Source organism: Corticium candelabrum, chromosome 22 (assembly GCF_963422355.1).
Source record: "Corticium candelabrum chromosome 22, ooCorCand1.1, whole genome shotgun sequence".
Taxonomy (NCBI): domain Eukaryota; kingdom Metazoa; phylum Porifera; class Homoscleromorpha; order Homosclerophorida; family Plakinidae; genus Corticium; species Corticium candelabrum.
Window position 1 is genome coordinate 2,583,391 of NC_085106.1, and position 113,859 is coordinate 2,697,249.

The 113,859-nt window shown below is 42.8% G+C and overlaps 16 protein-coding genes and 1 long non-coding RNA gene across 18 annotated transcripts in view; 10 read left to right on the top strand and 7 right to left on the bottom strand.

Moving 5' to 3' along the window:
- Window positions 1-3,840, top strand: part of LOC134197694 (uncharacterized protein K02A2.6-like) — a 6,092-nt gene extending 2,252 nt beyond the window's left edge. The window contains exons 4-8 of the mRNA XM_062667040.1: window positions 732-1,756; window positions 1,834-2,631; window positions 2,676-3,107; window positions 3,174-3,251; window positions 3,302-3,840. Of these exons, the coding sequence (XP_062523024.1) occupies window positions 732-1,756; window positions 1,834-2,631; window positions 2,676-3,107; window positions 3,174-3,251; window positions 3,302-3,840 (2,872 nt within the window). The remainder of the gene's footprint in view (window positions 1-731; window positions 1,757-1,833; window positions 2,632-2,675; window positions 3,108-3,173; window positions 3,252-3,301) is intronic.
- A 3,950-nt stretch (window positions 3,841-7,790) lies between these two features.
- LOC134197695 (uncharacterized) lies at window positions 7,791-12,082 on the bottom strand. Its single transcript, XM_062667041.1, is given in 9 exon segments — window positions 7,791-8,615; window positions 8,617-8,684; window positions 8,756-8,987; window positions 9,097-9,146; window positions 9,149-9,204; window positions 9,273-10,588; window positions 10,631-10,687; window positions 11,686-11,974; window positions 12,045-12,082. Coding segments are annotated over 9 exon segments (2,877 nt in total). The 3' UTR covers window positions 7,791-7,844.
- Window positions 12,083-12,831: 749 nt separating this feature from the next.
- LOC134197410 (uncharacterized) lies at window positions 12,832-14,151 on the top strand. Its single transcript, XM_062666730.1, has 3 exons — window positions 12,832-12,847; window positions 12,925-13,270; window positions 13,338-14,151. The coding sequence occupies exons 2-3, from the start codon at window positions 12,959-12,961 to the stop codon at window positions 13,890-13,892; spliced, it is 867 nt and encodes a 288-aa protein (XP_062522714.1). The 5' UTR covers window positions 12,832-12,847; window positions 12,925-12,958; the 3' UTR covers window positions 13,893-14,151.
- Window positions 14,152-17,141: 2,990 nt separating this feature from the next.
- LOC134197564 (pulmonary surfactant-associated protein A1-like) lies at window positions 17,142-17,834 on the top strand. Its single transcript, XM_062666912.1, has 2 exons — window positions 17,142-17,424; window positions 17,488-17,834. Exons 1-2 carry the CDS (start codon window positions 17,182-17,184, stop codon window positions 17,596-17,598), a joined length of 354 nt encoding a protein of 117 aa, XP_062522896.1. The 5' UTR covers window positions 17,142-17,181; the 3' UTR covers window positions 17,599-17,834.
- Window positions 17,835-18,427: 593 nt separating this feature from the next.
- LOC134197486 (uncharacterized) lies at window positions 18,428-19,503 on the top strand. The gene is made up of 2 exons (XM_062666815.1): window positions 18,428-18,798; window positions 18,862-19,503. The coding sequence occupies exons 1-2, from the start codon at window positions 18,517-18,519 to the stop codon at window positions 19,399-19,401; spliced, it is 822 nt and encodes a 273-aa protein (XP_062522799.1). The 5' UTR covers window positions 18,428-18,516; the 3' UTR covers window positions 19,402-19,503.
- Window positions 19,504-32,057: 12,554 nt separating this feature from the next.
- Window positions 32,058-33,473, top strand: LOC134197696 (uncharacterized protein K02A2.6-like). The gene is made up of 3 exons (XM_062667043.1): window positions 32,058-32,346; window positions 32,457-33,202; window positions 33,252-33,473. Exons 1-3 carry the CDS (start codon window positions 32,058-32,060, stop codon window positions 33,471-33,473), a joined length of 1,257 nt encoding a protein of 418 aa, XP_062523027.1.
- Window positions 33,474-36,437: 2,964 nt separating this feature from the next.
- LOC134197266 (cytosolic 10-formyltetrahydrofolate dehydrogenase-like) lies at window positions 36,438-44,100 on the bottom strand. The gene is made up of 26 exons (XM_062666552.1): window positions 43,627-44,100; window positions 43,408-43,573; window positions 43,245-43,349; window positions 43,126-43,182; window positions 43,030-43,062; window positions 42,670-42,807; window positions 42,414-42,539; window positions 42,268-42,356; window positions 41,317-41,385; window positions 41,180-41,252; window positions 40,992-41,111; window positions 40,876-40,938; window positions 40,593-40,808; window positions 40,466-40,536; window positions 40,300-40,405; window positions 39,496-39,677; window positions 38,885-38,984; window positions 38,770-38,818; window positions 38,655-38,704; window positions 38,457-38,530; window positions 38,309-38,400; window positions 38,126-38,231; window positions 37,984-38,065; window positions 36,882-36,999; window positions 36,759-36,824; window positions 36,438-36,692 (listed from the first exon to the last, which is right to left on the bottom strand). Exons 1-25 carry the CDS (start codon window positions 44,058-44,060, stop codon window positions 36,769-36,771), a joined length of 2,775 nt encoding a protein of 924 aa, XP_062522536.1. The 5' UTR covers window positions 44,061-44,100; the 3' UTR covers window positions 36,438-36,692; window positions 36,759-36,768.
- Window positions 44,101-46,062: 1,962 nt separating this feature from the next.
- On the top strand, window positions 46,063-47,556 carry LOC134197381 (DNA-binding protein Ets97D-like). Its single transcript, XM_062666696.1, has 3 exons — window positions 46,063-46,192; window positions 46,251-46,553; window positions 46,616-47,556. The coding sequence occupies exons 1-3, from the start codon at window positions 46,117-46,119 to the stop codon at window positions 47,179-47,181; spliced, it is 945 nt and encodes a 314-aa protein (XP_062522680.1). The 5' UTR covers window positions 46,063-46,116; the 3' UTR covers window positions 47,182-47,556.
- A 1,576-nt stretch (window positions 47,557-49,132) lies between these two features.
- LOC134197473 (ETS domain-containing transcription factor ets-5-like) lies at window positions 49,133-51,512 on the top strand. Its single transcript, XM_062666804.1, has 3 exons — window positions 49,133-49,255; window positions 49,398-49,472; window positions 50,600-51,512. The coding sequence occupies exons 1-3, from the start codon at window positions 49,180-49,182 to the stop codon at window positions 51,232-51,234; spliced, it is 786 nt and encodes a 261-aa protein (XP_062522788.1). The 5' UTR covers window positions 49,133-49,179; the 3' UTR covers window positions 51,235-51,512.
- A 440-nt stretch (window positions 51,513-51,952) lies between these two features.
- LOC134197269 (ETS translocation variant 1-like) lies at window positions 51,953-53,360 on the top strand. Its single transcript, XM_062666555.1, has 3 exons — window positions 51,953-52,040; window positions 52,343-52,441; window positions 52,519-53,360. The coding sequence occupies exons 2-3, from the start codon at window positions 52,378-52,380 to the stop codon at window positions 53,031-53,033; spliced, it is 579 nt and encodes a 192-aa protein (XP_062522539.1). The 5' UTR covers window positions 51,953-52,040; window positions 52,343-52,377; the 3' UTR covers window positions 53,034-53,360.
- A 1,035-nt stretch (window positions 53,361-54,395) lies between these two features.
- On the bottom strand, window positions 54,396-72,077 carry LOC134197264 (lysine-specific demethylase 5A-like). The gene is made up of 26 exons (XM_062666550.1): window positions 70,814-72,077; window positions 70,678-70,755; window positions 70,401-70,460; window positions 70,235-70,297; window positions 70,106-70,174; window positions 69,601-69,711; window positions 69,454-69,549; window positions 68,769-68,872; window positions 68,413-68,608; window positions 68,225-68,347; window positions 67,943-68,095; window positions 67,694-67,875; window positions 62,137-62,299; window positions 59,087-59,206; window positions 58,811-59,005; window positions 57,972-58,086; window positions 57,845-57,911; window positions 57,532-57,656; window positions 57,327-57,474; window positions 57,166-57,265; window positions 56,581-56,848; window positions 56,441-56,528; window positions 56,148-56,286; window positions 55,906-56,088; window positions 54,946-55,854; window positions 54,396-54,887 (listed from the first exon to the last, which is right to left on the bottom strand). Exons 1-26 carry the CDS (start codon window positions 70,949-70,951, stop codon window positions 54,582-54,584), a joined length of 4,299 nt encoding a protein of 1,432 aa, XP_062522534.1. The 5' UTR covers window positions 70,952-72,077; the 3' UTR covers window positions 54,396-54,581.
- Window positions 72,078-72,361: 284 nt separating this feature from the next.
- Window positions 72,362-78,944, bottom strand: LOC134197268 (IQ motif and SEC7 domain-containing protein 3-like). The gene is made up of 14 exons (XM_062666554.1): window positions 78,686-78,944; window positions 77,464-78,585; window positions 75,285-75,443; window positions 75,133-75,214; window positions 75,033-75,065; window positions 74,807-74,969; window positions 74,487-74,626; window positions 74,303-74,428; window positions 73,606-73,702; window positions 73,515-73,552; window positions 73,350-73,452; window positions 72,856-73,035; window positions 72,737-72,789; window positions 72,362-72,680 (listed from the first exon to the last, which is right to left on the bottom strand). Exons 1-14 carry the CDS (start codon window positions 78,907-78,909, stop codon window positions 72,540-72,542), a joined length of 2,661 nt encoding a protein of 886 aa, XP_062522538.1. The 5' UTR covers window positions 78,910-78,944; the 3' UTR covers window positions 72,362-72,539.
- A 353-nt stretch (window positions 78,945-79,297) lies between these two features.
- On the bottom strand, window positions 79,298-87,233 carry LOC134197265 (tubulin monoglycylase TTLL3-like). Its single transcript, XM_062666551.1, has 17 exons — window positions 86,738-87,233; window positions 85,761-86,681; window positions 85,578-85,706; window positions 85,345-85,459; window positions 85,035-85,279; window positions 84,552-84,616; window positions 84,419-84,485; window positions 84,192-84,276; window positions 84,031-84,126; window positions 81,691-81,782; window positions 81,577-81,629; window positions 81,209-81,322; window positions 81,046-81,151; window positions 80,924-80,983; window positions 80,422-80,509; window positions 80,087-80,151; window positions 79,298-79,894 (listed from the first exon to the last, which is right to left on the bottom strand). Exons 1-17 carry the CDS (start codon window positions 87,128-87,130, stop codon window positions 79,451-79,453), a joined length of 3,138 nt encoding a protein of 1,045 aa, XP_062522535.1. The 5' UTR covers window positions 87,131-87,233; the 3' UTR covers window positions 79,298-79,450.
- A 40-nt stretch (window positions 87,234-87,273) lies between these two features.
- Window positions 87,274-88,787, top strand: LOC134197761 (histone deacetylase 11-like). The gene is made up of 2 exons (XM_062667113.1): window positions 87,274-87,366; window positions 87,477-88,787. Exons 1-2 carry the CDS (start codon window positions 87,289-87,291, stop codon window positions 88,557-88,559), a joined length of 1,161 nt encoding a protein of 386 aa, XP_062523097.1. The 5' UTR covers window positions 87,274-87,288; the 3' UTR covers window positions 88,560-88,787.
- Window positions 88,788-89,673: 886 nt separating this feature from the next.
- LOC134197760 (TBC1 domain family member 22A-like) lies at window positions 89,674-95,229 on the bottom strand. Its single transcript, XM_062667112.1, has 10 exons — window positions 95,071-95,229; window positions 93,928-94,385; window positions 92,721-92,791; window positions 92,531-92,659; window positions 92,416-92,478; window positions 91,317-91,431; window positions 91,149-91,261; window positions 90,654-90,729; window positions 90,369-90,592; window positions 89,674-90,103 (listed from the first exon to the last, which is right to left on the bottom strand). Exons 1-10 carry the CDS (start codon window positions 95,172-95,174, stop codon window positions 89,966-89,968), a joined length of 1,491 nt encoding a protein of 496 aa, XP_062523096.1. The 5' UTR covers window positions 95,175-95,229; the 3' UTR covers window positions 89,674-89,965.
- A 573-nt stretch (window positions 95,230-95,802) lies between these two features.
- Window positions 95,803-99,495, bottom strand: LOC134197762 (succinate--CoA ligase [GDP-forming] subunit beta, mitochondrial-like). Its single transcript, XM_062667114.1, has 11 exons — window positions 99,442-99,495; window positions 99,228-99,375; window positions 98,909-99,014; window positions 98,756-98,846; window positions 98,236-98,388; window positions 98,078-98,161; window positions 97,041-97,137; window positions 96,541-96,702; window positions 96,337-96,479; window positions 96,091-96,211; window positions 95,803-96,016 (listed from the first exon to the last, which is right to left on the bottom strand). Exons 2-11 carry the CDS (start codon window positions 99,307-99,309, stop codon window positions 95,904-95,906), a joined length of 1,152 nt encoding a protein of 383 aa, XP_062523098.1. The 5' UTR covers window positions 99,310-99,375; window positions 99,442-99,495; the 3' UTR covers window positions 95,803-95,903.
- A 2,150-nt stretch (window positions 99,496-101,645) lies between these two features.
- Window positions 101,646-103,396, top strand: LOC134197764 (uncharacterized). Of its 2 annotated transcripts, none has more exons than XR_009972690.1 (3): window positions 101,646-101,841; window positions 101,910-103,069; window positions 103,143-103,396. It is a non-coding gene; the product is annotated as an uncharacterized LOC134197764 (long non-coding RNA). The 2 variants fall into 2 exon arrangements; XR_009972691.1 differs by having other exon boundaries at window positions 101,824-101,841; window positions 101,898-103,069.
- The last annotated feature ends 10,463 nt before the right edge of the window (window positions 103,397-113,859 follow it).

The following is a 113,859-nucleotide window of genomic DNA, read 5'->3' on the forward strand; positions in this document are numbered from 1 at the left end:
TGTTTGAATGGAGGTAGGAAATGACGACTCCGAGGATTTGGGTCACGCACTAGTTGGATAAATTAGATACCGTGGAGACCGGTAGTGACACTCTAGCAGCAGCAACAAAAACAATAAACAAAGAATAATCACGTGATGTGTTAGTCAACAAACAATATTGTGACTATCTGTGATACCACACATTCTGAGTGCTACACGATCCTATTTTTTAGTAGAGTGAGCTTGTGCAGCTTGTCTGCTTTATACATTTGCTATCTCTTCAACAACAGCTTCCTCACTTGCCACTCCTATAAGACGTAGGTACCACAGTGTCTAATTAAAATGAACAGCACGGAGAATTGTGTGTGATTCGTGGGTGAGACAGCTGATTGCCACTTGGTAAAAAGCGCTGCTACTTAGAGGGAACCTCTCTGGCGCATTTCAGTTGTTCAACAATCGACGTACATCATGAACATTGTCCTCGTTGTCGTGTCTTTGGCTTGCTCAATTCTCCCTCTTTGTTCTGCCTCCTCTCAACCAGAGAGCGAAAACTATTGTGGTGCGTGTCCTCCTGGCCGAGATGGCGTGCAAGGTTACGATGGCAGAGACGGCAGTCCCGGTAGGAATGGAAGGCCGGTCAGAGACGGAGTGCCTGGTGTAGTGTAGTGACATCTGACACTAACTATATACACATAGAGTAGTACGTAGTACGCGTGCGTAGCTTGTTATTGACTTACTTGAGTGTTGGCTAGTTTAGACTGCAATTATAACACTGTGTCGAGTACTGAGCCTACTGTGTCGAACCCCGAACTTACAAGATATAACATTGGCGACGAGGATATGGCGCAGTCAAGAGTCCTAGGAAAACTGGCTGAGTTTCAAGCTGGAACAGACAGCGTAGACAAATATTTCGACCGATTTAAGTTGTATTGCACCGCAAACGACGTAGCTGACAACGACAAGCAGCGGGCAATATTCTTAACTACGGTTGGTGCAACGACATACAGGCTGTTATGCAACCTAACGAGACCGGAGAAGCCGCAGGACAAGACGCTTGATGAACTAACTGAACTCATGAAGAACCACTGCGAACCCAAGACCATCGTCATCGCAGAAAGATACCGATTTTATAAGCGAGTCCAGAAGGAAGGCGAAAACGTTGCCTCCTATCTTGCGGAACTACGACGATTGTCAAAGAAATGCGACTTCCGGTACTATCTCGATACAGCGCTGAGAGGTCAGTTTGTCTGCGGGCTTTACTTCGAAGCGGCGCAACAGAAAATGTTGGCCGAGTCCGAGCTGGGACTCGATAAAGCAATTTCGATGGCTCAGGCGTACGAATCTGCAAGACGTGAGACGCAGTCATTACGTGGTGAGACACCACGGGGTCAAAAGGAGACGATGTTTAGTCTCAAAAGCAGCAGTAGCCAATCACAACGAACGACCGCAACAGAGAAGGAATGTCAGCGATGCGATGGGCGAGGACACACTTCTGACAAGTGCAGATTCCGAACGTATACGTGCAGGTTTTGCAACGTAAAAGGCCACATCGCAAAGGCATGTCGCAAGGAAAAGCAAAACGAAAAGGAAACGCTCCCAAGGCATGCGAAAGGCGGACAACGAACGCACCACATCGAGGAAGCGGAGGTGAGTACTATTCACACGTTGTCGGATACTAAGGGCGGTCCTAAAGTAACATTAGAAGTGGCGGGGAGTGACCTAGAGTTAGATGTGGATACTGGAGCATCTGTGACCGTGCTACCGCACCATGTTTACAGTCAGTATTTGAAGCATGTACAGTTACAGAAAGTAAGATTGCACTGCGATCATACAGTGGTCAACTGTTACGCGTAGTGGGCGAGGCAACCGTGCCAGTTCGATACGGTGATCAACACACAATGGGACGAATGTTGCTCGTTCATGCACCTTCAAAGCCCCCTGTATTGGGAAGGAATTGGCTCCAGTCGATAAAATTAGACTGGCAGTCTCTGTTTATGGTGCAAGACAACCCACCTGACGTGATTTCTGAATTTGGTGAGTTATTCCAATCAGACATGGGAACATTACGCGGATACCAAGCGAATATCACGCTACAGAAGGGTGCAATTCCTCGATTTCACATACCAAGACCCGTGCCATACGCTTTACAGAAGAAGGTCGAGGAGGAATTGAGCAGACTTCAGAATGAAGGAATATTAACACCGGTAGATCATAGTGATTGGGCAGCACTCATAGCCGCTGTAAGACGGGGAGAGGGATCTCTAAGGATCTGCGGTGACTACAAAGTGACAGTCAACCCGTATTTGGAGATGAGTACATACCCGTTACCAAATCCACAGGACCTATTTGGCACGTTAGCTGGGGGTAGATACTTCTCAAAGCTAGACATGAAACAGGCTTACTTACAAATGAAAGTATCACCTCAGAGCCAAAAGTATTTGACTATCAATACGTCAAAAGGCCTCTTTGCATATACTCGTATGCCATTCGGAATCAGTTCCGCGCCAGCTATACGACAACGTGCAATGGACGGAATCTTAGCCGGAATTTCCGGAGTAGGCTGTTTTTTAGACGACATTTTGATCGTGGGGAAAACAGCAGCAGAGCACGATGACCGTCTACGTATGATTCTGGGAAGATTGAGAGACCTCGGTCTGCGACTCGCAAATTTGGCCAGACGCGAGTAGAGTACTTAGGGCACGTCATTGACAGCCAAGGACTGAGACCGTCCGAAAGCAAACTGACAGCAATATGCGAAGCACCGGAACCGTCGAATGTGACCCAGCTGAAGGCCTACCTTGGTCTTCTCAACTATTATAACAGATTCTTGCCCAATCTCTCCACGATTTTACAGCCACTGCATGACTTACTGAAGAAGAATCGGCAGTGGACTTGGCAAGTGGAACAACGAAGGGCTTTCAAAGCATCAAAGAAGAAACTGTTGTATTCAGGTTTTCTTACTCACTATGACCTAGAGAAACGTGTAAAAGTGAAGTGTGACGCATCACCTTACGGTATCGAAGCTTGTCTCTCACACGTAATGGACGACGAAAGCGTGCAACCTGTCGCTTTCGCCTCTCGAACACTGTCACCAACTGAGCAGAATTATGCCCAGATTGATCGTGAAGGTTTAGCCCTCATATTTGGCGTCCGCTACTTTCACAAGTACTTAGTTGGTAAATAATTTACGTTAGTAACTGATCACCGCTCGTTGGTCAAGATATTTGAACCCAAGGAAGGAGTACCATCGCTTGCTGCCGCCCGACTCCAGCGTTGGGCGTTGATATTAAGTTCGTACAACTATCAGCTCGAATACGTGCAGGAGTTACAAATGCAGAAGCGGACATGTTGTCCCGCTTGCTGATAGCTGTAAATGTGATTGACCACGATGAACAGTTGTACCGAATTGATTATTGTGAGATGTTACCCGTAACAGCGGAAGACGTGGCCAGGGAGACCAAGAAGGACCCTGTACTGAAACGAGTGTATGAACATGCACTTAGGGGATGGCCGAAACACGGTGAGACCGAATTACAGCCGTATCAACGAAGAGCCGACCAGTTCACTATCGTTGAAGACTGTTTATTGTGGGGTAGTCGAGTTATTATTCCACACACATTACGCACTATGGTACTGAACGAGCTCCATGAAGACCACGTTGGAGCTAGCCGCATGAAGGCTATAGCAAGAGGGTTTGTCTGGTGGCCTTGTCTTGACAAGGATATCGAAGATACCGTTAGGGCGTGTCAAGACACCAGACATAGACCAGTGCAAACTCATTCCCACCCGTGGATTTACCCCGATGCACCATGGAGACGGCTACACGCGGACTTTGCGAAGTCAGTGGAAAACAATATTTAGTGATCGTTGACGCGTTCTCAAAGTGGGCAGAAGTGCACGAGTTGGGGACTCATGGGACCTCAACACAAACCATCGAAGCATTCCGGAGAACATTTGCCGGCCATGGGTTACCCGAGAGGTTAGTAACCGACAACGGCCCACAATTTACGTCACAGCAGTTTCAAGAATTTATGAAGGCGAACAGAATTAAGCACCAGCTTACACCTATTACCCTTCTTCAAACAGACAGCCGAAACGCCTAGTGCTGGAAGTTAAGAAAAGCTTGAAGACCAAGCCGTCAAGCCGCACAGTTAGTCACCAACTATCAATTTTTCTCTTGTGGTATCGAACTACGCCAAACTGCACTACGGGCAAAACACCCGCTGAGTTACTAATGAAGAAGGAGCTCAGGACGAGACTTTCGTTTCTGAGGCCAGAGTCAGGGAAGACTCTTCGAGAGGAACATCGAGACCATTACGATCTAGCGACAGAGCAAGTTCGTAATATGAGCCCGGGAGACACCGTCAGTGTCTTAAACCCTAGACGTGACGGACGTGGGAAGTGGTTATGTGGGACGATCCTACAAAGGCTAGGGCCAGTCAACTATCTGGTTGATGTCTACAGACAGCCGCGATATGTTCATGTAGAACATTTACTAACCCGAGATCCTCGGAGCATACCCGACGAGTTCATCGAGAGTGGTCCAGAACACGACGTGATAGTACCAACGCTGACACCGTCGGATGCCACAACGCGGGACCAATCAGTACCCGTAAGACCTACGGATGCGAGAACACCTGTTGTAGTTGATAGTCAGAGAGCACACACTCCAGTGACAACCACCCGTCCAACCGCTGTGGTACCAGTACCAGTGGAAGAGGAAACCATGACAACATCACCAGAGACACCGGGATCCCAAGAGCGAAGATTCCCACAACGTCAAAATCGACAGAAACCTGCGCGATACAGGTAGATTTAGCTAAGGTGGAAGGAGTGTAGCGTAGTGACAGCTGACACTAACTATATGCACATAGAGTAGTACGTAGTACGCGTGCGTAGCTTGTTATTGACTTACTTGAGTGTTGGCTAGTTTAGGCTGCAAATATAACACTGTGTCGAGTACTGAGCCTACTGTGTCGAACCCCAAACTTACAAGATATAACACCTGGGATCTGCGCCGGACAAGCAGAACAAGACAAGAAGATTGCACAACTGAGAAAGGAGGTGAGTAAAAATGTTAGCATAATTTCTTGGTCATAAAATCAACAATGTTGTCTTTTTGATCAGCTTGACAATCTCACCAATGTAGTCAAGGGGTCTACCTTTCCATCTGGTGCTCGCATCTGCGCTCCAGGTAGCTATATGGCATTGGGTTTCTGTTTACCTAAATCACCATCACCCTACATTAATCACAAATCTTGTCCGTCTGGCTTCACGCTGTCCAGAGGTGTCTGCTACCGTTGGCCTTCACCTCAATGTCAAACTCAAGACCTCGTTACAGCTGACAGTACGTGCACAAAGCTTCAAGGACGGTTGTGCACTGTTCCTGAGTTGGACCGTTTGGCAGGCACAGGATGCAGTTTCGACCATACAGGCAGCTGGGCTTTATTGGGTCTTCAGTACAGTAACAGCCAAGCCTATGGTTACTGTTTCAGAGATGACTACAGCTACACCACCGCACAATCAGTGACTCGCCTGTCCACAAACGACGTGATAACTATTGCCTGGTGTAATACAGTGACGTCACTTGGAGCGGATGCTCAAAGTAACATCAAAGCAGGAGTGATATGCTGTAAGACGTGATTGTTCTTGTCAAATACAGGCTGTCTACATGCATACATAGTACAAGTATAGCCAAGTTGACAAGTCATTGAATTGTTACAAACTCTATTAATAATAAATTGTAAACAAAGTGTTGTCAACGAACAACAATGACGTCATCAAATTGTTAAGTAAAGTGTTGCTAAAGCCAACTAGCATCAGCTAATCCAGGCCCGGATTCAGATGGAGGTTCAGGGGTTGCAACCCCTTTTTTCCAATAGGCGTAATTCAATAATTTCATATAATTTCATTAGAAAAAGAGAAAATTAGTAATGCTATAAATAGCTGCTACAAGGTCAACTCCTCTTTCAAAAATTCCTGGATCCGGGCCTGTAATCAGTTTAAATGTATATTAATGCTTGCCTTAGACTTGTTCAACAGGCCCTCTTAACGCGAGCAGAGTGGCTATGTAGAGTGAGCCACGCTGGCTCCGCCCCATTCTAGGCATGGAGGCTCCGCTTCATTCGACCCCCACCACTCCCATGACAGAGTCGCGCCGCGAATTCACAGCGAGTAGCAGCAAATCGCCTCGAAATTCCCTTCGACATTCGCGTATTCAGATCGAATTCGAAGCAATGCCAATCCGAAGCGATTGCAATATCGACGTGGCAGATCAGAAATGGAACTTGCAGTGCATCATACGCCTTTGAACGCATACACAGGTTCTCAGTTGAAGCTGCATGCGTCATATGCCTCTGCTGCAGTGCATTGGACTGCTGCCTACATACTGCACGCTAATTAGCGAAGATCCCACGCTACAGTCGTTTCCTGTAATCTACTACGCCCACAAAGTACAGTACACTTGTAACTGACACTAATCATGTCCCTAGAAACATGATTAACGCTGACCGCAAGGGGCGGTACCATACCAGTGGTGATGGAAGCGCATCCGGGCTGCAATCCACACAGCGTCTGAGACGAGGCTAGGGAACGGATGGTCTTTACAGAAGACGGAGAAGTTTTGCCACGCTAGGACTGCTGCATCAACATCAACACCAAGGTCGTCATCGTCTGCCTCTTTGCCTGCATCTTCTTTCTTATATCTCACATAAAAGCGTTTTGCTTTCTGAAGTATATTGTCTATTTTATTGTGTACCTCATCTCTTGTGTATGGACGAAGACAAAGGTCTTTCTCAACGTACACGTTCAATTCATCGGTTGCTTTAGTTTCTTTGGCCTTTTTTGAAACGAAGTGGCTACGGGTACGGGCCCGTACCCGCAACTTGCTCCGGCTACGGGTACGGCACACTGGTCACATGACGTTTCACGCTGGTCACATGACACTCACAACTCGCGATTTGTCGACACTGTACGTATACGCATAGCGTTGGGTCGGTAAGTCAACGAAGTTGTCACAGCTAAGCAAGCTATAATCTTAGTCGGCAATAGGTATGTCTAGATAATTATCTATACGTAAATATGGCTATATATAGCTAGCGTGGTAGAGCACTAGCTACATTGGGCATGCATGGTGGCAATGTCTGCAAAACCAGTACTTTTTCTTTGGCTTCTGTTTCAACCCCACGCACTTCATGTGAAACCACTGAAGGCAGTGGTTACACAAAATTGCTTGTGACTCATCATCTAGATCATGTGAACAGTACATGTACTTGCAAATGTATCCTTGAGTTTCCTGCTTCTGCCGTACAACTTGGGTCACAAGCCGCCAAGCATCGTGTTGAAAGTACTTCCTGATTAAATGAATGTCTACATTCTCATCCAGAGCAGCATCAGTTACCATCTCTGGCCTAGCCTCGACATCTCTTTCACTAAGCAGTTGTTGTGAATTTTTCAGCACATCTGCTGCCAAATCTGCGTCCACGAACCATTCTAGCATTACTGCACAATGTACAGAGTAACTAGCTGGATGTGCTTGTTAGTCCAGATAAATACCTACCCTTCTCCTTTACTGATGTGTGCAACTTAGTAAATGGCTGGAGAGTTTTCAGCGACTTCTTCTTTTTTGATGGCAGGCGTATCACTGTTAGTTCGTGTCCTTTTGGTCTTCCTCTCTTTCGATATGTAGACGGCATCTTGATACCTGACATGAACAAATGTAATTGTCAATGCACCAAATACTGAGTACACTCTGATTTCATTTTATAAACTCACTCTGGAGATCTTGTTTGATCTTTGATTTCTCAAAGTCATTATCCTGTGATTTAACAAGAAGAGATAATGTGATACAAGCAGTCAGAGACAATTCATTTAGTTAATCCATCTTTCTCCAGTGCTACTTTAGTGGTTGAATGAAATGCAGTGGGTACTTTCAAAACTGAAAGACTTGCATTATGATCTCGTTCTGACCGTAGTACTCTCAGAATAACAAAGAACTTCTCGGTGAATGTTTCCATGGAGGAAAAGCGGGGAATGACAGATTTTAATTTGGCATTTAGTGATTCAAGTCTATTGTTGGTCGCGTTCAAGAAGTTGCCTGTGCTGTATTTCATACCCATTGTCCATTGCTTACGAATGGGATGCCACTGCTTGTTGAAGTAGTCGATTACAGCTGCAGGAGCGTTGGTTTTGAAACGAGAATACAATTCTGCATATTTTACTTCATTTGTGGCATATGCCATTTGCTGGAGAAGTTCCAAATACAAGGTTCTCTGACCTGATGTGATGCCCATTTTTTCACAAGAAATCTCTCGTCGAAATGACCTGAGAGTGTGGTAGAGGCAAATCAAAAGATCAGCATTTGGAAAATTTGATGCTAGTACGTCACGTTCAGTCATGTCCTTGTCTGCCATCAAAACTCTGGTAGCTGTCCAGGACGGATTATTTTCTTTAAAAATAGACATGATTTTTGATAGTGATCTTTCGGTCTCTTCAAGTAACAAAAATGCTGATGCAATTTCACTTTGCCCATTGCCATCTTCTATGAGGATAATGTATAATGGGAACCGCAGCTCAAGAAGCTTGTAGGTGGCATCAATAAATAATATCTCAGGGTAAGCATCAAATGCCCTTTTCATTTTGGTCATCTTGAAAATGGACTCCCAATAGTTCTTTTTGGTCATTTGTCATTACATGCACACTTGAACCTACACGTGACCACCCCAAATGCACATTAACAACACATTCTACAGCATTTAAAACCTACATAATAACCTACCATATTGCTCTGTCAGTTCCTTGACAGTAACTTCTAAGTTGTTACGGGTACTGCCACTTTTCATTAGCGTAGATAGATTGCTCAGGTCCTTTAAAAGAACCACTTGGCCTGTTTCGTTTGACAGTTTATCTTGAACCATCTTCTTGTTTGCTTGTAATGACAGCAACTTTTGCGCTTCTTGCTTGGCATCATTGGAAAGCTTTCTCTGTCGTGGTAGTTGCTTGAAGAGTTCCTATGAAAACAAGAAGGTGCTGTTATTGTCTCTAAAGTACTATAGCCAAGTGCAATGCAATATGCCATGCCTTTTAATTATTGAATGCAAGGATGACAATAATTCTTACCTTGCTAATGTCATGATTATGCTGAAGGTTTATACTTTTGATGGTCAATTTTGTCCATCCGTTGATGCTACAATTCTCACAAAACATGGGCATTCCATTTGAAAGGTTCTGCAATGTAGTGAAGTTGTACATATGAAGGTGTTGAATAGCTATTACGACAAACAAATGAGACTTACGAGTGAATAGGGCGTTTTCCTGTACCCCGTGACTGGAAGTGCTTTCCACCATGAATACAGTTATACTGTAATTCTGAAAACCATAAGTCAGAATTGAAGTTCTTTTTAGTTGCTCGCTTCTTGGCGGATTCTAGTGACCTGGATCTCCTAATGTAGAGTTGTACAAATGTTGCTCTTTCGTAACTAGAAATGCAGTGCTTTAGCTCTTCAAAGGAGGAAAATTCTTGTCCAGTTGTGAGCTGTGGAGCTGTTACAGAAGAGATGTCCAAGTGAGTAGTAGACGGACTCCTTTCATTGCTATTCTCTGTACCTTCGTCACATGGTGCATTTTTGTGACAAAAACTGTCTTCTTCAGTTTTGCAGTCTTTCTGCTTCAGGCTAAGTCTAAGTCTAAGTCTGCTTGCTTGAAAAGACGATGCCGTGGGTACAAGTGCAGACTTATCAATGACGTTTGTCACGTCAATAGTCTGAGTGGATATCCAACACGCTAGCACCTTGCGTAGGTAAGGTGAATATTTACTTGCTTGCCAAAATAGAGTCAATTTTGACTTTACATCATTCAGAGCCATGTGGGGTGAGCATATACATTCCCAGACATTTGTTGGGGTAAATGCAGAAATTGCAACAAATGTAAATGCTATTATTCCACATGCCGATGAACACTTTTGAACAGGAAAGTTCAAACAATTTCGAGAACAGATGTGTTCACCATTGGGGCCAAACATCGGCTTATGCATTGCAATCGTGTGATAGAACATTTTCCTTTGCTTGCTAAGAACCCGTTTCAGTTCTAAAGAATCCGGCTGTGTTTCAACTGACAGATTGATGGGAATAGGAAAACCTAAGGGATCACAGTAGTAGGTAGTTTCAGTACAGACATCTATTACAGCTACCACCCAGTGATTTCCTGTTAGCAACTTGTTGGAAGCCATGGTGGTCTGAAGTAATTGATTTGCTGAAACGTTTAAGATCAAGAATGCAAGACGTACGTTTTCCTTGCCTTCTGCAGCTGCTAAAACAGCTTCATGCAATCGTGTTTTGTTATATTCAGAGAGAACTATGCACAGACAGTCTCTTGAACGTTGATTTAAGACATCAGACAAGCTTTGCAGAATGTCCTCTGTTAGCCAACGATTGCAAGTCAACATGGAAATTTGATGACTGCTTAAGTTACCACATGTCGTTGTTATGGCAGATGCTGGTTGGTTCCATAACATGTTTTTGAATAGCTGGAAACTTTGGTTGTCGAGTGGTGTCACATCCAAGAAGTCAGGAATGGTTAAATTTGTAGAAAACCAGTTTTTCTCAAGAGTGACCTAACAAAAAATTAAATGGAGAAACATTAAAGAACATGTTACCCCTAGTGCAGAATTAGGTAGACATCTTCGCAATGGAATTATGTTGCTAACAGGCTCCTGTTCGCATGGTAATGTTGACAGTTGTGGCACAGTGATGTTCTATTAATGTCAGTTGTTGGTACATCCAAGGATAAGAATAATTAATTGAAAACTTTACTGCAGTTTGGAGCAGTACCGATTGCGTTAGAATTAGCACCATATAGTTGCCTAATGAACTGTTTAGATGGTCATGTGTGGCTTGCTCAGCTGACAGCTTATGAAGTGTTGGCATGCAACCCTAGTCCTGAAGTAATATCAATTATGAAAAGTTTTCTATTGCGCTATTTCTGAATTGCATAATAGTATGGTAGAGAAGCAAAACTGATAAAACTAGTTTCGGAATCTAGAAAGCTGTGACATGATTTTAATATTGATTGATTTAATTGAAAGATTTGAATGCGTGTGATTGCATATGATCTGTCTGATAGTAGTTTGCTTCATTTATATGACTCCTCAACTTTCCTCCTAGGACCATACTTTACTCATGCTGAAAAGAATTTTTTTGTGGTAAGCTGATTATTCTGTTCAAAGAGGGAATTGAGTCGCAAAGTATGAGGAACTAATTCACAGTTCGGAAATCAATCATCAATGAGTGCTTCTTTAGAGGATTTCCTTAGAAGCAGTTGAATTAGGACAAGAGGAATGATATATTTATTGTCGATTCTATATCTTCGTTAGGCGAGAAAGAGGTGACTACTTTATATTTGAAGATTAGAGGTTGCTTATATAGTGTCTGTATAGCATATGGTATTTTGCTTTGAGACCTGTTGCTGGTTTTTAAAGTATGTTCTGTATCTATGTTGAAGATGTATTACAATAAATGACAGAGGGTACAAAGTGGTGTGAATTACCGTATTTATTCCAAGTCAGCAGTATTGTTGGCACCAACTGAATGTAAACCCTTACATTTACCAGATACATGTGCGTGCATGCTCCTGTGAAGTTCATGTCAATTGTACGTATGCAAGGGTCAGTACGACAAACAATGTGTTCTTTCTTGCATCAATCATATTTACCTGTGAGGCGATGGATTTGGCTTCGTGTATTGCTAGGAACTCTCTAATTCCATCAAGATCAAATACACCAAACAAGAATCCAGCAGCCTGCATTTCATCTTTACAGTCACAGTCTTGATTGATCTTTCCGGCTAGTCTTCTGCACACAGACTCACTGGGCATCACAGTACTGGTGTGGGGGTTGCTGAAAAGACTGCTTCTGGGGACAGTGATGACCTGACCCTGCTCTGGACTCACACTAGGAAACTTCAGTCTACCGCATTCCTGCCTGGTCAGCTCTCTGATAGACCTACGAGTGTGAATTGTTATCGGAACCGCCCACCATGTATATGTACGGCTTCAGTCAATGATCGTCTAACCTGCCTTTGATTGTCGAGCTTGAGAAATTCGCAAACATTTGGGCGCGAAAGAAACTGGCGGTGGTCAGAACACACGTGCGCGGGGGAGATTTACGCAGGTAACTTTGAAGTCTGCACGTGCAGACAGTCACCGGCACGTGCAAACAATACGCAAGCGTCAGAAAAGCAAAGCTGTCATGTGACCAGCGTGCCGCCTCATGTGACCAGTGTGCCGTGTACCCGTAGCCGAAGCAAGTTGGGGTACGGGCCCGTACTCGTAGCCACTTCGTTTTTGAAACCATCTTGCCACTGTATTGACTGAGTATCTCAGCCCAAACTTCAGTGAGACGACATTCCGCTTCAAGAGTCCAACTGACCTTCGATTTTCTAGATTTATCACTTTGCCTGTCTGCCATCGAAAAGAGAACAGAGTGAGAGCCAGAGGAACAATGAATAGCCGGAGAACAACGGAAATGCAAATACAAATACGCGCAAACGCGAAGGTCTGGTACGTATTCGCATTTACGGAGTCGTTTGTGTTATCTTACGTAAATGTGCAAAATGATATGGTGTGACCGCACCAAACGTAAATGCAGACGCAAACGCCAGCGTTGTGTGACCGCGGCCTAAAAAAAACAAGAAAGGCTTAGTTAATTAAACAATGACGCACTACCGCTATTTACAAAGAAACGGAAAGTCAAGTCAACAAACCAACTGGTCTGTCAGTAACATGTCATATGGACTTGTATAGGCAAAGATGCAGATTAGCTTGAGACTTCCGTACACACTTGCAGTCTCTTGGTAGGATACGGTGCGCTGATACGGTGATACATAAAGCTGCGTTTTCTCCAGTAAAGACAGATGACCTAGACATCGAACGCTTGTTTGCTGCTTTTTGTAGAGAGAGCCTCTCGTTTGTTCAACGGTCGATCGAGATGATGACTATTGTTCCTATCGTTGTGTGTTTAGTTTGCTCATTTCTTCCTCTTCGTTCTGCCATGCTTCAGTCGTCGGGAGGAACATACTGTAGTGTGTGTCCTCCTGGACGAGATGGAGTAAACGGTAGAGACGGCAGTCCGGGTAGAGATGGAACGCCGGGCAGAGACGGAGTGCATGGGATTTGCCTTGGACAAAGAGAACAAGACGAGAAGAAACAAGACGAGAAGAAACAAGACGAGAAGAAACAAGACGAGAAGAAACAAGACGAGAAGAAACAAGACGAGAAGATCGCACAACTGAGAAAAGAAGTGAGTGTATAAAACGTAAGCCTATTTTCTGATCACGTAATTGCAAGGCACGTTTTCTTTCGATAAGGTTGACCAGCTCAAAAACAGTCTAACGAGATCTTCCGTTCCATCTAGACCTTCCGTTCCATCTAGATCTTTCTTTCCATCTGGTGCTCGCATCTGTGCTCCAGGTAGCTACATGGCTTTGGGTTTCTGTCTACCTAAATCACCATCACCCTACGTTAATCACAAATCTTGTCCGTCTGGCTTCACGCTGTACAGAGGTGTCTGCTACCGTTGGCCTTCACCTCAATGTCAAACTCAAGACCTTGTTACAGCTGACAGTACATGCAAAAAGCTTCAAGGACGGTTGTGCACTGTTCCTGAGTTGGACCGTTTGGCGGGCACAGGATGTCTCTTCGACCACGCAGGCAGCTGGGCTGTACTGAGTCTTCAATACGGTAAATCTTACCAAGTCTACGGCTACTGTTTCAGAGATGACTACAGCTACACCACCGCACATTCAGTCACTCGCCTGTCCACAAACGACGTGGTAACTATTGCCTGGTGTAATGCAGTGACGTCACTTGGAGCATATGCTCCGAGTAACATCAAAGCAGCAGTGATTTGCTGTAAGACGTGATCGTCTTCGCTAACTGTAGACACATCATGTAGCTACATGAACTGTGACATTTACTTGCATGACAAAAGTGCTAGTTAACAATAGAAAAACTCTCTGCGTCAACAATTGTTAGGTGTAGCTTGTTTTCACTGTGTATGTTTAGTTAGCGCTATACAAGAGTAGACAACAAGTGCAAAAATGTTGAGCGACACATTGAAATCTAGTGGAAAGGATTATTGCACGTTCTAGATAGGATAAAAATTATACATCCAAAACCAAAGTCTTGATGTAACTTTTCTCATTAATTAAAGTACTTCACACGTTGGGCTATGACCGAGCTAGACTCGTCGGTCACGTGCGTACCCAATGACGTCAAGTTCTGTTCGAGGCCCCGGATTGGTGTTCTAGGTTGAACACACGCAAACGGTGCAATCGCTTTTTGCCGTTTTTCGATACTCCTGTCCTGCCTATACTGTACACCATGTAAGACGTCACGTCACAACTAGCGACAAAGTTCCAAGGTAACAGTGGCGGATTCAGAGTTTGGCTGAAGGGAGGCACAAGCGACTAAAAGTCAGTACGACGTCATCAACTTTATGACGTCACACAATCACCGCGTGGCTAGGTATAATTATGAACCAGTTTAGAAGACATGTACGTATGTTACTGGTTTATTGCAAGTTAATTAAATAACACAAACTGTGTTTGGGCATAGCAACGACATGACTTTATGTTTCAGTCACTAGAGTACTGTCATGCTTTCTCTTGAACGTTAATTTGATTATATATATATATATATATATAATCAAGAGTGAAAATTGCAGACGTGATGTGATGCTCATTCGCTGTTTCTCCACAAGCTGCCATCCAATAGATTACAGACTATCTAATATATAAAGCTCAAACTGTGTGTGTGTGTGTGTGTGTGTGTGTGTGTGTGTGTGTGTGTGTGTGTGCGTGTGTTCGCGTTTGGCGGCCACGTCTTTTGTCCGTTAGCAACCGAAATCGGCACGCACACTCGGCACTCACAGGGGAAGGTTTGCATAAAAAAATTAAAAACATGATGCACCGGGTCCCCTCTCGAGGGGTCGACCCCCGCGTGAAATTTCTCGATGACGCAAACGCTGCACATTCCAGTTCATTCGAACACACGCCCACACCAGTCCTGTGTAGATTGGATGCATCGTCGTCCTTCGCAAAGCTTCGAACGATCGAATATCTCTTACCAACGAAACTTACTCTTCTAGCGCTTTCGTTTCTTTCCAAATTCCGATTGCATTTGCACCAAATCCAACCTACACGTTTTCTGCAGCAAGCGCTACACGGGGAGTGTGTCGATTTCTATCGAAACAAGCGCGAAGAGCAAGATTCGAATTCATTCAGCACATCCGGGACCTCGCAACAAAAATTGCACGTGACGTGTCCACAGACCTATCTTTACACTACAGTATCTTGCCCGTACGAAGGACGGGCCATGGATTCTAGTATACTACATACACGAAAACATGCACCGCACTACATACGAAGCAGTCAGCAGAAGGACATTACTGCTTACTCGCTACTATGTCCTAGGCTAGCTATAACTACATATACTATATAAGCTAGCTACATTTATCCCGAATGTGGTCATTCCTAAACTTATACCAAAGCTACCTACGACGTGACGCTTTGCTTTTTTACTATTTTAGTAAGAAATATTATACTAGCTAGAGCAATTGAGGGTGCTTAAGGGGGCACGTGCCCTCAATGCCGCCATCTAAATTCGCTACTGCAGTAGAATGAAATCACGTGGATCTAGCTCTCTTTCGATTTGCTGCAAACTATTGACTTACTGCATCTGTTAGTTGTGCAACCGATGCATCATGCTAAGCAGCTCACAATACCAAAGAGCAATGTTTCTTAGCTGTTGTGTGTGTGCGGGCGCACGTGCACAGACTAGCTGTCTACAGCACCGCAGGAAATTGAATCAAGTTCATGATGATAATCAGAGTCAGAGATGAGACACAAGGTCCATAAATAGATCAAGCAAACAGGCCTTCCAACTGCCAACAGCTAGAGCACCCTAGCAATTAATCAATTAACACAAAGGATGTCGAGCAATGATTGAAAATGATGAGTTAGTGGTAATTGCAAGATACCAGTAACGTGGCCAATATCTGTTTGACAAGATAGAAACATCCGCGTAAAACATATTGTGAGCGATGCTTGCTCACAAGCTGATACTCCGCCCCACTCTAACCACCATGCGCGCGTTAACCTAGAATTATGCGTCTAGTGTAGTAAATCTGTCCACCCTATACCCAACCCAATTACTTTGCAGAATCAGATCCTCGGACTTGTGGTGGGTCTATGCCCATTTTGATCATTCCAATTTTTGCATTTCAATGCTGCTAAAAATTGCAAATGTATCAAATGTTCTAATGTACATTTGATTTTTACAAACCATAAAGCAAAAATTTGCAATATTGGTTGAGCAGTGACTCTATTGTTTGCTATGGACGTTGTTCAACTGTTGAAAATGTATCTTATTGTCAATTGTTAGATTTTAATGTTTACATAAATTGAAAATTGCAACAGTGGCAGTGGTACCGTATGATCATTCTAATTTTGTAACCTAATATCTTGCTCATCATCGCGGCCAACATAAAAAGTGAGAAAATTTGCCGTCGCCATTTTTAATTTGTGTAAACATTAAAATCTAACAATCGACAATAAGATACATTTCCAACAGTTGAACAACGTCCTTAGCAAACAATAGAATCACTGCTCAACCAAATTTGCAAATTCTTGCTTTATGGTTTGTAAACAATCAAATGTACATTAGAACAATTGATACATTTGCAATTTTTAACAGCATTGAAATGCAAAAATTGGAATGATCAAAAGGAGCACTACTCAAAAGGGGCATTCTCGTGTTAGTTGGTTGTAGACTGGATACAGTGCAGGGTCGGGTAGCAACAACAAGAATAATGTATAAAGAATAATCACGTGGTGTGTTAGTCAACAGACAATTGTGACCAACTGTGATACCACACATTCTCGAGTGCTACACCATCTTTCGTGTTAGATGCAATTTAGTGAAGTGAGCTTGCGAAGATTGTCTGCTGTTAGCATCTTTGCTATCTCATCACAACAGTTCCCTCACTTCTCTTGACCACTCCTTTATGCTGTAGGTACCACATTGTTTGATGAGGAGTACGGAGAATTGTGAGGGATCCGTGGGTGAGACAGCTGATCGACACTTGGTAGGAAGCGCTGCTACAGGCAACCTTTCTGGCGCATTTCAGTTGTTCAATAATCGACGTACGGCATGAACATTGTCCTCGTTGTTGTGTCTTTGGCTTGCTCGATTCTCCCTCTTTGTTCTGCCTCCTCTCAACCAGAGAGCGAAAACTATTGTGGTGCGTGTCCTCCTGGCCGAGATGGCGTGCAAGGTTACGATGGCAGAGACGGCAGTCCCGGTAGAGATGGAAAGCCGGGTAGAGACGGAGTGCCTGGGATCTGCGCCGGACAAGCAGAACAAGACAAGAAGATTGCACAACTGAGAAAGGACGTGAGTAGAAATGTTAGCATAATTTCTTGGTCATAAAATCAACAATGTTCTCTATTTGATCAGCTTGACAATCTCACCGATGTAGTCAAGGGGTCTACCCTTCCATCTGGTGCTCGCATCTGCGCTCCAGGTAGCTATATGGCATTGGGTTTCTGTCTATCTAAATCACCATAACCCTACATTAATCACAAATCTTGTCCGTCTGGATTCACGCTGTCCAGAGGTGTCTGCTACCGTTGGCCTTCACCTCAATGTCAAACTCAAGACCTCGTTACAGCTGACAGTACATGCAAAAAGCTTCAAGGACGGCTGTGCACTGTTCCTGAGTTGGACCGTTTGGCGGGCACAGGATGTCACTTCGACTATACAGGCAGTTGGGCTTTACTAGGTCTTCAGTACAGTAACAACCAAGCCTATGGTTACTGTTTCAGAGGTGACTACAGCTACACCAGGGCACAATCAGTGACTCGACTGTCCAAGAACAACGTGGTAACTATCGCCTGGTGTAATGCAGTGACGTCTCTCGTAGCTTATGCTCAGAGTAACATCAAAGCAGGAGTGATGTGCTGTAAGACATGATCTACAGGCACAGTACCACTAGCTGCGTTGACAACTGTTACGCGTAGACAAACTTTATTTTGGAAGTGTTCTCACTATGTACTGAGACTACATGAGTAGACAACAAAGTGCAGCAAAAGTGTTTAGCACATCACATTTAGTGGAAAGCAACAGCACATACGACGGTGCAAACCTACAAACCCAAAGTTTTGGTGTTAATTAATCTTACTAGAGTACTTCACAAGATTGGTAATAAATATAGTCAGAGATGAGACACAATATCCACGAACCAAGCAAACAGTCCATTCAACTGTCAAGTAAACTGTCTGGCAATACTGCATGTGCATGGATGTCGATAAAAAGTGATGAGTTAGTGGCAAGATAATGTAAGTTGGCCAATCTGTGTATGTTAAGAACATCTGCGTAGAACATTGTGGGCGACAACTGCATGCATGCTCACAAGCTGGTACATAGCTTACAAAGACGACCTCGTCGTCTCTTGTCATTTGTTCAACTAACCTTCGACATTTGAACATGAATATCGTTATCATTGTTATGCTTTTGACTTGCTTCTTTCTGTCTATTCATTCTTCAATCGTCCATTCGTCGAGCGAAACTTGCTGTGCTGCGTGTCCTCCCGGGAAAGACGGTGTCAACGGTAGGGACGGAACGCCGGGTAGGGATGGAAGACCGGGAAGAGACGGAACGCCTGGTGTCGGGATTTGTCTTGGTCGAGCAGAACAAGACGAGAAAATGAAAAAACAGGATAAGATAATTGCAGAACAGAGCGAGCAAATTGCACAACTGAGAAAGGCGGTATGTACAGTAGCGATATCCTAGAAGGTTGTCGATCTATGCATCTAAGTCATTTTCACTCAGATTGACCGACTTACAAACTTTGTCAATCAGACAGTCACCGTCAATCAGAGAACTTCCTTTCCATCTGGTGCTCGCATCTGCTCACCAGGCAGTTATCTAGCATTCGGCTTCTGTCTACCCAAATCACCATCACCCTACATCAATCACACTTCTTGTTCATCTGGCTTCAAGCTGTACAGAGGTGTCTGCTACCGTTGGCCTTCTCCTCGATGTCAAACTCAAGACCTCGTTACAGCTGATAGTACGTGTAAAACGCTCGAAGGACGGTTGTGTACTGTTACTGAGCTGGACCATCTAAGCGGCAGCGGATGTCACTTTGACTATGCCGGCAGCTGGGCTCTACTGGCACTTCAGTACAGTGAAAATTGGTTAGCTCATGGAATTTGTTTCAGACATGACAGCAGCTATGCACACTCAAATTCCTTGACTCGACCGGCCGCAGGTGACGTCATGACTATTGCCTGGTGTACCGCCGTGACGTCACTTGGAGCGGATGCTCGGAGTAACATCAAAGCAGGAGTAATGTGCTGTAAGACATGATATGCATGCAGTGTAACCTTTGGCAAGATTCATTTCAAGCCGTCTCGGTACCGGTAAAAACTACTTTGCATGCACCTGCAATAAAAACTACGTGTAGAAGATCAATGCTGTTCCGGAAGTTTCCAGAACACCTCCCCCTTTAGTCTTGAACTCGATCTTATGAAGGTGGACAAGACGTCAGCAATTCCAAACCTTCTTTGGTTTACGAATCCTTGTAGATCGTCGAGGGTTGCCCGGTCCATATTGAGGTGCGCTTGGTTGACATTCCTGGCTGTTGGTTTCAACATCTGGTTGAAGGGTTGGTGAAGGCACGTGTATAAGATCCCCTGGGTCTGTACCTGGATCTGTGTCTAATGCCTTAGTTAGTATTCATGTATCGGTATCTAGTACTCGTGTTCAACTTTGCTATGCTTACCCGAGGCGTGAAATGCTAGGGTACTGTACAGTAACGCCGGCCGGTCACGTGACGTACGACCGACTCGACGCGATTCGCTCCTTCTCCGCCTGTGCGTTCGTTGTCACAAGAGCGGATGCCGCCAATTTACGGTATCTCAGTGAAGCACAAATTATTAGTGTCGCTACGTCCACAACACAACACAAGCTGAATTTGTGTCAAACTAACTTCTGTACAAGTAACGACCGTCATTGCGGCATGTCACCATGCAACTAGTAACTGATACTAATTAATTTGTGACTTGCTTTGGAGTCGTTGGTGGACGTGGCACCGTTCCAGTCTGCGCTGCAAGACATATTTATCTATACCTCTGCTCACCTATAGTTTCATCTCATCTCATTGACTGCTAGGTGTTGCTCAACACTCTTTAGCCCAATGATGACGACACTCAGACGTGTAGCGGTGAGATAACTCAAAAGCACCAGTAACATGCTAATCTGTGTTTGACAAGATAGGAACATCTGCGCAGAACCCGTGATCGACCCTCGCTCATTCAAGCCGATACTAATATACAGAGAACCTCATCGTCTCTTGTACGACCAACCATTGATATCATAAACATCGCTGTGTCTTTGACTTGTTTGCTTCTCTCTGTTAATTCTTCAAACGTTCAGTCATCGGGGAAGACCGACATCGCTGCGTGTCCTCCCGGAAGAGACGGTGTCGACGGTAGCGCCTGGTATCGGGATTCGTCTTGATCGAGCAGACCGAGACGAGATAATCTCAAAACTGGACAGGATAATTGCAGAACAGAGCGAGCAAATTGCACAACGGAGAAAGGCGGTATGTAACGATATCCTAAAAGGTTGTCGATCTATGCAATCTAAGTCATTTTTCACTCAGATTGACCGACTTACGGACTTTGTCAATCAGACGGTCATCGTCAATCTGAGAACTTCCTTCCATCTGGTGCTCGCGTCTGCACACCAGGCAGTTATCTAGCATTTGGCTTCTGTCTATCTAAATCACCATCACCCTATGTCAATCATACTTCTTGTCCGTCTGACTTCACGCTGTACAGAGGTGTCTGCTACCGTTGGCCTTCACCTCAATGTTAATTAAACTCAAGACCTCGTGACAGCTAACAGTACATGCAAGGCGCTTCAAGGACGGTTGTGTACCGTTCCAGAGTTAGACCATCTCAGCGGTACCGGATGTCTGTTCGATCGCGTTGGCAGTTGGGCTATGCTGGGTCTTCTGTACAATAACTACCAAGCCCACGGAATTTGTTTCAGACATGGCTCTGTTTACACCACCGCACAATCAGTGACAAGACCGGCTACAAGTGAGGTGGTGACCAATGCCTGGTGTAAATTTGATTGATTTAATGTAGCCTACAATAATTCATTCTAAATCTAAAACGTAAGTGTTCCCACTCTATAGTACAGATTAGATACAGTTAATATAACGACCCTCATCGCTGCACGTGACCAAACACAAATTGAAAATAAGAAATAAATAATTAATTACAAAACTAAAGGTGACTGAAAGTAGTTTAGATGTATAACTAAGCAAAATTTTACTAAAAACAATAATTTACTTCTGTTTACCTTATTTCATCTCTTCAATTGCGATTCAACACTTCAACACTCTCTAGTAAAGGTAAGAACAGATAAAACCAATTCGTAACGCGTGAAATAAACGTCGCTAGCCTCGTACACACTCTCTGCGAAAGAAGTACGCCCCGCGTACGCGTAATTGCGAAAGGTCTGGCGCATACCAAAAGTCTGGCCACGCGAGACTACCTACTGTACACTAGAAATTACGGTAGAACTTCAACCAATTGAAATGCATAACGTGGTGATAACTTCAGTGTAGTAAAGCTGCAGCCGGACTGACCTGAACGTTCACCACTAGCACGCACGGCAGAGTCACTTTTTATATTGTGTAGTGTATTGATACTTTGTATTGCGCAGTGCACGTTACTTAGATATAAAGCACGCTATTCATTGGGTTCTATAAAAGGACACACACACAATAAATTAGACAGTGGTGTTACACTCACTCGGCTGTCGTGTTGCTACCCGCGCCACCTTACATTTTGGTGACAGGAGTAAAAGTTGTGTTATGTCTAAAGACTCTCCGCAAGCGTTTGATGGTTCGGGTAACTTGCTCTCATTTCTTGACCGTGTTTCCGTGTGGACATCTTTGAAAGAATATGATGGAAAGAAAAAAGCGTTGGCTCTTGCCTCGAGACTTGAAGGACCAGCGTTTGAAAACTATCGACGACTGACAGACGAAGAGAGGACAGACTACACAACAATTGAAGCTTCGCTAAAACGAGAGTTCATGTCCGAAGGAGCCGACCGAATGAAAGCGGTGAGAGAATTAAGACAGCGTAAATGGATGGAAGGTGAGGAACCGATTGAAGCGTTTGCTCATGAGATAGCTAGATTGGTTGACTTGGCTTATCCCGAGTCTAATGATGTGAAGACACTTGCACGAGACGCATTTCTAGAGAGTTTGCCACCTAACTTTCAACTGTACGTAAAACTAGATGCGTCTAGTACGACAAAATCGCTACGTGACCTTACAGATGTGGTCCACCACTTACAGTTGGTGGGAATCGGGAAACAATCGCGGAGCTATCCATCACATCTACCGGTAAGTCATGTTTCAGAACCGGAAACGCAGTCATTTATGGAAGTCGGCAACATTCAGTCATTTCACGAGCCTAAAAATATCGCCCAATCAGTGAACAGCCGTCAACAACAGCCTTGGCAACCAGAAAGATATAACGTAGGTCGCGATCGTAGACGTAACTCCAGAAGACGTTTCTGTTATATTTGTGGAAGTCCTGAACACATTCGACCGAATTGTCCGCATATTCGAGATTGCCACCGTTGTCTAAAGCCAGGAAACCTCGCCAGAAATTGTACAGCTCCCTGCCCAGCAACAAATCGTGTAGACCAGGCAAAGGAAGGGCGTGTTTCAAATCTTACAACCGCTAGACACGGACTCATTTTGGTAAGGGCTACAATTTACGATCGAAACTACGCGTTCTTAGTCGATACAGGAGCGGATATTAGCCTGCTACCGTACAGCGTCGTGGAGACCAATAATTTACCGTTACGACGTCGTATGGTCCGGCAACCAATAATGGTGGATGGATCCGCTCTTCGGTGTGAGGGCATGACGGATACGTTGACACTAACGATTGGTCCTAGTAAGATTTCACAATCATTCTACGTAGTCAGAGGACTTGAATATGGTATCTTGGGGACGGACATACTGGCACATCTCAACGTGCAAATTGACGTTGCTACGAAAAGTCTGTATCTCCGTGGTCAAAAGGTCTCCACATTCGAAACTGTCACGGCGGCTACTAGTTCGGTTTGTCTGATAAAATTCGGTCAAGTCTACTCACCAGACAGAGTGGTAATTTCACCAGGAGAAGAACGGACAATATGGGGAAGAATTCATTCAAACACTCCAACCACGTGGACGGGTGTAGTAGAGGTACTGCATGAATTAACTGAACGATCGGGTCTACTGGGATGTGCAACTGTAGCGGAAGGAGGTAAAGAGAAGAATGTTCCTGTTCGCGTCTTGAATGTCACGGAAGACCCAGTGACCGTTTATAAAGGCCAATCGTTAGCCGAGTTTACTGAAGCTATGATGAATGAAGGCAGAACACGTGACGATGCAACAAAAACCGGTAAGATAACGTACGACCCTATCGCAGAAACGACCCTTGGAGAGTCCATTTCCACGGAACAGAAAAATCGCCTTGAGAGGTTACTGCGAAGGTATAACAAAGTGTTCGCTTACCCAGGCAACGAGGGACAGGTAACTCACATTGAGCACACCATTCCTCTAACAACGGACAATCCGATTGCATGTAGACCTCGTCGCCTGCCAACGCAATGGAGACCCGGAGTTGAAGAAGAAGTACAGGAACTGCAAAGACGAAGCGTGATACGACCATCCGAATCGGACTACGCAGCACCGGTGTGCCCAATAAAAAAGACGGTTCAATACGTCTCTGTGTAGATTATCGCGCCCTCAACTCCAAGACAAAGGATACGGCGATTCCAACTGGAAATTTAATAGAAGTTGTGGAATCGATGGCAGGAGCCCAATTTTTCAGTCACATTGATCTAGCGCACGGATACTACCAAGTGCCGATTGCTGAGAACGACAAAGAGAAGACGGCCTTTCGAGCCCCGTCGGGCCTTTACGAGTTCAATCGAATGCCATTCGGATTGAAAGGCGCTCCAGCGACGTTCTGTAGGATGATGGCTTCCGTGTTTGGGCACATGACCCCCCTACAACTCGTACTGTATATGGACGACCTTTGTGTTTTGTCGGTTTCGTTCGATGATCATCTTAAACGGTTAGAAGACACTTTTAAGACGCTGTTAAATTACGGCCTCAGAATTAATGCTAACAAGTGTCAATTTGCAATGACTGAAATTATCTTCTGTGGTCTACGGGTGAGCAAAGATGGACTGGGCCCAGATGCAGAAAAACAGCCGCGATTGCGAAGATTCCCAAACCGGCAAACGTCAAAGAGGTTAGAATGTTTTTGGGTATGGTGGGCTGGTATCGAAGGTTTATTCCGCGGTTTGCAGCTATCGCTAAACCAATGTATAACCTCTTGGAGGGTGACAAGGCTTTTCGATGGTCACACGAATGTGAAATCGCTTTCAGGACTTTGAAAGAGATGCTGATTTCTAATACAGTTCTGAGTCATCCACATCCAGATAGAACGTATGTTCTTACAACAGATGCTTCCATGGTCGGGATAGGAGCAGAATTAGCTCAGCAGACGCCAGAAGGAATAAGACCAGTTGCCTATTTCAGCAAGATACTTTCCAAATCAGAAAGGAAGTATTCCGTATATGACAAAGAATTTCTCGCCATCGTGATGGCTGTCCGTCATTTTCGCCATCATCTCATAGGAACTAAGTTTTGTTTGAGAACTGACCATCGTCCACTGCAGTTTTTGGCCAATACCAAAGACCTCTGGTGTAAACGTGCTAGATGGATTATGGAATTGGAAGAATATTCATTTACTGTAGAATATATAACTAGTCGAGAAAATGTTGTGGCTGATGCTCTAAGTCGACTTGAACACGAGAAAACCCTGAACTTCGACGAATCCGAGAAAATAGGTCAGAACAATAACTCTCCCAACCCGATCGCCGCATTTCGACTTCCGAAAGCTGCAACGTTAGTAGCCAGTATAAGAGACGACTGGTCTATGGAAGAATTTATGAAGGCACAACAGAGAGACCCACTGTTAACGGAAATCAGCGATATTGTGGGTAGGGACCAAGTTGGCCCACGTGTTGATATGAAAAATCAATCAAAGGTGGTAAAGGTAACACTGAAGGAAAATTTGACTTGGTCCCCTGAAGGTGTGCTTCAGAGGATCGCTCCGTCTGGACTGTTGCAAAATGTTGTACCGTCGACGTTAGTTGCAGAAATATTACGTCTTGCCCACGATGAACCCTTTTCAGGACACCAGGGAGTGAAGAAAACGCTTCAAAGAATCTTACAGCGGTTCTGGTGGCCTACAATCAGCGATGATGTTACACAATACACACAATCATGCGACGTTTGCGCTAGAAGAATGTCGGCATGTCCAAGGTCACGAGCACCCTTTAAAAGAGCGACAGCAGGCTACACAACCATTGCAGAATATTGAAATAGACATCAAGGGTCAATTGCCGAAAACTGATAACGGCGCTCAATATATATTCGTCATCCAAGATGCGTTCTCCCGATTTGCAGAGATGCATGCGATCTCAAGACAAACGACGGAAGAGGTATGTGAGAAATTGCTTGAATGGATATGTAGATACGGGATCCCCACATGTATACATTCGGACCACGGCACCTGTTTTACGAGTCGAGCATTTGAAGAATTTTGTTCACGGTATGCCGTAAAACATACAATGTCGACTCCATACCACCCACAAGGAAATGGCTCGGTTGAACGCTTAAATCGCTCCTTGGGTGAAACGTTGTCTAAATTGGTCGCCTCGAATCAATTAGATTGGCAGAAACACCTTCCAGAAATACAGTTTGCCCACAATACCACATTTCATGAATCTATCGCCACCACACCTTACAAGGTCGTGTTCAAGGAAGATCCTAGAACAATAATTCATGCGGCCGCAGGCGTGATTCATAGGCCACAATCTGCCGGAATCAACGAAGCCCCATTAGAAGTTGCGACGGATAGAGATTCTGGAATATCTAGGCTCTATAGCAGAGTCAAGACAAACTCGGAACGAATGGCAGTAAAGAGAAGAAAAACTTACAACAAGTCGAAGCTCGTATTCCATCAGTATCAACGTGGTGAGTTAGTGTGGGTTAGGAATAAAGCGGGAAGACGGAAAGTATCAAGATCTCTTTCACCGCGTTGGATAGGACCGTATGTTGTTGTTAGACCAATATCCGATGTTGTCTACGTCTTAAAATTGCCTCATGGCAGTAAAGAGATAACACTACACCATGATGCTCTGAAGCCATACGTACAACGTGAAGGACGATTTATGCCCGAAAATACATCGAGGAGTCCACGTTCCAGGAGCAGCCGACCGGTAAAGCGCCCCACTTCGACAGAAAATCATGACAATACGGTCGGTTGCGAGAGCACTGACTCGGGAGAAGAGTCACCATCCGAAGCGAAGGGAGGTGCGGAAGACCAGCCTGGAATGCAACCAGAACAAGAGAGCCAACGCGCTTCACCTGAACCACCAGTTGCTCTAAGAAGATCTAAACGGATTCGCAAACCACCCAGACGATTGGATGATTACTTTTTAGAACCAAACGATGGGGAGGATAGTGATGTAGTGTATTGATACTTTGTATTGCGCAGTGCACGTTACTTAGATAAAGCACGCTATTCATTGGGTTCTATAAAAGGACACACACACAATAAATTAGACAGTGGTGTTACACTCACTCGGCTGTCGTGTTACTACCCGCGCCACCTTACAATTGCTGCTACAAAACCAGAGTCGATACTCTAGCTATAATAAGTTAATTGGATTCTTGTACCTTGGATCTGTACGTGCAATGGCTTCATCAAGTACACCGAACACGGAAACTATTGCGCTATCATTTTACTCGTTCTCGCGCGCGCGTTATCATCGGCTCGGAGTTCCAGACAACATCAGTTTCGGTGTAACTGTATATACTAGCAGGGTATGTGTTTTCCTGGGTTACCTGTTTCAATTGAGACTAATAAAGCTATTACAAGAAAACAAGAAAATAAATAAGCGGTTAGAGCATGCGCTCTTGAGGTCGTCTGTCCAATGATATGAGTGTGCAAGGGGCACATATCGCAAGGGAGGAAACTGGTGACCTTGGGGAAACACATACCACTGTGACACGCAGGGGTGCATTTCTCTATTCTCCACCTAATCCGGTTGAGCTCACCCAAACTCCACAAACTAATCCAGTGGGACGGTGGATTAAAACTCAACCGGATTAAAGTTGTGGAGAACAAAGAAATGTGCCCTAGATGTATCCAACACTTGTCCTTGGCATGTAGCAGGCCCTTTCTTCCCTTTTCAAGCACAAACCTGGGTATGAAGTTAATTATTATTAATATTTATTATTTATTATTATTTATTGCTTTGTTTTTATATGCAGCCCATGTACTATTCAGATTCAGGTTAACGCTGACCACTATATATATATAGAGCAGGGGCAGGAGGGGGAAGCTGCCCCTCCACTATCGGGATTGGGGTCGTCGCCCATCCAATACTGGACACTATGTAATGAGACTTCGTTTCAGCGAACGATGATCGAAGAAAATACTTTGAAAGTTCTGTTGCTTGCAAGTAGAAATAATATTGGGTAGTGTTGCAGTTGACTCGCTTGATACACATTGTCATGATCATTTGTGTGATTGTTGCTCTGGCTACTTCTGTCACAAACTAATCAATGACAAACCAACCATATTCAGTTAAATTGGCGGCAGTCTGTTACAAAATTTTCACCCTTCCAATCCAAAAAGAGCTTCCACCGTCCGTAAGCTCACTGTCAAGACTTTAAAACTTCTTTTCCGCTCGTTTCATTTGTACATCAACAGTTGACATGATGATCGACCTATGCTACCAATGTTGTTTAATTGCATTGTGAATGGGACTTTAGCAAGGACAGAAGTCTATATATCCTTGGCAATTGAGGTAGTAAAATGGTAACAACAAGCGGTATTGTTTTAAAATTCTGCGGGCTGTTCTCCACGTCATTCTGTCTAAATAGAGAAGAATAAACAGTGTAATCTGTCGATGAAACGACTTTGTGAAAAATCTGACTGAGATAAAAAAATCACCACTTCCACTAGATTAGTCAACCATGACGTTCTTCAAACAAAATTTTAGAGCAAAGATAAAGCAAAGTACGTTTGCAAAATATGGAACACTGTGTGTCAACCTGTAGGCTAGTGACAGGAGTGATTGGTTGCACAACTAGTTGACTGGTAGATTGAGGACACAGACAGACAGACAGACAGACGTCGTATGTTGTTTCCGTGGCTTATGTTTCTTTGTTGTGATCGAGTTTGCGTTCTGTCTTTACTCTTGTGGCTTCAGTATCTGGGATCATCGCAGCCTTACCTTGCCTTCGTGGTCTAGTGCATTTTCTCCGGATTCTGTCGTCGTCATCTCATCTTCGTCTCATCGTCCATCTTGTGGCTTCAGCGTGTGGGATTATCGCAGCCTTACCTTGCCCTCGTGGCCTAGTGCGTCTTCTCGGATTCTGTCGTCACCATCTCCTGGTCTTCTTTGGATTCATTTCTTCTGACTTGCGTATCTTGTACCTAGCTCTAGCGTCTAGCCTCTCGTATGTAGTTTACAAGTTTTATGTTGTTACTAGTGTTGGACTTTTATAGTTATGTACTTTGCAGTGATGTATAATAGTTCCATGTTTGAAAATATATGTAATGACAGACAGACAGACAGACAGACAGACAGACAGACAGACAGACAGACAGTAAGACTGATTTTTAGCATAGACTGTAATAATGTCTTGTATAAGAGATATATGTATTGACAGACAGACAGACAGACAGACAGTGTCATGAGTAGTGTTATGCATGCGCGTAGGATGTATATATATAAGTTGGGTTTCCTATATACAGATTCAGTCTTGTGTTGTGTTACCAAAGCCTACGCTTAGTCATCACAGTGGTGACAGGAGTTAGTTTCGTTTCTGTTGTGTGGATATGGCTGAAAGGACTGACGCAGTGAGAAGTCGAGACACACAAGCCTGTCTCCGTCACATTGGTTGGCATCCAAGAGTCACTACTTGATGGTTCAGTGAATCAATCAAACAAATAACATCCAACAATGGAAAGATGCATAGTACTGCGCCATGTCGGGAGAGATTGAAATGTGGTTAAACCAAGCAGAAGCGGCCAGAGAAGCCTAGGTAAGAGATATTAAGGAAATAATTGTACGATTGCAAAGAAGGTTTGAGACCGCAGATGGGAAAGAACAGGCTATCCGGAGGTTTGAAGAAGCCCAGCAACAACCAGATGAAGCCCTCTCCGGTTATTTATTTCGGTTGCGACAGATGGCAGACTATGCTTTTGCAAAGGAAGTGCCAGAAACGAAGCGGTCTCAGTGTTGTATCGCTTCATTGCGAGAATGAATAATGACTTTATCCGACAGGAGGTTTTGTGGCATAAATGGTTGACAGCCGAAGGGAAGCCGAAAGAATATGATGAAATCCTCAATGTGGCAGAAGAAGCCAGATCAATTCAAATGGGAATGAGAGCAGCCGTACCAATGACAGTAACAGGTGGAAATGACTGTTTGGATCTTGCCTCTCAAGGGATGGAACAATCCTGTGCATGTTAAAGGATTCCGAAACGCCATCAAGTGGTCTCTAGGGGGCAGCGAGCACAAAGGAGAACTACGACAAGAAAAAGAGGAATAGAATGCGGGTATTGCCACAAAATACACTGGGGCAGGTATAGAAATTGTTGGCAGAGAGCTAGAGAGAATCTTCAATGGGAACTCCAGCAACGTCAAACAAGGCATAACGTTGGGCCAACAACGACGACAGCGGTATTACAAGTTTCTGGCTATACCTCGAATAGACATAGACAGTTTGGTATAACAAGGAAGAGACTACCTCAGAGCCCATTTGTTTCTGTCACGGGAGTGCTGGATCATCAGGACATAGCTGCAATGCTAGACACGGGAGCAGAATTCAGCCTTATATCTGCAAATCGGTTATCAAAAGACAGTTTGAGCTGCCTGAAAGGGTCACCCGTTGTGACGTGCAAGGGTGTTGGAGGTGAGTTGATTCAGGTAAAAGGACAAATATGCAGAGATGTGCAGTTGACTGGAACGCATTTGGAAGTTTTCCATGGTACCAGTTACTCTGGGCGTTGACTTCCTGTCTAGGCTTGGCAAGGTGACCTTTGATTTTCAGGAGATGAAGTTGTTGGTTTCTGGGAGTGGAGAAACAGTAAAGTTGTTAGAGGACTACAGTGATGTTAGACACAAGTTGGAAACTATACACGCACAAGTACAGGAATTCGTGTCAATTCCAGCTGGAAGTGAGATGTTTATCTCGTGTACAGCGTGAGGCATGAGGCAAGGACATGAATATTTAGTAGAACCGTTGAGAAACCACGAGTCAATGGTCAAACCAGCGCATTCAATCGTAATTCCTCAGTCGGACAAAACGCTGTGGATTCGAGTAGCAAATGCTAATAGCCAGTCGGAGGTCCTTCGAAAGGGAGAATTTGTTGCTACTCTATATACTGATGTGTGTGTCGCGTATCGAGGAGAGAAGGAAGGGGCAAGCCAGAAAGTAATGAGGTATAAGATCGGAGAAGACCTAACAGGAGACTAGCGCAAGGAATTAGAAGCAGTGATACAGAAATACGAAACTGTCATGTGGAGACCAGGACAGCCATTGCCTGTGGTAGAGGTAGGGATCGAACACAAGCTGGAGTTGAAGCAGGGGGCAAAGGCTAAGATGAGTAAGCCACGTCGATTATCACAGGCAGAAATGGTAGAGGTTCGGAAGGAGATAGAAGATCTACTTCAGCAAGGTCTTATAAAGACTTCTAGTAGCCCCTGGTCAGCCCCAATTGTGTGTGCTTAGGAGGAAGAATGGTCAGTTGCGACTAGCGATGGATTATAGAGCTCTGAATGCGCAGACAATTTCGAATTCAGCTCATCCAATACCATTGATAGAAGATTTGTTGGATAGATTGGGCAATGCACGTTTCTTCTCTACCCTAGATTTGAAATCGGGATATCATCAGATGCCTATTAGAGATAAAGATAAAGAACTGACAGCATTTGTGGTTCCGTGGGGACAATATCAATGGAAAAGGGGTTGCCCATTTGGCCTGTCGGGAGCCCCATCAACATTACAGCGGATGATGACAGTAATTTTGGGTGATAGTCAGTACAAGGAAGCTTTATGCTATCTAGATGATATTTTAATATGGGGTCGGAATTGGGAGGAACACAAGAGTCGTCTGCGAGTTGCTCTAGAGAAGATTAAGATAGCAGGAGTGGTACTGTCTCCAAGCAAGTGTATTTTTGGAGCTAGACGAGTTGAATACTTGGGATATATTATAGAAGCAGGACAGATAAAAATTAAGGAAGAACAGGTAGAACAAATTCAGAAGCTGAAACGACCAACAACGGTAATGGAGTTGAGAAAAGCTCTTGGAGCATTTGCATATGTGCAGAGATGGATTCCGGGGATGGCAGAAATAGCGAAACCCTTGTATGGAGCTTTAGAGAAGAATGGAAGACACAAGTTGATTTGGACAGAAGAAATGGATGAAGCATTCACGATATTGCAAGATAGAGCAGCAAACGCAATAGCTTTGAATATTCCAGACTTTTCAAAGAAGTTTGTTTTAGTCACAGATGCTAGTAATGAAGCGAGTGGAGCAATGTTGGCAAACAGAGAAGGTGATCAAATGATCGATCAACTGAAACCAATAGCTTTCTTTCATCATACACTTACTTCCGCAGAGAGACGGTATAGCACAACAGATAAAGAACTCTTGGCGGTGGTCTTGGCAATTAAGAAGTTTAGAGTATATCTGGGTAAGCCATTTGATTTGATTACAGATCATAAGGCATTACTGTGGTTACAAACATTGGACATGGCAGATGAACGAGGATGACGCGGACGATGATTGGAATTATTACAGCAATATGATTTCAAGATCATACACAAGGCAGGTCGAAGCCAGGAAATGACTATGGCAGATTATTTATCTCGAGTGGGAGTTGATGGTCGTTTAGTTGCAGTTGTACAACAAGGGTCTGATGTGGGTGTGAAAGAGGAGATGGCAGAGTTGTTTGAGTTGGACACTATCCGACAACAGCAGTCTAAGGAGTCTGAAATAGATCAAGTTATCAAAGCAATCCAGCAGAATAGCACAATGGATAAGGCAGGGCACAATAATGATCTGGAGAGCGCTTATTCCAAGGGACGATTACAGTTGAGTGCCGATGGGATATTGAGATTTGTGAACTTCCGTGGTAGAGCAACACAAAATCACCCCTTGGGTGTTAAACAGGAGTTGTTGGTGGTACTTCCAAAATCTTTGAGAAACGCTTATTGTTTCTAGTACACGATTCGCCCTTGTCAGGTCATATGGGACAAGCGACAACATGGGAGAGAGCTCGTAGAGCAGCTTGGTGGCCTGGTATGAAGACGGATGTGATGAAATATGTTCAAGGATGTGATAAGTGTCAGTTGCATAAGCAAAAGAAATTCCCTGGCAGAGCTCCATTACGGAATACCGATATTCCAGGACGTCCTTTGGACAAGGTTCAAATAGACTTCTGCAGCCCTTTTCACAAGTCAATTCCAGATGAAATGGAGTACATATTGGCTATCCAAGACGTATTCAGCAGATATTGTATTTTGATACCAACAAGAGATTGTAAAGCGGAGACTGCAGCACAAGTATTTCGAGAGAGGTGGGTGTGCCAGTTTGGAATTCCTCTCATGGTACAATCAGATAGAGGTACACATTTCACGGCATTGGTTTTCCAAGAGACTTGTAAAGCTTTAGGGATTAAACACATATCGAGTTCAGCAAATCACCCACAATCTCAGGGCCAGGTTGAGCATCAGAATCATTTGGTGGATAATATTCGTTGTGTAATAGAAGAGGAGCCATATGCTTGGCCTAGAGCAGTCGAGGTAGTACAGTTTGCACATAATACCGCAGTGAATGCTACCACTGGATATACTCCTCATGACTTATTGTTTGGTCAGGCATCACGACGTCCAGAGACACTGTTAGCTAGACAGCTATCACTATCAGGAAGATTGTCAGACGAGGATTGGGAAAATGACGAGACACACAAAGAAATGGCTAGGAGGCAAGTGGAAAATGGACAAAATATTTAGAAGTGTAAGAAGGCGGATTGCACAGTGTCAAGAAAAACGGAAGGTACGAGCTATACAACGAGGTGTTCCATATGAAGTGGGACAAGTGGTACGAAGAAAGTTGTCACCAGCTGAAAGGAGATTAGGGAAACTTTCACCATACAAGAGTTCTAGATATGTGATAATCGAAAAACAAGGAGACACATATTGGTGTCGTGAAATTGAAGGGACAACCCACAAACCATTCAAAGGCATTACAACGACTTAGAACCAGCTCAGGAAGGAACATCATTGTGAGAGAAAAACATCATGGATCAAAGGAGGACGGACAGTGAATTGGATACAGAAGATGACTTTTGTGGACCGGTATCACAAGACCAGAGGGAGCAGCCTGAAGAATATAGTAGACGGTATCCAATGAGACAAAGACGTTATGTGAGACATCTCACACCAGACCCATACGCTAACAGATATGAAGAGGTCGAATATCGGTACACGGATGAGGATGACAAAGATTTTTAATGGGACGGTGAACCTAATTTTGTAGGGGGATGAGTGTCATGAGTAGTGTTACGCATGCGTGTAGGATGTATATAAGTTGGGTTTCCTAAATACAGATTCAGTCTTGTGCTGTGTTACCGAAGCCTACTCCTAGTCATCACAGACAGGTTACCAAAACGGTTCCCTGAAACTAATAGTCTAATAGATATACTGACTACATCAGCGTCAGATATGGGCACTGTTGGCTACTCTTTACAGCAGGCATTGCCATCACAAATCACTCTGTCAAGCCTTCTGTCTACCAATAAAGTACAGCAGAAGTTAACAAGTCAGTCAGTCAAGTCAGAAATTCAATCAAGAATAGACACTACTGCTAGTGTCAGCTAGAGAAGCAGCTCGTCTCAGATTCCTCCAAGGGAAAAGTTCAGGAGCTTGGCTACAGGCCACACTTAGTTCATGTAAGTTCGCACTAGAACCAAAACAATTTCAGTTGGCGGCTTACATGAGGCTGGGTATCCACATGTCAATTGCCAAATAGATGGTCAAATGTGACTGCGGGAAGTCACTTGATGGGGATGGGTACCACCTCATCACATGTATGTATGGCAGACGGACTGTCTGGACTCGCAACACAATAGTTTGAACATGGTCTGAGTGCCTCAGCCAGCTGCACGTTGTTCACAAGATTGAACCAAAACACCGTTATCTGGATTGTAACAGCAAAACTGACATATATGTAGTGGATCCTGACTCCGGTAAAGAAGTGGAGGTAGACATCCCTTTGGCACATCCATGGGCACTTGACGCTCTTCCAAAGGCAGCCCTAGAAAATGGGACAGCAGCAACTGGAAGATAAATGCTGAAAAATGACAAATACAGCAAAAAGGCACGTCCTTGTGGAACTACACTGAATTTTTCATTCCTCTGGTGATGGAGCACTTTAGTTGGTGAGGGCAAGAGGCCCAAAAATATCTCAACCAACTCTCATCAACAGCAACATGGACAACTGAGTGCAGACAAGACAAGTTGAAGAACTACTGGAAGACGCGATTCTCAATTGCGATGCAGCAGTGCAAAGCAAGAGTGTTACTCCAGAAGATGAGCAGAGTCCAGTATAGTGTGACTCAGTTGGTGCCATTAGTAACTCTGTTAGCTTATTGTCAACTGTTTGACTCTTAGTCGTATTTAGGAACCTTTTGGGTCCTAGTTCTCTTAGAACTTGCTGATTTTTAACGTAGACTGTAATAATGTCTTGTATAAGAAATATATGTATTGACAGACAGACAGAGCAATGGCTTCAAGCTACTTTGCCCATTAGGCATGGTGGATTTGGATTGACCAACATTGAGTTGTTGTCTGCTGATGCTTTCGTAGCAGGTTGGGCACAATCTATTCAAGCACTTCCTGCTCGGTTCCCTTCTATTGCTAATGTCATATCTTTGGTCTGCTAATTTGAAGGAAGAATGGGCATAGCGTTAAAAAAATCTTCTCTTCCTGACAACCATTCTTTAGCAGATATCCTTAGTGACACCAAAAGTCTCCAACGCAACCTAAGCTTGGAGCGTACCAAGCACACACTCTCAACATTTATACAAGGATTGGAGTCTATGAGAGATAAGGCTCGTCTGAGATCTCTGCAAGGGAGGGGTGCAGGGGCATGGTTGGATGCTATTCCCTCTTCCACAAAGTTTGCGCTTAGTTCTGGTGATTACCGTTTTTGGCAACACGTGTGAGGTCGGGTTGTAGTATGCCACTGTCGTCCCATTTAAAGCAGAGTGAATGTAGTCGAAGGCTTCATGAACACGGTTTTCACCTCCTTACTTGCAAAAAGGGGGTGGTCCTGTTCGGTCACACAACAGCATCACTGGTGTCTGGGCTGATTGTTTAAGAACTCTTTCAATCCCTCATCATGTCGAGTTAAGAGATCGTTATGCTAACAGCAACGACCGACCAGACATTTCAGTTTTTATGCTTGCATTGGAACATCCTATGATCTTGATATTTCACTGGCTCACCCTTGGAATCAAGACATAATTGAAAGAGCAGCAGAGCAAGATGGGTTTGCAGCACAAGCCAGAGAAGAACTGAAAGAGAAAAGTATAAGGACAAGATACTAGTAGCAGGAGGACACGCAAAAGTGATTCCTTTAGTACTGGAACACTTTGGGTGTTGGGGCTGGGAGGCTCACAAGTACCTCCATCAACTGTCTGAGAAATCAGTTGACGAATTTGGCAAGAAAAACGGAGGCCAGTTCAAGAATTATTGGAGGCGATGATTATCAGTTGCTCTACAATCGTGTAATGCTAAAGTTTTATCAAAGAAGATCAGCCGTCAAGTGAAGAACGTTGACAGACAGTCAGACACAAGTTGCTCTCTAATTATTTAGACAGGGACATCTATGTCCCTTTATGTAGTTACTAGTATGCAGTTGCTTTAGGAACATTTTATTGACACAAGTAATTAGCAGTTATTGCTATTGTATCTTAGTTCATGTTTGAAAATATATGTATAGACAGACAGACAGACAGACAGACAGACAAATTGATAGACTAACTGACAGACAGACTGACACACACTCAGAGACAGATTGACAGACAGACAGACAGACAGACAGACAGACAGACAGACAGACTGACTGACAGACTGCCAACAAATGGACAGACAACAAACAGACAAATATAAATGCATGCATGCATGCATACACTGTACATGTACACGTACAAGCAGACAGGTTGAAGATCTGTTTGGACCTGAATAGTATTGCTAGACAAAATTCATCGTTTCTTGACCAAACTTAACGCCTTCTTAGACAATAGAGTACAAAAATGAATTCACATACTGAATATGTCTGCCAGCAATACAGGCAAAAGATATCATTGCAAAACAGTTCAACAACACATTTAGTGCCACTTCAACCCATTCAATAGTCACCACACATACAGTCACTGACCCTGCTGCTTCAGCTGCTCAAATAATGAAACTATACCTAGCACGAAACACACGAGGTTGACAAAAAAGCAAAACAATACCTAATATATAAAGCAATAAATACCATTCAATAGTTAATATTCAACAGTAATAGTCTTAGTTTTCAGATACTCGTTCAATGACTCTTCACCTAGAGTGAGAACTTGGGTAACGACTACCAACACATTCTGCCGTTCACATAACTCACCAAGATCTTTACCAAAACCAGAGTGCTTGAACCCACCAAACGGTGCTGCCACATCAGTCTTGTTGTAAGTGTTGATGAAACATGTGCCAGCATCGAGACCGTCGGCCACACGAAGAGCCTAGTAAGCAAACTGTTGACTATGGTGACCAAACCATTATAAACACCAAACTAAGAACCCGTATCGCAACAAACTCCTAATAGAAATGCTCAAAACCTTGCAAGTCAACACAGTAAACACAAGGCAACAAGTCATCAAATATGGTTTATATCTATTGAGGACAACTATTAGCATCTTAAAATCAATCAAGTCCAAGCAACCGGACACCCATCACTCACCACTCTCATGCATCAGCCTACCAAACAGTTTGACCTATACAACATGTGATACAAATATTGAATGTCAACACTAAACATGCATTTGTTTGGTCTCAACAAGCTAATCCAATAAAACTGGTAGAAGTCATGTCGCACCTATTGACTATACACTGACCCTGCTATCAGGCCAGACCAATTAAATTTCTTGATGAATGGATTCACTGGTCCAGTTTTGAACTTGACAATGACCAAATTAGAAATATATTTTATGTGTGCATATGGGCTAGCAGTGAACAAAGAGTCAGAATTTTGCATTGACAAAAGAGCTGAACAGTGCATGCCTCAGCGGCAACACGAGGTTGGCCGTTTCTGCTAGTACCCGGACGCAGTCTGGATGCTCTAATAATTTATGTTGATAAACACGTGTCCGAGACATTTTTCTAGTTCCGAGAGACCTATTAGAACAATCATGATTTGCTAATCCTTTTCACTGCTTTACATACGTAGATTTGGCAGAAATAATGCGTCCTTTCACACCATAGTTACTACAGGCACATGCGCAGTCAAAATAAAAATAAAAAAGAAATCGGTGTGCGGCTACAAATTGGTGCACGCATGTACTCCTGTCAAACAACTAATTTTCTTCTTGTGGCCTTACTTTTATATTTCGATAGGTCGGTCCAGGTTTCATGTCCAAATGTCTGAGCCTCAAAAAATTTAGTTGGTCTGGTCTTAGCTACCTTTAAACTACTCCCACCAAAAATCTTTGTCAATAGTTTTTACTCACCTTACTGATGTCGTTGGTAAACACGCCAGATGCCAGACCATACTCGGTAGCATTCGCTTGTTTCAGTACACCCTCGATATCGCTGAAAGAGAAACATTAATCCGTAACACCCTCCACGATTTTAGTGACCGAATCATGTCACCCGTCGTCAAAAACAGAAATGATCATGACGGGTCCAAACGACTCTTCCTTCGCAATCATCATCTCATCAGTAACTTCAGTAAAGACAGCAGGTTCCAGAAAAAAACCTACAAGAACACACAGTATTTAATTAAACATTTAGTATATACATGTCAATCATGAATTTCTCAGCACATACTAGTACCTTTTCTGGCCACCCGTTTTCCTCCATACATTAATTTTGCTCCGTCCTTAACGCCAGTATCAATGTATTGAAGTAGTTTATCAAGATGAGCCCTATCACAATAACCTTATTCCGTACTAATAAGGAATACATGTTAGCAACACCTTACTTGTGATTTTGTGGTCCATGTGCAGTAGATCTATCCAGAGGATCACCAATCTTCAATTTCTTAATCTCCTCAACCTATGTAAACAAAAGGTACCAACACGTGTGTGTGTGTGTGTGTGTGTGTGTGTGTGTGTGTGTGTGTGTGTGTGTGTGTGTGTGTGAGTGAGTGTGTGTGTGTGTACATGTCTGTGTGTGATACCGATCTTGCAACAAATTCGTCATGAATTGATCTTTCCACAAACAGTCGACCTAAGTGTGCAGGTTGACCTTTAAAGTCATTTCACACTAAACAAACTTCAAGACAGAACACTTACCAGCTGCAATACAATTTTCTCCCTTATTGAACAGACAAGCCAGTACTCCCTACATCACGACAGCTACTGTACTCCAATATCCACAAAATAGCAAAAGTAAAAGCATATTCCCCACCTGTCTCACAGCTTTGTCTAGATCACAGTCACTAAAAATAATGAGTGGCGACTTGCCTCCTAATTCCAAAGACACCTTCTTCACATTACTAAGAGCAGCACTGAACAGAACAACAAAGTTAGGTCTCTATATCAACAGTCTAAATCAACAAACATTCATCCATCGCCAATAGACAACTAATCAGAGTAATACTATGTAATGCAGGTCAGTGCCTACAGTTGACTTGATACCACAGATAAGAATAGACCAGTAATGCTACTACTTTAGACATTTTGTTTCAACTTTCCAGCCAACTTAGCACATTCACAGTCTCCTTTAACTTTAGCCTTGCCTCAATGAGGTAAGCTACGTTGAAACAGTTGCTGCCAAATTTAGCATCCTTTGTGCTAAATAAGGCAAACAACAGACAAATATAGACAAACACCCATTGAAAGTCCAATGCCTTCTCCAACATTCACGCAATTGCACTTTCACTGTATTTGTCAAGTTTCAAAGATCAAGGTAGAAAGCTATTTGCCCATAATAATCACATTCACTCACTTCTCAACATCTAAAATCCTTAGCACTTTTCGACAAGCAGCAAATTAACTAGCTGATGAGATTAGACTTACCTTTTCATGATTGTCTTTCCAACTGGTGTTGATCCAGTGAAGCCAAGTTTACGAATGTCAGGATGGTCTGACAGTGCCTGGCCAACTTCAGCACCAGCACCCGGAATGATGTTAATGACACCCTTTGGGAAACCAGCACGAACTGCCAACTCCGCAAACTTGAGAGCTGTCATAGGAGTTACCTGCAGCATAAGTTAAAATGAAACGATACACAATGCACAACGCAAGGGTTGACTGCGTGTAGTGTGTCTTGTCAGTGCCTCAGTTGTTAAAACACCATGCCATGAACAGCAGACAGCTACAATGTATTATCATACAATACATGTACTATAGTGAACTTGTTAGAGCATAGCAGACCTCACAATTACTTTGTGTGTAAAATGTCCGGTTCTATTTTCATTATTTTAGTTTATCCGTACACACACACACACATACACACACACACACACACACACACACACACTCACTCACACACACACACACACACGTACACACACACACACACACACACACACACACACACACGTACACACACATGTACACACACACACACACACGCACACACACACACTCACTCACACACATACACACACACACACATACACACACAGACATACACACACACACACACACACACACACACACACACACACACACACACACACACACACACACACACACACATCTGAACTTGAAAGTATTTACATTATTTCTTCACTATATGTAATCCCAGCAATGCATGCAAGTCCATTCTGCATTCATCAACAAGGTCATTAAGCCACATTCGTACAATGAAATACTAACCTTAGCTGGTTTGAGAACAAGAGTATTGCCTGCAGCTAGACAAGCAGCCATTTTCCACGCCAACATCATGAGAGGATAATTCCAAGGAACAACTAAACCACACACTCTAAATACACACAACAAACAATCCAATGACTCAACCGCCACCCATATAAGTATGTCATACCCTAAAGGCTCTCGTTTCGTAAAACACAGATTTCTATTCGGTCTTGCATGATTGATGGGTATAGTACTCCCCTAGAAACACACTTAACTTTTCTATTCCCTATACTAATTGATGTCAAAACTCCAACCTGGATTTTGTCACACCAACCAGCAAAGTAACGGAATGTCTCAATTGAGAATCCAACGTGAGTCTTCAAGGCTAACGTATAGACAGCCCCCGAGTCAAGAGACTCAATAGTTGCCAATTCTTCTGTGTGTTCTTCCATCAAATCAGCCAGTTTGAACATAAGACGACCACGATCACGCGCATTCATTCTACTCCAGTTTCCCGACTCGAAAGCCCCCTAAAAATTCATGCAAACAAAACAACAATGAATACACTGAATAAGCAAGAAACCCATTTTTTCTTACTTTTGCTGCCATTACAGCCCGATTCACGTCTTTTTCTCCACCACAAGAGACTTCGGCTAGAACCTAGAGTCTGTATTATAATAACAACCTGAGTAACATGTATGAGTCATCGTTACCTCTTCTGTCGTTGGATTGATGGTCTCAAATGTCTTGCTGTCAAGAGAATCAACAAATTCACCATTGATAAAGAGCTGGTGTGGCATTGTAATGTCAAGCCCATTCACATGCATCTTTATCTATAGAAACAACAGACCAAAAATGTCATTAATTAAAGTTGATGTGATATGATCAATTAGAAACGAACCGTGGAGCATTCATATGCAACATCGTCACCTCCTCGTGCAGCTAACACAGTCGACTTCACAAAATCTTCTAATCTGTACAATAAATAATTTTTGTTGCACATAAATAATAATAATAAAACCATAACTAATATGCCACCTTGAAGCCATGCGAACCGCTTCAGGGTCTAAACGTATGTGACATTTGTCTTTCAGCTCCTCCACCAATCTATCAATTCAAAATTGGAAATCAGCAAATACTTCAACTAACTACAGTTGCTAAATGCAGTGCCAATAACACAAAAACAGCATAACATTCATAATCAAGCTAGTGTCTTGCCACAGTTCGTCCAATCGATTACTATAACATTTCTCCACATTTGTATGTCCTGACAGTTGTTTGTGATTTGGCTTGTTTCATCCATAAGATGCGATCCTCAGTAATAATCCACAATTTCTAATGTCCATTTTCATTTCCTTGCAGTTAAAATCATGAGAACTATCAGCACAAACCAAAGAAATGACATCAGTAATGATTGTGATTGAACTTTTTCCGATACAGGCACAAAGATAGATGTTATTCAAGTCATTGTCGAATCTAACATGGTGTTATACAATCAAGTAAATTGCCTCTAGACCAAAGATCAACATTATTTTTATTGTAAAATGTAAGCGCACAAAAACCATCGATGAAAATACCTACACACATGCATACACATACTGCGTTCAGAGTGAGGTTGTATGTAACCACCTTCTTTCTTACCGATACCTCAATTTCAGCACCAATAGAAGACATTCGGCTGCCTTCGTGTTTACTGCTGACATCATTCAGTTACACACAAAGCATAAGCAAACTAAATTACACTACATAATAAGAGCAAAAATATACATACATATAAACAATTAGCTCATCAAAGTTAAAGCAGCTCAGCATCATCAAGTAACCACTGAGACTCCATTAGTCTTGTCAGTCATTCAAACAACTCTGGTACAGTGTCCAAAACTTTCGTTGTCAGTGTTAATTAAATTAACACTGTTTCTATTACTGTTTTAGTTCTCAAAAATCACGACACGAAAAACTATTTTTACCTCTATAATATAAGTCTGTTACCTGACAACGTCCATAGATTGACCACCCGACTTGAAGAAGTCTGTGTCATCGTCCACACTGTCCGTGTTGAGAATACTGCACCAAATAGCCTAAAATAATTATATATATATCAATCACTGAAGAAGCTAACTTTATGACTATCTGACTTTGATCGTAGCTTCTATGGCTTTTTCCTCTTGTGTCAATATAACGTCAATCTTTTCTTCTGACTGACCATATTTAGATGCATGGATCATTCGACCATCTTCAAACTGAAGAGTCTTTACTGTCACCTGTCAGTGAGGCAATCAACATAGAAAATTGTTAGTATATGTTGCAGGACAGACGAGTAACCATTGCAAACAACCAAACAAGCAACCACACAAGCAGACAAGACAAGACGAGATAGAAACAACTCGTTACTTTCATTCCATCATTTCCAAAAAACGTCATTCCATCAGAATGAACCACAGCGGGTCTGGAGAGGCCATCTGCAGACACCTTCATACCAGGAACGTCAGCATGGTCCTCTTGAAAAGTTGATCCATACAAAGTCACTTGCTAAAATACCAAACAAACAACATTCTGATAAAGAAACAGGCAATAGACTGACAAAACTACTAAACAAACAGACCAAACAAACAAATAACAAACAACAAACAAACAGACAGACAATCAAACAAACAAATAAACAGACAAATGGATGACACACAAACACATAAACAAACAGACACCAACAACCAAACAGCAAACTAGTAAGTAACGCGTTATGTACACACATACCTCTCCTTCAATCAGGGTCCAAGCACCCGGCAGCTACATATCACAACACAAAAACACAAATTACTAAATATAATAAAACAACAGAAATCGCACTACCTTATCATTTCCTCTAATAAAATTATGAATCTGTAATGCTGACCGATTCCAGTCAATCTATTCATTAAAAACAAATTTCCACAAAAAACCATTCCAACCACTTCATCCCTTGCATCTACCTTTGTCAATTTTTTGTCTCTCCACAATTTGTCGTACGTTGCACCGACAGTCGACTGATCGACCCTGTGTGCTTCTCCTCGAGCAATCAAATCAACAGCCTCGCCCTGTCCAACAACACCTCCCGCGCAATACAAATCGAAACAATGCCATCTATTGTCTCACCATCGCTTCGATTCCATGCGGAAACAAAAACCTAGTATACAAGCTGTCAACGGTATCATTAATTTCCACATCGCATTCTCTCTGCAGTAGGATAGGCCCTGTGTCCAGACCATCATCTGCCCAGAAGATAGTGAAGCCCGCCTTTACATCACCCTCCATTAGCGTCCTGACGCAACAACAGTCTTGGATAGGCATCACACATGCAAGAATGAAACCTACCAGTTAATAGCCGATGCGCCTCGGTGTCTTGGCAACAGAGAGGGATGGTAGATGATCGAGCCGTGACGAGGACTGTCGATGATGTCCATTGGAATAAACTGACTGCAAAACGGTAAGACGTTGAGCTCTGCTCCGACCTCCTTGTACTTGCTGAAAACGGTGTCGATCGTTTCTCCGCTCTTACGACGCCAGAACTTGAACTTGAAGAGTGGTACACCGTCTCGCTCTGCCTCGACAGCCAGTGGATCGGGTTTTCCATTGATGTCTGGCACAGTGAACACTCCTACGACGTTGTGTCCGTTTTTTCGAAGTAAACGATAGACTTCGGATCCGAAGTTCGATTGCCCGATGATAGCGACTCTTAGAGAAGCCATAAACGACGTCGTCGTGAATCGACGAGAAGAAGGAAAGAGAGGAGCTGGGAACAATCGCATCGGGAAGTGACGATGATGGGTGGGCAGAGCGAAGGTGTGTCACGTAACGCGCGCTAACAACATTGCTTATAACGAACCCACGTCGGCTAGAGGCGTTTCACACACAGTAGAACATGTTTAAAACTTCTGACATTTGTCTAAATACAATTTTTAAACACTTGTAAAAAGTCCGGCAACCGTCTCTCTCCAACCACACTAGACTACTAAAGTAGGGCGTAGCCAGCAGGCGTAAGCAACATAGTAGGGGAAGTCCCAAATGTTAATTTCGAATGGGTATTGTCCACAACATCCGAGGCACCATACTACATATTGTCCAGAAAACCACAATTGGTTAGAAGACCGCCAACATTGAAGTTATCAAGGTCATCAGTGTAACGAGTAGAAACAAGTTAAACTGTGGTGAGTCTAACCATCTAGACAATAGCATACCAAACCATGACAAGAAAACTTGACTACAGATAAATAACTCCGTAAACAAATTAATTAACTAATCGACTTTGACATTAAATTACCGTCAATCAGTGTGAAACCCTATCTAGATATACATAGCAACGTACCGTTCCTGTGACTCGCGGTGTCGTGTGTCTAATGTCAAATCACGTGTGCGTGCTCATCCAATCGTTGCTCTCGTTCACGCGAGTTTCAAAATCCGACCAGGAAACGGTAAAATTCGAGCTTCTATCATATCAGAACTGTGCGACGTGCTCGCACGTGCCGACAACACAAACTAATTAGAAACGAAACCGTCCAACGACTTCAGCTTGTCCCATCCCACGCAACATTTCATTAAAATGCCCTAGATACTTGCACGTACACTCACACACTGCAATGACGGGGCCTGTCATAGTTGTCAATACACCGGTACCGTGTGCCCCCTCACATACGGGTATACACCCACGGTATCAACTCGTTGTGAATCAACTGAGACTCAGATTGACTATACTGTCGAGCATGTCACATCAAGACTACTATTGTTAGATAACGAAGTAAAAGATGCCGGAAATTACGTCCTATTTACGCCACGGGGAGCAACCGCAAGTCGTGAAGCCCCGCGGTCTCCTAATTCGTGGTTGTCCGCGATAGTGGCATGAAGTTTTGCGGTCAAATTAGACATCCTAACAATGTAAGGAAGAGGAAGACTCGACCACCTCATTACCAGATTAACGTTATCGTTCACACTGATGTGTCCATTCAAGATCTTCACCAGAACTCTAGATGTCTGTATATATAGAAGAAACTAGCTGCCTCAGTGACCGACCAGTGTTCACTAGCGTGAAGCACTGATTTACACAAATAAACATACGTTGATTGCGGTTAGGCCAAGATGGATGGGCAGGTTTAGGTGCTAATCGAAGATGCAATAGTAAACAACTCGAGTATGTCCCAAACGGAGGGTTTCTATGTCTATCGCTATCTCATTTAAATACGACAGACGACCTTGTCTCGTCAGCAGCGCTCAAGTATGTCTCTAGTCAGCATTTTTCTGATCGCTGGGTGCATCAGTCAGAGGGCCTAGGGGCATTGGTCAACAGGTCAACAGGCGTCGCATGACGTTAGGACTCATGTGACTTGAGCGAAACGCGAGGCCTCACGCCTACAACTGACGTCATTTGCCTCGTGTTTCAGTCCTCGGGGCGCAGGAGATGGTCACGAGATGGCAAAGAAAGAAACCAAAATACGACGATGCGACCGCGTAAAAAGCGTATCACATAAACACAAACCGATTAGAATACTTTCGCATTGCTCAAACGCAATGTTACATCTCAAACAGCAAAATCCGAGTTTTTTTACCAACCGCGACATTTCAATACATTCGTGTAATAGTAAAACGACAATTCCAGCTACTTCGAGCACGCTAGAGCAAGCAAAAAGGCCCCAAACCAGCTGCCACGCCCATTCTATCGATGCGTGGGTGCAGCATTCCCTACCCCGAAATAGGACAGACGACGTACAAAAATACATTCGATACCGTCGGTTTGATACAACTCCCCATACGACCCCTAGACTCTCTTGATGTAAAACCTTGGTGAAATTGCAAAACAAGTCAGTCTAAGCGATGACCGACAGTCTGCCAGACATCCTGAGAGCGTTGCCGGATCCCGCGAGTGTCTTCTGCAGCCTTCAATTGCAAGGTAGAGACACGAGTGTGACCTTATAAGATACTGGCGAATAAATCATAAATATTTGCAGAAGTGTGCGACGGTATGTCTCACATACCACAAGCAAGCAGTGAGAGCGCGATGCCGGCATTCTCTTCCTTTCTACCCGCCCCCATTTCAAAGTTCAACTCTAAAGCGCCACTATCACTCAGTCTCGACCAATCAGCGGTGGCTTGTCATAGCCAATCGATACCATCATCGTCAGAGACATCTGCTGCCTCTTCTCCTCTAACTCCAAAACTATTCGACATATTCGACCTTCCTGGATCGAGTCGGGTCGCAGCAGCTCAGACTCCAAGAGCTAGTCTTTTCAGAAATCTAACTACAGAACCGGGTACATGTTTTGCTCTGCCTGTACTCCAATATCATATTGAATATTTTTGATTGGATTTGTAGGCTTGAGTGGTCAATCGCTGTGGGAGTTCTTGCTTGAAGTCCTAAATGACGAAAGACACCGATCCATTATATGCTGGACGGGTAATGAGGCTGAGTTCAAGCTTGTTGATCACCAAGCTGTTGCTCGAGAGTGGGGACGACGCAAAAACAAGCCAAATATGACATATGAGAGAATGTCGAGAGCACTACGATATTACTACACGAAAAAGATTCTGGAGAAAGTACCAGGACAACGATATGTCTATCGGTTCATCGTACCAGCCAGTAGCAAAGAAGCTGCCAGTATTACAACTAAAGGAATGTACGGTAGCCCTCCACCACAGAACGACATCAAAACATCGACATGCAAACACATTCCAAGCAATGAAGCTCGTTTGGTTGCAACAGCAAGTCAACAAGATGATCTTAGCTGTTCCAAATCCAGCAGTAGAGATCCGAGCTCTCTTGATTTTGGGCCTAGACTAAACAGCATCGATAACCTACTTGCTCTTCCAACCGATGGCAGCGACATAGACCAAACCATCTCAAACGATCTCGATTTTCTAAAACTTTTGGAAGACATCTGACCAGACGACATCAATAAAAGGTTCAACTCAGACAATTAGTCCTCTAGTTTACATAAGTCCTGCTTTATTAGCTTTTGTATGGCAAAAACTTGCAATTGTTGCTATTTTGTGCGGCAGCTTTTTGGATGAGCAAGCAGCTACAAAACCTGTCTACATCAACAGTCTTTTCCCACATCATTCACAATACAGTTGATGTCTTGAGACATCTGTATCTACCAATTTGCAGACTATTTTCATATTGGCACCTGACAAGTCTAGTCTAGCAGGCACGGACTCTTACTCCACAAAGGAAGAGTTTTGTTTATCGTCAAGCTACAAGCTTGGACTTACCATACACAAATGTGTTACATGCGTAATGCCCGATATCAAGTGCTTTACAGATACCAAGTGTCAACATGTATAAATATCAAATTCATTACCTCTACTGACCACTGTTAAAACTTTAACTGATACCACACATGCATGGAATGGACAGATCATATGCATGCAAATTAATGCAGGTACATATGAGGGTCATAACGAAAACAACAGAGCCCAAGGCATCGTTCATTGGTAAACATAACTGAACCCAAACAAATCAAGCCTCTCTACATCTTCAAGCTCTGTTGCTATAACCTCATCTATCACTAAACCACACGCTTGCCCTGTTATGTAGCTCAAGTATGTCAACTGACGTGTGCATGCCTGCTGAGAAGGCCCAAAAATATACTTAGAATAAATCTGTGCTGCAATATAAACAACTAGTTGCATTACATCCTATGAAACTCTTCATGGAATCATGCAATCACCCAGACCGTTTTCTATATACAAGATTCAAATATACTTACTAGAGCAGTGACTTCGTTTTCAGTGATGACCCACTCTCTCTCTCTCTCTCTCTCACACACACACACACACACACACACACACACACACACACACACACACACACAGAGAGAGAGAGAGAGAGAGAGAGAGACAGAGACAGAGACAGAGAGACAGAGAGACAGACAGACAGACAGACAGATGGTTACATCTTGCATGGTAGGGTTAAATGTTAATCGCATGATTTTAGATGTAAATTGTCGAGCACCAGTGATGCAGACCTAAACGACAACTAGGAAACAGAGCCACCATTGTCGAATCATCCTGAATTTGTATGGGTGTACACTAGCTGTACCGCCTGGCACTGTCATAATGGTCTAGCTAGCCCTACCACAATTATAGTGACACATCACAAAGTTCAAGTTTACATTAAATACAATAATAAATTAAACTCCTACGTGGAAGGGACCATAGATGAAGGGACGCGAATCCGTGCCTGTTCGTACAGGCTGTCCTGGCGCTTACATTTTCATGACATCACCGCCTAGCACTACAAGACCAACTAACTAAATTACTTCCGGTCGAATACCCACTAGAAAGTCTTCAGGGTCGGGATAGGCATGGCATCAGACAAACACTAGTGAAGTAACTGAGTGTGCAGCACCAGCTTGAGTGTTCTACAATTACTTTTATTCAAAGCGCGTCACACGCATCCCAGTTTGTACAGTACATCTAGCATATGAAAGCCTACAACCGCAAGGTCACTAAACACTCGCCCCTAACCAAAAAACGGATTTATGCATTTCCGTACGGGTGGTTAGCTCGCTCGCTCCCGGGCGGTCGTTCAACAGACTTTGAAACCACAGCTAGAAGTCAAATAGGAAGCCCGCACCTTGTATCGTATCGCCGAGCAGGACGTCAACGGCATGCACCGTATGTGCAAAGCCTATTGGGGTTGACGTACTTCCTCTGCCGGAAATCATAGCACGTCTAATGAATGTTAGTTAGAGGAGGGGCTTAAAAACCGCAGGGCGTAACCAAGCACATGTAATACATCTCATGACGCTGTTGATACACAAGAGCTGCGAGCTGTAGAGAGACAGCAGTCTTGGACTGAGCTGGATGGATCACAGTGGTGGTTCTAGAGGACACGTGTATCTCCCGCAGACGACTAACAGCCGAGTACCAGACGTTATGTATGCAGCTCCATCGAGCTTCATCAGTCAAGCAGGCATGTGCACGCCCGCCACTTCAACATTTGAAGCACAAAGTAAGAGCAGTCTGTATCAAATCTCTCTAGATAAATAGCGTTCTATCTAAAACTCCGTTTCATCGCAAACGACTCGCTAAACTACAACTAGAACGATAGAATGTCTCTTTATCTCTCTAATTCTTCTGTCTGCTCTCTGTAGCTGCTCCGGAACCGTGCCATACAGCAACGCGACAAGTACTACCGAAGCTCTCATTGCAAGGTCAACGTCTACCAAGTAAGTCTATTCATCCTCATTAGATCAAAACGCCGGTCGCATGTCATCCGGTACACTAGACATTTGCCGGACCACGTGGTGTCACATTTCACTGAGCCGTCAGAAGCAGCCGGCTCTGCTACAGCAGTCCTCTAAACCTAGTAGCTTATGTTGAACTACGATTTCAAGCAAAAACAGATGAATCCCATAAAATGGACGAAAAACAAGGTTACCATCTCTAGCCAGAAACCTGACAGTCCGTGTAGCTTCCGCTGGCCGTCATCTCGTGAACTCTTCGACACGATGCAGGCTAGACATGGACGTTCGAATGCGTACAACCAGCACGTGCTAAATCATTTGCCCACGCGAAAATCGTATGACAGCGTCCGGCGCCCTCAGAAACAAAGAGATAGGTTGTATACGAGATAGTCCAATGTGTCTAGAAGTGTTACTTAAAAGAATGCTGCAAGCATATCGACTTCAAGTCAGGCAATAGTCACCCCAACGTCTAATACGAAGAACAAACAGCTGTAGCAACATACGCCCTCCCTCGTTTATTCTCAGCTGTTCTATCATCATTTGTGGTGCCGTAATCTTCTCGTTAAACCTAAATTTGCCTCTTCGTTTCGACAGCGTCACAATTGTGCAACACTTCGATATCCATTCGCAGCGGAACCGAATTGTTCCACTCAAAAATCAGCGTCTAGCCGTCCAACATGCGTCTCTACAACTACGGTCTCTCTCTTTCATAGTCGTTAAGCGACGTGCGAATGCGTGCAGCTAGGCTCGAGAAGAAATAAAACCGGCCGCAAGAACAACTAAAGAGGAAGACGACTGTCTATTGCATCAACTGTATGCATGCATGCTGGGTGTGCTCGCTAGCCCCTCGGTAGGATTGGCAATTCAGACAAACTTCAAACTGTACAAGCGCACGACGATACTACCATGTACATACCGTCCAGCTGACCGACCGACTCAAACCGAAAATTATAGCCTCCAAGCAAAACAGCATTCCTTTGACTGGGCCGCGTCTCTAAAATAGCGCTGACGTCACTTACTTACTCTAAACTAAACTAAACTAATCAGTCATAGTTTCATTGACTGTCTAGCTATAACTTTCTATGTTCTAACAGTTGCTTTTCTTCTAGACAGCACCGGTCAACCGCTGTGGCAGTTCTTGTTAGAGCTCTTGAACAATGAGCGATGCAGGTCGATTATCAGCTGGACTGGTAGTGGAACGGAGTTCGAGTTGAAGGACCACGATGCTCTAGCCAGAGAATGGGGAATCAGAAAGAGAAAGCCCAACATGACTTATGACAAACTAAGCCGTGCGCTTCGATATTATTACACCAAGAATATAATTGAGAAAGTGCCAGGCAAGAGACACGTCTACAAGTTCATAATGCCTCCAGAAACGACACACACGCTGCACTATAACTGTGAGAGTCCTATCAGCAGTCATGGTAGTAACAGCAGTGCTACACCGAGTCCAACCGTGACGAGCACTATTCAAGCCCCACAGTTCTTCACCCACCAAACGACCGTTGCCACTCTTTCTGATACACAAACAGAGACGATACTGGCAGAACTAGAGCAAACACTTCTTGAGGGGACGATGCCGGTGACCGCACCAGTGACGATGACAGTGACTGTACCGACTCACAACTACCAGCAACCGAGGCCGGCACCGCCTACGCTCCAAGCCCTCGGATACCCACCCACACAACATGCCGAGCATGCGTACCCGGGAACGATCGATTATTGCCCCTATAGGACACACTGACTCCGGATTGTATCTCAACAGATCTGTAGAGCAGCATCTAACTTTTACACTACGTAACTGCTAACTTATTGACACGTTGCTACAGGTAGCAATATTGTCGGTTTTTTGATAGTACAGTAGCCTAGCAACCGACTAACTATAGTGTAGTTCTGTGCTATGACGTCACATTCCTTCTTCCTTCCGCTCTAATAGCTATCACTACCTATTTGAGACGCGTTGATCACATAATTTTTACGTGAACAACATGAACTTCGGTATCAAAAACCAATATAAATAAAGAAAACACCAACGATCACTTGCTAGACGCGCTCGCGCTCACACCGGAAGTAACAGGGGAAGTCCCTATCAGCACCGCCTCCTCCGTGATGTACAATGTGCTAATGACACAACGGCCGAGAGAAATAGACGGAGCGCTAATTCCGGAGTAAACTCGATATTCCTCAAGGAGACTTGTTAGATACGATACTACAGCCCGACAAGAGTCTCCTTCAAGCAAACAGCCAGACTTCCGCAATGGCGTATGCAAATGTGATGGTGATCGAACAACAGTGCAGCCGTAGCAATGCAAACAGACAATATCCTGGCCACAAAGCAGCGATTGGATGCCATTTGTACTATTATAGACGGGGGATTTCTATGACACACCTTTCCGTTTTCCTGATCGTGGGTAGAAACACCCGTGAGTGCGTGTCCGTACTTCATTCAATTTACACCTCCCACTGCAGCAGTCAAGAGCAACGTCTCGCTGTCTGACCGAGCCAGTCGCATAGCACAAGACCAAAGAGTAACAACCAATTGAGCAACCGGTGAGTATAAAGCCTAGCAATCGAGCATGCATGCACCCTTTTGCTCGACATTCTGGACAAACGTAGACAGACTGGTTGACACACAGCTTGACCACTTCATCCCATCAGGGTGACTGTATAAATGCGATGTGCATGTATGTAGAGCTCGCGGAAACAAAACGTCCGTTTTTGACCTTGCAATGCACGTGGTTCTGTGTATGCACTTTGTTTGTGGCACAACAGTTAGCCTTACCTAACAACATACCACAACCCAGGGAGACTGGTCACCAGATCCAGTCTCACACCTTATTTCCGTGTTCCAGGGAGACGTCAGTTAACAAGTCCCAAGAAACGAGACATGGAAGCCTCTTTGAACACGCAAAAAATGGCAGCAGAAGTCAAGCAGGAAGGACAATACCCGGGTACTTACTAACTAACCCACTTTCAGATGAATTTTCAAAATCCAGTGCTCATCACAGTTTTTCGTTTTTCATTTCAGTACCACCATGCAATCAGCAACTATGGCAATTCCTTTTGGAGCTACTCAACAATCAGTCCAAATTTGGCCATATCATTGCCTGGACAGGTAAGGGCACCGAGTTCAAACTCAAAGATCATGAAGGAGTCGCTCGAGAATGGGGCAGCAGACGAAACAGGCCACAGATGAATTATGAGAAACTGAGCCGCGCGATGCGCTACTACTACAGCAAGAATATCATTAAGAAAGTTCCAGGAAAACGTTTTGTGTACAAATTTGTCGAACCCCAGGAAAAGGAAATGCAAGAAGAAAAACTGGCAATACGACAAGATGCCAAGCGAATCACAGTGATACCCCAGATGCGACACACTGTACCGAGTCTCGAGACATCGCCAGCCTCATCAGCAAGAGCAACACCCAGTCCACCCAACCAACTCTTCACATTTCCACCAGCAATGGCACTGCAAGCTGCTCTCGCCAATCAAGGCTACATGTACAGCTTCCCACTACAAGCTGCCTTCCTACAGCACTACTAATACCATAGACAGCTACAATGCAGCAAATAGAAAAAGTACCTAGACTTTAGTCATAATATGTGGAAGGTACCTCGATCCTGAAATAGTCTTCCCCTGAAGCTATTCGATAGGCTCGTGGTGTAAGAATTTCCGTCTAAGCACATAGTATAAGTATAGTTAGAGTATCTGATGACGTACACGGATAATTAGCTAGTATCCGTAGTTTACTGATTAAGTTAATTAATTAATTGACTGTTTTCGTTGCATTTTCTGTATGGCGGATGTACAAACACTGATAATTATAACAAATGGAGTAACTATACATTTGATTCAATAAATATTGGTTGATTGCTGTATAAATGTGCGGCATCGTGTGTAATTAGCGCTCATGCGCATGCACAGAGTTGAAACTCTAGCTTACCTCGTCATGTTGCATCGGTAGGAAGTGAATTCGAAACTCTCCGTCTCTAGTGAGAGTGAGAGTAGATACAGTAAATGAAACCGCATGGATCGACTTTTTTGGGCACAACTTAATAACGGTGTAAAAGCGCAAACTGAAACTCAACTGTCAGCTTGAGAGTTTGTTGAATTCGTTGTGTCTATTGGTCTCGCGGTGCCAGACCATAAAGCGCGTTTTCCCGCGGTTGCTGTACCCTCACACCCCGGTATCCGCGGGTGCCACGGTACCGTACACACACACACACACACACACACACACACACACACACACACACACACACACACACACACACCACAATATAGAAGCCGAGTAACCAGTGCATGAATGTCTTGCCCGGGGCAACATGATGCTAACAACATTCTAGATTGTCTACTTTCAAGAGGTCTCAGGATTCGAGTTAGACTGGCCACAGTCTATAAAATCGTGAATGCCTCATGTACGCATGCTGCGTACATTCAACGAGCTAAGGTACCGGTGCTTACCGGTGCCGCAAAGCAAGAAATTTTAATTGTTGTAGGCGCAATGTTATTGATCCTGTCCTTGCTATGCTTACTAACGCGCGTTAGGCCAAAGTAGTTTATCCTGGCGATGACTATACTGCTCTGTAGCTGTTTTTTTTTAACACAAGAAAATACCAGCGCTGAGTGTCAGTATCTACAAACACGAAATTCACCCCTAAACAAACAAACGGCCAGAAAGAAACAACACAGCGAAAGCACGCATGCGCACTGAAAGAAATCCGCTCAGATTCAATTTTGACCCTAAACTTGCCGTTTCTCAACGTCACACTCTATTCGCCAACTCAGCTTACAATCAGTTTACCCTCTCAGCTCTGAATCAAAATGAATTTAATCAGCAAGCAGACAAGGTAATCTGCCCGCCCCTTGTGGTGTCCCCAGTGAGAAGAATTCTGGACTCAGAAGCCTGGTGTACAATTAGTTATATATATCTATATATACACACACCACAATTTCTCTCCAACTCAAATCATAAATTAAGTGTCGCTGTCACTATCCACATAGTTGTGATGAGCGTCAGTATACAACATAGACCAGGCATGCGCAGTAGGCAGCCAATAGCCACACAGCGTGTGCAAACAATCAGAGAGGTCACATGAGAGAGCAACTACTGCAGATATACTTGTCAAGCGCCCGGGCAGCCTCCTTGGTCAGTTCGACACACGCAAAGTGATACCACCGGTAACACTGATCACACTGCACCCATTGCACCTCTTCCGAAGCCGGCATCAGACACTCCGACGCAGCACACTGCTCCTCCTCGTCTTCGTCCTCCTCCTCGTTGTCTAAATCGGGCGAGGGATCCTTCTTCACCCTTCGCCTCCTTCGCCTCTTGGTATCAAAGTCCAACCGCCGTCTCTTCCGACTGTAATCTGCAGTCATTGAGAGATCGGGCCGCTACAAGTAAGCCACTCACCGGTCAAACAAGCTTAACACAATCTGCAACACAACTCACCTCTTCTCCGACTAGCAATGATCGAATGGTTTTCTCTCTCGTACAGCCCGTCTGCAGCAATTGCCATATTTGTTGGGTCTCGTTTACTGTCAATTCTAGGAGATCACCCTCGAACATTAGCTCTTCCAACTCGACCCGTAAGTCATCACGAAGAGACATGTGCTCTCCTCGATCCTCTTCAGACAGAGGACTTATCGCTTCCACGTCCACTTCGAGTTCACCGCCCTGTCCACTGTTTGTCTCACTTTCAACAATATCCGGTTTATCACCAGACCCATGCATCCCAGTCTGTTTATCACAACTACTTTTCTGATTCTTTGCCACAGGCAGCTTAGTCTCTATAGCCAACTGGGCAACCGAGTCCTTCGCTAGTAAAAGCGCTTGTCTTGCTCTGAGCTGCCATTCTGTTGCACGATGAGCCAGCCTCTCTAATGCCACGGCTTCCGGCAGCAACACGGGAACTTTCTTCATATTCTGAACTAACAAGTTAGCCATATCCAGTGCTGGACGCTTCGACCGTACACAGCAACCACACAAAAATTTAGACTTATCGAACGCTTTTCTTTGTCCTGCTTGACTGCAAGTCGGTAATACACAATTGGTATGAAACCAATCTTTACACAGTTGACATTCAATCATGTTAGGACTTGCACTCCGTTTACAGACACAGAACGGCTGTCGTAGATCATTAAAATGACTGGCTTTCGTCAAGCTCAGTTCGTAGCAATGATGTCGATCCCTATTTCTCTCTTGCAACTTTCTCATCTCTTCCCACTCGGTCATTTCGGCGTCGACCACTCGGGCTATCTCTTCGTCCATATGACGACTGCCGTCACCCACAACCCTTTCCCACTGCACTTCTCTATGCTTCTCAGACTTCATTTCGACACTTAGCCTCGGTAGCAATACCTTCACAGTCACGTGATCAATGATTGCAATTACTCTGGCACATTCACGTACCTCCAGCAAACTGTTCCATACACTGTTTTTCTTTAGGAAAAGCTTAGACACACGATCCCTCCACGCCTTTCCGGCAGTCAGCAGTGACTCGATGTGAACTATCTCTGGGAGATAAACCGGAATGGAACGTCCTCTTGTCAACAAGCCTTCCAGCTCCAACAGCCAAGGATCCCTACCCAACTTCTACAACAACCAATTCACTGCCAAATATCACTTTGGTCAAACGCGCGATTTCGGTTCACCTGAAGTCGATCGGCCTCTTGACGCCATCCGTTAGCTTTAGCCAAAGCTGCCTTCAAATGACCAACTGTTGGCAATTGTGTCCGCAACTCGGTAGCCTCTTTAAGTAAAGCCTTGATATAGCTTTCCTTAGCACACGGCCTAAACAAGACACTTCAATAAAACAAATGTGGACAACTTATGCACTACAACAAACGAGCAGGCAGTAAACAGATGAATACAAGAACGTGTCCACTGTATACTTTACCGTCCCATCTCTGTCACCTATTCTTCAAACTCAAAAGTTCAAACTCACTTCATTGCGAGTGCTGCATGTGCCTTGCTTTCCCAGTTTCTACTCAGCTCAAGAATATCACGAAGCTTGATAACTGCTTTGTTCACTCCTACATACAGCCACATAACCAGAATGACCAATCAACAAACGAAGTCAATTACCAGGGTGAGACGAAATTGATGACGCCTCTCGCAGCAATTCTTTCACTGTGTCGACTGCAACAGGCTCTCCACAGTCGAATATCTTGTTGATATCGTTCAGCCAATACCCCAGTTTTATTTCTGTCTCCAGCTGTTCGAGCTCCGGAAGAGGAATGTTCAATGCCTCGCCGTCTGCCAGAAGCCTCCGAAGTAGCTCGACATTGGGTGACTCTTGTGACATAGCCTTGCCGACTCGATTCAAAAAATCAGCAACACGACTAATCAACACCTGACAGGAAACATACTTAGAGTGGTGTGTGTGTGTATGTGTGTGTGTGTGTGTGTGTGTGTGTGTGTGTGTGTGTGTGTGTGTGTGCGTGTGTGTGCGCATGCGTGCATGTGTGTGTGCGTGTGTGTGTGTGTGTGTGTGTGTGTGTGTGTGTGTGCGTGCGCGCACACGCGTGCATATGTAACAACATGAAAGTGCCAGATTCGCACTCTACATACATATATACAACTTTCATTGAATCAATTGGAAATACATAGTGTATCAGAGTGATGCATCGATGGGCTACTTCAGACTGTCCCTATCCTTACTTCACTCACCTTGACAATTTGAGCTTCAGGAATCTCACAAGCAAGATTATCCAGCTGCACAACAAACTCTTTCAAATCGTCCAATGTCACAACTTGTTCCTTGTGTTTTCTACACAACACTAACTCTAAACGAGAAACCAACTACCACAACACATCAGTCCCAAACTCACTTTCTCTGCTTCTTTCCCACAAGTTGGCGTACAGCAAGAGCACAACGTTCTGCTTCAACAACTGCTTCCTGCATTTCTATGATTAGATCTGGACATTGGAAGTGACTATCCGAGGCCTGGGAAATAAATCCACGCAGATCGGCAATTTCTGAAGCAACAAGAACAAATCAAATTTGGTGCCGTCGTGAACACTAAAATAACTAACTCGGTCGACTAGCGAAGGGAGCGTCTAGAGCCACCTCCACGGCATTTTTCCATTCGAGATACTTTCTAGAGCGTTTGTCTGCAAGAAGCTTCAGTGACTTCATTTCATCCAACGTGTAGCGATACCTGAAAAAATGCCTGTTAACTATTCACAACAAACAGAGAGAAACTATATCCAATCAACAGAAGTACAAATGTGCAACAAGTGCACAACTAAACAACAAACACTAAACAAAGCATTCAATAAACATAAACAAGACAAACAAATAAACAGCCAAGACAAACAGCAGCAAGCAAACCAAACCAAATCTGACCTCAAACAGCAGTCCCTCCAATGGCCCCTGCACAGCTCTTCGGCATGATCCAAACACACAAACTTACCTGCACAACAGACACTTAAATCACGATGTCAACCAATACGATACAAGATAACCGCGCAACCTGGCTTAGCAGGAGAAGTGACTGCCGAGAGAAAACAAGTTGAATTACAAATGCAACAGATGCGACCGTCGTCAGGAAGAAGCTCGAATGGCTCATGTTCACAGTACACAACACCCTACACAACACATAACTCCCATTAAAAGATTACGAGTACATGTTGTTGTGCAACTACATAAAAAGATGTGAGCAACCATGCATGTCAATCACATCCTGATCGTTAATTAATTAAAATCAAAACCGAACACACGAAATGTGCACAGTTTTGTTGAGAGACAACAAAGTATACAAATGACCAAGTACAAGCATTAAAGTGCCTAACCTCAGTGCTGATTTTGCTCACACAATGTTACTCATACATGTTAAATGTGTCATGTGACAGTGTTATTTAAGATGGCAAGATGATGTAGCAATGCACTTCAACTCACTTCTTTGTCGTTATTAAGAGATTTAGTGGACACACAAGTCAAACAGAATGGTGGGACAGAATGACACACACATTTTCACAGCTCTGAGGGTTAATAAACAAAAACAAGCAGCTGGACTCACAAACAGATGAACAAACAAGCACACACACACACACTTGTATGCACACAAGCCAAACGAGCCCATAAACAACAATGTTCTTGTCAATCAGTTATGTCTAAACTCTGACAAGTTAGCGAGTTTACTAATATGACACCCAACCAACACAAAGACAGACAAAAACATAGACACATATACAAATACAAACAGACAACATCAACAACCAGCCAACCATGCAAGTCTAATACTAACCAAAACAACAAACAAAATGACGTGAATAAACCAAAACAGGAATAATTCTCAGACAATATGACCACCTTCTGCTTCACCAGCTCCCGTCTTGACTTCTCCAGCTCAAGAACAGCACCTAGTTCTTCTGCCGTCTTGACAGCAATTTCAGGATCAATATCTTCAGCACTACTTGCCATTCTGCAGAGCAGCTCTTCGTGTGAAAAGACAGAATGCCTCTTCAAGTGCTTATAGTTTTCCACACAATGTCTCCCAAATGAGAGCTAATACAAGCAAAAACACCAGGAACAAATTTATTATGTTAAGTTTATTAATTACTTTGTCAAAAATTCAAGATGCGTTACCCAGTCTGCTGGTGCAAAATTCACTGCCTCTGCAAGGTTAAATCCTTGGTTGAATCCAGCGTGATACGCTCGAGGAAACGTCACCATAAATTCGCCGGCATGTTGGTCCATACGATACACCTGTATACAATGCAATTGTCGTATATTGCAAGATCGTGTAAGACGTAAGTCACTGTAGTCGTCTAGTATCATGCCATTCCAGTTCTACAACTACTGGTGTCAGCCAAAAAATTGACGACAACACCATACCTGCTCAATCAAGAAAGAGTTTACTTTAGACAAAATTCAGGGGTGCCCATCTGGTGTTATGCATGTAGTAGTCCGTGGGCCAATTGCAAAAAAGGCTTCAAAAAATGTCGTCCATGCACCCTTTGGCAAACCAATTCTTGGCACTTGGAGCTTGTCGTATGACACTAGATGTTTGAAAATACCTATGTTTGGCAAGACAGATCGTGTCTGATCACCTAGAACAAGACCATTTTGCAAATTAGCCACGCAGCAATGAACTGGAACCGCGAGGCCTAACACATGTTATACAACTTGAGACAAAAATCCTGATCTTGTGATGGTTTCTGCTAACTGTACGTTACTGTGAAGCTTCCAACACATCAGCTCTTGCATAATATACCGCTGTAGAAAGTCTAATTTAAACTCTATAGTTCCAAGTTGTGACGTCAACATGTACAGGATGTGAGAAATTGTGCTTTGACCGTTTTACCTGAAATGTTGTACAGTACTGTAGTACGCTACACTGCACTGATGTGCTGAGTAGTTTGCGTAGTATTAGTCAACTCTATAGGTATGTATACGTCTACACACAGCTTGTATATACGTTTAAAAAGACACTCGAATGCGATTCTTGCATTGATCATGACTGCAGTGCCTATCTACGAGCTAGTCTTTCGACCGATAACTTTGATGATCTCGTCAATCCTTGCTCTGAACTAGCTGCTCCCTGTGAGGTAAAATACGACCTTAGGTCCTAGCTCTTACCGGCTTGCAGCAAGGCCAACTAAGGTGAGGCATACATGGCAGTTCTTTCAACAACGGTTGCCTAGCTAACGATGACGTATAGAAGAGAGAGTAAAAGTTGAAAATGTTTACCCGTGTTTCATTTACCAAGAGTGGAAGGCAATTGTTCTCCAGCGATACCTCGGTCCGACAGGTCATTGTTTTCACGACTGCAGGGATATGAAAAGGGTACCATTTAATGAAAATTGTACATGAGTCACATATTTCCAGTATTAAAATGTATCGTTTTAGACTTGGCTGTCTTCTGTATCCCTCCATCAACAGTAGCCAGTGACCATGGGAGAGCGCTAAGTCTAGAGCAGAACACCTCGTCAATCTTTAACTTTACTAATAGTGACTTTGTCTGGCGTACAACATGTCATAGTTATCTCTAATTGACAGAATCGCTCTTCTACACGATAACGCGTCTTCCAGAAATCGAATTGACTGTGATTGATCGCTATCGGCATTTGCCAATTGAAAATTTGGAGAGAAATTGCAGTGCATCAATTGCCACACCTGCTTTCATCCTAGCTATAGATAGTACAGCATCGTCACCAGATGCTTCCTCGCGACAGAAAAGGTTCATGGCAGCAGCAGCAAATAGAATACCATTTGTTGATTTTCTGTCTAGAAAATGACATGCAGCTGCCAAAATACACACGTCTCCTTGATTGGTAAGTGTGTAGTTGTGTGTCACTGCAGCAACTGCTCAAGGTTTACTATAGATCGATGGTCTAGTTGTCACTGCCCAATTGATTCCAGCACTTTCATGCAGCGAAAAAGAAGCTGACACCCCAATATTTTTACATGCCAAGCATGCAGCAAACACAAGAGGATCTCACATAAATATTGACATCTGTTAAGTCACAAATAATGACGTTTTAGTGACATTTGCTCTGGTGCACATCAGATTCCGGCACAGATTAGATGGCAGACAGAGTCAAGAAATCAAAGGCAACGCATCAGCATGATAAATATTGCTTGGTAAATAGAAGATGTGTCTAGAGTACCTCCCAGGTTGCATGCCTTTACTGGAACAGCATCAGTGATACTGACTATATTTAATTGGAACGGGTAGCGGTCACTATTAACACAGACAGACTATAGATCTCTTCACATGCATATATACATCATCTATTTGAGCTCAGTTAATTAAATACATCTGATTTCTGCTTTAAATGAACTTAATTAAGAAAATGCTTGTAAACCATACCTAAAAGTTTTTGATAGCAAATCCGACTTCTTTTTTTAATTTCATATATTGGTTATTATGGCAATATTTTTAATTTAAGAAAATGCTACTTTAGTCAACTTTGGACACTCTGATGCTAATAAAACATCATTTTCGTAATCACCACAAAAAATTATGTCGGATAAGCTAGAAAGAAAATGGTTTGCAATGGGGTGCACAGAAAAGTCACAATTCTGGACTTGGCCCACGGACTATCTAGCGTCAAACCAATATTGCAGCGCCAGAGCAACACCAAGATTGTTTTAGTCATGCTTTGGCACGCCCATTAACAACTATCATGCACAGCATAGGTAGATCAATATGTCAAAGCAAAGAAAGATTGACTCATACTGACCAAGCAAAGTAAGTCTGATGACTCTGGTCCTGAGACGTAGACTATGAGCTGTCATACATACACTCTACGTACTTTACCAGTCATACATACTTTACATACTTTACCACTACTTTACCAGTATGCGTGGGAGTGTCACTTGAGTCTATGCAGCGTCAAGTACATTTGCAGTGCCAACTATTTCAAACTTGGGCACCCCTGTAAATGGAACACTAACCGAGACCTAACTATCTCTATAACAGCCACACAATGACATAACCCAATACCACATAAATGAGCATTTTAGTAAAACTTGTAGTGTCGCTTTGTTTGTACATTTAGCTTTAAATCTATTCAAGTTCTCAACGTTTGGAAGAGTAAGCATAAAAGTTTTCTTGTACTGCTGGTGTCATACTTAACACAAAGTAGAGTACATCATTAGTTAATTAAGCTACACTTTTACTGACTGTTTACCGGAATGTTGTTCTCCATTAGCACAGTTGGTGACAAAAGAGTTACTAGTTGATGTAACAAGTCTGGCTGATGTAGGAAGAGTTCGGGAGCCGTATGCTTCATCACTTGCTCAAACTCTTCAGCATAGCTACCAGGGACACCGTACCAAGTCTTCGGCTCCCCCCTTCACAAGAACAAAACAGTACACTAAAATGTTTGTATTGCAGTGATGAAAGTTAAGCTACTACAAGCAAACAGACAGAAAATATAAGACATATGCTTAGACAGAGACGAGAGAAGAGATGAACGCAATCATAGAAACAAGACAAACAACAGACAGACAGACAGACAGACAGATCTCGGATGTCGGGTGGTGTGGCTGTGAATTTTTGAACGCTTTCAGGCAATGTCATGTCGCAATTGGAAAGCTGTCCTTTCCCGTGTTGCTCCGTTTGAGCCCTTGAGAAGGGTTCTCTGCCATCTACAAGAAGCTCAGTGTGGGAGATCTACCGAGTGAGTTCATCAGCCGTTGGGGACTTTAGCAATTCCACTTCTGCCGAAATGGTTCCTAAAGTTCGGACAGAACCAGTCTCAGTGCAAACAACGCCTGAGAACATAAAATTCCAATTCCACCTCGACGTATCAGTCTTCCGTATCGGCACCCCTTTCAGTACCATCAGAGTCGTCTGTTCAGTTGTCTTTCTTGTCACCTCATGTTCAGAATTTGTGCTCATCACCTTCAATGGTTGATGTAGATAATCTATACATGCATCTTTTGTTGAAGGTACTAATGCTTTAGATCCAGAATTGCTTGCTTGGGACTTTATCCGGGGAATTTCCGTCGACAATATCCTCAGCGAAGTGCCACCAACAACCATCAAAACTATCAAACCTAGTTTGAAAGCCTTTTTTTCTGGATTGCTGATCTTTCGCCTTAAAGAAAATCAGGCAATGACCGCAAGATGACACGACATGGAAGCTCCTGATGTTGCTGCCTCGGATGCTCCTTCGTCCTCTCACGAGAGGAGGCAGGGTCACGGAGAAAGTTCTTGAATCCAACTGCGACAAGTTTCTTGCTTTCAATTGGGAAGATCCTCTCCAAATTTCACCTCCTCCACGCCACCCGCAAGCTACAGATCATCGTTCGTACGCTAGACGAGCTGCCTTGAACCTGGTTAGGATGGGCAAGCTTTCACGAGCAGCTAAAGCACTTAACAGTTCAGGATTGGCTCCAGCCAATGAGACAACAAGAGCAAGTTGGCCACTAAGCACCCGAAACGAAGCAGTGACCTAACTGAAGTACATCCATCAAATAACAAAGGGTTTATTCTTAATAAATCAATATTCTACATCAAAGTTCGCCAGCATCCTCGTGGGTCTAGCTCGGGTCCTTCTGGGTGGCGATTTGAACATCTACGTCTACTGATGGACAATGTCGGAACTGAAGAGGATATTTACTTTGCTGCTACTTGCATAGCAGAAGGAAAGCTGCCTAAGTCAGCTTGCAAGTTACTGTCATCAGCTCAACTTATTGCCCTTCCTAAATCGTCAGGTGATGTGCAACCAATTGCTATTGGTGAAGACTATCTGCTGCCAGCTCAAACAATCACTTTCCAAGTTCTTTGCCCCAATACAACATGGCGTAGCAACAGATGGTGGATCTGAACTGGTTGTAACCAAATGCGTCGTCTTCTCGTGGAATCTAACAAACATTGGTGGTCACTTCTAAAAACTGATGTCAAAAATGCCTTCAACTCCATCAGAAGGTCATATTTGATGCAGATGGTATACAAGTCGTTTCCAGAAATATACAACGTGTTCCAGATGTACTCTGATAGCAATCCACTAATCTACACCAACGGTAAAACAGTATCAACGTTTTCTTCAGAGGAGGGAATCCACCAAGGAGATCCACTTGGTCCTGCTATATTTTCGATCACTATTCAGTACACATTGTTAGAGTTATAGACAGTCTACCAAACAACCAAGAAAGTTAAGTTCGCGAGATATCCCAGATAATCTGAACATCTGTAGAGCATATCAATAGCTTGCATGACAACCTCGAAACATCCGTGCACAGTCTAGTAAGTCTTTGACCTCAGCTCGTCTTACAAGGCAGCGTTGACAACTGATTTATTCTCTGTTTTTGCGTGCTTTCCAACCTTAGAGAGGTCTAGATACGCCTGCAGGAAGCCGAGAAAAACAGTCAAATATGACGTTCATCCGCCGTTAGCTTCGACTATTTGTATGTCGCCCAACATATACATATAGAGCAGAACGAATCCAACCTAATTGGTTCTTGGATGTGCCTGCACTATTGCTTTCTTCAGAACTTCTTGTCAAGGTGGAATCTTCTCTTGTTTGGAGGTGCAGGACGAGGTCAAAGAGACGATGATCATGGCGGTTTCCGGTCATTTGACTCGCAACGTAGTCATACAAGGTGAGTGTTATTGGCATTTGTTGTAAAGCATGTGCAAGACTGTCGTTAGCATATACATTTTGATGAGAAATCGGTTGCATTGGGGCTTGCTGGGTATGACTTTTTGTGGGCTAATAGTACGTACTTTGTTGTGGGCAGTCCAAGCATGCAACATTCTTTTGCTCCCTACATTTTGCCCAACTGATTTTTCGTCTCTTTATCTGCATGAACGCAGAGTAGAAGAGATGCTTCGGTCGCGCATGCACTTCCCTAAGCCATCAGGTCCCGCCAGCACCATGCAAACTACCGCCGTATCAAGGCTATCGAGCAGGACTCATGACAGATGGCAGCCAGATTTGGGCGTGACTTGTGGTGTCAGGGAGGTGTTGCTTCGTGCCATCTAGATATTATGTGTTTCCGCACATTAGTAGACAATCATTCGGACAATATGCATAACATACATGTAGAGGATCTAGCTTGAAGATGTTTAGCCGTGTAATGTGTACACTGCAGTAATACACGTAATACACCCTATGGTGACTTGAAAGCAGTACATGCATGTGTACAGTATTGTAGTATACAGTGTGTAACACCATAGTAATTACGTAATTAAGTGTATTGCTATGTTACATGAAAATAGTAACTCTTAATTAACTAAAGTTGTGTAGGCAGATGGCTCACAATGTCTGAAAAAATAATTTGGCTCATCCCTACTAGCAGTGTTCTCAGATCTCTCTCTCTCTGTATGTAGGTGAAGTCACAATAGTCAAGAAGTGCCTCTTCCTTGTTGTCACTGAGTGCTAACAGGCAGCTTTCTCTGCTCTCGCACAGATCAATATCTGTCCTATGCTTTGGGTATCTGCATGTTGTAATTACAACTGCGTATCGTACTAGTTTGTTGCAACAGCAGTTTGCGCATACTGTACACATCTTAGAAATATTCAAGCACAGTAACTGACATACGTAGCTAGTCTAGGCCGTATGTACCGTCGACATCCATGTGTTGTGTGACTGGTTAAATTCCTCTAGCACAGAACCCTTGGTATCTCTGGAAGGAGTTGGTACGAACTAGTTGCAGTTACATGTTGTAATACTTCTGTGAGGAAGTCTTGCGTGTGCCCCTTCTTGAGTTTGCGGCATAAAGAGGCAGTCACAACAACTGGGGCTCTGGAGCCCCATGTGCCGGTCAGATACTAAAGGCTTCTGTTCAACTGGAGCTACAATGTAGGGTAAAGCTCTGCCAAGATAGAATATGTGTGCGTGGTTGAACTCGAGATCTCTCTTATACAGGTCGTACTGCATGAGTATACGGGACCTGTTCAAACATAAATTCTATGATTGTTTGGTAGACAGCAGAAGGCTAACCCAAACGTCACTTGCTGGGCATACTTGGATGATGTTTCAGCATCAAATGATCTCAGATCTTCCTTTTCACCAATTAAATTGTAAATCCAAGACAAAAAATTAGAAATTGCTTTCTCCTACCGCATCAGTCTTTTCTGATGTCACATTTCCTGTTTCAAATAAAGGTATCATTGTCCTGAGGACCCCAGTTGGTAACAGCTTATTCACCTAAAGTTTGCACTGACTGTGCACAGTCAGGAAGCTTACTCTGTGAAGAATTGCTCCAGCTGGGGAATACACAGAGTGCCATCTTACTTCTTCGCTACTGCCATGCTCATCGTTCGTGTCATCTACTCAAGAACATTCCTCCTGATGAGCTACGGTCTGCTACGATTATCCACGACACACAAACGCAAACTACCTTACCAAACTGTTGAATGTCAATGACATGACTGCTGAAGCCTGGTCACAGGCTACTTTTCCAGTGAGGTAAGGCGGTTTCGGAATGACTTCTGCAACTCAACTTTCACCTATTGCTTTCCTCTCTGGTTGGGCTCACTCGTTGCAAGTGTTACCAGACCGATTTCCAGATCTACAACCACAAGTCGCTTTCAGTATACAGTCAAACAATGTCTCCAAGTGCTCAGGTAGATAGCATTAGTCACCATCTACAGCAGTGTCTGTGTCCTGGTCAGGCTGACACACCTCGTCTCTAACACCAAAAGACTTCAGTATAAGGTGACTGAACTACAAACAAAATCTCAAGTTCAGTACATGATTGACAATTCTTCAATCAAAGACGCAGCTCGTCTGAGATCTCTTTAAGAAAAGGGCTCAGGAGCCTGGATAAATGCTATTCCCACCTCAAGAAAACTTGCAATTTCTCCTGGATTATTCCACATGGCAGCATCAATGAGGTTGGGTTTACGTTTGCCACTGCCTCAATCTATAATTGAATGTGATTGTGGAAAGACACCGGACACCGATGGATACCACCTCATTACTTGCAAGACAGGAGAGGGTCCAGGTTGGTCACACAACTCAATGGTCTCTGCTTGGTCTGAATGTTTGAAACGTGTGTCACTTCCTCACACTATTGAGCCAAGAGACTGTTACAGCAGCTCTCAATCCAGACCTGACATAGCTGTCCATAGTGCAACTAACTTCAACGTTGAACTTGACGTCTCTCTGGCACACCCGTGGAGCTCAGAAGTAATTTCACATGCAGCCACAACAGATGGATCAGCAGCTTCAAAAAGGAAAGAAAAGAAGATAGAGAAGTACAGCAAAGAAAGGCACACTGGTAGAGATTCTCCTTGCTTGATTCCCTTGGTTTTCAAACATTTTGAGCGTTGGGGGAATAGTGGAGAGAAGCTTCACCAGATCTCAGTAAGATCATGTGATGAAGATAGAAAGCTGAATTCGATTGAATTTAAACGTACTGGCAGCGAATACTGTCAATAACATTACAATGTTGCAATAGTAGTGTTTTAGCTAAAAATATTGACAGAATAGTTTGTAGTAATGACTCTGATGATAGCTACAAATATCAGATGGCTGTTCGCTAGGGTTTTTCTTCTATGACCACTATGGTCGTTTATCTTGAACTCTTAGTGTTATATGTAGCCCTTTCTGTATTAGCGTTGATGTTTCAATAAATGTTCTTTGACAGACAGACAGACAGACTGACAGACAGACAGACAGACAGACAGACAGACAGACAGACAGAAAGACAGACACACAGATACATAAGCAAGCGTGCACACAAGTACTACCGTACAAACAAACAAACAGTCAGACAGACAACATCCATACCAATGTAAGTAGTTGATCGAGTATGTCCAATGGTCTTCAATGTGCCAGCAAAAGCACGAAAAGCACATACCAACGTACATCCAAGGAACCTTCATGCCCGAGATATTGACATGAATCTGACTCAACACACTGTTGGGAAGATTCGGAAGATTATTGAGATTCCACGGCGACTTGCTATAAACCTACACATCCCACAAAACCATCAATCTTCAACCTTCACCAAACCCAAGACCATCTCCCTCTAGTCACCTCGTCCTCTCCAGTTGATACTCTGTCATTCCATGGAAATCCGCTGCCGTGCCGTGCAGTGTGAAGATCGGCACCGTACTCAACGGTCACTTCATCATCAAGAGAGGTGACGAGCCTCCAAAACATTTTCTCTACTTCATCAACAGGAACAAGCTAAAACACAATACTTCCTTACAAGCATAATAAATAACCTATTAACTAAACAGCTCATCTCTGATAAGCCAGATGACATTCATTTTATGCAACATTGTGGGGTACTGTTTGCTTCCATGTGTGACTTACATGCGGCGGCCGATTAAAGTACTCCGCTTTGAATCTGTCGGCCATCTGACCAAACGATTGCAGCGTGTACATCTTCTCGTTCTGTTCAAATCCAAACACTTCCTCCTGCATAATGTGGCATTCCTGCAATTCAATCGGGATATAGAGTATAAGTTAAGATCGTTTCAACTGCTGCCTATTGTCTTCACCTTAGCCAAGCAAGTAGGGCAAAGCCATTCGCCGACTGGAATGATATGTAGTGGTGGAGTGAGACAGAACGTGTGGTAGGCACCATTACACCCATCACAGAGCAATAAATACTCTTCCGCGTCTCCTCCCTTACATAGTAAACAGTAGATGGTTTCAATATCCACTACAGACTTCTGACGGTCATCTTTTGATGCTCTATGCACAGTACACTGAGTGACAGGAACACAAGCATTGCATAATTCATATTTCTATCACATGGCTCATATATTATGACACACAGTCATGCTGTCTTCAGCAAACCAATTACACCACCTACAAACTACCCACAACCTATAACACAATAATATGCTCTCACCGAGTTTCTACTGAAGTGGCCTGAACTACTTTTCCATTGAGCATCTTTGGTCCTGGTGATTGAAACTGTTTCTTAGTATCATCAGACACACACATCTTAGGAGCCTGAGAATATTCGATTTTAAACACACACACACACACACACACACACACACACACACACACACACACACACACACACACACACACACACACACACACACACACACACACACACACACACACACACACACACACACACACACACACACACACACACACACACACACACACACACACACACACACACACACACACACACACACACACACACACACACACACACACACACACACACACACACACACACACACACACACACACACACACACACACACACACACACACACACACACACACACACACACACACACACACACACACACACACACACACACTCGCATGCACATGCACACACACACACACACACACACACACACACACACACACACACACACACAGAAGCAAAAATAAAGAAAAACAAAAGACAGACTTTAAGATCACAGACATTCAAATGGTAAGAGACAGACAACAGACTGAGAGAAACAGATAGATAAACAAGCAGACAAAACTAAAGAAGACTACAAACAGACATACCCTACAAACATAACAATACAACAGAAACAAAAACAAAACAACAAACAAACCTCTCCATATCTCCCAGACTTCCTCACAATAAAATCCGGATCATCTCTACAATGGCGACGATCCGATGACATACTAGCTCCGTGGTGTTCCTCTATCTACAGACAAATAATATTTGCCTTACAACTAGCATGTTCATCAAAGTCTACCTTCTGAACTGTTCTCTTTACAAACAAATCATATGGCAGCAACGTCTTCTCATAGTGAACTCTCAATAAGCTCCCCACAGACGCATGTGAATGGGTAGGATTGTAAGCCATCTAAAGCAAAATAATCAACTCACCATACAACTACGTATTTTGCCAAATGTCACCTCAACAATCTAACAATCTTGTGTGTGTGTGTGTGTGTGTGTGTGTGTGTGTGTGTGTGTGTGTGTGTGTGTGTGTGTGTGTGTGTGACAATTAAGACTTTTTACATGATGTGATATGCTACCTTTGAATAGTTACACACAAAAGCTACACATGCTTCTGACCCAATGCCTAGCAAGATCAGACACATAATACTTGTACACTGTAGAAAGCATGTGAGCAAGCAGACAAACAGAGCAGAACGACATGCAGACCAAAAAACTAACTAACCATCACAACGTGATGGCACAATACCGACTACCAACACAAATCAGTTTTCAAAAGCCATTATTTATGAGTTCACCTTCCTGCTGACTACCGACCACCTTTTCTGTCTGCAAATCTTCTCGAATCCGCCCTCTTCAGCCACAACCTACACACACCACAATCTTCAACAACACACTCCACCCACCAAATCACCAACAACAACCACCTTATGTAGCTTGTGAAGATCCAAATTCTGCTTATCGACAATCGGAACTTTCAGAGTGGTACCCTGCATCATCACACAATGAATTCAATCATCGATACTGTCATGCTTGGCATGCAGCCAAGTAAGCTACTGCATCCACACGTGCAGTAAATAATAGAAAACTTACCTGAAGTTCCCAGAAACGAGCCAATGCATCTAGAAAGTTCAGTTTCACTCTCGACCTCGCCTTCAACACAAAACCCCAATAACATCAATCAAAACCGATAGACAAGAATTCAATCATTTGACGATGGTACGAATGCTGAAAACAGTCACACCACGTGTAGGATAACCAAGTTGTGATACAAAGCCACATGCAACCGTTACTACGGCATGCTGCCAGCGTCAGCCTCGTTCTCATGTCACGTTATTGTCTTGACTAGTCATATCAAGTAATGACCGACCTCCAGTTCATTGAGCTGTTGAATGCGCGTTGAAAACTGGAAGTTGTCGACGTCCAAAGCGAACGGTGGCTGCCAATTCTAGAATAAGACATGCTGTGATCATTACTGTGCAGGGGGGTCATGCAATGTGACGTACAGGAGGCGGACGAATCTTGCAGATGCCTGTTTTTTCCACTATGGGCTTGATGGCGTTGACGAATGCGATTGGGTCGGCGAATTCTTCTTCGGTCGGCTCGAAGACAGGAGCTTCTGGGGGACGTCGGAACTCCTCCATGATACCTCGAGACGCAAACTGTCGGCGATTGGTTGGTTATTTTGATTCTCAAGGTCCCGGATTTCTCGAACGTTGCTTATTAGCATTCTAGAAGATGCAATGCGTCGGTACGTCGCGTGAAAAAGCTTACTAAAAATGAAATTCGGTTAAACTCAATGCTATTTGTGTAAGTTGTAAGATGGGGACTAGTATGGAGTGTGACACTTGATCAAATATGAAGTCCGACTAACCTCGCTTCCAGGCCACTTCCTCCTTACTGACAGTTGCGGTGTATCTACCTCTAGAGATTAGATATACTAAGCAACTCTCACAGAGAGAAGACTAGATGCTAAATAGATCAGTCTGTGTCTGTCTGCGTGTCTGTCTGTCTGTCTGTCTGTCAAATAACATTTATTTCAAACATACATCTATAATACAATGCTAGCAAGGTAACTATATAAAGTTCTGTAACTGCGAGAGTTTACTAGGACTAGATTCTAAAAACAAACAAACATGTAACACCTAAAAGAGAACAATGCAGACTACCCTGAGCCAACTTAGTGGCTGAAAAACTGAGTAGAGCAATCTACAGTACAGTCAATGTCATTTGTCAGAGCTGAGATTTTTCTCATGATGACCTTTGCGTTGCACTTCTGAAGTTGAGTTGAGAATCTCTTTCTCCAGATGTCCAGAAACTCAGCAGCGTTAGGTCGACCAAGTTCATCACGTGACTTCTTGTCTGTCTGTCTGTCTGTCTGTCTGTCGAATATTCTCTATTGATAAAGAACTTTAACTCTACATAGAAGTGAAGCTAAAACAACTATGCTAGTATCTGTCTGTCTGTCTTTATGTCTGTCAATACAAAAAATTCATATTTGAATTAGGATACAATAGCAAATGGCTAACTATGTTTGTCCTATGACAATAAAAGCAAGAGAAAACAACTAACAACTAAATACAATATATATTTAACTACTAATTGGTTAAAAGGGATCATGTAATCCCTTTTCTATAGAACATCTATGAGTTTGGACACTTGGCCTGTCCCGACAAGGTATTACTGATTTTCTTATGTGTCTGTCTGTCTGTCAATCTGTTTGTCAGTCGGTCTAGTGATTTCATACTTTTGTATGAATGCATTCATACATTGCCAAATCTTTCCCACTCACCTCCCCCCCCCCCCCAATGCTTTCTTGCATCTCACTTGCATCTGTGAGAGGAAGGCTACATTCCATGCAACCTCAAGGCTTAATTCAATGTACAAGTGTACTGTAGACTACAAGTACAACAGTATAAATGTGACACCAGGCCTAGGTCTAACTGCTTTGTCTCTGGCCACTTCTTCCCAAACTGCCATAGTCAATACAGCAATACAAAAGAACTCACGCAATATGCTACCCATGCATAGCCACAAAAAAATCCTACAACTACTTTCGAGTTGAATCTACAGCACAAAATTTAACAAGTCAATACACACCAGAAAAATTCAGTAATTGTATGTTAATTAATCTACTAGTCTCAGCTCATAGTGCTCTACGACTGCAATGAAAGTGTAACCAGTTTTTCAAAAAATAATAGGGCCATTGATCTTGCCAACGTACAGTCTTAGTTATGATTTATCTTTCTTTTTCCATCTGAGAAATCCCCTTCTACTGCTACCATTGCTCACGTTGGATAAGCTCAACCTGCTATTCGTCGAGGGAGTGGGAGAGTCTGATCGAGAACGTAGAGTGGCGAGACTCATATTCTGCTAGACAAACACGATTAGTGACAAGACAGTGACATGAATTTGATGTGGGTGTGTACCTCGAGTGAATCTTGATCTGAATGGATGCTGCTTCTTGAAATTACACCAATGTCTAAAATAAATAACACAAATATCAGACATAATCATCAACTAATTGATACCGACTTCATATCTTTACCATCTAATGATATCGAAACTGCACTGTAAGATGAGGATCGGCGAGGCAGGTAAGGGCTGAGACTGACTGATGACTTTCTCCTGTTTTCTGCACTTTGGTTTGACCAGTCATCAGTTCTTGTGAGTCCCGTGCCTCGTCGCCGAGATCTAGCTAATGGAGGAGCAAGTGTCTCCATTTCCGCTAGACAGAAAACATCAATGTTACAGTCCACGAGTTCCTGGCTGTGTGAATTGTATGTACATTTATGCATACAGTTCCAGTTCTGGTGTGTGTGTGTGTGTGTGTGTGTGTGTGTGTGTGTGTGTGTGTGTGTGTGTGTGTGTGTGTGCGTGTGCGTGCGTGTGTGTGTGTGTGTGTGTGTGCGTGCGCGCGTGTGTCTGTGTCAGTGTTCATGGTCTTCTTCAAATGTTGAGTTTATTCACACTGAATGGCTAACCTCTTCATACAACAAAGTAGTCTACACCATCTAGGATGTACAACAGCATTTAACTTACCTAATCTCTCACTTTCCATGTCTTCAACCTCAATAAGAACCTCTTGGAGGTCAGAAACAAACATCTCTCTTTGTTTACTAGTAGATACACTGAGATGAAGTTTCTACAATACAAACAACTCAATCACAAACCACCAAAGCCATTCACAAGAGGTGCAATAAATACTTTGTATGTTGATTCCAATGTGACCCCATGTTTGAAATCTAGTAAGAAAAAGATTAGAACTCAAACATGTCAACAATTTTACCACACATACTGGTGTTTTGAAATTCCTTCACTGTCAGTCCACAGAGAGCCACACAATGTTTGACATGGTATTTGTAGGGGCTACGCCGCGCGTTTTCCTTTACAAGCTATGAAAATAGAAGAAGCCCTGTCAATACTTATAACCAATATCAAGTATCAACACTCACAGAAACAACAACACATCACTAATCACACATTAAACCACCCCAAAACATACAATTATTACAGGAAATAGAGAAAGACTGCTCAATACTGCATATGCAAAGGTATTTTTAAAGTGAGATAGGGACACAGCTAGCTAGCTGAGATAAGAAAAACAACAAATTATAAAACAAGATAAACACACAAACAGATCTCACTTTATTGACTCAAATGTCAAATTAGCCTCATAAACACTAAATGACAAAATGGTACTGTACCTCTAAAGTAAGATCAAGTAGCAGCAAACAGAGGCAATCAGCCATGCAAAAAGACGAGAGAGAGAAAATAAAAACGGGCAGAAATAAAAGAAGGTAGAAAAGACACAAATGCAAGCAAAAATAGAACCAAGGACAACCTATAGGTAGGAATAAAACACAGGAAAACAGACAGACAAGAAGGTAAGACAGTGGTAAACAGTATGACAGGAAAACAGGCAGACACTGCTACAGTAGGAAGACAAATAGACAAAACAACTGACCAAGACAAGGTTTTTGTCTAATTCATACCAGAAGAAGATCGTTAAAGAGATAAACCACACGTGGATGAGCACTGTTGGCTTGCTTCTTAAATGGATCTAAAACCTCATTGACTTGGTTCATCTGTATCAACTGTCGATGTGGGGCTGCAAGTTTCTAAACATACAAAACATCAGAAACAGCCTCATACAAAAACTCCATAATGAAATAATACAATTGCCAATCCTGATATTTGTTTCTCAATCTGAGCTACTTGACTGCAGTGGTCTTCAGCTGCACTCAAAGGCTCTGACTTGATGCTTTCATACACATTCTCAAGCAAGAACTTTGACAAGTCCTTCCCATTATCAATACCTGTAATGACACACAAAAGTTATGTGAACACATAGTATTAAGGCTAATATTAAACTGTCATCTGTCTGATGTGTGTGTGTGTGTGTGTGTGTGTGTGTGTGTGTGTGTGTGTGTGTGTGTGTGTGTGTGTGCGTGTATGTGTGTGTGGGTGTGTGTGTGCATGTGTGTGTCCACGTCTACCTCTGTTGTTCTTAACAAAGTCCTCCTTTGTCATACGACGTTTAACACTTGGGTTGTGCAAATCAGTGTTCAACATGATAGTTGAGAAAGCCAAAATAAAGATAGTGTCTTTTTGAGTGCTCACACAACCATGATTAGTGAACGAAAATGAAACAGCAAACGCCTAATAAAAAACAACTACATGAAGGTAGTTCTGTCACCCACACAATGCCAACACAACTAATACCTCTATTATACGGTCTATCTTCTGAGCCTCGCCCTAAAACAGCCAATTACAATAAATTAATTTCCTATGATCATGTGAGCATCCAAGCAAAATAACATACAGGAAGTATGAAGTGAGATTGAAATTTTCTCAAAGCAGCAACAAATGAAAGACCTTTCAGATCAATCATGTTTGATACTTCACTACAAAAATATCAACCATTAAAATCTACTCAAATATGACGAAAAGTCACTAAAAGTTATAGTTACTTACTGCAGCACTGCCACATTGAATTCATTCTGATCACCAAGGTATTCTCCGATCCTGAGCTTGCTCAAACCTTTCGATGTCAGCAAAAAGTTGGCAACATCATACGGGGAATCCTCCAACAACTGTTCTGACACCAAAAATAAGATGCCTTTATTGGGGTTCCTGCAAACAGAACCAACATGATTACAACTGTGGAAAATGATGATCAAGTGTACATGACACAAAGTTCCAATCAATTGTACACAACGTGGTACGGTTATACCCTTGGACATATGCTACAATATCAGAACTAAACATAATCCCCTGTAAAGAAACAATCAGAGACACATCGTAGCAGCAGACAGACAATATAGTGAGCGCAATCAAACAAACAAAGAACAAACAATCAATGTGACAATAATAAACGTCTATATCATTGCCTAGTTACAAACAATTGTCTACACCGCCTATTACCTCTTGACAAAGCAAAGGACACCCAAACGACAAAGTAATACAAACAAATTACTAGAGGGTAAGAAAGACCAATAATACCTCTACCACTACAAACCTTGAGGTAAAATATACTACATCCAAAAACAAACAGCATTGGTCTCAGTAATGCAATATGCTACATGCACCTCCATAGTGATTACCTGTATAAAATTTTACTTCTACCCGTGAGAAGACTCCCATATAATACATCTATATAGCCCACCCATGTCTATATATAATCTAGTCCTTCCTAATCAAATGGTTGTTATATCCAAAAAGCACCAATCATCAGTCAGTTCCTTATACATAATAGTATCCACCTCTGTGGCTCTTGGTAACCAACCAACCAACCAACCAGCCAACCAACCAACAAACCAACCAACCAATGCATGCACACACTCACGCATGCACACATGCATGCACATCATGCACATGCACACATGCATGCACATGCACACATGCATGCACATGCACACATGCATGCACATGCACACATGCATGCACATGCACACATGCATGCACATGCACACATGCACACACATGCACATGCACACACACACACACACACACACACACACACACACACACACACACACACACACACACACACACACACACACACACACCAATATGTTAACTACAATTAATCTCAACGATATACTTCAATGCAACCATGTGCTTCATTAATTTACACAGACTCAATGACATCAGAATTACTAGAACTGGTCATATCTACTGCAGCTATTTGTGTTTTCGACCAAACAAGAGCTGACTCTAGCTTACCCACAAGCTCCCATTACTTCCAGTTGCAGTGAGGTAAGCAATCCTGTTAACCTCAGAAAAGTAGCACCTTCTGTTCCCTTCCTGTCTAACATTGTCTTTCCTTGAGAACTGACAACTTAGACAGGAAATGGCATGGAGTTGGACTACAATAGAATCATGTGACTGACCTGGCACCTTGGCATTAAATATTAATTAACAAAGACATTACCATGCCCTAATAGCTAGCTCTCTGATGCAATGCACACATATAAGATTAGGGCAACAGCAAACCCATAAGGTGTAGGTCATACCTCATTCTAAATTCATCAGCAGGTCCTTTGTTGATTAGAGACCTCATAACTGACCCCCACACTAGCACTGCTTACCAAAAGAATAAACAAATAAACACACTCCTAAGTCCTCCCCTACAAGGAAATCCTTTAGGGACACCATCCATAGACCCACAAGACTGAACAAGCATATTCTGATAGAATCCTATACCAGTAAAGACTCCTCAGTGACTAGGAGATCTCCAATAGTAAACATTGCTACAAAGCCCCTGCAATTTGCCTGACCATACATCTTAAGAGCTACATAATAGAAAGATTGTCACATCCACTTGCAAAAGTACCCCCTACGCAAATCGAATTCATACATGTTGCTATGTAGGAGGCAACTAAGATAACATCATGGGAGCAAACTAAGGGCATACATAGGTTAAGTTAATCAACCCTCTGCAACCTCATGGGTGCAGCAAAGACAGCGCTTTGGTGATTCAATAAATGTGCCTAGAGAAAACTTAGAGGAATTCTCGAGATAGATGGAAAACTGTGAGTGTACACTGAGTCACCTATCTACCAATCAACAGGTTCATATTTACACATTGTGTTGCAAAGCAGGTAGCTGTTATGCACACAGCTTCCTTCTGCATTCAAAAAGAAAAGCTTGCCTGTTAAAATGGTTGATGCCCATTTGATACAATCTCTCTTGCTGTGTTCGACCTTCACCTCGTCTCTGAACGATCACTTGAGGCAGATGAACATGATGGTCATTCGAATCCAGTGACATCTCTGACTCAATAATCCTACTCTGTCCTGTCGAATCAACCGTGCTTTCACTGAATGCAGAACTAACGCTCGTTGAGTCCTCTCCTCTTACACCCAAACCATCAAACGGAGTCAGTTCCCGACTTGTGTCATCTCCAAACGCGTTTTCTACAATGACGGAAGGCTTGATGGTAACTATTTCAATCACTTTTTCCTTCGTGTTTGACACTTGTCCATCCGTTTCTGTACTAGAGGCTTCATGAATTGGTGAAGCCATTGACCTGGGAGGAGTCGTCGACCTCGCTCGTCTCACTCTGTCTTGTGAAGCACAAAGCCCGTGCGGTGAGCAAGCAGAGGAAGACCGGAGAAGACTCGGAGCAGGATGATGGTTGGAAATATCAAGCAAGAAGTTAGCAATCGACGGAGTTCTCCGCCTGAATGGCATTGCTTTGATTAGACACAAATGCTTCCTGAGCATGTACCCTCTAAACGAGGTCTGAATCACAACCGCTGCTTTAGAAATCCTGTCCTTGTCTCCATACTTCTTGCTCAGCTCGGATAATATTTTCTCGCGGATTCTAACTTCCATGTCCGGCGAGAGAATGTAGGCACCTTCCCAAGTGCTGCTGTTTCTATTGACTGGTGGCAATTTCGCACGTCGCTGCGTCATCCTCCGCCTCCTTCCTGAGCTGGTGAACAGGCGACGCTCAGGAGGACGGTGTGCTACAGTGTGCCGTCGCACATGCCCACCTATGCGGTTGCTAGGAGGCGTGGCATCGGACTTGCGGCGAAACTCACGTAGCTCGCTCACGTCATCATCACCCTCGTCGTCAGACCTCCCGAGTTGATTTTCAACCTCGTGTGTGCTTGTGCTGCCGCATCGGTGACCGTTGAGGAGCTGCTCGAGGTCTTTGCTCGTTCTCCGCTCGTAGTCCTGTACTCTACACTTGACGTCGACGTCTCTCAGACTTGCTGATTGTCGCGTAAATGCCGCACGTTCAATCAGCTTGCTTGTCGCCTTTTGTCTACAGAAACCAATCAAATGACACCTTGTGAAGGAGCGAGCCAATCAAATGACACGGTGTAAAGAGCGACTGTTTAGCAAGTTGTCAAAATGGAACTTACACTCCGCCTACCGCCGCAGTCGGCGACTCGATTCGCGCATTAGTATGTGAGGACTCCAATTGGATGGTCAACTGTACCACTTGCTGTCTAAGACCGTCTCGTTCTCGTTGTAAGTCCTCGATGTCCATCTGTTTTTGACGAATGAGCTCGTCTTGATGTACGATAATCTTGCGAATCTCACCGAGTAGGCCTGTCGCCTTGCTGATGTCGATGCTGTCCATCATGGTTGCTGATCTTACGCAAAATAAGCAATCGGGCGTAGGTGCATCCGGATGTGTAATACGGGATATTTCGCCCACGTGTGGCTTGACCAATGGATACCGACAGTTTACATGTGAGGAATCCGCCATAGCGACAGGGGTTTGATAATAGAACGCACGCGTCGGCACGAGTTGTCAATTTCTGTTACAATGGGCAGAGGGCGTGGAGGATGAAATTAGCATTTCAATGGTTTTCTATTGCCTAACTTTCCTAAAAGTACAGAACCTCCTAGTAGGGACATATCACTGTTCCAGATGCGGTAATATTGGAGGTTCAGATTGGGCTTGTCACGTGGTCTGGGGATAGGAGTAATACACGTTAGTAATTCTAGTACACACTGTCATGGGTCTCCTGGAGAATCCACACAATCATAGAAACTCAATGTTTTACAAGAGTGGTACTTACAAATATGCAATAAATTATGCCTAAGCTGAATAGTCCAAAGCATATCCAGATTTTGCTCTTATTACTCATTCAATTTTTACTATATTTCTGTACAGAGTCCTATTTGCCTGGTTTGGATCCAAACACTGCCAGACCAACCGTGCGTAGTTTCAGTGAAACAGACCTGAGACGAGATCGATTCATAGATGTAGTCAACGGCCTCTTTATGTTTACTGGTGCTCTCTTCTGCGTCAATCTTTGTGTGTGCTGTGGGAGTGGCGCCAGTCCGGGAGAAACAACTCTGGTTGGACAGCATGTGACACTATCCTGAGACTTCACGTGTTTTTTCACCAACTGACTGCCATCATCACTGTCGTCGTTATTCTCACTGAAGATGCTGCTATCATAATGGGAATGTCCAGAAATCGAGACCGAGCTCTGTGGTCGAAGTTTCGAAGCAGGTTCTGGTTTGGGCATTGGCTTTCGGTTCTGTGTATTTAAGTTCATATGTTGTCCTTCAACAACTAGCTGCATGCCAACGTAAGTGGGTACTGCAACATGATTCTAGAGCAAACAATACGTGGAGCTTAGACATGCATATGGCATTCATTTTTAATGTCTCTTGTGACCTTGTTGCATCAGGTTCTGTATGACACTTTTACATGTGGCATACATGAGAACCTGACACCACAAGGTCAACAGAAGTCTGGGAAGGTGCTAGTCTAACATGCTCACGTGGCGTCTATTTATATGTACCTGTTTATAGCCCAACTCGAACCATCCAATGTCGGCATTCTTGTCTCGACGACGATCCAAAACAACTGAAACAAAACACAAGAAACGACACTGAATACCGTGCACAGTACAACAAATGCCGTTTACTGTATTAAACAGTTTCACTCTAGTCAAGTGATTATAACATGTCAGGGCAGTTTCCAAACCAAAGTTGGCTGAAGTTGCATGATACTGTTAGATTATTATTGACAAAAGCCTAAGAGTATGGAAGTGTTGTTTAGCTAATTAGTAGTAGTAGCCATCTATCCATATGTGATGCTCATATTCCTACCCATTGAAATGTTTCAAAAACTAACCTTTCAACGTGTCCTCCATTACCTGAGGGCACAGCTTCGCAGTCACTTTCGAGCTTGCAGACATCGCGGGACTAGAGTTGATTTCAATCTAATAAAAGTGATCAACAAGAAACGCTTATTTGAATCACAACAGTTAGCCTGATACGATCGCTCTAAGTCAACAGTGTTAAGTCAATGCATCCAAGCAAATACATATGATTACAGTGGTGTCACCACATATGCCATGGCCCCCAATATTGGCCCCCAATATTAGTAGGTGTGGCCTTTTAGACACTAACCAAAGTCTCTCAAATACTTCAACCTCAGCAGCTGGCCTCCCCAATCGTATAAAGGTCCAACAATGCTCTTGCTGTAACAAGATAAAGTACGAGGCATATAATGAAATCGTCGCTTCATTACAAGTGGTTGTTGTCTTAGCAGTTGTTACGTGCCACATAGAATGGTATCATTGCTGTAAAGACACCCAATACTAACTATAACATCAACTGTGCTACTGACTTACCAGCCATGGTCTGTAGTCTTCGGTGATCATAAAGTCAGCGCCAAACAACTCAAACGAATTCTATACTCACAACAGTATGCATCAGTCACAGACATCTCACTCGTTCCATCGCCAATGTCAACCTTTCTCAAATCCATGTCGTCTTGTGAGGTAAGCAAGACAGCAACCAGAGCCTGTTTCATACCTGGATATATCACATCTTGCCACGCTCTGCCTGCACCGCGAGCACTATGACATAATTCTTGTCAAATGATGATAGTGAAATTCATGTAGGTATGGAATTACGATAGGAATGACTGGAACTGTTCTTCGTCCCACATGTTTTCTTCGGGGAGTTCGCTTGGTCGAATTGCGTTCTCATAATGTTTCTGGATTGAATTGTTGCACAAATGTACACTCCTGATAAACACACTCATAAACACACTCACAATGACTAGTAAACTAACAGTTGAATGTAGTAATTATATTACATGATAACTCTAATTAAAACATAGACATACTGATGTTAGACAGACAGACGGACAGACAGACGGACAGACAGACAGACACACAGAAACACACACACACACACACACACACACACACACACACACACACACACACACACACACACACACACACAGGCACATTTGCCTAATATGATGATGACTTACTGATCTAATTTGTCCAGTGTGAATAACTGTGTGCTAAAGCGTAAATAACATTTCTAGTGACAAAACCTATTGTTTGTCAAGTTGCAAAGTAGACAGATTATCAGCTCTATTTACCTTGTAAACCCACATCGTTAGAGGATTCCAGTCAGTGACAAGAAACCACTGACGAATGTCAAACTTTGTCTCATAGATGAGGAGAGGTCGCTCTAATGACAAACAAGTTCATTGGCTTTTGTTAATTAAGCCAACATCAATATCCAATTTATTAACGTTCTGTCAACATCCATCTGTTTATCTACCTAGCTACCTATCTGTCAATCCATCTGTCTGTATGTATGTCTGCCGGTCTGTCTGTCTGTCTGTCTTCATTTATTTCAAACATTTTCAGCACAATTACAAACATGCACTAAATATACAGTAATCCTCGTGACAATGTCACTGTCTGCATGCTTGCCTGTCTATTTGTCTGTCCATCTGTCTGTCTGTCTGTCTGTCTCTGTCTGTCTGTCTGTCTGTCTGTCTGTCTGTCAAATACATATATTTCAAATCCAAAGAAATTTCCATCAAGAGCTTAAAAGCTAGTCAATAAGTAGAGTTCCTCTATCTGTCTGTTTGTCTGTCTGTCTGTCTGTCTGTCTGTCAAATAACATTTATTTCAAACATACATCTATAATACAATGCTAGCAAGGTAACTACATAAAGTTCTGTAACTACGAGAGTTTACTAGAACTACATTTTAAAAACAAACAAACATGTAACACCTAAAAGAGAACAATGCAGACTACTGCAGAGCCAACTTAGTGGCTGAAAAACTGGGTAGAGCAATCTACAGTACAGTCAATGTTATTTGTTAGAGCTGAGATTTTTCTCATGATGACCTTTGCATTGCACTTCTGAAGTTGAGTTGAGAATCTCTTTCTCCAGATGTCCAGAAACTCAGCAGCGTTAGGTCAACCAAGTTCATCACGTGACTTCTTGGCTAGCCTAGTTTTTTCCCATCTCACCCCATCGTCCAAAATGTTCTATAACTAAGGAATGAAACTGACTGTTGATCCACCTGGTAGATTTTCCTTTGCATATTTTGCCTTCTTCCTCTCTTCTCTTCTTTCTGCAGCAGCACCATCTGACTCAGATGACCGTGGAAAAATATCAGAGCTCCAAGGGTGTGCCAGAGCTATAACCAGGTCAATGTTACAACCCTTGTCAGGGTCAAATGCCACAATGTCTGGTCTATTATTTGAACTTGAATAGCGATGCCGTGGCTCTCTTCGGTTGTGCTCATTTAGCTCTCGAAGACAGTCAGACCAAGTTGATGCTATGGCTTCATGTGACCAAACCGGCCCACCACCAGATTTACATGTTAACAGATGGTACCCACTGCCATCTAGGGTGGCTCCACAGTTACATGTGGTCATCCAATCGGAAAGGTGGATGGGCAAGCCCAATCTCAAGAAGGTTGCCAAACGAAATTCATGGTTATCAAGTGCGAACACTTCCAAAGTTGGGATTGCGTTTAGCTAAGCTCAAGCTCCTTTCCCTTTGAGGAGCGAAGCCATGCGACGTCACGAGCTGTGGGGGCTCCACCGATCAACTGCTCTGCATCGTGTTTAGCAATAGATGCGTATAGCTGATGGTGAATCTTCCCAGTAGATGAAAGGAGGGAAGAAACAGTCTCTCCTACAGAATGGACTGCGTGAATGCTTTACCTAAGGCTTGCCTTGGTGAGATGACAAGGCTGTCTATGGCAGGAATAAGAGAAGGAAAGCAAAGTGGTAACTCGGCTGTTGCATGACACCAAGAAGCAACAACGCAGGTTGGCTCACGGTGGCCAAAGAAGACATGCCAAACCACCTAGCCTAATAGGCAAAATGGCTTGGTGCCACTTCTATCCTCAATCAAGTCAAGTCCAAGAATGCAGCAGAATGTGATTCATGTCTGAGAATCGTGTGTTTTAGCAGCTTTTGTGAGTGACTCAGGACAAATTGAGCGTGCCAGGTAATTCAGGCAGGGAACGTGAGAGCCTCTTAGGAGCAGCATAACACTTTGCACGTCTCCCAATTTAACAAATTCGTCACACAAAGAAAGCTAGACTCTGATATGTTTAAGCAAGAGGAGACGACAGACGATTTTGTGCCAATGGGTGTGCCCAAAATGATGATTCCATCATGAGACACTGTCTGTCTGTCCTGTCTGTCTGTCTATCTGTATTCGTTGCCCACACACTTTGCTGCTTTGTCTATTAGACACAGAATTCAAAACAGTCCTAATCCATATATCTATCTATGTGTATCTCATTTGCACATCTCCATGTAATCACCTATGCTCATTTATTTTAAACCTGTCAACATTTATTGATGTCGACTCTCGGTGCTCCCAGCTTGAATCTCAAAGTTAAGTGTCTGTGCTTGTATGTATATAGTTGAATCTCTTAATCATATCATTTGTTATTCTCACCAATATATTTCTGCACAATCAGCTTGTTCTCTTTCTTCTGCACCGTGCTAGACACTAGTTCAAGAATTGATTCCAACCGATTCAAACAAAATATCCCTGCAGCAAATCAGAGCAAAGCTGAAATGTCATATTGTAGTTTCATAGACATCAACAACAGTCACCTCTTCCACGTGACTTTGCACCAGGTTTCACTATCCATATGTTCGTCAGGCCATCCAAATCCAACTGTGGAAGATGACCCTTCAACTACAAAGTAAACAATGAATGTGACAATACAAACACACAAACAAACAAACACACACAAACACACGCATGCAAGCACGTGCACACACACACACACACACACACACACACACACACACACACACTTCTTTACAAAAGGATTTACCATATTCAGTACAGCTACACATCTGTTGTAAGTAATACCAGACAATGAAGAAAGAACACCTTGTTCCCTATGAACGAACAGAAAAACTGTAAATATCTGTTGTGAGCAAATTAATATTTCAAAGTAGTCTCACTGTGTTAGTTGATATGAAGACTGGATAAGATCATTCCAGTCATTATCTGATATAACTGGTGCTTTCTGTAAAAAGGAAAGCAACTAATTATCTTTCAGTAACTGTACATAGAAACACACAAAAGACAAGACAAATTATAGTCAATTACATGCACACACACACACACACACACACACACACACACACACACACACACACACACATGCATGCATGCACGCACGCACGCACACACGCAGGCACATACGTGCACACACACACACACACACACACACACACACACACACATACACACACACGCAGGCAGGCACATACGTGCACACACACACACACACACACACACACACACACACACACACATGCACACACACACACACACACACACACATGCACACACACACACACACACACACACACACACACACACACACACACACACACACACACACACACACAAGAATACTGTTGCATATCCCAGTGACTTACAGATGGCGTTTCATCAATGTCTGAGTGATTTCTAAACTTAATAAACTCATCACATGCAATCAGAGCCATATTAACTGCATCTTCAGACACCACATGTGATATCTCTTTGTCCTCATCATCCTTTCTCTGCCCTACGCTCGCGACAGACTGATTGCAAGTATCACCAATAGCAACAGACATCTTCAAGTGCGAATTTTCAACCACCCATTTCAAGATATTGACTGCCGCAGTTAATCGAAAGTCATCTAAACAACAACACAAATGCGAGTCAGACAGTAAAGCTGCTAGTGTGTTTAATACAATAACGCACCAATAAAAGTCTTCTTCTCGTCATCTGCACAAAGCCGATAACAGCGAGGAAAAAATGTGTGTGGATCGGTGTCTGAGAACCAAATTAGGTTGCTCAAGTTTTTGCACAGTCCAACCTAAAGTAAGAAACATGGCATGTTGCATTGTAATTACTATGCTTGTTTGTCAAATGAGATTTGTCGAAATCGACAACTCAGTCCATCATATAATGTTAGTTGGTCATTGCAATCTTGCCTTTGTAGTGAACGAAACAGCTTGCTGGTAGTGACTAACAATCTGGTCTCTCCTCAGAAACCGGAACTCGATGTCATCTCGCTTACACGTCCAGACAAAATGTGGATAAGTTAACCTCACAGCTCGAGACTAAACAAAGTCCATTATGCAATAACATTACAAAGCTTTGCCATCATCTCTCACCGCCATACTGTACTCTTCGTCATCAGTAAACTCTTCCCTATATGCTTGAACTAACTGATCTGACATCTCCGTGTCACTGTCACTGTCACTGTCGCTTGACTGACTGCTCTCCGTCTTCCCACTTTCGTTCCCTTTCGTTGCCAACTTGGACTGTTTGCTGTTTTTCTGTTTGTCCTTTTTTCTCTGTTTCAGTGCGCCCAGTGGGCCTTTGTAGTTCTTCTCAACCCATCCACGTCGACGAAGACTCTGTCGAATCGGCATGTATGGACCTATACAAAGAAATACCTTTTTCTCTCTGATTGCAATGCTAGCAGCCTCTTTTGCTCGTTTCACATGAAAAATATTTAAACTATTTTCTAAATGTTTAGTCACAGGGACAAAGGTCGGCTTCAATTGTACTGCCTTGAAAGACTTTTGGACAGAAGAAAGTGATTTAGTTCTCAATCTGGTGGCCTCATCTGTTGCTTTCAATGAAGTCACATCTCGATTCTCATTGGAAGATGTTGGAAATGTTGAACAACGTTTGTGTTTTGTATGACGTTCGCCATCACTCCTTTTCCTTTTCAGTGGCACAGATGTAAGATACACACTCTTTTCTATCGCAACGAGCTTATCAGTTGATCTCGTCACACTGCCTTTTCTCAAATTCTCTTGATCAATGGCATTCCGTGAAGACAACATTTCATCAAACTCCCTGTCTGAAGAATCTGTGGGAAACTCAACAGGCGTGAGAGATGTCCCGGATGTTGACGTCATATTTCTAATACCGACGTCACAAAGACTTTTACTTGTGTTAAAACTACTGGTAGATAGCACCCTGGATGATGACGTATTGGAGAGATTCATGTGAGTGACAGAAATTGTCTTCGGTAACGTGCGTGCTCCTCTCACCGGTCTACGCCCGGATGTCAAGTGCTCCATCTAAAAACACGTTTTAGCACTTCGACGTGCTATCACAACTTAGAGGCGCGTCTTACCAGTTGCCGTCGCCTCTCCACGTGTTGCTGTTGCCGAGACAAAAATGTCGAGTTGAGACGCTGAGCTATCCTCTCACTACGCATACTTACACGCGGTTTGAACGTGAAAGCGCGTTCATGCTCAGCTATCTGTGCCGCTTGACGAGATTCGTAGCTTTCTTTCCAATTGTGGCCTCGTTCTCTTGCCATCTTGAGACTCGCTTCGTTCAACTTTGGCGTAAACGTGAGCTCCGAGTCAAAACTATAGCGTAGCCTCGTTTCCTTACGAATAGGCGTCACTGTCGTGTGTCCACTCTCCACTATGTCGAGAACAGCTCCGAGGGTCGAACTCAATGGATGTAACCGAGTCCTAAATGGGGGTCCCATGTCAGCCGGTAAACTCGTGTCATTCATTTGGATCGTATTGATTAAGCTAGAACCCTTCCAATCATTTACGAAAAGAGGACGAAGCACACTGGTCGCGTGCAACGAACATCACGGTGTCTTGTAAACAATCGCTTTCGTCATGTCAACCGATCTTCATTGTCCCGGTTGTTCTGTCATTATCCCGTATGTTCAGTAGGTTGACTGCCATTGCTGCACCTACATTGCTGGTCTACAAAAGAAACCGTTGGAGAGCATTTTTCTTGGTGAGTGTAAGTGTATCGTTTTGTACGAATACGGTCACCCGCTTCATTTTCTGGATGTTGGAGTATGAACATTGACTGCAGGGCCAGCCTTCCTAAAGTCTTATGTTTAGGTTATTTTACCATCTAGACTTCACAAAATGGCAGAGGCCAGTCGCAAAAGCCCAGAATTTCGTCTCTATCTCAAACTGAAACCGGAGCAGTGGCCAATTGTCTACCATCCGACCTACAATATCGGTTTTCTCGGGCTTGAGAAGCTGCATCCGTTCGATAGCAAAAAGTGGGGAAATGTATTTCGCCACCTGCAAGCGAGTGAGATGCTCAAATCAGATAGCGACACCATCGAGCCTTTAGAGGCGAGCGACGAAGAACTGCTGTCTGTACACACAGAGAGATACTTGGGCAGTCTCAGGTGGAGTATCAATGTGGCCAAAGTGACTGAGGTCCCTCTGGTTGCGCTGATACCCAACTTTCTAGTACAACGCCGGGTACTGAAACCGCTCCGGTTGCAGACTGGAGGGACAATCCTTGCTGCCAAGCTGGCACTGGAACGAGGCTGGGCGATTAATATCGGTGGTGGATTCCATCACTGTCACAGTGACCAGGGTGGTGGCTTCTGCGCATACGCAGACATTACATTGGCCATCAAGTTTGCGTTTAACAAATGTGATGGCGTGGAGAGAGCTATGATCATCGATTTGGATGCACATCAGGGAAACGGGCACGAGCGGGATTTCATGGGTAACAGCAACGTGTACATCCTGGATGTTTATAATTCTGGGATCTATCCAATGGATATACACGCAAAAAAGGCGATCACACGAAAAGTGGAGCTGAGACATGGCACAAAAGATGACGAGTACTTACAAAAGGTTGAACATCATGTCGAAGAAGCATTGAATGAGTTTAATCCACATTTTATTGTATTCAATGCCGGCACGGACATACTGGAAGGCGACCCATTAGGAAATCTGAGTATCACTGCTTCGGGTATCATAAAACGTGATGAGATTGTCTTCCAAGCTGCTTGTGACCATAACATTCCAATAATCATGGTAACATCCGGTGGATACCAGCAATGCACAGCTCAAGTAATCGCAAACTCCATTTTGAATCTCAACAAAAAGGGTCTCATCCCACGATCACAGCCAGGAATAACAGAAGTACGATTACCTATTGTCACATCTGACAAATAATTTATCATGTTATGGTGCTTTGTATGCATCGCTTAATACTGAAAGATGTGTAGCTAATTTGTTCACAAGGGATGCAGTCAATGTGTTCCTATATGGCATCGCAGCTGTGTAATTGAAATTGAGAGACTGGATGGCTCCCTTGCAGTGCTAACAGAAAGTTCATGTAAATTTGTATGTCCTCTTGTAGAAATTGCACTTTCTGCATTGCATCGATAATAGGGATAACGAAACAAGGCCAAACATCAAACATATCACTGCATGGTGCACTCTCTGTTGGACATGATGATCAAACTTTAACTTCTAGGTTCCGTGAAAGGCCATTCTATGGACAGTATAATGGCATAATTTCTTGGGTAAGAAACTCACACACACTTGCCTCTCTCGACTCAGGAGTATGAGTACCTGGTCATTGACTGGGGATGGCAAAGACCCCAACTGTGACAGAGTCTAGTCTATCAGACACTAGGGTCCCGGTGGGACTTCAGGTGCCCACACTGCAGTTGTGCAATTGGCATCGCAATCAGTGATCCTGCGAACACCTGGCCAGGCTCCAGGAAATTGCTTAACATGGCCACTACCTCCTGCTTAGTGTACAGGAACCCAGTCGTACAGCTGGAGGCGTGACCGTCTAATGGCAGCTCCTTATCCATAGTGTGACCAACCAGGCATCCTTTTGTGTACTAGACTCGTAATTTTGCCCTGGCCTATCTACCCTACTGCTCCTAGTGTTTTTCGAGTAACAATCTTTCAAAAATTTTGCCCTAAAAAATAATGGCATAACAGAGAAAACATATTTTGGTCTCGAAAGTTGTCCGTTGTCTGAGCTTTTGCGCATGCACATGAAACATCGTCAAAAATGGCCACTAGATGGAAGTGTGCAGCTCTAGATGCCAACTAGAAACATATAGAGAATTGAATCAGTTTGAAGAAATAAATTAAAAAATAATTATTAAAATCGAAAACTGACTAATATTGCAAGACCTCAAAAAAATTATTTTGGACTCTCGAAAAGAATGTTTCAAAAAAACATTAGGGGCAGTAGGGTATTAACAGCAAACATGGCGAGAAAAATCCAGAAAGCAAACACGAGGCAAAATCAAACGTGTATGTTGACATACTTCTTGTTGGTGTAGTACATCGTATATAGACACGGCATGAAGGTTTTGACTAAATAGGTGCATACTCGGACTGTTGTTACGTCTGAGATCAATTCATAACAAAGAAATATTAGAAGAAATTGTTTGTTGTAGCCTACCTTAATGCTACGGCATCACTGCAGCCTGTACATAGACCAGTGACTTACGGACGATTGTATACATGTGTACACCGTATCTGGTCACAACACAGTCTATACAGATAACGCGTGGAACCCAGTTTTTCTATCAATTATTATTACATTTGCCCAACTATGGACTCGATGAATGCAGGTGACTGGGAGCATCAGCAAACATATACTTGAGCTGGAATGCTTCGGATAGAAGAACACTGATGTCATCATCCGTCCAATCAGACGTAGGCAAACATTGCAGGAATAAGAGGAGACTCTAACAGATGAAAAATGAATGAATAATTGGTATATATGCAAGTATCTTTATTGTCTGCAGTGTTTATAATGTTTGTCTCGTCTAACCATCGATCTGTCCAATAGTCTGTCTGTCCCACCATACAACCATACATCCATACATACCACATATACACAATACATACACACAAATACATCAAACCATCCATCAGTCTGTATGTATGTCTCTCTTTCTGTCAAAATTACTGCCTCTGGTTTCAACCGAGTGCATCTAGTCATAAGCACACCTGAAAATCTTTCTTTGCCTTGAGCTCTTTTGAAAAATGAATAAGAAACGCAGCACACACATAGAGATGGAAATTTCCGAATCCGTTGACTTCCGACTGGTACGTGTCCCATAGACGAATGACACATCGTAGAGGCAGCTCTCGTCTAAGAATATTGTTAAACCATCGAAACGAAAACTGGAGGTAGTCGATGGAATTGCTTGCTATATGTTTGTGTAGGGCAGCTACAGTGACGCAAAATTTCAAACACCGAGACGATACACGCAGCGACCGAATGACATTTACCATCTACTCTCCTCACTATTTCTTTCATACTGTTTACTTTCATTTGTATTCCAGGCTGAGCAAACGTGTAGTTGTCCTGTAAGACAAGAAATCAATTGTCGGTATTGTCCAACGTTCTTCACAGTATCGACATCTCCAAATACAACTCGACTGCCACAACACTACAACTACTGTTCATACATCCAATCACAACAATAGAAATAATCACAATGCTTTCAAGTCACGACGTACAACAGTAACTTCTAAATAAAACTATACCTAATGTATAGACATAACATGCACAAGACTGGATGTAATGTGTCAACGAGGTACACACTCAACACATTGTAATACAAAGTTGCATCTCTACACTCTGAAAAGACACCAACAGAATAGTGTCTATCTACTCTTGACCAAACAATTTCCAACACATAATTTGATCAAATCGCGTTGCACCAAAGTTGTATTATTGATTAAAATAACGACGACGACGACGACGACGACTGGTAAGATTACCTGGATACCCTCTAACAGTCGACTCATACACCCATAGGCGTCGGCCTCAATAGCAGCAAGTGTGTCTTGAGAAAGCGTAGACACGTCATAATCGACAACAATGTCTGCTGATTCTATAATCGCCAATAAATTCAATACACGATAGCTTGAAAATATGTCAAAACGTACCAATGTGTTCGCTTAGAAACACAAAGTAGAAAGGAGTGAGGAGGTCGTTAATGCCTTGAACGTACCCACTAGCTGGATGCCTCATAGCCCATATGTATAACACGCGTTCGAAACACTAGGGAAACAGAAACATGGAGACATTAGATGTGCCCACAAAAATTTGATGCCACACTACATACAATCCTTAGTCACAATCAGAAAAAAATAGAATTGGATATCAATTAAAAATTATTAAGTGAGAGTTACCAGAATGGCCGCTTCACAACTGCATTTGTGTACAACCATGCATGCAAAACAGACATCTAGTCTAGACACTCAGTGGCACACGATTATCCAACTTAATTAATAAATCAATAACCGCATCCATAACAGAAATGCGTTAGTTAATCTAAAGTGTTGTGTTGTCTGTGACCATCACATGCCTTTCATACATTTAGAACTACATAAGCTAGTTCACACTCGAGTGAGAACCACCACCACCACCACCACCATCCTCATCATCATGCAATCAGTTGACGCGACTATGACTGTTCATGGCTTTGGCATGGCTTAATAAACTCGGGCCACGTCTGAGCCAGTATGGGAAATCTTGCCTTTGTCATTCACCATAGAACTGCTTGCAAAATCATGAAGTGAAACTAGCATTTGCAATTGGCTAGTATCACTCTCTTGGTACAACACTAATGCTGTCCAACGGGCAAGGACAGGCCAAGACATGCTGGCATCAGTGTCATACTGCAAGCTGCTGGTCGGATGATAGGTTTGTTAATCTCCGCCCTTGGGTGATGACACAGGTCATCTAGAAGTGGTCCATCACAGACCTTGTAACAGATATTCTATTTCGTTCTGCAAGGATGCCCAGACTTACCCTCCACACCACAGGAACCTGGTGGGATTGTCGGTTTAGTCGCCAACCCATGCCACAGGTTGTACAGGTTTTCATGGTTACCTAGCAAGCGAGTCAGCACCTGACCTGACTAACAATGACTACTGACAATGACCTGAGTGATGACACAACTGAGTCAATTATCCGGTCTTAATAACTAACCAACAACAAGACTGCGGACAACAAACCCACCCAGATAAATGTCATGGTTACCTCTTGAATTATTTTCTGTTGAAAGAAATCTGAAGGCTTCATTCGAGGAATATCGATAGCAATCTAAGACAAACAGACCATCACAACAACAACATAACAAACCGTTTTATCAAACCTGTCTGAAAGTGCCTTCATATTGTGGATCTAGACGTGTCTTGTAATACTGTGACACAAATCGTTCGTACTCTTTCCGCTTGCGTTCTAATGTGGACTGCCTCCATTCGACATTCGCGGGTAAATAGCCCTACGACAGGAAAATCATCTTAATAATAATTCCATTGATGAATTCATAATCGGACACTCACAGAAAGAAGTTTCCAAGTCGTTGGACGAACTGTTACGGGTATTCCACCCCAAGCCAACTTCTTCAACTCCTCTACATATAAACAACTAAATCAGATTTATAAAAAAACTAATGTTACAGCCCATCCGGCAATTTAATATTAATAATACATAGCAAACCATCTAATGCAATGAGATAAACATAGGTATCCCAGAGTATCTAGCTGGTTGATATAAACCAAGAATCAGTCACACAACTATAAGCATCATGTAGCTATGCTTCGAGTATGGTCAAATCAAATATTATCACTTTTAGTCTTTAGTCCTTCCTTTCCATAGTGCTTATGGTCAGTACTATTGTACCAGTCAACACTAGCAATAATCTACAGCTGGTATAGCATTAGTCAATCTATTTGTCTGTCTCTCGGCCTGTGTGTCCTTTAACAGATAACAAGACAAACAGAGAGACAAACAGACAAACAAACAACCAGACAACCAGACAGACAGACAGACAGACAGACAGACAGACAGACATCATATGATCCCTTTTAACCAATTAGTAGTTAAATATATATATATTGTATTTAGTTGCTAGTTGTTTTCTCTTGCTTTTATTGTCATAGGACAAACATAGTTAGCCATTTGCTATTGTATCCTAATTCAAATATGAAAAATATATGTATTGACAAACACACAGACAGACAAGACAGACACCCAGACATACAAACAGACATACAAACAGAAAAAATGATTAACCCATCTACACATCCATTTGTTGTCTGTCTGTTCAAAAATTCCTTTCTGTCTATCCATCCATCAGCCCGTCTCTATTCATATCGTACCCCAGCTAAGCAACTGTAAGTTACACTATATCTTGATCTAGACAGTTTCGCTATATACATCATGTAGCCACCCAAGATGCCTTCCACATCCGTTCGAAGACTCAACATCACATTACATGAGCAGACCTATCCGGAGGCATTGACAAAAAGCCAATGACCTTGAAAGCCTCATACAAGTTGAAGTCAAAGTAAATGCAATGGCATCTCAGCAACATAAAAATATTGATGGGGCAACTTTATCACTTCAAAGCAATTATCACACCACCACAAATAGTTCAACACTTTAATAAACAAGAAAAATAAAAACAATCAATTAGCTAATCATGACTTGCAAAACTGCTAGTCAATGACTTACACACTCGACATCAACAGAACATTGACTCCTTACCAAGCTCGGTGTTTGGACCCTTCAAAAGCCTCTCAAATTTCTGTAATCGAATTGTGTCTCGATCTGGTAATTCACTTGTCCCTGTCCCACTGTGTTGACTTCCAGAGCCCCGGCCGCTCCCACTCCTCTTTTGCTTGTCGCCTGATTGAGCTGCTCTGCCTGAGCCCACCCTCTCTCTTGCCTCATCTGAAACTCCCGCTAAACCGGTCAAAACAGGGTGTCGAGATTGGGGAGACAATTTAACTTCTTCGGAATCTGACAGCTCTACATCGTCCGGTTCTCCAACATCCCATGGATCTGACTCCTCCCATGCATCATTTGTCCGGTTCTTGAATGCATCAAATGAAGACTGTTTCTTCTGTCGAGCTTGTGCAGTTTTCGTACCACTGACATTTTTTGTTGGTGATGCAGCAGGTTGCATGAGTGGAGGATGCTGTGCCCCATACACAGGTTTGACACTAAGACATCAACATGTCATAAGTGTTTGCAGATGTAATGTAATCAAACAGTATAGTTGCCAACTGTAATCACAAATCTTGCAAAATTCTATATGTCTTTGGCTTCAAGTGCCCTCTTAGTTTGCCAAAGATTAACCCTGACATATTATTTAGACATAGCCTAGATCTATTCTCTTAATAATTTTTTTCCAAACATATGCAAGGAGGTCTTTACCAAGAAAGTAACATCAGTAGCCCAGTAATCCAATAATCTAAATACACCAGTTCTACCACTCGTGGTAATCATCGATCCTAAAAAATCAACACAGCAAGACACTAAACTATAAACTAGCATTACAATTTAGCAAAGTTGAACACAATTCTGCTGAGTATAAACAAGTTAACATATAACTAGTTAGTAACAAACAACGATTAATAATAATTAACTGCCAATTTTGATAACAATTTATTTTATTTTATATATCCAAACTATTTTCGTTAACAATACAAAGTCGTTGCGCTTTTTGAACACTCAGCATCAAAGATCAGATCAGATTAATTAAAATTTCTTCACTACAAGATGTCACACGCTCTACTTCTCATCGCAACCTGTCACAGCACGAACTAGTCAGTGCCAATCCACACCTCGCATTACGTCCCCTTTTAAAAGTTCAGAACAAACACACTGAGAGACATCTGTGCGCACCTTCCTGGTACTTTGCTGGAGTTTTTCTTCCAGAACGGTGTCCTGGCTGCATTTGCAGGGCTCCCTAACGCCGTCGGCCGCATCTTTGCCGACGACTCGGCCATAACCGTTCCACTGAGTATCGTCTGTTTCCCGACAACTCCCGAATGGAGACACCACCTAGCTAATTAGTATAAACTGAATGAGCATGCGCGTTGAGGTGTGCATCCTATCGGAGACGTGCTGCTAGCTTTTGTTTTGGCGTTGGAGGCTAGGCTAGGCTTTATGCGCGCGAGATGCATATGTCGTATTTTATTACTATTAAAAGCTAATTATTAGATCAAATTAATAATTTATTACAAAACACACACCTTGTTGCTATCTACCAACTTTGGTGGCTTACCTCTACAGCTATGTGTTTTGCTGTACAAATTCCTATCCTGTTTAGAAAATCATTAATGTCAGTCTTTAGAATTAATAATTATGTTTCCAGCAAGGCTTGTATATACAGTCTCCAGAAGTCCTATGACGCAATCACTGGATGAAGTGCCTAGACATAACCTGCCCTCTACTGTACCAACACACTACGTGACTGACAACCCAACCATAACACGGTCAGAAAATCTACTTATTAGACACGCTAATGAAACAGCCTAATATTATATAGGCAGTAATTTGGGCACACAAACAAAGATTGCAATGTAACACAGACAATACAACCCACATCCCAATGCACCAACATGTAGAATTGAGTCTGGACGTTGTAAATTGACAAACGAACAACTTTATTGCCTTAAAGGTTTTAGTTATTATACATTCGAGTTGTTGCTTTGATAGTGTGTAGTACTAGCTGTTCATAGTCTTGCACTCTGTACTGCTTTCTTTGCCGCTTCATCCATGTCGTCCTCAGACATTATATTTAATCCACTGTTTCTCATAACCTCCTTTGCTGCATCAACGTTGTTACCTACAGAGTGCCCAATTTTATATCTGAAATTAGTTATTTGTAAGTTTTAATAATTTCTATTAAATCACACTGACCTTGCAAACGAACGACAAGTGGAACTTTGACTTCTACTTCTTGACATGCTTTAGTGACTCCTTGGGCAATTGTCACACAATTGACAATGCCTCCAAATATGTTGACAAATATTGACTTGACCTGGAGTTTATGTCAAATATGGAAAAAGATGAAAATTACATAATAAGTATAGGTGACTCACACACACACACACACACACACGCACACACACACACACACACACACACACACACACACACACACACCTGTTCATCACTCGTAAGGATGCCAAACGCTTCAATGACCTGCCTTTCATTGACTCCTCCTCCAACATCCAAAAAATTAGCGGGCATACCACCATTAGCTTGGATTATGTCCATCGTGGCCATTGCCAAACCAGCACCATTCACTACAAAGCACCGTTTAGACACAAAATCCTACAATGCTTTATCACCAGATGCTAACTGTACCTAAGCAGCCAATGTTGCCATCCATACCGATGTAGTTAAGATGGTGCTGAGCTGCAATAACTTCACGAGGGTCAAGTTCAGACTCGTCTTCCATTTCAAATATTTTCTGCTGTCGAAATTTAGCATTGTCGTCAAAGTTGACCTTGGCATCATAGCATAGAACTAAATATACATTGTAACAAGTGTGAACAAGCAACCACACAAGCAATAAAACAACAGCACGCCATTTAAAGATTGGTATTAATGTACACGTAATGCTCATAAAATTAACATATAAATATGCCTTTCAAAATTGTCAATATATTAAATAATTTATTATATTTCCAGGTTCACTGCTAAAATATTTCTCAACCTTCAGTTGTTGAGATTTGTAATGCTTGTGGCACTGAAACATCAAATTATGGTAATAGAGAATGTGTCTTTTTCATGACTAAAGTGGGGCTACTAACCCATCTCGCCCTGTGTAGGGTATGTAGACAGTAAGTACTATGCTACTGTACCTCGGCCATCCTTTGTTTCTCCCAATGGATTTATCTCAACTTGAACAGCATCTACATCTATGAACATCTCGTATAACTTTTGCATCTGTTCTGCTGCCTGTCAATTTAAGAAACAATGCATATTACCAATAATACAAACACACTTGTACGAATAAAGATAAAACATGATAAATACAATGTGTTTCGACAGACAGTCTGAGAGACAAACAGGCAGACAGACAGAGAAACAGTTAACACAAACATAGTTAATGTAATTAGTTATTGGACTCAAGTCTCATCTAGTCTCACTTAGCCAGCCCCTCCCCTTTTCTATTTAAAATAGAAAAGGGGAGGGGCTGGCTAAGTGAGACTTAGAGCGCGTCTCCACTAGGGCTTAAACATGTTTACAACCTGTTTAAGTCTAAACTTGTTTAAGAATAATCGTGTCTCCACTAGCGTTAAACCTGTTTAACTCTAAACCTAAACAGCTTTTGCTAAACATGTTTCAGAGGTAGTTTAACGAAAGTGGTTTAGGTTTAACAGTCACGTGATATAAACGCGCGTTCAAAACGGTCTTTCTCTTTCTTTGGAGACTATTGGAAGAAGACAGAACTAGGCAATGTCAGAGAGTGCGTAGACTGATGCAGTGTCAGGAGAGAGCCATTTTGGCAAAGACAGAGACTTGTGTCTGTGATTGTTCTTCAGAAGACAAGAAGACGATCTCCGACTGTCTGGTGCACAAGGAACGAATTCATGCGGTACAACAAAGTCCCGGATAATTCTTTTAATAGCCCGGAATAAATGGACAAGTGGAGACGCTGTCTACTAAACATGGTTAGAGTTTAAACATGTTAAACATGTTTATAGAGCAACAAGTGGAGACACAGCCTAAGTCTCATCTTTTATTGTCTTATGCAAATGCAGTAGTAAGAGACACTGTAGTTAGCAATAATATGTTTAGTTTGTCATAGTCTAGGTATAAAATTATATGTAGCATTGTACCCTGTATTTGACAGACAGACAAACAACCAGACAATAATAAAGACAAAACTCATCACCTCATCTGGCTGTTTAAATTCAAGTTTCAGTGCTAAATCTCTAGCACAATCTCTTGTAAGACCAACTTTGATATCTATTGGTACCTACAAGAGAAGTGCAACATCGAAACCATGTTAAATAAATAAATTGCCCACCTATTTGTACAGAATATACAAACTGTAACTATCTTCTCTGGAGTGGAAGCAGCGACTTGTTCAATGTCCATGCCACCCGCTGCACTAGCAACTACAGTTGGACCAGAATATTCCCTGTCCATCAGGATAGCAAAATATGTTTCCCGAGGAGGTCCAAACCCTTGGGTTACAATCACCTGAAGAAAATGTTACAAACTTAATTAACGTACAACAAAATACTCTAGTGGAGATAATTACTGCTATAAGATCAACATTTAAATAACAAAATATGATTGATGACAAAATAAAGACACTGAGTTGAGTATAAATCATGAATAACATGCATCAACATCCATGTTAGCATGGAACTTTCAGAGTGACTACATGTGCTCGCAAAACGATATCATTTAACAAACACATCATCCATGCATAATACGGTTTGCAACAGGTCAACTGCATACAGCTGGTATTGTGGAAAAACTAAACCAAATCTGCTCTATTTGTATAACACGTAACTATAATTAATTATGTAACAATATCTATCTATTGGAAATTCATACCTACCTTAGTCACTTGTTCTCCACCTTTCTTTGTTTGTTTTGTTACTAAACGATTGCCAAGCATGGCACCAGCAAACATACCTACATCACTTGGACTGAAACACAAAAACAGCTAGTAATGGCAAACAGCTGAATGACGACGACGTAGACTACTTACTCAGTAGTCACTTTCACACCTCCTTTATATCCTGTATCAAACACTCCCTTTCCTCGACCTCCAGCCAATATTTGAGCTTTTACTACCAATTCATCTGCTCCTGGAGCTAAAAACAAAGGCAAACATGTGTACATATTTTGCTAATATCATATCCACAAATTTGCTATATATACTAGATTTTAAATTAATTAATTTTTAATCCTTTATGCGTAGAAACTTTACATATATTATCTACTTAATTAATAGACATTTAATCAAATTTAATTTTAATTAACTAGCGCGCTTTAATTAGCTAACTATAGTAAAGCATCATGGGCACCTAATCTTTGTGCTGCTCCTTCCGCATCTCTGACCGTCTCACACACTTCAAACTTTTGAACTGCAACACCATACTCTTCCATCAACTGTTTGCTCTGGTATTCGTGCAGATTCAACCACCGAACAGGAGAAACGGCAGCTGATCTAGTCTGGAACGTACGCGTACAAAGAGAGAGTAGAAAGTAAGTATAAAATTTAGACAACACGTTACTTACGCATTTCTTTAGCCGACTGATAACATTCGCTAATCGCAAATAAGCAGCACAACGATACATCACTGCAGTGAGGTCTCTGTGTAGCGCGCGTGAAGAGAAATTCTCTGACTAAAAGGCGTTAGTTAAGACTGTCTGGAAGTCGAGGCCACGGATGATGGCGCAGTAATTTGTGCACTCAATACACTGGAGATCTAGTAGACCACTACAGGCGTCAAACGCTGCTAGTAGGTACCGTAGGAGTCTACTCTAGCTAGTGGTGCAATGGGTCGCTATAGATATGCTACCTTACCGGTGACACGTCCCGTACCACTACACTGTGCAGCATCTAGCACTGTTGATAGTCAATGTTTGCTGATATCAATTTCTATGTCAGCAAATACCATACCACTGTTGACCGTTACAACGTTACTAGCTAGACTGTACATTTCAATTGTCTTGATCATAATCGCAAAACGACGACTACCTATACCAGGCCTAGCTACGTAATCTAGACTACTAGGAAGTTTGCATGTTTACTTCCATGACAGCTAGGGTTTCAACAAATACGTAATGGCCAAGAACTCGGCGTTTCAGTAGACGGTCAGAAAACTCCGTTGGACTCTGCCCTCCGTCATGCACCATCTCTTTCTGAATATACAGTCTAGACATTAATAAAAGTTAGAATATACTAGAGTTCAAGATCTAAGGTACAAACTTCTAAATATTCTGTTATGACAGGCCCCTAGGAAGATCAGCCTTAGGCTGATATATCTAGGGCTGCCTGTATAGATATATCTATCTATCTATCTAGCTAACTAACGCGAGGCACCTACGAATACCGTGTACAAGTCCGTTCAAAGAATGGAGAGCCCGTGGGAAATGTGGTTACTAGATAAGACATATAGGGTAGAAACAACAATATGGCTCTCATCCTGAATTGTAATACTAACAATCGATAAATGAGCAATTAGAGCAATGGTTGCTACCCAGCCCTCACTGCCTACTATCTATTTTGTCCAGAGATCTGACTCCACCTAGTCACGTGCTCTCGAATGATATGTTTATCAACGGCGTAGGGGGCGTACTTGCCGAGATACGGGAATTTCCCACTGGCTCTCCATTCTTTGAACAGACTTTTTTTTTAGTTATGTGTAGTCAACTAAGAGTACAACTTTATTATTAATTGTCGTGATCTGACCGCAGTTACTGCTGCAAACAGTCACATTCAGAGCCGTATCGGCTCTGGTCACATAATTACGAGACTCGTACCCAGTCCTCTCCTCGCGCGCGCTCCGCGTGTTTTAGCACGTGCTTTTTGTTTACGAAAGGAGTTGGCTAGCATGGCTGGTTACGCCCCTGGCGGTGGTTCTAGCTTCACGGCAAAACACAACTCGTTAGCGAAGACTCTACCTGCAGCTTCCATTGACACGTTGCCTAAACCCTTCATGCATGAAACGAGACAAACGCATACTGATAAGCTATTTGTAGGCCTCTAGAAATCTCGTTTCGATCAATTAGGAGTATCGAAAGTAATTAGATATCAAGTTTGTTTACCAGCTGTTTTGCCAAAACTTTTTGCTTTGTACATCTTTAGCTACGAAATGCGAGAGACATGCAGCCAAGCCACTCACATTTTTAGAGCCACAAGCACTCCTCGCTCGCATGCACGTAGACTTTTGTCAGTAGCATTTCTGCAGCTATCTAGATATGAGATGCCAGATACGAGCTTGTGAGTGTTTACATTGTGTCTAGCAGACATTATTGAGCTAATTCAATTTTCTATTTCTTTCCACTAGCCCAATAATTCCTGACTAGTTATTACGTCGCGCTACGTAGGTCAAACACGTGGAGTGACGTCGGTAACGCGCGTACCTTGTCTCCACCTCCGGTCAGTACCCGGCTTTGCTATTCCGGTTTCCTGCAAAGGAGCCTTCGTCAATATTTTTAAATTATAGCCTAAACGATTCGCTATTAAATTATCTTTCGAATGAACCTACTTTGAGGAGTCTACGTTCTCGTAATCGCTAGATATCGCAGTTTGCACACCTCTGACGTCATGGTCTGTTTCCGGCCACGTGACTTCATCGTCGAATATCCACCTTCCTGAACGTTGGTAGCCAATCAAAATATTTTTTACTGTTAGACACACCTTTGAGGCGTGTCTACACATACGGGGGAATTTTTAACGGCGCATGCGGCTTGGTCATAATTTTTTCTCGACCGGATGTCGCAGCGCTCTTGTCAAGTTGGGGCTTCGCTGCCTGTTGGCGATTTGGCTTCCTATTTTCAGCTGCAAACAACTGATGACGAGGTTGACGATGGCGATGATGTGTCGATGGCTTCGATGTCGTCGTCCGACGATGACGCGACGGACAACGAAGAAGCGCTACCCGTCGAGGAAGACAGCGATGACGCTACGCTGTTAGTATAACGTTTTGATGTCTAATCATCTCGTTTTTTTGCGATACGTTGTTCAGTAACGTTTGTAGTACCTGTTTTGCAAGTTTGGGCGTTCGCCGTTGGGAAGAATTTGAGTTATGCGCATAGCAACGCATGAGTGTTCGGTTGCTATGGCTGTGTACCCGTATGTTGTGGTAGACATCGGTATGTAAAACAGTTTGATGTCTATTCGTTTCGTTTTTTGCTATGCGCTGTTTAGTTTTTACGTTTCAGTAAGTGTTTTCCAAGTTTGGATGTTAGGAGTTGGCAAGAATTTGAGTTATGCCCATAGCAACGCACATAGCAACGGATCTGAAGGCAGGCATAACTCAAAGACCAGGTATCGCTGCCAAGAATGCAACGTACCCCTCTGTGTGTCATTTGCTGAGCGACAGTGCTTTATAAAATATCACACTGAGGATGACTGAGAATTGCCACACTGTGACTGTGTATATTGTATATTTTTATTTATAGTGTTGTATATTTCTATTATATATTGTTGTATATTTCTATATATATTGTTGTATATTTCTATTTATATATTGTTGTATATTTCATTTATACAGTGTTGTATTAGGTGATCTATGTTATGTTTTACGATTTGTATATAGTAACAGTTTTTTTAGTGTTGGATTAGGTGTATATATGTCTATATAATTGAAAGCGTGAAGTCACTGCTGCAAATAATTTGTATTGGTTTAGCATTTTGCATATCAATATTTTTTCAAATAGTCAATCAACTTGATTGGATTGTTATGCATAATAGAGGTAAAATAAACAGTTAGACGAAATAAAATATTGAAACAGTTAGAGGTAGTTACAAAAGTTGTGTCATTCAAAAGAGCAATTTATGTACATTTTATACGTGTCAGAATTGTTATTTTTACTTCTATAATGTTGCTACAGTTGCAAATAGTATTTTGTTATGCGCGCGCTAGACTATAAAGGCGCGCGCTAGACTATGAAGGCGCGCGCTAGATAATAAAGACGCGCGCTAGATAATTATAGGCGTGACATAGTAGTGCAAAGGTCATAGAGGGAGGGAACTTAGCGGAACGTTCCGTTCGAGAAGGGCTAGACAGCTCTCTGTATCTAAATAAGTCCCTATTCCCACACTACATGTATTGTTGGAATGAATGAAGACGATACCACAGTCATAATCATCGTCTGCTGTCTTATTTTTGCCACTATTCTCTTTCTTTTGTTATTGGTAAGTAGTAGTCTGATGTGTCTACTACCTACTCTAATGAGACTTTACTGGAATTTTTTGTGTAACTCAACAGGCGGATAAAGAGAAGACAGAAACTCGAAGGAGCTATGAGAGGAGAGATCAACCTAACGCCAACACGCCTGGTTGTTCAGTTATGTGACTTGAACTCATGCATTGACTATTCAAAATAATTTGCCTAATGTGCTGCTGTCTAGCTAGCTAGATATAGTGTTGCTGTAGACAGTGCACTGAAGTGTGTGTATTTCTAAACCTGAATTAATCTCTAGGTCCCAGCTCTAGAAACACAGTACGTAGCCTAGGGCTCATGACAGGTCAATATCTAGATATGCAAATTCGGATTGACAACAACGACAGTGTGCTTGGTAGTAACGCTAACGCACTTAACTTAACCATTAACCGTGTAGTACATGTACATAGAAACACAAACGTAAACACACTTGACACTACCAGTGCCACAAACGTAAACACACAGATACCGCACGATATACTGTCTAGGAACATCTCTAGTCAAATTTACTGACGGGTTTGTCTGGTTGCATGCTGCTGAGACTGTACTTGCAAAACGGGCAAAATATGTGTGCTTACAAGTATTTAGTGATTAGCCGTTTCGGTTAACGGTGTGTTTTAGCTCAGCATGTGTATGTAGACAGCTAATTAATTCAAGAGCGCTGCGCGGGTGGCCTTCCAACAGTAAGTGCAGTGTGGGAATTGTGGGTGCGGACTTTGAGATAATGGGAAACTAAATTAGCGTAACTACTTCAATGACACCTGCTAGACACAATGTAAACACTCGTTTACAAGCTTGTGATGGCATTCTAGAATAGCTGCAGAAATGCTACTGACAAAAGTAGGTGCAGATGTCTCATATAGCTCTGAATGGAGTTCGTTTGTGACTCTGGATATGTCATCTAGACTCTCATCATGCACATCGACGACAACGTCGGTCTTCTAGTTTTGTTCTTTTTGGTCATCGCTCTAATCTTTACATTATTGCTATCTAGGGTAACATCGCTGTGCATGCATGTGTAGGGTTAATTAACGCTAGAGAGACAGCAGCTAGCTAGACTAGATACGACTGGATTTTTTGTTGTCTGAGTGTGTTTGTGTGTGTGTGCAAGCTTCAGCAGCAAATACGAATGGATGAAGTGTTGGCGAGCTGCCAAAGGGCGATTTGCAAGGAGGACCGGTGTCATAGGAAATTTGGCATTCCCGAGTAGTTCTAGCTAGGAAATTTGGTGTATTCCTTCGGAACGTTTTCCATCCCCTTGCCGTATAACCTAGCTAGGGAATTTGGCATACCAAAAAATTCGGTATCCAAGTACACGCCGAAACTGTTGATATTGGTTGCATGGGACAAGACGTCTAGAACGTTGAAAATCCTAGGATTGTTGATACGTGGCATGTCTCTCTAGCTAGTGACACCAAGGGCGTCACGTCTTAGGGGCTAGAGAGGGCGCTAGCCCCCCCACTTTTTTAGGGCGTGGCTTGCTATATTTTGAGTCAATTCTATTTTCAACGTTAATTAAACAGAAGTGTAGCTTGTCTTTAGCTAAATTAGCTGATTCAGCATAGACTGTAGTACTACAGAAGAATTTAATATATATGACGCCATGAATTACGTCACATATCTCAGCTTCAAATTTGCGCCCCCCCACTTTTGGGACCCATGTGACGCCCTTGGTGACACGCAAGTGTTGATCGCCTCTCAATGGCCTAGCTCTGCCATGAATGCAGAAACGGAATCAACGCATTCCTTGTAAGAGATCGCTTTACACGAAAGAGAAGCTGATGCATACAACTGTAATTACGTAGGAGTCTACGTATACAGTAGTGGTGCAATGGGATGGTAACTTACCGGCGCGCGCTTTGCTGGATTAGATCTAAACTCTACCTAGCTATGATATCGCCCGGTATTTGTGTGTGTGTGTGTGTGTGTGTGTGTGTGTGTGTGTGTGTGTGTGTGTGTGTGTGTGTGTGCGTGTGTGTGTGTTTGCCAAGACTTGTGTTCTACGGTCAAATAAAAAATCTAGGGTTGCAAGCGTTTGCAAGGTGAATAGAAAAGGTATATGCTATTATCAGGTATAGAGGTCTAAAGACAATCCTAAATTAATTATTATTTGTACCAATATATTTGAACTAACACTGAAATAGAAACATAATTAAGTGTAGTCAACTAAGGTTACAACTTTATTACTATATTGGCGTGATCTGACCGCAGCTACTGCTGCAAACAGTCACATTCAGGGCTCTGGTCACATAATTACTAGACTCGTACCCAGTCCTCTCCTCGCGCGCGCTCCACGTGTTTTAGCACGTGCTTTTGTATACCAAAGGAGTTTGCTAACATGGCTGGTTACGCCCCTGGAAAGTCTAATGTCATTACCCATTAATTGTTGGTTCGATGTCCTGACATGTGTACAGACATATATATAGTATGTTAGGTCATGGTATTAGGCTGTGATCAAGTGCCCTTTTTAATAAACAATGAGTGTCGGAAAGGATCCTGCCATGCGCTGTCTAGAAACCAACTGCACTTTCCACTGTACACGTCTGTTGCAGCTTAGAAAGCATCTTGGAGAAGCACATGGGATGAAAATAACCGAGGAATTCACCACCTTCAAAACGTTTTCCGTTTTGTTTCCTACAACAGTACAATTTTATCAATTTGTGTGATTGTGACTGATAGTAATCTAAAGTTAAACATTCCTGTTTTCTCTAAAACAAATAGCCTGTGTGTACGTGCGTGTGTGTGTGTGTGTGTGCGTGTGTGTGTGTGTGTGTGTGTGTGTGTGTGTGTGTGTGTGTGTGTGTGTGTGTGTGTGTGTGTGTGTGTGTGTGTGTGTGTGTGTGTGTACTAAGGTGTGTGTACTAAGGTGTGTGTACTAAGGTGTGTGTACTAAGGTGTGTGTACTAAGGTGTGTGTACTAAGGTGTGTGTACATGCATATCATATATGTACTGTAGTATATGAATTGTACTATATCATTATCTATGTAAGTACGCATGCATATCATATATGTACTGTAGTATATGAATTGTACTATATCATTATCTATGTAAGTACGCATGCATATGCATGTGTATGTCCACTCTTCAGATATGCGCAGCAATGATGTCTTTACAGAAGACTTTGCGAACAGGTCTAGCTATACAGCCTCGATATGTCTTCAAAGAAAATGTACATTACATTCAACCACATCTGCATACCACTACTGCATGTCTGCCTGTATATAATACTTATGTGTACTATTCTGATTCTTTACATTGTTATGGTCTCACACCTGTTCAATTGTATACGCTTGATAATTGTGTATAACCTACCAATATCTTATAGCTATATCATTTTGTTAACAGATTTCAAACTATGGAAAGAAACTTGAAAGAGATCATCAATCTTCATTTGTCAAATCAAGTGGTTCCAAGAGAACCAAGACTAATACTATTCATTCTTACTCATGCAATAGATCTGGTTCTCATGTCAGCAAGAGCAGAAGAAAGAGGCAAATTAAATCACAGGGATCTTCAAAAATAGGACATCATTGCATTGCACAACTCAGTGTTACAGTTGACAATGCAACTGGCAAAGTTTCAGCGAAATCTTGATTGAGTCACTATGGTCACAACTGTAACCTTGCTCATCTTCGTTTAGCAAGTAGTGACAGACTGAAAGTTGCTAGCAAAATCAAAAATGGTATCACGTTTGACAGAATCATCGATGACATTCGAAGCAATGTGTATGTCAAAGTAGATCGTCTTCATTTAATTACCAAAAAAGATGCAAGTAACATTCAGCGATCTTTTGGCCTACACACAGTAGAAAGACATCCTGATGATGCCACCAGCCTGGCAGCCATGATTGAAGATTTTAAAAAGATACTGATGAAGGAAGATCAGTATTGTTTTATAAGTTTCAGTCAGATACAGCCTCTAACCCAGAGAGCAACCTAGATAGCAAAGACTTTATGATGGTCATACAGACACCTTTACAGAAACAAATGTTTAAAGCATTGGCCACAACAGAGTAGTTTGCATGGATGCTACTCATGGCACTGATATATATCGTTTCCATCTGATCACTCTGTTTGTTGTGGATGATTTTGGGGAAGGACTGCCAGTGGCTTGGTGCATAAGTAACCGTGAAGATGAACATGCAATTAGACAGTTCTTAGAAAAGGTGCGCAGAAATGACAACATGGACATACAACCCCAATGGTTCATGTCTGATAACGCAAGTCAGTACTAAAATGTTTGGGTAACGAGTTTTGATCACCAACCTCACAAGCTGTTGTGCAATTGGCATGTAGAGAGAGCATGGCGAACGCAGCTAAGGAAATTAAGTGACGGTGATTTAGAACAAGAAGTCTACAAGCAATTGAAGACCCTAATGGAAGAGCCTGAGCAAGAAATGTTTGAGAAGTTACTACTGTGTGTTTGTGTTGATCTCAAGAAACACAAGAAAACAAAGGAATTCGCGGACTATTTTGAAAGAGTATATGCGAGTTGAAAGAATCGATGGGCCCTGTGTTACAGATTGGGTAGTGGTATAAATACAAACATGTATGTGGAAGCATTCCATCGTGTTCTAAAATATCTGTACTTCCATGCATGTGTGAACAGACGTCTTGACACTCTTGTCTTCACCTTACTAAAATTTGCCAGAGACAAAGCCTTTGATCGCCTAATCAAATTGAATAAAGGAAAAGCAGGGATTAACCGATTACGGATGATCCATGAGAGGCACCAGACAAGCTCTTAATGTCACCAGATTGCATAGAAAATATTGAAGAAGATCTCTGGCAAATCAAGTCAAACAATGGCAAAGATATCTCCATATACAAAGTACATAGGCAAAATCGCACAGCTGTTCCTTGCTGCACCATAGTGAGTAACCAATGCCACATTTGCATTCACCAATTTTCATGCACTTGCTTAGACTTCGTCGTAAGAACGACTATTTGTAAGCACATTCACTTAGTGGAAGCTACACATGCAGTGCACGTAAGTCAGCAAGACTTAGTTGAACAAGATCCCCAACTAATTCAAACGGATGAGCCACCTCACAAAGATGTCGACTAGAAAACTGTAGTCAATTCTCTAGGCAATGACTCAATACAACATGATGTAGAGACTGTTCGAGAAAAATGCCAAGACTACCTGATTGATATATCATTGCAACTATCCAGATGTAACAGTGTCCATGTTCTCCTCTCTGGTTTGGCTAAGCTCCGTGAAGCTACAGCACTTCCTTCTCTTCCCGAAAGATGTAGTGGAATGGCCAATGAGGCAAACACATCAGCATCAGCACCAGTAAATAAGAGAGTCACAGTCCAGAGAACAAAAGAAAAGATCTTATCTACATCGAAGCAACCTGAAGCCCGCTCCAAAATTCATCTTGGAAAGCCTACAACACAGGAGAAGAAAGAAATCAAGAGGGCCACTCTTCTGTCATCCTGGGTAATGAAGAAATACAAGATGCCCAGGAAAGACCACGGTACTCTATTTCTGTGTTGGCATCTACCTATACTAGACATAGCAAGTATTTTTACAGCTGTACTACATTTGTTTTGTGATGAAAAATCCATGTCTAAGCTTGAAAGAGACGGTCACCTGATAGAGAAAATTGACATCCCGGTGAGGCCAAAAGAACTTCCTGACGACATAGTAGAAGTAGACTTTGAGAGTAGTCATCTGTCAAAGTATTTTAGTTCCCAAGCCTGGCATCACCTTTAGAGACAGGCAATACCTTCCAATGTAATGCATCTGCAATCAGGATAACTAAAATATTGTTTCTTTGTTTCAGTTGAACTAAAGCAGAGACAGTGGCATTGTGGGAATTGTGACTTAGTAACAACCCAGCTAAATATGGTTCAATGCGATGGCAAGTGTGGAAAATGGTTCCATTGGTGCTGTCTTGTGGTTTAATCTCCCATAGCATCTGCAATAATTCTTACGTTCTGGTCTAGGAATTGTGCTGGACTTCGAGAAGAACCGACTGACATGTGGCAATGCGACAAATGTTTGCTTTCCATAGGACAGAATACAATTATACCAAATACCAGTGTCAAAGCCCAGAATACGTCATCACTGCTGCAACTGCTACGGAATGCTTCCAGATATTCAACAATAATGGGTATGACTACCATGCTTATGCAAACATCATGGCAGTTATGATATATTTCAAAGGCATGTCATGACATATATATATATATATATATATATATATATATATATATATATATTTTTTTTTTTTTTTGAGTTTGGAAAAAAAGATATATATATATATATATATATATATATATATATATATATATTCCAAAATCAAACAATCCCTCCAAACATCCCCAACCAACAAGTCTTACATTACACTAAGTATATCCCAACTATCAACGTGTATATATATATATATATATATATATATATATATATATATATATATACACTGTAAATCAATTCATTTTGCAAGCAAATACATTTAGCAATCTGAAGCCAAAGTCTTTTCACAATCAATTTAATTTGACAAAACTGACATTGCCTGTGACTGCTATACAAGGACTTCGATATGAAATGCCTTGTTCAATCATAGAGGCATGATATCAATATCGTCAGCTATAACCACAGGTACAATCATCACTGACTACTGGGAATGTCTCACAAACCCACTTTGTTTTGCATGTGTTTTGTCTTATAAAGCCAAACAAAATACCTATGAACAAACAACCCCATGGTTTTAACACATTCAATATACTACAGTAGGACCTCAAAGATACGAACACCAGACAACCGAACTGACCGGTCAACCGAACAGCATGCTCTAGCGCGAGCGCGCGCTCTTGCAAAATTTGATCACGTAATGTAGCCACGCGCACGCGCACTTTTGCTTTTGAGAGAGCTCCTGGACCTTGCAGGACAAAAAAGGGGTTCTGCCTTGAAGCAAAAGACAATGGATTGTTATTTTAGTAACCCTTGAATTCGTTCTTACACTCTCACAGTTACTGTAGTTCACGTACTTATCCTTTTTGTTAGCCATACAGTGTACTCCTGTTTTCACAAGTTATGTAATCATCGATATTACAAACTTCAGACTTATGAACATTTCACAATTACGAACACCCAATTTCCCGAGGTGTTCGTATCTTTGAGGTCCTACTGTAGTATGTTTGATGTTGACTGTCTGTAAGTTGTCAATAACTTCAGCAAGTTATTAACTTGGAAAATTCACCAGCCCTGGCAAAATTTACAAAATTCAAAACTATTTCATTTACAGTATTAATTCTGTTATGACATATTATTTATACGTACTACTCATTTTGTGATTTCAATAGGACAGGCACCAACAGCCGCATACAACATATTACAAAATCATCAAGGTAATTACCACACTATAAGAATACCAATAAGTCGTTGTTGTACATGTGCCTATGCTAGGGTGTTCTGAACAAGAACATACTGCCATGTCCTGGAACAGTAGTACAAATATCAGAGAGGGCCATTCAAAGTCCAATTAAAAAGAAGCTAGGAATGTGAACGATTCACATTGACAGATTTCTAGCTTCTGAGGGCAGACAGCAATCAGCAGTAAAAGGAGATGGTAACTGCCTCTTCAGAGCTATGTCAAACAACTCTTTGGAACAGATACCCTTCACCACCAGCTTAGGAAATTTCTTGCAGGTGTCATAGTGCTTAACCGTGACAGATACCAACAATTTTATATTCCTTCTGAAACAACAACTTTTCAACAACACCAAAAATCTATTCATCAACTAGGAGTGTGGAACACAGGTTGAAATTCAGGCAGCGAGTGACAGCTACCACATGCCTGTGTATGTGTGCTCTCCCCACCCCACAACTAGACAAATCAGGTGGCTACGTTTCAAGCCATCCTATAGTCCTCAAGTACCAGACACGTCACAACTGCCACAGCTGTCTCTGTTGTACACCAATGGTCATATTGAAATAGCACACACTAGTTGTCATTATGATAGCATATGCACTATAATAACGAGCAAACTTTACAGTTTCCTGAGTTGCCAGATGAGGACAAAGAATATAAGGTCTGTAGAATCAGTGACAAATAGTGACAGTGATTAACAACGTCACTTCCATACCTGCAGAACCGATTCTGCTAGAAAGAATGTAAAGAAGTAGTTACTTGGCAATGTTTGTAAGGTTTTTCAATACTGCAATAATCAGAGACTGATTATAGTTTGTAGCCCTTGTACACAGTTTGTAGCATTCTGCTAAGACATGTTGTTACTTAACACAGAAGCACTGATACTGTAACCTGGTTACTCCACGAGGTGTAAAATTCACCTCATTCTTATGAGTAATGAAACAGTCTCTTCTTGAATCTTGTGAACACATGTGTCGTAATTGAAAGAACGACAATTACATAACAAATTGGAATTAGAAAAAGACAGTTCTTAGGCAGTTAGAATTAGGTGGCCAAATTTATAGAGTAAAACATTAAGCAACAAAAGTTGGCGTGTGACATCTACCCAGGATATAGTTGATGGTTAATATTGGCACCAATGACACTGGAGTGCTACAAGCTGTAGCAGAATCTGAGATTACGAGCCTACTGTCTGCATACTGTAATGCATGTAGACTACATAGTAGACTTCACCTGGACTTTAATTGATGGCTGTTGGGAATTTCCTGTAACTGTATGGTAGTGACATGTTTTGGGACTGGTACCGGTAAGATAACTAGCTTGGGAAAGTTTTGGATATGACAGTGGGCATATATAGAATAGCTATCTAAAGATACACTATTGCTATTGTATGTCTATAGCTATGAACTAATCAATTAACCCACCTTCCCATGCACCACTCCATTGCCGTAGTACAATTATATGGTACACTATTTAAACGTAATATTTAAACAAACACACACAAGTATTCTCTAGTGATGCACACGTAGCCAATCACTCCTTTTATAAAACTACACACACACACACATACACACACACACACACACACACACACACACGCACACACACACACACACACACACACACACACACACACTCACTGTGTGACACACACACAAATGGTCAAATGGACAAATGTTAAGCCCACCACCTGCCTCTAGAGACAGGGCCTCCATGCGCTACGTGGAGTCTTGAGGCCAGCGCTACAATCCACCTGGAGCTTGGCCAGAGTCATCCACGGGCACTGACTATGGCGCAGCTCTGGGACTGGACACCAAGGCCCACACGTACCCCTCTGCTGCATGATGTTGCTGCCAAGCCAACGGTCTTGTCCACCCCAGTCAATGACCAGGTACTCATTTATACTCCTGAGTCGAGAGAAGCAAGTGTGGGTGAGTTTCTTGCTCAAGGAAACTGCGACAGTGTTGCCTCCACCAGGATCAAACCTTCAACCCTCATCACGGAATACAAGATCCCGGATGTCATCACAAACGCTCTACCATCTGCTCCACCGCCCCCCCCCCCAAACACACACACACACACACACACACCACACACACACACACACACACACACACACACACACACACACACACACACACACACTCACTGTGTGACACACACACAAATGGTCAAATGGACAAATGTTAAGCCCTCCACCTGCCTCTAGAGACAGGGCCTCCATGCGCTACGTGGAGTCTTGAGGCCAGCGCTACAATCCACCTGGAGCTTGGCCAGAGTCATCCACGGGCACTGACTATGGCGCAGCTCTGGGACTGGACACCAAGGCCCACACGTACCCCTCTGCTGCATGATGTTGCTGCCAAGCCAACGGTCTTGTCCACCCCAGTCAATGACCAGGTACTCATTTATACTCCTGAGTCGAGAGAAGCAAGTGTGGGTGAGTTTCTTGCTCAAGGAAACTGCGACAGTGTTGCCTCCACCAGGATCAAACCTTCAACCCTCATCACGGAATACAAGATCCCGGATGTCATCACAAACGCTCTACCATCTGCTCCACCGCCCCCCCCCCCAAACACACACACACACACACACACACCACACACACACACACACACACACACACACACACACACACACACACACACACACACGTACCTTCATCCTAGCCTCGCAAGCCAGGCTCTTCCGCGCAGTCGCTGATCTAACCGCACGGGAATCACACGAGGAGGAGGAGCTTTTACCGGAATTGCTCCAGCGCGAGAAGAGCCTGGTCGCTTTCGAGAACGTCATAGTGACGTGGGACCCCCGATCCGGTTTCATAGCTTGATAAAGCTAATTCTATTAGGTACGTATATAGGTATGAAAGTTGAGAACACGCGACATCGCTTCACGCACTTGCTTGTTTTGCACGAAGTACGTAGTTGACATCATCGTTCGCTTCTAGAAAGTATGTAGACAGCTCAGCCATGTAATATTCTGCAGTGTCACGACTCCATTTCAGCATTCAGTTTCGCCAACAGCACACCGCCGAATCTAGATCTGCAGTGCGGTAGTTTGAGAAATGAACTCATTGTACGCGGTTAGTGTATCTAGGTAGCAGTCAGAGTCCATGCACTGAAACAAGTCGTACGTAGTACACGTGCAACTACGAGTCCACTCTACACTTCCTGAACATGGTAGGTCCTCTGCACTGCTGTTTTCCCATGCCTACATGTTTCCAGTTCACCGTGAAGAGAGCCAATATTGTACAAAAGTGCTGCTTGCTGAGTCGAAAGTACCGTCACATAGACTGCGTTAGCAATACACGCAAATCTGATCATGATGTGGAGAGGTCAACAAGCTCTAGGCCACTGTTTTCATGAACCATTGAGTGAAAC

Coding starts and splice junctions, on each gene's coding strand:
- LOC134197564 (XM_062666912.1), top strand. CDS start 17,182: ATGAACATTGTCCTCGTTGTTGTGTCTTTGGCTTGCTCGATTCTCCCT. Junction 17,425..17,487: donor TTGCACAACTGAGAAAGGAC/GTGAGTAGAAAT, acceptor CTATTTGATCAG/CTTGACAATCTCACCGATGT.
- LOC134197696 (XM_062667043.1), top strand. CDS start 32,058: ATGACTATGGCAGATTATTTATCTCGAGTGGGAGTTGATGGTCGTTTA. Junction 32,347..32,456: donor GAGATTTGTGAACTTCCGTG/GTAGAGCAACAC, acceptor CGCCCTTGTCAG/GTCATATGGGACAAGCGACA. Junction 33,203..33,251: donor AAGAAATGGCTAGGAGGCAA/GTGGAAAATGGA, acceptor CGGATTGCACAG/TGTCAAGAAAAACGGAAGGT.
- LOC134197486 (XM_062666815.1), top strand. CDS start 18,517: ATGAATATCGTTATCATTGTTATGCTTTTGACTTGCTTCTTTCTGTCT. Junction 18,799..18,861: donor TTGCACAACTGAGAAAGGCG/GTATGTACAGTA, acceptor ATTTTCACTCAG/ATTGACCGACTTACAAACTT.
- LOC134197264 (XM_062666550.1), bottom strand. CDS start 70,951: ATGGAGGAGTTCCGACGTCCCCCAGAAGCTCCTGTCTTCGAGCCGACC. Junction 59,207..62,136: donor TAATGGAGAACAACATTCCG/GTAAACAGTCAG, acceptor CATTGTATACAG/GTGTATCGTATGGACCAACA. Junction 56,849..57,165: donor CTGAAGCTCAAATTGTCAAG/GTGAGTGAAGTA, acceptor GTTTCCTGTCAG/GTGTTGATTAGTCGTGTTGC.
- LOC134197473 (XM_062666804.1), top strand. CDS start 49,180: ATGTATGCAGCTCCATCGAGCTTCATCAGTCAAGCAGGCATGTGCACG. Junction 49,256..49,397: donor TTCAACATTTGAAGCACAAA/GTAAGAGCAGTC, acceptor TGCTCTCTGTAG/CTGCTCCGGAACCGTGCCAT. Junction 49,473..50,599: donor GCAAGGTCAACGTCTACCAA/GTAAGTCTATTC, acceptor CTTTTCTTCTAG/ACAGCACCGGTCAACCGCTG.
- LOC134197761 (XM_062667113.1), top strand. CDS start 87,289: ATGTTCAGTAGGTTGACTGCCATTGCTGCACCTACATTGCTGGTCTAC. Junction 87,367..87,476: donor GTTGGAGAGCATTTTTCTTG/GTGAGTGTAAGT, acceptor TCTTATGTTTAG/GTTATTTTACCATCTAGACT.
- LOC134197410 (XM_062666730.1), top strand. CDS start 12,959: ATGATGACTATTGTTCCTATCGTTGTGTGTTTAGTTTGCTCATTTCTT. Junction 13,271..13,337: donor TCGCACAACTGAGAAAAGAA/GTGAGTGTATAA, acceptor TCTTTCGATAAG/GTTGACCAGCTCAAAAACAG.
- LOC134197268 (XM_062666554.1), bottom strand. CDS start 78,909: ATGATGGACAGCATCGACATCAGCAAGGCGACAGGCCTACTCGGTGAG. Junction 73,553..73,605: donor GAAGGAATTTCAAAACACCA/GTATGTGTGGTA, acceptor TTTTCTTACTAG/ATTTCAAACATGGGGTCACA. Junction 72,681..72,736: donor CAGATCAAGATTCACTCGAG/GTACACACCCAC, acceptor GTGTTTGTCTAG/CAGAATATGAGTCTCGCCAC.
- LOC134197265 (XM_062666551.1), bottom strand. CDS start 87,130: ATGAATGACACGAGTTTACCGGCTGACATGGGACCCCCATTTAGGACT. Junction 85,280..85,344: donor CGAGAAGAAGACTTTTATTG/GTGCGTTATTGT, acceptor GTTGTTGTTTAG/ATGACTTTCGATTAACTGCG. Junction 84,617..85,034: donor ACATTGATGAAACGCCATCT/GTAAGTCACTGG, acceptor TCCTTTTTACAG/AAAGCACCAGTTATATCAGA.
- LOC134197760 (XM_062667112.1), bottom strand. CDS start 95,174: ATGGCCGAGTCGTCGGCAAAGATGCGGCCGACGGCGTTAGGGAGCCCT. Junction 92,660..92,720: donor CGACTTGGAAACTTCTTTCT/GTGAGTGTCCGA, acceptor TTCCTGTCGTAG/GGCTATTTACCCGCGAATGT. Junction 90,104..90,368: donor AGGCAAAGAAAGATTTTCAG/GTGTGCTTATGA, acceptor TTCATCTGTTAG/AGTCTCCTCTTATTCCTGCA.
- LOC134197381 (XM_062666696.1), top strand. CDS start 46,117: ATGACCGACAGTCTGCCAGACATCCTGAGAGCGTTGCCGGATCCCGCG. Junction 46,193..46,250: donor CTGCAGCCTTCAATTGCAAG/GTAGAGACACGA, acceptor AAATATTTGCAG/AAGTGTGCGACGGTATGTCT. Junction 46,554..46,615: donor AAATCTAACTACAGAACCGG/GTACATGTTTTG, acceptor TTGGATTTGTAG/GCTTGAGTGGTCAATCGCTG.
- LOC134197269 (XM_062666555.1), top strand. CDS start 52,378: ATGGAAGCCTCTTTGAACACGCAAAAAATGGCAGCAGAAGTCAAGCAG. Junction 52,442..52,518: donor GCAGGAAGGACAATACCCGG/GTACTTACTAAC, acceptor TTTTCATTTCAG/TACCACCATGCAATCAGCAA.
- LOC134197266 (XM_062666552.1), bottom strand. CDS start 44,060: ATGCGATTGTTCCCAGCTCCTCTCTTTCCTTCTTCTCGTCGATTCACG. Junction 42,357..42,413: donor CCATAGAAGCTACGATCAAA/GTCAGATAGTCA, acceptor TAATTATTTTAG/GCTATTTGGTGCAGTATTCT. Junction 37,000..37,983: donor TTACCAACGACATCAGTAAG/GTGAGTAAAAAC, acceptor TTTGCTTACTAG/GCTCTTCGTGTGGCCGACGG.
- LOC134197762 (XM_062667114.1), bottom strand. CDS start 99,309: ATGGAAGAGTATGGTGTTGCAGTTCAAAAGTTTGAAGTGTGTGAGACG. Junction 99,015..99,227: donor AGGAGCAGCACAAAGATTAG/GTGCCCATGATG, acceptor CTTTGTTTTTAG/CTCCAGGAGCAGATGAATTG. Junction 96,703..97,040: donor AGAAACAAAGGATGGCCGAG/GTACAGTAGCAT, acceptor ATGTATATTTAG/TTCTATGCTATGATGCCAAG.